This window comes from Mytilus galloprovincialis, chromosome 6 (genome assembly GCF_965363235.1).
Source record: "Mytilus galloprovincialis chromosome 6, xbMytGall1.hap1.1, whole genome shotgun sequence".
NCBI classification, from domain to species: domain Eukaryota; kingdom Metazoa; phylum Mollusca; class Bivalvia; order Mytilida; family Mytilidae; genus Mytilus; species Mytilus galloprovincialis.
The window spans coordinates 92,476,485-92,611,634 of record NC_134843.1 but is presented as its reverse complement, the minus strand read 5'-3'; the positions used below and the strand labels follow the sequence as shown (position 1 = coordinate 92,611,634).

General features: G+C 32.1%; 6 protein-coding genes and 1 long non-coding RNA gene across 8 annotated transcripts; 4 read left to right on the top strand and 3 right to left on the bottom strand.

Moving 5' to 3' along the window:
• Nucleotides 1-10,420: 10,420 nt before the first annotated feature.
• LOC143080726 (uncharacterized) lies at nt 10,421-21,513 on the top strand. The gene is made up of 7 exons (XM_076256725.1): nt 10,421-10,456; nt 12,980-13,060; nt 13,419-13,556; nt 16,781-16,891; nt 18,524-18,574; nt 19,096-20,245; nt 21,226-21,513. Exons 1-7 carry the CDS (start codon nt 10,444-10,446, stop codon nt 21,257-21,259), a joined length of 1,578 nt encoding a protein of 525 aa, XP_076112840.1. The 5' UTR covers nt 10,421-10,443; the 3' UTR covers nt 21,260-21,513.
• A 3,473-nt stretch (nt 21,514-24,986) lies between these two features.
• On the bottom strand, nt 24,987-31,146 carry LOC143080735 (transmembrane protein 170B-like). Its single transcript, XM_076256734.1, has 4 exons — nt 31,091-31,146; nt 28,159-28,259; nt 27,221-27,391; nt 24,987-26,464 (listed from the first exon to the last, which is right to left on the bottom strand). The coding sequence occupies exons 2-4, from the start codon at nt 28,250-28,252 to the stop codon at nt 26,334-26,336; spliced, it is 396 nt and encodes a 131-aa protein (XP_076112849.1). The 5' UTR covers nt 28,253-28,259; nt 31,091-31,146; the 3' UTR covers nt 24,987-26,333.
• Nucleotides 31,147-31,331: 185 nt separating this feature from the next.
• Nucleotides 31,332-43,637, top strand: LOC143080725 (craniofacial development protein 1-like). The gene is made up of 8 exons (XM_076256724.1): nt 31,332-31,454; nt 33,563-33,695; nt 34,169-34,412; nt 34,756-34,853; nt 36,346-36,447; nt 36,961-37,033; nt 39,484-39,569; nt 43,529-43,637. The coding sequence occupies exons 1-8, from the start codon at nt 31,400-31,402 to the stop codon at nt 43,620-43,622; spliced, it is 885 nt and encodes a 294-aa protein (XP_076112839.1). The 5' UTR covers nt 31,332-31,399; the 3' UTR covers nt 43,623-43,637.
• A 10,928-nt stretch (nt 43,638-54,565) lies between these two features.
• On the bottom strand, nt 54,566-63,559 carry LOC143081074 (uncharacterized). Its single transcript, XM_076257308.1, has 7 exons — nt 63,554-63,559; nt 61,900-61,983; nt 59,874-60,789; nt 59,386-59,554; nt 58,799-58,937; nt 57,056-57,222; nt 54,566-55,918 (listed from the first exon to the last, which is right to left on the bottom strand). Exons 1-7 carry the CDS (start codon nt 63,557-63,559, stop codon nt 55,015-55,017), a joined length of 2,385 nt encoding a protein of 794 aa, XP_076113423.1. The 3' UTR covers nt 54,566-55,014.
• A 220-nt stretch (nt 63,560-63,779) lies between these two features.
• On the bottom strand, nt 63,780-67,759 carry LOC143078418 (uncharacterized). Its single transcript, XR_012979213.1, has 3 exons — nt 67,712-67,759; nt 66,296-66,344; nt 63,780-63,915 (listed from the first exon to the last, which is right to left on the bottom strand). It is a non-coding gene; the product is annotated as an uncharacterized LOC143078418 (long non-coding RNA).
• An 8,275-nt stretch (nt 67,760-76,034) lies between these two features.
• Nucleotides 76,035-93,624, top strand: LOC143080724 (BBSome complex member BBS4-like). The gene is made up of 13 exons (XM_076256723.1): nt 76,035-76,140; nt 77,617-77,710; nt 78,425-78,568; nt 78,934-79,045; nt 79,400-79,472; nt 79,918-79,971; nt 88,775-88,902; nt 89,488-89,542; nt 90,294-90,515; nt 90,986-91,157; nt 91,285-91,354; nt 92,134-92,263; nt 92,721-93,624. Exons 1-13 carry the CDS (start codon nt 76,075-76,077, stop codon nt 93,234-93,236), a joined length of 1,836 nt encoding a protein of 611 aa, XP_076112838.1. The 5' UTR covers nt 76,035-76,074; the 3' UTR covers nt 93,237-93,624.
• Nucleotides 93,625-96,874: 3,250 nt separating this feature from the next.
• LOC143080723 (synaptic vesicle membrane protein VAT-1 homolog-like) lies at nt 96,875-134,659 on the top strand. 2 transcript variants are annotated; one of them, XM_076256721.1, is made up of 11 exons: nt 96,875-96,975; nt 100,901-101,078; nt 103,871-104,000; nt 109,950-110,165; nt 113,565-113,707; nt 122,360-122,463; nt 123,483-123,538; nt 129,908-130,102; nt 131,029-131,112; nt 131,530-131,625; nt 134,288-134,659. In XM_076256721.1, exons 1-10 carry the CDS (start codon nt 96,939-96,941, stop codon nt 131,620-131,622), a joined length of 1,236 nt encoding a protein of 411 aa, XP_076112836.1. In that variant the 5' UTR covers nt 96,875-96,938; the 3' UTR covers nt 131,623-131,625; nt 134,288-134,659. The 2 variants fall into 2 exon arrangements, with proteins under 2 accessions (XP_076112836.1, XP_076112837.1); XM_076256722.1 differs by lacking the exon at nt 96,875-96,975 and adding an exon at nt 99,861-99,980.
• Nucleotides 134,660-135,150: the final 491 nt, after the last annotated feature.

The following is a 135,150-nucleotide window of genomic DNA, read 5'->3' as shown; positions in this document are numbered from 1 at the left end:
ACAAACGTGTAATTGGGGAAAAGAGACAGAAACAAGAAACGAAATATTTACAATTTCACTAGCAAAGATAGGAGACGTCTTCTGGCAGAGAGAGCGTTGCTTAATTTTAAGAAATAGAAGAAACTGATTGTTGAAGGCCGTACAGTGACCTATAGTTGTTAATTTCTGTGTCATTTTGATCTCTTGGGAAGAGTTGTCTCATTGGCAATCATATCACATCTTCTTTTTATATATTTAAATCATTTTACAAGACATCAAATTGTCATTTTGTGCTATTGTTGCAGACAATTCTTCGCAAAAATAAAAAAATGTTCATGTATCTAAAATTTTGTTTTAATTCAATGGAATTTTGCATTTGCACCGGCTTGAAAAAATAAAACCATATAAAGAAGCAACTTCGGACATCTCTTTACTTTAAGCAGCATTTTCAAATGAGTAGAATATAAGGTCAACGTTTGAAACTTTCCGTGGAACAACGTCAAAATCGTTGTTTTATTAGGAACGTCGTGTAACGCTGAGTGGCACCAATACCGTGCGTAACGTCATATCATATATCCAAAAGTAGTACAAAACAAAGGTTTGTACCAAATATTATGATAGTAGCATGTTAATAACACCTTTTCACATACTAGCCTTCGATATAGGGCTGATTTAAGTATGATGTCCGCCATTTTGAATTTTACCGGAAGTGAGGCATTTTTTTCAAAGAATGAAAGAGAAATGGTTGAGGAAGGTCTATGCCAAATTTCATGCTTGTAACAGGATTTGCACAATTTTTCACAAAGCCGCCGTACTAAATCTGTTACTGTTTCAACACCCAGGGATGTTTCTTAAACAATTATTATTTTTTTTTAGCAAATCATCACTTTCTACTGTCCTTATTTATTATTCTATATTCTGCTACTCCATCCAGATTATCGTGTATACCATGAGGGTTCGGATTTGGGGGGGGGGGGGGGGGGTGGATATTTCTGTATTCTTTTGTTATGTCACATTTCCTTCGTGAATTTCTTCCTTTTACCTTTTATTCATCTTACTCATTATTTTTTCTCTATTCTTTATATTTTAGCATCCCAATATATTTTACTTACTGATATTTAGTTACATTACGATGTTTATCTCTGATCTATATACTGGTTACCAATGTAGATGACAAATTGGTGTCATTCATGACAATTAAACACAATCCACATGACGTATGCGACCATTCTTAGATGAAATTAACATTACTTTAATATTACACTTTTTAAAACCGTTTACATCAATTTTCAATTTCCATTGTTTAAATTGTTCATTGTTCATGTGTTGTTTCCGTATATTTTATGTTTCATTGCTCATGTGTTGTTTCCGTATGTTTTAGCCGCTCGTCTTGAGCCTACCCATTTGATCCGATAACACCCCATATAGCAATAAAATTATACTTTTATTGCCATTCATAACTCTTAACAGACCAATTAACAGACTGGGTTTTATACATCCGACCCATTAACAGACCAGGTTTTAAATAAAGATTGATTTATGTCACCAAAATACAGATTTTCGTGAAGATTTTTCACACAATGATTTCATTATGGTGAACAAACATAATGCCTGTCTTTTCTCGATGTTCAAAATATTGCATGCACGTAAATTCAACCAACGTGTCATTTTGTGTACAGTTTGTGTGTGTAAAATGTGTATAAATGTATTGATGAGTAACCCGCCTTTTCATTTAATAGATCGTACATTGAAGATAGAAAAATAATGATTACACCACTGGATTCAGTACATTGAATTGTTTTGTTAGACATGAATATTTTTTATGATAAAAATATATTTAAAAAGTTATACAATGAAACATGCTGAACTTTCAATGATTTTCTCGATAACACCTGATTAACAGACTTTAGCCAACCCGATTAACAGACCAACCGCCGATATAGCCGCATACTCAATATAGATTAACCGACCAATCTCTCGGTTAGCCGAGTGTCGGCCGTGTATATGCTAAGTTGTAGTGAAAAGAGACAACCATTCTTTTACCATGATTGTTTATTTTCTCAGATTACTTATTGCACGTTTGTGTTGCTTTTGATCGTGTATAGTTATATATGTGAAAAAGGAAGAGGTACGATTGCCAATGAGACAACTGTCCACAAGAGACCAAAATGACACAGAAATTAACAACTATAGGTCACCGTACGGCATTTAACAATGAGCAAAGCCCCATACCGCATATTCAGCTATAAAAAGCCCCGAAATGACAATGTAAAACAATTCAAACGAGAAAACTAACGGCCATATTTATGTACAAAAACTGAACGAAAAACAAATATGTTATTACACATATACTTGTACTATATGCCCATGTCAATAATGAGGTTTTAGATTTCAATCAATCTTTTGTCAGGAAAGCTTCGGGTAAATCAGTTGTGGATTTCGTTACCACACATGCATAAGTTAAAACCTTTACTACTATTTTCTTAGATTCAATGGTTTGTTATATAGTTTGAAATATTAACTGTAGAAATCTTATAACAAGAGACATATCATAGTATTATATGTCTCTGTTATAACTAACGATATATCACATCCTAATGTATGTCATGTAGGCATTTCTGTATACCGTAATTTATAATTTTATGTTTGTTTTTGCTTTTTAGGGGGTTGAAATTTAACTATGCCATAGTTTTTTTAGTTTTTTAATTGTTGATTGATTGATTGTTAGTTGCTAAACCACCAGTGGCAAATATTTCATGCATGTTCAGGACGCAATTTTTTTTAATTGTCTCCCCGGCGTCGGTAAGAAAGGAGACGTTTCCAAATCCATTATGATATCAAGCTATATCGCAACTATATTGACATTTGATTTTCGGCCACACATGGAAAATATGACGGGTTTCACTAGTGGTCCGAGTTTGGACTTTTAACCCTTCCGTAGCAGCTATGATCGCATACCGGCTGAGCTAAATATTTAAAGGCTTTTTATTTAATAGTCCATTATGTTTTTTATTACAATCTTGAGTATCATCTATCTCCTCCAGTCGGTCAGTCACACAATACAACTTAGAAATATACCGTTTATAGAAATAAGAAGATGCAGTATGAGCGCCAATGAGGCAACTCTCCATCGAAGTCACAATCAGCTTGTAAAAGTAAACCGCCAATATCTATATAGAAGTGTAATGCATATTCATAATCTTAGATTTGTTTTGAACACCTTTATGTATCATAGAGGTTTTTGATTTGGGTTTTGATTTACATTAAAGGAAAAGGGACCCGGCTGACTTCATGCAAGCGTTCCAAAAACAAAATAAATCCATAACTTGAATTTGGGTTTTTCTTTCTGCTCTTTTCCCCCCGACATATCCTTTATTTATCAATAATGATTCTGCTAAACCTGAAGACCTAAAATCTTCCACTGTTAAGTTTTTAAATTGTTTACAGCCTTTACAAAGTTTTATTTTTTAAAGAAATTTAGGACTATTTCTCAGTTGGGGTTATAGTCTATAGATATGTTATAGTGGTCTCAGGTTAGGTATTTTATAAATAAAATGAATTCTAATTGAAATTTGTTTTGAGCTGCATAACCAATAAAGCTTATATCATTAAACATATTTGACAAACAAATTTTATTGTTAGTGCATTTCTTAGATATCAAAAATGAATTTAGATAATACGTTCTAAGGGAAATAACTGTATTTTCCCGCTGTTTTTTTCTCTCAACAGCATCAACTTCTTCTTCTGGTATTCTTTTTCCGTCCACGTTGGGACAACCTCAATTGAGTACAGTTTTCCTTCTTCACTATCTACAGACAACAGTAATCCGTCATCACAATAATGTCAATAATATCAATCACCACATTTATATACACTATATATATACAACATATATATACACAATATCGATCACGGTAAAATTAGCACTAAATGTTCCCGGCACACTAACAATATACTTATTTCCTGTTAAAAACGCACAATTATCTCTTCTTAATGTCCAACGTTCTATATCTAGCAACGTGAAGAGCATAAATCAACTGCCTTGATAAATCTTCTATCCTTTGAAGTACTGTATAATCACTTGTATACCGAGAAAGTAACACGGTGCAGTCTAAGATAATTTGTAGTTGGTCATCAGTTGGTATGTCCCTCATTCTAAAGTTCAAGAAATCAGAGATAATTTCATCGATTTGGTTAAGATATCTTTCTCTAATGCATTGGAGTATTTTACATGTAAGCAAAAAATGAGAACGATCTTCGATATCTGTATCACATAATTTACAAGTAGGAGTTTCATTTAGATTATATCTTGATCTATGAGATTGTAAAATGTACGTATCAGTAATAACCTTTAGTTTCACAGATATTCGGACAGCTTCTCTCGTTGGGTCACTTGTATTTCCAATGGATAATAATGTATGGCAATTTCCTGGTGAAATGTTCGAGGTCCCAAGATATTTCAGAGATTTATAAGTACAGCTCTTTTGTATTAATGCATTTTTCCAGTAATGGTCAATTGCTAAACGAACGGATTTCTTCCAAGAATATTTTGTTGGTGGGTCGTTTAGAAGTACGATTGGTGATTGTAGATCGTATTTGAATAGTACCCTCTTGATCGCTATGAACCAGCTATTACTTTCTTGATTTTTTGCTATTAATTGCCTCCTTGCTATTTTCTTTTCTAAATGGTTTTCATTTTGGTTACAGATGTTGTTGAATAAATTTAATGATTTTTTATCAATTTGAGCTTCTATAGGTAAAATGCCAGACATGATGTAAACACTAGGATCAGGAGCTGATATAGGAACGGATAAAATTTGTTTTAATATTTTCTTCTGAAATGTTTCTAATTTAAGTAGGTTTTTTGAAGTTGGTAGTATGACTTCGAGACCATAGGTTAAGATGGGTTGTACGAAGGTTTTGAATAGTTGAATAGCAGTACTAGGATCAAGTCCATTTTCTCCATGCATACCGGCTGATATTAAGCTGTACGCGGCTCTTCTTGATTTGGTGATGTTCTGTTCAACGGTAGCATCTTGTGTTTTTTGACTGGTTGTTGATCTTAAGATGCCCAAATGTGGAGATTTATCTGAAATTGGCATTGCATTGTTCTTTATATATATTCTTACTGGATCCTCAGATTTTTTTTCGGTTTGAGGGTTGTACTTGTATAACTACGCTTTTTTGTGGCTGTAAGAGATAGTGATGATCTTCACTGTATTGTGCAGCAATATTCACAAGGTATTGTAGTTCATGTGGGTTTTCGCTAACAATTGCTACGTCGTCAGCACATGCTACTGCATTAATTAGCGTTTCACCTATCTCACATCCAGATGTAGTATTTTCAAATGTACTAAGAAGATCTTCGATATATACCTTATATAGATCTGCGCTCAATAAACCGCCTTGTTTAACTCCTTGTAGAACTGAAAATTTTTCTGAGATTTCGGTTGACCATTTTATTCGAGATTCAGTGTTCTTATGGATTTCATCGATCAGTAGCCAAGATGATGGATCAGTGCCTGATATATATACTTTTCTTAACAACATTTTTAGAACAACAACATCAAAAGCTGACTTTGCATCCAATAGTACTATATAGAAAGGTAATTTTTTGTCCATATATTCCCTATACACTTCTTCTAAAATAATAGCAGCATTCAAAGGTGATGTATTTTCCGTGAAGCCTTTTTGAAGTATGGACTGTAATTTTAGAGAGCCAGATCTTAAGTCTATACGTAAAATAAATTCAATGATCTTCAAAAGTATGGGAAGGACTGTAATTCCACGATAATATTTGGCATCGTTTTTGTCTCCCTTGTTTTTAAATACTGGTGATAATAACCCTGTTTTGATGATGTCAGGAAGTACCCTATCTTGGAACATTCGATTTATCAGTTTATGCAAAAATAATTTAAATTGTTGTCCGGCATATAATACATTTTCAATAGATATACCAAATACATCTTCAGCTTTTCCTTTATTGATTGATTTTATAGCTTTCTCGATAGTGTCTAAATCTACATATCTGGTAGCATAATGTTCACTTATCCTTTTTATAGAGACATAATCCATTTCACATAGTGCTGAATGTTGATAGTTAAACAGTCATTCCTAAAAAATGGGTACAATTACAAAATTACAGTGTCGCCGGAAAATAACCACAAAATGCAAGCTTAACATATGTCACAGATAATCTTTTTCGTGTTCTAAGTGATTAATATGTATACTAAAATAAAATTATATTCTTTTGTGATGTATATCTTAAATATATTTGTGTGATTTTCTATTTAATATACGGAAATCACACGAATTCCGAATGTCGCCAAGAAAAACTCCAAATATCGGTGTGAATTAAAATACTTTATTTCATCTAAATCATGATTAGATTTGCTTTTTTTATTTGACACTATATTGATTTTTATCCACAAAAATATTTTAGAATCAAAAGTTATAATATACACTTAGATTTACCCATTAAACCAATGTCGCCGATAAACGTATAACCTACCGTAACGTATCTTTAGGTACAGTCAAAACATATTTATATGATTGGAAATCATGCCCAAAGTGACTTTAAGCAAAGTTGATACATCAAATTTTAAAATCGTGCCTTTAACTTTTATTGCAATGAAACGAAAAATTTAAAAAAATCTTCTTTTTCTCTTTTTTTCGATTGTCGCATATAAGAATCCAACCTACGTAACGCGTATTTTGGAACGTACTAACCAAGAACAAATCAATTTGATGATTATTTCATTGAAATTACCCATAAAGCTTCTCAATAATCAGTTTTGAGAAAGCAACTTAACAATATTGTTACATATTTCCATGTATAATGTAAATAAATCTAACCTCCGTTTGAATAACCTCCGTGACGCAGTTATTTACAGTTAAGTTGTCAGACTTTTTTATCAGTATCAGCGGCTGCTGACACTGCCGAAAGTCATTTTTGTAGCAGACAGCATTTATTATAAAGGAAACAGACAAACAAAATACAGATTTTGAGAAAAAAAAAGTTGTTTTGAGAAAGGTAGGTTAACTTGTTTTTTCCTTTTATGTGAGCAACATTATAACGTTTAATAAACGTTATATCAGCCATTTTCTCAGATGTAAAATAGTCTACAACACAACTTGTGTAATTACGACGACAATCATAACTTTAACAGCGGTTAATGGCAAACATTTTCAAGATCATTTAGGACTCATCAATGTAACGGAGGTTATACAAATTAAAAAAAATCTAAACATGCATGTAAACACGATCATACCAATTGAAATTCTTGTACATTGTTATAGATACCAAATCAGTCCATCAATTATCACTAATAAATATCAAAAGGTGATGTAAATCATAACCGATATCATTGATTTACGTTACGGAGGATAGAAATTTAAGGAAAAACAAGTTTTTTTCTCTAACAGGACTTTACTCTTTTTCGATAAAGATTTACTAAGAAATTTTTTTAATTCTGTTGTCTTGTTTGTCATTTAATTCCAATATTTACATTCATTTATATGTTTGCTGTTGGTAAGAACTGGAATTGTCCGTTATGGAGGTTTTAAATGTCGTTACGGAGGATAGAAATTTTCGAAATGAAATTATTTTGACCCCAAAACTTCATAGTTGAGTATAATATATACATTATAGTGTGAAAGAAGATGACATTATATGTATAGAGCTAATAAAATTAAGTTGAACAGTATTCGGTTTAGGTAAAACATATTTTTGAGTGAAAGTTCATGAATCGTTACGGAGATTTTGACAAGAACAAGTCCATTTGACTAAAAGAAACATATAACTTGATAGAAAACAGTTTTTTAGTTTGTAATGTCAATAAATTGTTTAGAAAAGCTAGCATTAAAGAGTTAAGTGTTACTTTGTATCAGCATTTAGATACTGGTTTGATATTAACCTCCGTAACAAAGATGGGGGTGTGGATTAATACAAGCATAAAAAATACATACAAGTGATTCAAAACATATATAATAGGGTTTTTCATGGAAAGCTGTATTATGAAACTAAAATATTGTACAGCATAACATTTCATTAGTTCAAATTCATTACTAAATAAGTTGTGAAAACTACTAATTTGAATTATTTTTTAAACGCTATATTGATTCAGACCTTAAAATTGGTATTTGCTTTCAATATATACAGAATAATACGTATATATCAGTTTGATATGGTGGTTAATGTAACCCATTTCACATGAGCCTGGATTTAAATCTTGTGTTTTTCTCTAATGCAATTTTTAAGATGACTTTATACAACACTAACCTCCGATACGTTCATACTTACCTTGTCTTACAAAAAATGCTAAAACTTGAAAACAACAAAAATGGTGTAAGTAAAAATTTAAAAAATGACAGACTAGATACAGACACAGAAGAAAACAGCACTCTCTCTCTGCTCAGTTGAAGTTTATTTTTTAACAGTGTCTACATTCGAATTGTACCCATTTTTGGGGAATGACTGTAAAGTCAGGATTTTCAGATGGAATTGCAAGTTTACTAAAATGTTGGTTCCAGCCTTTTAATATGTCATTTCTCTCAAATATTTCATTTTCAACGTGTAGATCATTGATAAAAGTGTTTCCATTTTGCCTCTGTTTCCGTATTAATTTTAAAAATTTCTGTTTATCATTTTGATTGTAATTAATAATGTCATTTCTTTCGTTATGCTTTCTTCTGATTTCTTCATTTCTAATGGCTGTCCTGAAGTTTTTTCTAGTGAGTTTCTTTTCCGTTAAAAGTATATTATCAATATTTGGGGGTCTACCGGCTGATTTCCAGTTTTTATATGCCAATTTATTTGCTTCTATAATGATTCCGAAATTTCTTTGTTCCACACATTGAGTTTTAATTTATTTTTCCCATACGTTTTCTTCTGGTCCAGCTGTTTTGCAGTATCAGACAAGAGGTCCATTGCTTGAAGGGTAATCACTTCTATATTAACCTTATCGGAGTTTAACCTTTCTATAAAATCTCCAATATTTCTACTGATAGTCTCTTCATATCTAGATTTGTCTACCTTATTCCATCTAATTTTGTGTTTTTGTTTTTCAGAGTTGCTTGATTGTTGTTCTCGAGTAATGTTACATTTGATTCGCATTGATATAGGATGATGGTCTGATACATTAGATGGTAAATCAATCAGTCTTTTCGATGGTTCACACTTTGAATCAGTATATAGAAAATAGTCAATTTCAGATGTATCAATACCATTTACATTTATAAAAGTGAGGCCTTTAGAGTTAGTTTTCAAATTACATTCCACCATTAAATCGTTGAGTTTATGTTTGCGTCTGCTGTTATTGGATGGATTGTATAGATCTTCATTAAGGTCTCCTCCGACTATAATTTCATGGGTCCCACCATACTTTTGTACAATTTCGTAAATCTGGTCTAAACAGTCTAAAAATATGTCGTAGCTATCATTTGAGGATTTTGTAGGAAGGTATGCTGATATAATTATCTGTGGTTTATCTATGGTTAATTCGATACATTGTAATCTACTTGATCCGTCAGGCAGTGGTTTAATATAACGGTCTATTGATTTTTGCCAAAGCACTGCTACACCACCATATCCACGAGGCACATGAGAGGCCGCAATTGGGTTATCTGAATCTACTGCTTTTCCGACACCTACTAATTTCGGGTGTAGTTCTTTTAATTGTTCTAGTTCGAAATGAAATAGCCAGTGTTCTTGAATTAATATAATATCTATGGATTTCTCTATTTCTTGGAAGAATTGACCTGTAGTTTTTATGTTTTTACAGTTAAACGATAGAATGTTTAGAGTGTCTTGATTGTTGTTGTTGCACTCTATGTTTCTTTCTCGGTGACTAGAGGTTAGGTCAGTCTGTTTACCATGCGATTCATCTCTAAAAAAGAATTGGTAGTTGTCGTTAGGTAATCCTGACTTGCATTAGAGTTGGTCATGGTTTGAGCAGGTTGAGGCTGTATATTTTGTTTCTTTAGAGGATGGTTAATGTTCGGAGGCGGATGGTTGATGTTCGGAGGTGGTTGGAAATATATTGGTTGTCCCATTATATGATGTGTTTCTGGTCTTTGAATATTAAAAGGGCCAGTATATTGTGGCAGATGGCCATTTCTAGGTAGTATGGGAGTGTTGTGCTCCTCAAAGTTCATATCTGTATCAATTTGGACAGATGGTTTCGCTTTATTTTGCTGTGGTATATGTACATTTTGGTTTTGACCTGATGGTGGTGCCTGTGTAGCCTTAGGTGGTGATTTATCAAGCTTTTCATTTTCAAAGTTAAAATTTCCTTCCATTTTGGATAACTGTGTATTTTTTTGACGTAAAATAAAGTTGGAGACTCTGTCTTGCAGGTTGTTTAATAGGAAATTATTATCCTTTGGGGTACTTCTAACATGTTGATCATCTTGGTTAGTGTGTACTATTGTCGGTAGACGGCGATAACATTCATTTGTATCAAAATGGCTGCCAATGGTCAGTTTTTGTTTTCTTCTTATTTTCTTGATTTTCTTATGCTAACGTTATTATTTTAATGCATATCACAAAAGAAAGATATATAACAATATCCCTTTGATCAAACAAAATAGGTGACATCATGGATGCATCTACAGAAATTGCTCCACACATTGGCAAAGTAGCCGAAAAGGCTACATGTGTTGTAGTCCAAATAATTATGACGTCTTGAAAGGCTATTATAATTTTTTTCTTTGACACCTTACATCGTTGATGTAAGGCGTCAAAGAAAAAAAATATAATAGCCTTTCAAGACGTCATAATTATTTGGACTACATGTGTTGTAGTCAGTGCCAAAATGAAATGTAAATTGTAATAGACTAAGATATACAAATTACAACGAAGTTAAACTCAAACGAACGAAGTTAAGAACTAGATTTTTACTTTCATCTCTCTTACTTTTAATTGTTTTTATCAACATGAGATGTATAATTGAATACACTTGTGTATTTGTATTATAACTTTGGTGGTGTTGGGTTAACTTATGGAGTCATTTTTATACTGCAATCAGCTATTTTACTATACAGATAAAGCTATACGTATAAACGTTAGCTTTATACGTCAATGACCTCAACTAACCTATAAGCCCCGCCTCCTTACCGGAACTACTGTATTTCATCAACAACGTCACATCACGACCATGACAACGTAAAGTAAAAATGGTCAAACTTTTATGAATTTAAACTTTTATGTCTTCAAATTGGTTATTTATATACCATATTTATCAAATGTTATTAATTACGTACATTTTCCCTTTCTAATCCCTTAATATGTCAATGTCTTACCGCCTGGACTACGCTCATAGGGAAATACCCCAAAATGGTACCCCAAGAGGGAAATTCAAAACACTTTTTTAACAATATTTGTTACATATTTTTTTTATTTTTTAATTTTTTTTATCGATTTCAGTATAAAACATGTAAAAACAATATACGTATAGTGTCTTGAAATATGAAATTTATTTGTATTCGGCACGAAACGGGAAACTGCTCGGTAGAACCTCGCATTTTCCCGTTTCTAAGCCTCATACAAATAAATTTCATATTTCAAGACACTATACGTATATTGTCTAAATATACAGAGTATCTGTCTGTAAGTTATACGTATTCTCATTAAAATTCTGTATAGGCATCAAACTCTATAGGAATATGTGGGTAACGGGTCAGTTCAAACGCACAACACCTGGTCTTTTATATATATAATGACATCTTTATTATAAATTTATAAAGGACAATAAATTTACAGTAAAATGTATTTGGTTTTATATGTTTTACACATTTGTGTAATTGAGTATTCAAGGTAAACTAATGGGAGAAAGAATAAAACACATTTATTTGCTTTATTTTGAGATAAGTACTTTTGTGTAATATGAATCGATTCCAACATGTTCAAAGTTTTCTCATTGCCATTGATACTTGTTTATGTGCAATGCTCATGATGCTGATTAGATATTATGTTATTCATTATTATTTTAGTAGTATTATGTGATTGATCATCTTGTTAAAATAAATAGTTATATGGGGACGAAGTCCCCAATAACAGTAAAAAATTCAATAAAAAAAAAAATTCAGGAAAATTTCCCGAATTTTTCATTGTACTAATGAACTCAAAATCGTTCAAATTTTTTTTTGTCGTGTTTTGAAATCCTGGACCTGCGCAGAAATGTACAATGTACTTCCTTTTTCCGGCTCGTTTGTATGAAACTATGAGTAAAATATATATTTATCAGTCTAGTATAAAATAGGAAGGAACGTGCAATACCAATTTCATTTTTAATAATTCCTTGATATGAAAAAACGTTACCTGATGATAGCGTTTCTTTGTTTACATTGCACATGACGTCATCATTTAAATAACGTCACAACTAAAATCCCTAACAACAGAACCAAAATCGGAAACGTTACGGTATTTCCGTTTGTTTTTTTTAACAAATATTTAAGTTACAAAAAAATAATTCATACAGACTTCGTCCCCATTTACAGGTAATGCCTGCCTCATATTAGATTTGCTCATTAAATTTATATATACAAATGATATATATTGTTAAAATTTTGTAAGGTTAATTATAAAAATAAGAACATGTACTGTAGTATGATTGCTGATGAAACAACTTTCTACTAGAGACCTATAGTGACATGTTTAGAACTTGTAGAAGTTAACTAGTAATTACTTTCAAGTATGTCATGTATGATGTACATGTAGAATGGTTAACAAAATAAAATGTATACAGACATGACATGCATGACAGAATGTTAATAAAAATATGTCCCGAAATTTATGCTTACAAATATATGCTCTAAAGACTATGTTCAAATTTTCAATTTTAACTGTTAAGTTAATATATTCTTATTATTTATATAATTGCCCTTTTATGTAACTAAAGAAACAAAAGAAGTAATAATGTGTGCAAACAGCCCAGGAGTGAACATGGCAAAAAAGAACATTTTCAGACCTATTTTATGTGTTCCATTTTATATTTTTCAGGTAACTCTGTAGTTTGTGATTCATATGATAGAACAGTGGAGAAAACCAGATTGGTTAGAAATGTGATAACAGAATTCACAGGTATATTGGCTTTCAAGATCCTGTTGTATTTTACTTTTCTTTTTATTTTTTGCAGTTATGAAAACAACTGTTTTTGGTCTCATATATACATGTAGTAAAAAGAAAATAAAGTTTTCAAAAATTCATCAACATTTGTTTTATCCACAAATATTATATTAGTTCGACTATATTGATCTAGTTACATGTAGACATGTTAGAAGTCAAAAATTGTTATTCACTTTAAAGAATTATTGATATTCGTCAACTTTTAACTATGTTTGTTGCGAAACCACATTATGTGGTGTTATTTTCAGTAAGGAGGTTTGCTTTACATCATATTACCTTAAAACAATTACTACTCTGAATCTCCCTTTTACAGGAAATCCTCCTAAAGATTATCAGCACATCCATGGTGTAAAGACGGTAATAGAGAATTATCCACATCCTAATATTCACAGTGTTTCTTCAAGTCACACAATACCAGTAGGACCTGGAGATGTTTGGGAGAAAATGACTGGTAGGTTATTCCAATCAAATGTTTTTGTATACTGACATAGACAAGGATTATCTCCCTTACCTTTACAAATCACACAATACCAGTAGGACCTGAAGATGTTTGGGAGAAAATGACTGGTAGGTTATTCCAATCAAATGTTTGTGTTAACTGACATAGACAAGGATTGTCTCCCTTTTCCTCACAAGCATTGCTTATAAAAATTAGGTTTCAAAATAAAATGTCTGAAACATATTTTGTCTTTAAAAACGGGGGTAAAATGTAAACAAATAATTGCGCTCTTGTAGCTATATACACAAACTGATACTGATTTTGAATCAATTTTTTCAGGACATTTCAAGTGTACTATGTTTTACATCTATATTTGTAATTTTCTTCTGTTTTTAAAGACAAAATATGTCCCCAAAATGGTACTCAGAATAGAAACCTATACGGCTTCTGATTGGTTGATACAGGATTGGAATTACATTTAATCGAAAGCTTATCCAATTAGGTTTAAAAATTGCCGAAAAATCAAAGCTTTTAGTTTTAAGTACATGTACCATATATATAGATATAGTTTTATATACTGTGGATTCATAAATGTTCATGGGTAGCTATTTTCATGGTTTGAGGAAAACTTGCATATTCACATTTTACGATGTATAGAAAATATCTTCCATTTCTGTACGTCAGAGCCATTAAAAGTATGCCTTTTTCATTAAGTGAAAAAAAATAGACGATCTTTTTCAACTGCATTTTAAGTCAATTTGAGCCGCATGACCCTATATATTTTTTTGGTTGTAATGCAACACTAGTACAATTTCTAGTAACAGGAACTGCTACCCGTTTTTCCCTAGTTTGTGTAATCTTCGAGAAAAAAAATATGGAACACTAGTGGAACCCTATGGAAAATGCATTACGAATAATTGCGCTCTTGTAACCATATATACTACTGACATAGAAAAGGATTATTTCCCTTGACCTCACAAGTATTGCTTTTAAAAAGTAGATTTTAACTTAAAATGGAAGAAAGCTTTAAATGTTCTTGTATAACATAGTAAACTTGAACACTCCTGAAAATATTGATTGTGAATCAGTATAAGATAAGAGCAAATAATTTAAGATACCGGTACATACTTTATAGTATAAATGCAGCATAGTACATATACACTAGCACATTGCCATTAATCTAATATAATAAATTAAAACAAAAAGAGCAGTTTCTTTTTAAAGATTGATGTGTTTTCAGCTTTTAGTTTTAAGTACATGTACCATATATATAGATATAGTTTTATATACTGTGGATTCATAAATGTTCATCACGAATTGGTGGATCCATACGATGTGTGTTTAACCAAACTAGCTAAGGACATTTTTACCACATGGTAGATTGTGGTTTGTCATTATGTCGTCTAATCTTTTAATTACCAAACATGACTTATTCCCGATTGTGTCTGTTTTGCTGAGTGTGAATTCGCCTTACTATAAGACGTGTTACGGTACTTGTCTATCCCAAACTCATGTATTTAGTTTAAATGTTTAATGTTATATTTGTAATTCTCATCGGATTTTGTCAAATGTGTTGACGTCTTTTCTATTATATTTATGTGTTATGGAAACAAAAATTAATTACCGCCGTCATTTATTAGATTTAATTTTGGTCAACATAATCTGTACGCTAATTTAAGTTTGAAGTTGGATTCATAACAAACTGCACATATATATATCATGTATATTATAGTTAATTGCTATTAATAAGTATTGCAATATGCCATGTATGCATTGAGTTTAAATGCAATATCAGTATTTAGTTCTATTTTAATCTTTAATCAATCCTAATTCTATCTTACTTTTGAGATATAGTTATTCATATGTGACGTAATTTTTCTGCTGTTTCAGAAATTTCATATGTTCAAATTTTTAATGCCTTTTCACCATCGTATGTGACGTAATTTTTAATGCCTTTTCACCGTCGTATGTGATGTCATTTTCCTAATTTACTGCGTTGAGGCCTGGACTGAGTCGGGTGTGTCTATTCTGTGTTGGTCATTCATTATGTATTCGTGTTTGTTTTATGTAATGAGTTAATACTTCAGTTTCATTATTTATATCTGTTATATTCATTTGATAAAATTTACTGTTTGCAATAGCATTAATTGTTCTAAATAATTAGGATGTTCTTATCCCAAGCATACAAACTTAGCCGTATTTGACACAACCTTTTTCAACTTTTGATCTTCAGTGCTGTACAACTTTGTACTTTTTTTCGCTTTCGATCTTTTATATCTGGGCGTCACTGGCGAGTCTTGTGTGGACGAGGCGTGTTTTTGGCGTATTAAATTTTAAACCTGATGCTTTTTGTTATTCATTAATCATGTGTTTCTTTGTCTAATACGTTTTCCTATTTATTTGTATTGTAGTCCTGTAATATTATGTTGTCATTTCTATGTTATATTTAACATTGCCATTAAAGTGCGAGGTTTGGCATGCCACAAAACCAGGTTAAACCCACCATTTTTTCCTTTAAAAATGTCCTGTACCAAGTCAGGAATATGGCCATTGTTATATTATAGTTCGTTTATGTGTGTGTTACAATTTAAGGTTGCGTCGTTTGTTTTCTCTTATTTTTGAGTGTAAATTGACATTGCGATAAGACGTGTCACGGTACTTGTCTATCCCAAATTCATGTATTTGGTTTTGATGTTATATTTGTTATTCTCGTGGGATTTTGTCTGATGCTTGGTCCGTTTCTGTGTGTGTTAGTTACATTGTAGTGTTGTGTCGTTTTTCTCCTCTTATATTTATGTGTTTCCGTCAGTTTTAGTTTGTTACCCCGATTTAGTTTTTTGTCCATGGATTTATGAGTTTGAACAGCGGTATACTACTGTTGCCTTTATTCATGGATAGCTATTTTCATGGTTTGAGGAAAACTTGCATATTCATGGATATTTCATAGTTTTGGCAAAGTCTGCATACATTCGTTTAACATTTAAATGCATGGTTCCATTGTACCCATGAAATCTACGAAAATTGATATCAGATGACTATTAATGAATCCGCAGTACAGGAGTTTGAATTGGAAAATTTTGAATGACTACAAAAAAAATGTTTTTGAATGTACACAAAATCTCAAACTATCTCCCCCTTGTTAAGAATGTGTTACATTAATGAATATAATAAGTTATGAATGGCTAGTTTATCATTATTGATAAAACTTTCAACCTTACTTGTGTTGTTTCTTGTAGATTGGGATCAGTTAACTCCAGCAGAACAAAATTCAAATAAAAACTTCCTTCTGGAAAGATTTGCAGTGGATGATTTGGAATTAGCATATGATGAGTACTATCCCAAATTTGGTAAGATTTAAGAGTCTTTGAATATAGTTTAAAAGTATTTTATAACTATGTATTTTATCAATTAAATATGCTTTATTCTAATATGACGTGCTTCTTTCGCTTTGTAACCCATGCTCTAAATCCAATAAAATTTGTATGCACATGCGTATGTTGACTACTGCAGAATAATGAATTTTATCAAATTGTCATGCATTTATTATATTCCATTAATTTAAAACACTTCCAGACTCTTAAATGATGCACATGCTGTTACTTATTCATTTATTATGACTGTACTGTGTTGCACTTGGAAATTGACATGTTTGACCTAGATACGACAACCATTCATGCTGGCTGTTCCAAACTCCCCCCTCTGAAAAATCCCATTGCCAGTCACTTGTTGGTTTACAAACAAAAAAGGGAGGTTCATGGAAGAGCCTAAATGTACACAAACACGCTACACTTATAACAATCAGACATTGAAATTACCAAAATTCATTATTGTCCTAATCAGAATTGAAATAATTGCTGCAAGCTACTACTTTATTGTAGTTTTAACATGGGTAGGCATTATATTCGTGTTCTTTTAGCCCTCACTATCGCTCGGGCAAAAATAATCACAAATGTAATGCCTACCCATGTTAAAACTACAATAAAGAATAGCTTGCATCAATTATTTTTTTAATTAATTTGTACAGTTGTGATAATCTTAAAGTTTATATTCTATTTGAATTAAAAAAAAATCATCAAAAAAGGGAACAAAAAATGTTTATTCAAACTAAAATTGTTGACTCTACAAAAACAGTAAACATGACCTGTGGCATTATTTAATTGTGAATTTGAAAAAAGTTGAGACCAATAAAGTTTTATTTTCCTATATTTTTGTTTCTGGTTGTCTTAAACCTATACTAGTTGATTTCTGTCCTTTTATAAATTTACTCTTCACAATTTCTGCATGAAATTTGCTGTTGAAAAAAATGTGGCAGTCAAAACAAATTATGTAGATGTGGTATGATAATGGAAGTGATGAACATAATTGACCTTTGAATTTTACAATTAACCTCTATTTATTTCAGAATTGATTGAAAGTTCATACATATCAATTTATTGTTTTAAGGTAGCACAATACAAAGATTTTTCATCCCCAATCAGACATCTTTAAACTGATGTAATTCCACTCATCCTTCTTTAAATTTTATAAATGAGGTACCAAAAGAAAGAAGAAGGATTAATCTTTCAAATGGTTTTGGAGGTCAAGCTGTGTTGTACAAGAATCTATAAAATATTTTGGGATACTATGAATAACAAAGAATCTAAATTCATTCAAGTATGGACATCACAATATAGCAACTAATTACACAACAATTAATTATTTAATAATTATGTCATAATGAAATTATCCCAATTTAAAAGATTGATCTTTCTTCTTTCTTTTGGTACCTCATTTATAAAATATAAAGAAAGTTGAATTGAATTACATCAGTTTAAAGTTGTCTGATTGGGAGTGAAAAAAATCTTTGTATTGTGCTACCTTAAGGGGAGATTTTTAAAACTACTAAAAAAAATATTAAAACCTATGCATAGTTGAATTTAACAGAAATTAGTGGAGGCAAATACTTAACATTGATTTTTATCTTCATTCTTTCTTTGCAGGAAAGCTTCCAACAGTCCATGATTACAGAGTATTTATCCTGAACTGGGAAGGTAGGCGACACAAGAAAAGGTCTTTAGGTACAATCAAGGCTTTCATTCATATAATTACTACTGAAAACTCTAAAAAAAGGTTATGGATCATAATTTCCTTTAACTATTTTAATCTGTCAAAGATTAGTGTGCATAGATTTTGATTTTAATTTAATTTGTATGATGACAAGATATTTATTTCACAGGAAAGACAAGGGAGATAATTTTTGTACAATTACTGTCAGATTGTATTTTGCTATCAAAATGTGTTATTAATTCCTTGATAAGGACTGTTAAAGCATTTTATTATTTGAAATAATAGTTAATCATGAACTTTATGATAAAATACTGTTTCTTCTAAACTTCATTACATCTCAGATATATTGCAAATGTGAAAATATAAAGAATCTTTATACAAGTTTATTAGCAGTCAAGCATCTAAATGTTTGACAAGTATTTTGATTTGTTCAGATGTATGCAAAGAATATGAATAAAAACACTGCATAATTATGAAATTTATATTTTGTTCAAATTTCTTTCAGCTCAAATGAAGCAAGACCTTGAAACAAAGGATGACAGCATTCATCAGTTATCTAACCGTGAAAGTAATCTACGCTTGGCTTTAGATCATACCGTCATGCACAGTGTTAACCAACAGGGTCAGATAAACAATTTACTCAGTGATAATGAGTCACTCCATGATGAAAATAGTGTGTTAACCATCCAGAGGAATCAGCTGAGTAATGATGTTGGAGAGTTACGAGATGATGTTCGGCAGCTTAGTAGTGATAAAAGTAATATGAACAAAAATTTGGCTCAGAAAGAAAGAGTAATCTCATATTTGAGGAGAGATGTGTCAACTAGTCAGACAACCATTGAGCAAAGAAATGCACTGTGTTCTGAACTTAAAACCAAAACTAAACAATTGTGTAAAACTGTTGAAGGGCTGAAAACAGAAAATACAAATCTGAAAACAGAAAATACACAGAAAGATAGCACTATTTCAGAATTACAGACAGAAACCACACAATTACAGACAGAAAATTCACAATTACAGACAGAAAATACACAGAAAGATAGCACTATTTCAGAATTACAGACAGAAACAACACAATTACAGACAGAAAATACACAATTACAGACAGAAAATACACAATTACAGACAGAAAATACACAATTACAGACAGAAAATACACAGAAAGATAGCACTATTTCAGAATTACAGACAGAAACCACACAATTACAGACAGAAAATTCACAATTACAGACAGAAAATACACAGAAAGATAGCACTATTTCAGAATTAAAGACAGAAAATACACAGAAAGATAGCAAAATTAAGAATTTAAATTCTGAAACAAAGAATTTGAAGAAAGACAATATTTTATTGTATCAGAAGTTAGAAGAAACAACAGAAATCTGTGAACAAAAGGACAGGCAGTTAAGAATTCAAAAAATTAAAGTGGATGATTTGCAATACCAAATGTCTGAAACTGGTGACAGAATCGCTAGGTTAGAAAAAGTGAATGAGGACAAATGTGATGAAATAAATAGACTTATTGGTAATAATGATGAGCAGGCTGAACATATCAGAGAACAGAATAACACCATTGATGATCTGAGACATCGGTTACAGGAACAGGAGAGTATCAACAGAGATCTGTACTCACAGATTGCTGAACTCAGGCAGCTGTAAGTAGTCACTATATATAATTGATAGTCTTTATACTGTTTGTTCTTCCCTAAAACAAATTGTGTTTATGTATAGCTGACTTCATTACTGTTTACTTGTCACAGGTGATGCTCAAATTGATAAACATAAACGCCACATAATGCCACTGATCCATCCTTTGTGACTTTTATCACATGACAATTTTACCAATATTGAATGAGACATTATACTGCAAAAAAGAAAAACTAATGTAAAAGATGGTAACAGTCACAGTACTTGATGTCAATGAAGCAATTATCAAGGAGTTGCAGATTAAGATAAAGTGTGAAATAGCCAGGGATAGAAGAGGATAGAAGTTATCCTAATATTTTGATAGAAGCATCTTGGCATTGTTAGGGGACACATTAAGGAGATGTGGCTTGATCATTATAGTGACAAAATTAAATCCCCACATTGTCTTTGCATTGAAGTCAATAATTTTGCTTTTCAATTTTAGAACTAAGAATGTTTGCTACTCTGTTTTAAAATAATAAGCTTTTTAAAAGACTGTTATAAATTGATAGTACAAAAAAATGTATACAAATAAAAAAAACTATAAAACAGAAAAAAATTGAGGGTCTGTGTGCTTGTTTTCGAGATATACACCATTGAAAATTTGGCGGGAATAATTTTTCTCTAGACTTTTCATTCATTTAACATTGGCCACTATTTATTTAAAACAACAATGAAAAAATAACAAGGATTTAATGAGATTTCAGAAAATGGCTTATTAAAATATATTGAATGAAAATATGAAGAGAAAAAAGGGGGTTAATGGGTAAAAAATTTAGAGGCACATTGATGGATAAAACCAAAGAATTCTGAAAATCTGACAAAATGTCTAAAAACTGAGTAGCAAACCTCCTGAACCTTAATGTATAGTTCATGTACAATGTTGTTAAATGTAGTTCAGAATCAAATGGTTTTGATATTTTTATTTACCGTTTACTTTTTATTTCAGAGTTTTAGCACAAATAGGGGCAGCAGAAGAATAAAGACGTTAAAACCACAAGATCATTCACTTGTATAGTGCTATACATTTTTAAATCACATTTGTTAAAGAATATCATTGTTTCGATATAATTTTTGTTGATGGATGACAGTTTCTTATTACACTTATTGTTGTTATGGTCAGTTTTGTATTTATCATCTACATTAATTCGTACTCATTAGTAATGTTTTATATGTAAATTAGGGCATTTCTGTACATATAAGATACATTTCACTTTAAATGTGGTGTTAGAAATTACATTTACAAAAAATGTAGTTCACAATTCATAATAATACAAAAAAAATAAACCTGGTGACTGAAGTTGAATACAAATCTTTTTAGATTGAAATCAAAAAGAAATAATACTGCTGGTACATTTTCAAAAATTTGTTTTACTTGTCATATGCCGATGTGGAATGATTTTTTTTGCTGTATATTAAAAATAGCTAAGATTTTATAAGTTATTAGTTTTATATGAGATATTTATGAATTTTCATAATATTGCATTTTAATTTTAAAATTAAGAATATTTTCTTTTATATTTTTTTTAATCTTTAATTAAATGATACTTTGAAAGTATTGCAAATTTTATATAAATATAAAGTTTTATTGATATACAAATTTGAATTGAAATTTAAACACAATTTTTACCTTTATGAAACGTAATAAAATGTCCTGTAATGTGTACTGATTTTACTTCTTTATGAGGTTATCTTTAATGTTAACCAGGGTTTCCGCTGGCGGTCGCCATTTTCGCAATTTGCGAAAAAATAATAATTGTGGCGATAAAAATTCGTCATTTGCGAAAGAATTTGGCGAAAGAAATATATAAACCGATTTATTTTCCTCCATCTTGTTTATTTACTTTTTCGAGTTTCTCGGACTTTACCCGATCAGACAATACTCGGAATTCACCTTGACCTCATTAAAATTTAGACAGAAAATCAATAATCAGCTGATTGCATTTTATAGCTATCGACAACAAAGGACTAATTAATAAAGGTGTTGATTGAATTGTTTCACAAAATGATATGGTCAATTGGCTTCCGCTATAAATGTCACATACAGAATTTATTTACATCTTTGCGACGCACGTGTTTGAAGCAAACTTTTGACATCTCTCCCTTTAAAGATAGTTTTGAAAAGAAAGCTGTTGTTGTGACGAAAATTGTTCAAAAGTAAGAAAAATCTCCAATTTAAAACTTTAATTCTTTTATCCTTTGACTTTAATAAAGTCGTTTGAGTGACACATGCACGTGTTTCAAGCATAGTTGTACGTCTCAACTTTTTCATTTACGATGGTCAAGATAAGAAAACTGTCGTTATCTGGTTATGAAAAAATCTATCCAAAAGGCTGGGAACAACCCCTCGAATCAGAGTAACCCTTCAATGTAATGACTACAAATGAAATGAGGGATCAATTTCATGTGATAAAAGCTTTTGTTTTGTTGTAAAAATTACTTCTTAGTACAAAAGGGCACAACAGGAAATATATATTTATGTTACTTGGCGAAAAAAATAATAAAGTGGCGAAAAATATATTGTTTTGGCGAAAGAGGTGGCGAAAAAAATAATTGACCCAGGGGAAACCCTGATGTTAACATAACTTACAAAGGTTCTTCAATTCAGCATACTTACAATTTACATGTTAAAATATATTCTTCTTGTATAAAAGCTAGGATGGTACATTTTTGTATGTTTATGGCTGTTCCACATTGAACATGCATGTTGAGAGGGGGGTTTATGTATCAGGAGGCACCATTAGTGAAATTTGATGCATGGTTGTAATATTTGCGTAAAGAATCACATACAATTTGAATATGTTTGGATTTTTTATGATGAAATATATCACTAGAAACATATTTCATATCTTGTTGTATAATTTTTTTTCTTTTTTGAACATCTATTAATGATAAAATACCAGAAGTTGATGCTTAATATTTATTTATATATAGATCTTTTCATGTCCATATTTTATTGTAAATGATTGTACATAATTTGTATATAACCTTCATGTAAATATTCCATATTTATAGAAATTTTAATGCAGCAAAACCATTGATTTGTATATATGTATAGAATAAGAAATTGTACAGAAATTTTTAATGTTATATAATAAAAAAAGAATGATGTTTTAAATATATCATTTTATTTTTCATATCTATTTACTAGTCATAATTGTAAATATATATCATCATGGTTGTAATTTCATTGAAAGAATATCTTTTACTTTATTGTTCTTTTTCTTTCTAATCAGTAGTGCTATTTAACTTGGTTTCAGTTTAAACTGCTTGCGATTTATGTGTAAAACCAAAACTACATGAAAACTAAGTCTGTTGAGTTGATTGACACTTATTCATTATTTTTATCTTGCAAGGCAAAATAAGTTTACTTTTTCAAGAAGGAGATTTTTAAGTGGAAGATAATAAAGATGATAGTTTTCATGTGAACACATGTTTTAACAACATTAATTTGAAAGAAACACTTAAAGACACTGGTACACTTTTTGTTGAATCTGTTTGACTTTGTAAAAATATACAAAGCAGATTTTTTTTTTTGATACAATTTCTTTTTTTCAAAATAAAGATAACTTTGGTTTTAAGGTACAAATTTAATCTATTTTTGTAAACAATCTGATTTCTATCTTATTTGTTTGATAACATATCAGTGGATCCTGATATTGCTGGTGTTACTATTTTTAAAATCATGTTTCATTGAAAATTCTTAATCATACCTTTAGTTCTTCAATATTCTGACAATGTTTTCATATTCATTTATTAAAACATTCATATATATGTACATGACAGATATTTACATTGTTTCATTGCAATATTGTAGTAAAGGGAGATAATGTAAATAAAACTATAATAAAATGATACCAAATCTTATGTCTGTGTTTTGAAGATTTTGTTAGTATACTCACTGTATGGCACTGAAGTATTTCAATGAAAAAAATTGTGATGGGGGCTGTAGTAAATATATGCATTGTATTATGATTAAGTTTTGGTCTGTTTTTCTTATGCTATATGCAATAGGTCAACTATATTTGATGTATGGAACATTTATGATATACATGTCTGTCTCACAGCATTTATTTGACCTTGACCTCATTTTTATTTTTCATTACTCAGTGTTAAGTTTATATGTTTCAGTCTGTTTTCATAAACTATATGCAAAAGGTCAACTATATTTGTTGTATGGAAGGATCGTAAGGTGTACACATTTGCCTGGCATGGTTCATCTGACCTTGACCTCACTTTCATGGTTTATTGGTATATGTTTAGTTTTCTTGGTTAAGTCTGTTTTGAAACTGCAAGCAATAGGTCAACTATATTTATAGTATTGAATGATTGTAAGGTGTACTTGCATCTGCCATGACATGTATATCTTGTTTGGTTTTATCTGACCATGGTCTCATTTTCTTAGATTATGTTAAGTTTATGTGATACTTGTAGTAAATCTGGCTGTTAGTATTCTGGTTTGAATTATCTTAGATTTGCTATTTTGTAGCCTTCTTTATAGCATTCTAAGTGGTTGGATTTGGCTTATTGTTGAAGGCAATACAGTGACCTACAGTTGTAGAGTTCTTTGTCATTTGGTCTTTGATGGAAGATTGTCTCATTGGCATCCTACCACATGTTCATTTTCTTGTGTTGTATGATCCTATGTTCCATGTGTTCTGAAACTCACCCTTTAATTTTAAATAGGCTAAGGAAAAAAAAAATACATTATAAAATGTGATGGTTTTTTAATCAAACATTTGTCAAATAAAAAATAGCATATAACAATGGTTCTTTATATTTTAACCTCCTTGCATATATATACCATTTATAAAATTTTACAATAAAACTTAAATACTAGCTAGACCTCACAGAAAGAAAAAGAAATTATGGATATATATACATAGTATTTAATCTTAAACATGTTAAACTAGTAAAAAAAAAATTTAAATGATATCCACAAAAGTAATAGCTGTTACCCATTAATCAGGATTATAACTAATGAGTATTGCAAATGCTGAAAATATAGTCATAAGATATTGCACATTGCCCTGTAATTATATATTTTCAATTTTCTCTCTATATATCTCTCTCTCACTATATCACCTTGAGCACAGACTCAACGCAGAGTGAGATACATTTAACATATAACTTGGTTATTTTTTACGCATGACTAAGATTGAATGGTTAATATACCCGAGGAATAACAAAATAATGCCTTTATATGCATTTCTCAGAAAACTTATTCCTGATTATTGTTAATTGTAAACATATCTATATATATAAACACTAGTAGTGAATTTAAACAATATTGGCATTCTATATACGAAAAAATATCTAATAATTTATTGGCATTGCCATACACATGCTATCAGTATATCTCAATGAAGATTGGATGTTAACATGGTGAAGTGACTTCAGCCTAAAATCTCTCAAGCCATGCTGATAATGAAATAAGACATAAAAAAAAATATTTAAGCAAAGCACTGAATGGTGTTTGATGCTAACTGGATGTGAAACTTGAAATCTTTGGTGCCTAAAAATATATTTCAGATTGGACAGATAACTCTGTTATCCTTCTTCAACTTTTGTGTTATGAGATAAATATCTGTTAATCTGAGGCTTTGAGCTAGGTGAACCAACATTCTAATTAAGTAAAATTATCCTGACTAGAATTGAAATGCACAAACTAGTGTATGTTCTAAACAACAAAACAAACACAACTGACAATGACATTTGACCTCAAAATTCATCATATAAATGTCTGTATAATAGTCTTGTTTAAATACTTTACATTTAATAATTATAACTTCATAATCTTCATGACTTGAGTACTATAATGAGTAGGAGGACACCAGTATTTTGAAACTTCGCAGCTTGAAATGTTATATTTATTCATCAGTTATGTCCTCATTCAGATAGGCAGTCTTTTATTCTTTGAGTCATAATTCTTGTGACGTCATAATAACATGGCCTTTATCTCAATGTAGCTACATTCAGATAGGCTTGAAGGGCCTCACACTTTTGAATTAATTGATGTTTATAATGCCTGTGACAGACAGGGTGTCTTAGCCTTTATCACAATGTAGCTAGAATTCTACTGAATGATACAACTATCACTACTACAGTTTGTCCAAGTCCCCATAACAAGGCAATGAATGGCTTCATCTCAAAGTCAGATCCACGATAAAATCCAGCAATTGTAGCACCTGAAAAATTGAAAAAATACTTTTAAATTGGTTATACTCAGTGAATATATAATCATATTTACCCGATTTCCCATTTTCATATTCGGTTATTGTAAATCATGATAATTATCAGCTTTGCATATGAATAGTTAAAAAATTCACTATATTAACAGGATGCAAGCTTATTACCAGGTTTAAGTAAAGTTCTATAAATTTGAAAGTGTCATTTATTTATGCTGTCTTTCTTAACACATATTCATGTCTTTATTAGATTATCAAATTTCAAATCAATGAGTGCGTACGTAATACATGTATTGAGTTTTAATTTGTATTTTTAGTTGATTAAAATCATAAAGAAATATTTTTTACCTTCACAAAAAACATAATGACATAACTTGTATTCATAAAAAGTTGAAATTGATGAGAGTTGTTAAATTAAATTTTTTTTGTTGTTGTAACAAGTTGTTCTTTACCTGGCTCTAATGGGAGATAACTCAGGTAAATATAGAGAAACATGAATGTGTATTGCTCAATGTCTAGTGAGAAAAAAATGTTATATGATTTTAGCCATTGACCATCTGACAATAATATTCCATTTAAGAAAGTTGTCAGACGGTCCATGGAAGAAATATTACACAATTTCTGCTAAAATAACACTATTTGTGCTTAATTTAATAAACAGTGTAGAGGATTGTTCCAACAGTAACAGACAGTAACAAAGATTCCAGATTGTTTGGAATGTTAGGAAGAAGTATGTCAACACAGGAGAATACCTACTTGTAATAACACCACCTGTTAATGGACATAAAACTCCCATCACTATAATGACCAGTGACATCCATCGTCCAATCTTATGTTTTCTCAAGCGTACAAAGGCTAAAATGGCTGCTATGGCATGAACAAAGATGGAGGTGAATAAGGCCCATAAGAATACCTGGTACCAGATTTCTGAAATGAAATACAAAAATTTTTAGCATGTATTAATAAATGAAAGAGCTAGCCATCAATTGTTTACTTTGTTTAATGTAATAAGAAATTTAAAACTATCAAGTAATGAACACATTCATTGACTGTTGTTTAAAAGCACTTAGAGTCTATAAGTATACATTTTGGTCCGAGTACACAGTTATTTCGTAGTGCATTTCTTTTAGACAATAAATGAAAATTAAAAAAATCCCACCTGCCCTTTCTCAATAATATTTTTACAGTGTGTTGTACTACTTTTGGGACAAATTATGTCAAAATTATAGAAAACTTCATCAGCTCTAACTCAAAATATGGACAATTTTATGTTAAGGGGGTCTTGAAATCTTTTGACAGCTTCCGAAGTGCTAATTTTTGACCTTTTTCAGCTGGACCTAATCACTACTTTACATTAATATTTATGACCCAAATTTTTTTACAGTGTCATTCCATCCCCATGCTTGCTATATGGGGCATAAAACATAAAGAAATAAATTTGGAAGGGGTACCGGTATTTAAAAAAATTGGCAAGTAACACACTAAGGACTATATTCGTGGACAACAAAAATCAAAGGACGATAACTGTGTACTCTGACCTTTTGACCTAAATATTTTTTTAAATATTTTATAACAAGAAGTAGCCAAGAGAAGAAGAATAACATGGAAATCAGTGGGACAAACATGAGACAAAAATCAAATAGAGTTCTATGAAATAACCAATATATATTCCTATTCATGCCAAAAAAACTTACCTGCAAAACTTTTAGCTGATTCTCCCGGAGTAAGACCTAACATATCAAATATATTAAATGGTGGAGTGAACTCATCCTGCGATCCGGACGACATGGTTTACCTAGAAATAGAAGTTATAATCCAATGATTCCGAGATTTTAGAAGAGAACAATTAGGTTTGCTTTATCATGTTCATATTGCCAGATGATGTACATATTCAAAAACCTTTTGGGTGGGGAAAATCATATAAAATGCTCATACATAAATTTTCAAGAAAATAGACTTACAATGTGTCTAGTAATTGTCTAGTATAAATTCATGAAATTGTTTGAAGTTGGACTAAGATATCATAAATATTGAAGTATTGTGTTAATAGATACTACATGTATTCATTATATATAAATCTTTATTTCATAATTGAGCATGTTGAGCTAAAAATATATAGGGGTCTTCGAGCTACATGTACATGTATACAGCCATAGGTACAATGTAGTATTTACACAAGTACATGTATTTATGCATTTACTGGAATTAAAGGTAAATAATTTTGGAGTTTGAATAATCTCCCTGTCGTTATTAGTTGTCTTTACAATAGTAGGTTTTATATTTGTTTAGTGTTGTTTTTTTCTGTATTCAAACCAAAAAATTGTAAAAAATATATATTTGATGCCAGTTTGACCTCCATGACCTCATCATGCATGTCATGCTCATAAGTTGAAAATAAAGTGACAATAGAACAGTATGGCTAAAAAATAAAATGACCAACAGACAAACAACAGCACACAAAACACAACATAGAAAACTTAGATCAGATTATATAACATATATGTATAAGTAAACATTCAATTTATATGTTTAATCCAGGAAAGTTATTTATTTTCTGAAGCATAAATTTAGGTTGTAAGAAATCAAACCTCCCATTGGAAATAAATAAGCACTATTAAAGTTGAAGTATTGTTTAAACTATGACAATCAATGTTGATATTTTAATTTTGTTTGGCCTGTAAGCATGGTGAGTTGCTGTAATGGATATTGACTCCAATTTCAAATTTTTCTCTTGAAACATGTGTTTTGATTTTAGTTTGTCAGGTTTGTACTGAAAGGTTTATTATAAAAAGTCATGTGAATATAAGTGGGATTAGTATGATAAGGCCTTTACCATGTTTACCATATTTACAATCTGCTTTACTTTTTTTTAAATTTATTATATGTAACACATCATATCATGTTTGGTATTTTTAAGAACATTGCACATGTAACAGGCTATTATTTGAACTTGGAATTATTTTTAATTATGGAATTTGTATAATTTCTTGTTTAAAATTTTTAATAAATTTCATGTTTATTTGGTATTATAATCTTTTGAGCGGTTAATAACCCTTTCCATACAAAATATTTTGGTTAGATAGTGTTGTGCGCGGCACAGTACATTCTATTGAAAATATACTATTTTCTTTGTAATAGAAAGTGTTGTGCACAGCACAGAACATTTCAGTACAGAATAAACATGGAATTTATTAAAAATTTCAATAACAAGAAATCAAGCAAATTCCATAATTAAATAATTCCAAGTTCAAATAATAGCCTGTTACGTATACTTTAATTAGAGATGTATCATGCTTATAAACTATTATTATATTGATTGATTGATTGGTTTTTACCGCCACTTAAGAGGTAGAGAAAGCCAGAGTGTCCGGAGATAGAGAACCCCCTACAGAAGTTTGTCTGTTATTTAAAAAAATTATCATGTTTATAAAATATCTTTTCTTTTTTCATCTAAACCATGATGAATCCCAAGAAACTGATAAATGTTGTTTACATACATGTATGTCATTGTACTCCCAGGCAAGACACCCAGTAAAAATAATGACCGACTTCCAATGGTGAGATGACTATCAGAAGCAATTTTGCTGATGGTACCAGATATGGGAACAATAAGGAGGAAATAATTATGCGATTAAGTCAACACCAAAAAAAATGCGTTTGGAAAACATAATTTTGAATAAATGCGGAGTAAAATTTATGTATGAAGCGCTTTAGCCCAATTAGAATAACATCGGTAGGAAAACTGACAATCATTGGCGACAAGTCCACATGCCCAGTGTGGGATTCAAACTCATAACCTCAGTATATTCAGTGTCAATGAGGTAGATATTTGATAATCAGACCTGAGGCTAATATACATGTACATCATACATGTGTGACGGGATTGCTTCCCTTAGAAAACTTAGTAGATACATAGTCAGCCATAAGCGGTTGAGCTAGGGAAGTACTTTTTTAGCTCAGTCGGTTAGCGCGCTGCCTTGTAACACAAAGGTCCCGGTGGAGACAAGCGATTTTGTAATGAAATTTGTGCTCTCCGGTTACAATGGCGCCCAACAATAACAACCCACGGTTAGAAGAATTACCTAGCCAGGTTAAAATATAAATATAAAAAAGATGAAAATATCATCATTATAGAGTATAATGACTCTTGATGTGGGGGAAGTGTGACAGGATACACCTTATCGCTAATCCCGGCTGACCCGCCCGCTTGAACTTTTGACGTCAACAACAATCACTTTTCCATTGTGGCGTCAGATATTTTGTTTTATGACGTCAAAATTTTACGGGAACCTGTGTGATTTCCAGCAATGGCGGACAAATAGCGATAAGGTGTATTGCTTCCCTTAGAAAACTTAGTAGATACTTAGTCAGCCGTAAGCGGTTGAGCTAGGGAAGTACTTCTTTAGCTCAGTCGGTTAGCGCGCTGCCTTGTAACACAGAGGTCCCGGTGGAGACTAGCGATTTTGTAATGAAATTCGTGCTCTCCGGTTACACATGTAAACTGGTCAGATAATTTGAGTGTACATTATTTGTAAGTAAATAATTTGTCTGGTAACTGTGGTTGTGTTTGATCACTGTTTCATATTGATGATGGGAGGTAATTTTTTGATAATCTAAAAACTTAACCTTTCCCATTAAACCTCTTGATAATCATATGGTACAATCTGAAAAACCTGTTACAATAGACAGGTTGACTATAAAGTGGTCATTTCTCGGTACAATTATTTTCTTATTTGCTCTCGTGTATATTGGGAACTTTCCGCATTATTAAATTATGTGAATAAAATCAATAATTTACCATAGGTCTCAAATAGTTTTAAAAACAACATATCTTTTTAAATGGCCTAGATATAAAATTGTTTAGAAAAAAATGAACACTTTACAGTAGGTGATAACACAATTCTAATTATTTGTGCGAGGTTGTAAAATACAAAAATGTCAGACGAAGAAGATTACAGCTCAGGAAGCGATGAAGATTATGTCCCTTCAGGTGTTTTAACTCATTTTATACACTATCTTCTAACAAAACATGTTCCCGGAAAAAATATGTGCGAATTCTGTTAAAACGTGACTGTTAGTGAGCTCCCTTAACACATTTGCACCCTAAACTGTGTTCCTTTTCGCAGCCCCACCTTCACCTGTTCACCACTGTCAGTCAGGGCTACTACTTGTACAAGTTATTTTTAATTACTACATGTATATACTTATATAAGTAAATTTGTAGGATACTTACATGATACAAGTGAATTTTATTTACTTGTATAGGTAAAACAAAAATATTGGCTGAGTTATGTCCCTTACACATTCAGATTTTTTTTACTTGTAGAAGTTAAAAAGTCATTCTATCTTCTTTTATTGAATTCTTATGATGTCTTTGCTCTAATAGAATTTTGAATTATCTACCCTTTGCAGATGTCTTTACTAATCATTTAAGAGTAATTTCATGGACAATGAAAATCCCATTTGTCTGTTATCTTCAGAACACTACTCATTTACAAGCCCCCAAGGAGCTATTTTTGAAGGCCTTGCGCAAATACTTAAGATCTTTGCGCAATCATTTTCTTTGTTTAATTAATGAGAGAAAACATTGAGCTCTAGTAAAAAAAATTGAGCAAACCTGGGAAAAATCATTAAAGGCATGATTTTACATCTCAAAACTTGAGAACTTTTGTGGGATTGTAAGAAAAATTTACTTATATGTGTATATTTTTTGTACTTCTTCAAGTAAATAAAAATAACTTGTATAAGTAGTACCCCTGACTGACTGTGACACGGTGGCTATTCATTCTATATTTTAATTTAAAAAGTCAGTGTCTGCGCATAGCCGCATGCGGTGACGCATGGGCAATTTGGCAGTCTTCACGCTGAGTGGCAGCCCTGGCAGCCCAGGCTTGTAAAATTGCTCTCGGGCCTGTAAATATCATATCTACAGGCCAACAGAATCTAACTAAAAAATTTCAAAAATTGAGCTCCGGGCCTGTAGATTTAACAGTTCATCGTGAAGACTGAATTTGGTCTTCAAAGGCTACACGTACCCACAACTGATTTTATAATAAACTTTCTTATGATCAGGAATGAAACATGAAAGATACACAAAAACTATTTCCTGATTTTATTTTGTGAATTTAGTGAAGAGAATGACAAATAATAATTTGTAATGTAATAGTCAGAAAAACAGAATTTAATTATATAAACGTAAATGCATATTAATAAAATTAAAATTATACTGAATTTGAATAAATATATATAAATATGTTAAATATCATATATTCCATTATATCAATAATTATAATTAATATTTGAATACTAACCAGGGTTGTTTCTAAAAAAGCGCAATAGAGATAGATGTACAGTGTAAAAAATTAAAATTGTCTTTGAACTTTTTTTTCAAAGTCTAAATTTTGACATTTCAAATCTTAAAATTTTTAGTAATCAAATTTGGCTACAGGTACACGCAGACACTGCCTTAAAATAAAGGTTGAATTATTAGAAATGTTTTAGATGTATCCTCGTCTCATGGGTTTTTGTGCTATACCAAATGCATAATTTTTGATATCACAATATCCATTGAAAAGGCTCACAAAGCTAATTTGGTATATATTATTGTTATGTATTAGTGTAACATTGTGTAAAGTCAAATACAAGTAGTTTGTTTGATCTTCTCTCTCTCATTTACAAGTCTTAAGTCTTTTATCCTCATTATTTCATGAAAAAATTAAGAAATTGAGATTGAACATGTTGAACCTGATAAAGACTTTAGAATGTCATTTTATCATGTTTCTTTTAAACACTACAAAAATACTTATTTTACTATTTTTATAGCAATACACTATTAAACCATTATTATTAATGACTCGTAAATTTCAAACATGTTATTTTTACTCTAAATATAAATGGATTTTGATATCACCATGCTCTGTTGAATGTGTTTTATATATGTGTAAATTGATTAGAGTGGGTACCTTGGTATGCAGGGTTGTCAAATAATCCAAATAACAAATAAATAAATGTAAAACAAAAAGAATAAAAATAGACCACAGCACTTCTAAGTTTAAAGTGTTTCATTATCTTATTTCTAAATGTGTCCTATTTTTACAGATGGTGAAGCTGTTAGTGAAGAAGAATGCTCGGGCGATGAAGAGGATTTAGATTTACTGAAGGCAGAAGGTGGAGAGGATGTTAAAACTAGTGGGAAAAGAAAACGAAAGAAAAAGCCTGATATCTTACAGAGGTACAATCTGAAGCTGTTATACACTAGCCTTTCTTGTCAAGTTGAGTAGAAATAATAAGAAATATTATAGGATTAGATTTGTTATGACCCTTAACTTAAAATTCAAATTAGAATTTAAAGGTCCAATAAAGGGTAAAAAAGGCAGGTCACTATTATACACATAATAAAACATTTTCATCATGTTCATATAGAGTAATGAGTGTTATAGATTTTTTTTTATATACATAAATAGGAATGCAAAGTTGTAATATTATAATCAGATAACATGCCACGGTAGAGTCAAAAGCTTATGCTCTGAACTATATGTAAATGGACAGTTTGATTGTCAAATTTGTCATACTGTTCTGTCTCTAATATTATTTCTATATGGAGAAGTTTGAAAGCATGAAGTTAACCTATGTTGATGAGTAAGAGACAATTCCAGATCCTTAAGCAGGAAGGTATTTTAACATTAAACTCGTATTTTTCTACAGAAAAAGAAAAGGAGGGATTAAACTCGAAGGTGAATTAGTCAATAAAGCAGAAACAGAGGAAGAAATGAAAGCAAGAAAAGAATTAGAAGAAAACATCAAGGAAGAACAGAAACAAAGAAAGGAAGAACAAGAAAAGAAGAAAGCAGATGATTTGTGGTCTAGTTTTATGTCAGATGTTGGGACCAGACCAAAAAAAGCATCACCCAGTCCTAGTGTAACATCACCAGCTCCTTCTGGGTCTAAGGTATATGAATGTAGATACATGTAGTGAATATTGTGTTTTTTTACCTCAGTATTCAAATGGTCTAAGTAGCTTATCTACTGTGTCACTAATTTGTCAACATTGACTTTGTTTTTATAAATTATTTGTGCTGAATGTCTGTAATACATTTACACATTAATCATTGTTTTTTAAATTAATCATTTGAATATATTGATATTTTGAATATTAACTATATACATGTATTTAGCTTTTCTTTAATAATCATCAAAGTTGCAAAGACTGAAAGAGTAAGTTCAATGTGTTCCTTGACAATTAAAAATACTGCATACTGGTAAATAATCATGTTAATAATTTCTATTTTCAGTCAGCCACAAAAACTGAAGTAAAGGCCTCAGATAGTACAACTACAAATAAAAAGATAACTATCACCAAAGAATATGATTTTGCAGGAGAAATAGTAAAGTAAGTTTGTAATCTACATGAAACAATATCATTGTCAGTATTGTGAGATAGTTTAGTCTTATATATTTATTATAACAGTATTTAAAATAATGTTTAACTGTTGATTTTCTTGTGTTTGTGATATCTTAAGAAATTTTTTTTTTATCACAGCTGCATCATTCTGTTTCCATGGTATCATGTTTAGAAATTTTGCAATTTTTTAAATGTAGACACCTTTCTAGTTATATTGTATTCATTGTGAAATTGTTATATTTGATTTGTTTTGATAACCTTTAATAAAAGGCCAACTGAAAAGGAAATCTTAAAAATTGGTATTGCAGTAAACTGTCGGTTATTTGATAAAAGCGATGGAGTTGTCTCCCATATTTCAATTTATATGTAACAAATAAGTATTAAGACAATGCATCACATGCGTTGAGTTTTTTCTTTCATGAAACAATTTTCAATAAGTTTTCTTTAAATATTCTGTATTGTTCTTGCAAGAAATATTCCAGTAGGTAAAATTTTGGGTTCTAAAAATGAGATGAATTCTATAGATAAGATAGAGTTGTCTCCCATGATATAATTTATTTACATCTCTTAATAATTTTAATTTGGATGTAACACGTCTTCTGATTGGCTGACGTTATTTTGTTATGAGCCCTTAAACATAATTTAGTGATGTGACCGTGACGTCATCAACGTTTTTTCATGGTTTTCTACGGTTTAAAATGGAATTTAGAATTAAATTATAAGACTGTAAATTTTTTTCGGTCTATTCGAAATAACATAAAAAATGTGGTGCACACTGTTAAAAAACCCGCTACACACGTTATTCAGTGTACACCAAATTTTTTATGTTATTTCTTTATAGACAGAAAAAATATTAAAGTCATTCCTTAATTAATTGAGAACATTATTTTGCTTTGTAAAGACCCAAAGTTTGATATAGATATTTTATTTAAATTCAAATGCCAGATTTTTGTGTGTTTGTTCTTTGACTACTAATTGTGCTCACAAACAGTCATCCATTTGAATGGTATAACTATGGATTCATTATTATTCCTGAATCTGTTTTTCATGGATTTTGTGGGGGTATAAATGTTCAATGAAGTATGTATTGTTTATGAGCTTGTATGCAGATTTTGAAAAACCTTAGAGTTCATTAACTTCATTATCTACAAAAAAAATTAAATGTTCATCATTTCAAGAAAAATTGGTATCGACCAAAAAATGAATCCACAGGACTCTTAAAGATAGATCTAAACCCTTGATGTCATATCTTTGATGAGTTTATTAAAACGGCTGTTGATTTGAATGCTATGAATTACTGACTGACAAAAAAATTCTCAGGTTTTAAATTTTTACAGAAGTAGGAGACCAAGCAATAGTTTGTCAAACCAATGAATAAAATAGGTGTTTTCTATCAAATTATTAAAACTAGCAGTGAAGAATCAATATATATCTATGGTATACATGTATTTACTGTATTAACCTATCTGTAATTTTCTAGAGTAACAAAGGAAGTTGACCAGAATTCCAAAGAAGCTCAATCAGAATTGAAGAAGCAAGAATCTGTAGGGGTATCGTCAGCTTCTCCTGGATTGGCTGCAATGTAAGTTTACACTTTAAAACTCATATACAATTGGATAAAAAAGAGAGAAAAGTTGTCAATACCATTTTATAAAAGAGGGACGAAAGATACCAAAGGGACAGTCAAACTCATAAATCTAAAACAAACTGACAACGCCATGGCTAAAAATGAAAAAGACAAACAGAAAAACAATAGTACACATGACACAACATAGAAAACTAAGAATAAACAACACGAACCCCACCAAAAACTATATATAGTTAGGTGCATCTATATCTATTTTTATCATGGTGGGTGAATGGATTGGTACCATTTGTCTCAGTTAAGCCCATTTAAACCGAATTTTTTCAAAACTAAAGAAAATGTTCAAATTAATATACAGGTATCTATAGTATGTCCTGATACAGGAGTTATGTGTAACAACAGTTTCCAGTTCACGCAGGGTTTGACGTAAACACAATTCTTTGCCTCTACCATGTCTAGTCAATTATTGTTTTCACAGTAAATATAAAAACTACTTATCATATTTTTCAGTGGAATTAAAAGACCAGGAGGATTAGGAAGTGTTTTAGATAAAATCAATAAAAAACAGAAAATCAGCACTTTGGTAAGTATTTTATATATTTATTGGTTTTGAAATCAGATTTTCAACTGCTGTTGGTATGAATATCAGTTTTATCAATTTTTGTACAGGTATCAAAGTTTTGTCCTTGTAATTACATAGTACATATGTATTAGGATGAAGGATTGTCTTATAAATGATGTAAAATGACCATCTGAGATATGCCAAGTTTATCATGTAACTTGCATTAGCATTGTGTGTTTATTTGTGTGTAAATCAATGATCCAGAAAAAATTTCATCTAATTTCGGTCATTTTGTGATAACTTTAAAGTTGATGCCCTTTTCCCAAAAAAGATTATATAAAAATCACATTACCAGCTGATTATTGCTTATAGTCATAGCATCAAGGTACTTGTTTCAACTGTTGATCGCATTTACTCCGCGAATTTTCTTACCATTTTTCCTAAAATTGTTCAAGAGCAGTTAAAGGAAGGCAACAGTTTGAAAATGAAATGATTTTAATGACTCAAAACGATCAATTTCTCAGACATTGCTAACGTTTCTTTCGATTATGAAGACAAACAACCTGATGTTTTAAGACACTACTAAAATGAGTAATTCCGAACTCATTTCTGGGATAAGTTTTGTTTATTAAATTGACAGGAAATCATTGGCTTTTTAAATTTTTACCTTAGATTGTGTTTGAATATTAATGATAATAGTTGCACTTGTTTTATTTATCATAAAATCATTTGGAATTTAGGATTTCGTGTCTATTTGAAAGAAAATTGCACACATGTGTATGATATAAAACAAGAATGTGTCCATAGTACACGAATGCCCCACTCGCACTATCATTTTCTATGTTCAGTAGACCGTGAAAATGGGGTCAAAACTTTAATTTGGATTTAAAATTAGAATGATTATATCATAGGGAACATGTGTACTAAGTTTCAAGTTGATGTAACTTTAACTTCATCAAAAACTACCTTGACCAAAAACTTTAACCTGAACTTCGCACTATCATTTTCTATGTTCAGTGGACCATGAAATTGGGGTCAAAACTATAATTTGGCATTAAAATTAGAAAGATCATATCATGGGGAACAAGTGTACTAAGTTTCAAGTTGATTGGACTTCAACTTCTTCAAAAACTACCTTGACCAAAAACTTTAACCTGAAGCGGATGGACGAACAGAGGCACAGAGGGACGGACGGACGAACGGAGGCACAGACCAGAAAACATAATGCCCCTCTACTATCGTAGGTGGGGCATAAAAACAAAGTATGTGTGTTAGAAGTGAACTTTCTACTATCGTAGGTGGGGCATAAAAACAAACTATGTGTGTTAGAAGTGAACTTTTTTCTACGTAAATTGAATCAAAGGTTGAATTTAATTTTAAATCAGAATTGTCTTAGGGCTGTTCCAGAAAAAAAAATTTGGGTTTTTTTTTGGGGTTGGGGGGTTGGAAGGCATATTATATTTATATTAATAATACATGGGTGATGGGTATCAGAGTAACTCATCACACTATAATTCTCAAATACAATTGTCTGTGTGGCGGGTGCTGACAAAAACTGCCTCCCAACACCCCCATACATTTTTTTCTGGAATAGCCCTTAGCTGAAAAGTAATTAAATATGAAGACAGTTATGAAATTTTAATTTATTTAGAATTTAGTTCTGAGCTTGTAATCAATATTCAGATGTGAATTAAAAACACTGGTAAATAGACTATCGATCATTAGCCAATATTCCCCTGAGGCATTACCAAAGTTATTAGGAGAGCCCTCAAGATTATACCACTATTCTGGAGTGGCAGTTTTATTACTTGAAAGGGAGAACAAACAAAATAAAACAAGTTCAAAATGGTGATTAAGAAAATCGATCTCAACAAAATGACCAAAATTATTTCTGCAAAAATATAAAATTTGACCCAAATCCCAATCTGTCGTTTAGGACATATGGATTTCAGAATCGGTCATGTCTGGCATATATGACTGTTTCCGGACTCTTGTTGTAAATGAATGAGAAGAAACAAGTCAAATCTACCCAACTCCCTTAAAAGTTATATGCACATAATACATGTAATAAAATGGATGTTGATTTCAGCCATATCAGATTCATTAAACTGCCTTCTATTAAATGTCATGCTTATAGATTTAAACTGTCTATAGCTGCAATCTTCTAAAACACATGGTGATTTTTTTTCAAAAATACAATTTTTGTGATTTTGCTAAAAGAATGAATAGCATATCATTTTTCATTCCCATATCATAAATGTGTGTCTTGCTTAAAATACTTGGAAGTGAAATTTTGTAATTGATTCAAACTGAGATGTCTTAAATGATACATCAAAGAAGGCTTTTCCCTCTGCATATTTGAAGAACAGCATATACATGTATCAACATTGACACTTTGTGTAAACATTTCAAGGAAATATCAATGAACATGAATGTAAGAGAATACTGTATAATTTTGTGTATTATTTCAGAATAAGTCTAAATTAGATTGGGATCAGTTTAAGAAAGATAACAAACTTGAAGAAGATTTAACGCTACATAACAAAGGAAAACTAGGGTAGGTGTGAAGTTTTATAACAAAGCAATTCCAGCTAGAAAAGTGAAATAGACAATAAGTGTAACTCTTGACTAGTATATGTCTGCTTTAGTCCATTCTGCCATAATTTGACACTCAAATCACTATGGTCACATTTAGTGTTAAGATTAGTGTCTCAGACTTGCTATATATTTTAACATCTCATCTCCTTAGACAAATTGAAGACTTGATTAAAAACTTTAATAACTTAAAAGCATTATACATATAGAAATAAGTAACATTTGGTATGATTGCCATTCAAACAAATCTCAGAGACCAAATGACATAAAAGTTAACAACTATAGGTCACTGTTTGCCATTCAACAATGCCCAAAACCCATACTGCATAATAAGCTTTAAAAGGCCCCTAAATGACAAAAGGAAAACAATTTAAACAAGGAAACTGGCAGCCTGATTTAAGTACAAAACAATAAACGAAAAAAAATATGATGTACATTTTTGTACATCAACAAAGGACAACTTCTGATTTACAGGCTACTGACTTGGGACATGAACCTACATATATACCATAAATATGATAAAACAGGTTAGAAAACATTTGTTTGTTGTTGTAGAGATGTAATGACAATTTTTAATCAATTACACATTTTTAGTTCTCTATTGTAGAAATTATAAATAAAAGTAATGAGATATTTTTGGGGAAAGACGGCTTCAAGCCGTCAATTCCCTAATGGGGTTGGCCAGAGTATCATTCCCTCACGTCAATCATTTTGTTTTGATAGTTTGGAAACCCCCTCAAAATGTCATACTGAAATTGATGACAAAGAGAACAGATTGACTTTAAATACATTTTTCACACATTTCCCTTCTGTTTCTCATGAAATTATCGTATATTGAGCTTTCCCTTACACTATATACGTTTCTTTTACAGTCCGGAAAAATCAGTATTACGAAATATTCTAAATATATATCTAACCTAGTGACGTCATTGTTGGAATGCCACACTACACAGGGATATCCGTTATTCATTATAAAAATCATTCACAGTACTTGTATACTAATTTAAAATCCGTATTTGTTAAATATAAACCTAATGATGTTTGCTGTAGTGTAGATGATTCACACACCAACATGCAATGCTTTAATCTGAGGCTATAATCAGATAATATGTAGGTCAACTTTCGCGGTAAACAATGTCAATGGGGATACATGAGATTGGGGAGAGAAACGGCAGTTTTCATTGTTTCTGTAAAGTTTTGTTTTTAGAATCTTCCTCCAATTCAGGAGCACTTCAATTGATGAGTAATTTTACACTATAATAAAAGTAAATGTTTCTGAACATTTAAAATGTGAAATTTAGTATATGATAAGTAGTCTTCTATATAAAAAAAAAATGTGTACCAACATAATTATTGAAATGGTTAACAAAAAATTAAAAAAAAATGTTGCTTTTTGTAGTTTATACCTATTGAGATTGGGGAGAGCAACTGCAGTTTTCATTCTTTCTGTAAAGTTATGTTTTTAGAATCTTTCTTCAATTAAGGAGCACCTCAATTGATGAGTAATTACCCACTAAAATGAAAGTTAATGTATATAAACACTAAAAATGTCACATTAAGTATATATGTAACACTCCCAAACGTGTCCTGTCCCCCAAACGTGTCCGATTCCCCCAAACGTGTCTATTCTCCCGAAACGTGTCCGTAATATCCAATCTTCCCCAAACGTGTCTGATTTTATAACCCCCAAACGTGTCCGATAAATGTTATTCGCCAAAACGTGTCCACTTTTAAACGCCGGGACATCTCACGTCTTTTAGCGATAATACATAAATAAAATCAATAACGTTTACGGCAATTCTATAATGGGGGATACAGTTGATGAAGTGGTCATTTATTAGTATTAGTTGGTTCAATGCCGGTTGTTATTGCAACTTTAACCTGTAACATATAAATCAACTTTTGACTGAAATTGCTTATATTCCAGTGGCAAGTATTATGCTCGTTTAGAGCGCACATACATGTACAAACAATTCTAGTTCAGTTGAATTAATCGTTTACTATGTAATTATTCTGTATTAATAAACTCCGATGATGCCTTTTATATTACAGCTAATTTCCTAATGCATGTAGAACAAAACTTTGGTTAGCTTGCTTGCTTGGTTTTTATATTGTACAATCCATAGGATAACACCCAATTAAATTCAAATATAATATATTCAGGTTAAACAACGCCTATATATATTGTTTAAAGATTTCAATCTTATTTACAAAGCTTGTATTAACAATTATACTAACAAAGCAAGCAAGCCAAACAAAGTTTTACTTTGCAAGCATTAGGAAATCAGCTGTAATCTGCGAACACTGCACGGCGGGCTTTTAAAAGAATTGACTTCCTTTTTTTTCAACAGTTCTGATATTTTAAAAGATATTCAAATCATAAACTGGTTATCAGATATTTTAATAAATTTTAGATTTCCAGCATCACCACTAAAGTGAAGACATACATTTTTGTACAAACAAGAGTCATAAGTCCAGTGCCAAATATTTCATGCATTATTTGAACGATATCATATTAACAATAAATACTATACATAAGTTTTATTATCATACCGGGGATTTAGGATTGGGCCTAAATTTGTTTACGATTATTCGGGATTAACATTAGTTAAACTTAAAAATCTAAAGGCCAGTAAAGACCGATTTTTTTATAACTTCACTAAGAAACTATTTGATTCTCTCAAAAAATAGAAAAAAACCTATTGAAATTATAAAGTGGTAGTAAGGTTTTATATTATGTACTTTTTTTTTCGAGCATCACATAAATACACGCAAACAAGAGACATTACGTCCAGTGGCAAACAGTTCATTATATTTGCCGGAACTCTTGGATTGTACCTTAATTATTCCGGAAATTTGGGATTAGGCATAAATGTGTACAGTTATAAGAATTTACACTTTACGGTTATTTGGAATTTACACTAATCGTAACTCGGAATTAAATTATATTTTTTTGGAGCGGAAAAGGACAGTTTTATTTTTACGGAATATTAGTATAACAATCTTTTATTTCCCTTTATATTATAGGACAAGTTTGGGGAATTGGGCACGTTTGAAGGATTGGGCACGTTTTGGGTGTTTATTAAAAAACGGACACGTTTAGGCGTTTGAATAATACAAATGACACGCTTTGACGCCCTTTTTACAACTAGACATGTTTTGCAGTTCAGTGACATCGACGTGGACACGTTTGGGAGTATCGGACACGTTTGGGGGGAAGGACACGTTTCTGAGTGTTACATATATATGATAAGTAGTCAGCAATTAAAAAATAATTTTGCATACCAACATAATAATTGTAGTGGTCATTTTTTTTTTCATTTTTTTTTTTAAATATTGCTTTTTGTAGTTTAAAGCTATTTATTCATGAATTTTACAGATATATCAAAATGGGGGATCTGGAAACAAACTTCACACAGCTTATATCAATCATATTTGATTTTATGAGTACATGTATCCCTGTGATGAGAGTTGTAACTGGGAACTTTATCAATGGAAAAATTAAAACTGAATAGATTTTTCAGTCCTCATTTTCTTGAGAATACTGGACCACAAAAAATTGAGAATGGTCTTAGCCTGCCGTTCAGTTGTACATAATTAAAATTCTAAAATATATTGTAGTAGTTGTTAAATTCAATTGAATTTTAGATAATTAACTCCCAACTTTAATCAAATCTTTTGATTTAGAAGGTGTAGAACTCATTGGTCCAAATTGTCTCTATGATGAATTCTTGACTAAGGAAATGAAATAACAATAAACAACAATTAGTTTCATTATTGTCAGCCTTTCTATATGTTCTAGCTGTTCTTTTGCTCATTCTTTGTATGTAGACTATCAAAAGAAACCCCCTAAAAATTGAAACAATGGCCGTCTTTTCCCTCAGAGCTCTTCAGCTCTTTGATTATTCTTTCATTTTACAGATACCTAGAGAGACAAGCATTTTTAAACAGAACAGAACAGAGGGAGTTTGTGAAAGAGAGAGACTTAAGATTAAGCCAGAGTAGTAAAAGATAATGTCATTGATATCACTACATTGTACTTCAAAATCATTTCATTGGAAAATATGGCTACACGCCGCTACAGTCTTTCAGCATGTTTCTTGGTATCAGATGAAGATTATCCAGGGAAAATGGAGCTAGATGTATGAAAGAAAATAGCAAATATGTGTTTGAGTTGAAAGCTTACAGTTGTAAGAATATATGATGGCTAATTCTGTGTATGACTAAATGTGTATTTCTCTGTCACAAAACATCCCATTCGTTAAATCTAAATGAAACAGTTCATTCAGTACTATGTAAATTGTCAGGGTAGCAATCATGTCACAGAGGTTTTTTTTCTTTTATTAAGGCTATGATTAAGTTTGAAATTATATGACGATATTTGTGAACTATCATTTATACTAAACTTTATCAAGGCTTATGTTACTGACTGCACACATCTAAATAAAGAACTTTTTATTTCACAAACTATCTATATATAGTAGCTGTGTCATGTAATCTGAATACATATTACTTTATCAAGAGTTTTTCTGTAGTCTCAAATGATTCAACAATTTTAAATATGTATGGGACACATCTTTTAAAATGCAAGAAGTGGTAGTGGTTCTTTTAAAAACTTATTGTGAAAATTTGTAGTAAAATGTCTATATTTTTTACACACACAACATATCTTCAAACTAACTTGATTTTTAAAAACATAACTTGGCCAAAATGAATTGGCTTTTATAGTTAATTATTTTACTGTATATGTATTTTAATGACAATGAACTTCTGTTTTAAGAATGTTCAAAAGTTATCTCCCCTTGATGTGTATTTTTTTCGCTCATGTTCATTGGAAATGTCTGGATTTTACTGCAAAGCTGTAACTAGACACATATATATCTCTAAATAAGTAGATCCAGTGTGCTGGTATGAAGAGCATTTATGAGTAAATCTATTTGTTTGTCTAATACAATGTATATAAGTGTTTTCAGCTTGATAAGTCAGTATGATTGGATAACAGTGGTCTGGATATGTGTTTGAAATAAAGATTAGAAATGTATGTAAATGAATAAAGCTTTCATAAGAATTATCAAATCAAATGTATCCTGAAGATTGAGAGGCTAAAATTGTTGGGTTTTTTCTTCATAAAAATCACAGTGATCATTTGTAACAAATCAATAGGTAAATAATCATAAAATAATTTGTTTTCCGACTGTTTTATTATTACCGGTAGAGTTAATAAATGATGAATCTCCACAGACTTGTTATCATTGTATCAGAAGGTTTGATATTTAATATGCTTGAGAATACAGTTTGCTGACAGCCTGACTTCTCAAAACAGATTGTTAATTGCTGATTTAATATTGTTGTTTCGGTATTGTGTGTCCAAAATGCCTCAGTAGGATTTTGAATGAAAATTAAACAATTAGTAAGCACGGTCACCTGCATTTGAGTATAAGAAAATTTGATTTATAACTCAAGATAAGTACAAACCTTTCAATTGTAAAGAAAAAACCTGTGCCTGTGTGATGTTGTTACAAAACTAGAGGCTCAAAGGTCCCTGTGTCGTCACCAGATATTTTTTTTTACAATTTGTTAAACAATGCAACAATAATATTTTATTCAAATGGAAATTGTGAAGACCAAAATCTTATCTTTTTTATGATTTGAACTACTTTCAACCCATTTATCATTTCAAGTTTTCAAGATTATATACACATTTCAAATATGACATGCTGCTGTCTCAAGGACCTGAGCTTTGAAGAAAGATTCAAAATGCATCCATATTTCTTTAATCAAACCATATATATAGAAGTGGTATGAGTGCCAATGAGACAGCTCACCATCCAACTCACAATGTATTTAAAGTCAGCAATTTAGGTACAAAAAAGGCCTTTTACACAAAGCCTCAAAGTGGCTTATGAGCCATTCAGCTTTTATTTAGAAGACACTATAATAATTGTTATAATAAACTGGCCGCCTTATAGGATAACTAATTTTCAGTAAGTAGCAATACTAATTGTTTTGCACCTCATTAGTAACATTCATGCAATAATTGATTTCATTCCATTCAGTGGTTCATATAAGAAAACACTTTTATGTAATTCCTGTAACTAGGTCTCTTGCCGGTGGCCATCTTGCTTAACAAATCAGTAACAAAGTAACAAAACTTGGAAAGTACCAGGTAAGTGACTCATAAGGAACATTGATACCATGTTTGGTTTAAATCCATTCAGGTTCTTTAGAAGACATTGGTTACATATTTCCTCTAGTGTTCTATGTTAGAAAGGTTTGTCTGGTGACCATCTTGAACAGTAATTTGGCAACAAAGTAGCAACAATTAATCAGCACCTCACGAGGAACATTTATGTCATGTTTGGTTTCATTACATTCATTGCTCCTCTAGGAGAAGCCTTTGTATGTATTTCCAATACTGGTATTATGTTAAACTAAGTCCCCTCCTGGTGGACAGCTTGGATGATGATTCGGCTACAAGGTAAGAACACGTGGTCAGCACATCATAAGAAACATTCATGCCATGTTTGGTTTCATTTTATTCAGTTGCTCTCTAGAAGAAAATATATGTATGTATTCCCCATAGAGACCCATGTTAAACCTGCTAGCCATCTTGGATGACAAATCAGCTACAAAGTAACTTGGGCAGCAACTCAAAAGAAACATTCAATCCATGTTTGATAACAATCCAATATGCGGTAGAAGTAGACATTTTTATATATTTTCCTTAGGGTCCTTTGTTAAACTAAGTTCCCCGTTGTCAGCCCTCTTGATTGATGGATTTTCTAGAAAGTAACAACACTTGGTAAGCACCTCAGAAACTTTCATGCCATTTTTTTTGTTTCATCCATTCAGTGTGGTTCTTCAAAAGAAGACTGTTGTATGTACTTCACTTATGGTCGGGTTTTTTTTAACCGGCTACAAAGTTACAACACTTGGTCAGCACCTCAAAAAGAACATTCATATCATGTTACATTTTTATCCTTTTAGAGCTTCTCGTAAAGAAGACATTTGTATGTATTTCCCGTAGGATTCTATGTTAAATTAAGTCTCTCTCTGGTGGCCATCCTGGTTGATGGATCGGCTTCAAAGTATCAACACTCTGTCAGCACCTCATAAGGAACATTCATGCAATGTTTGGTTTCATTCCATTCAGTGGTTCTCTAAAGAAAGACGTTTGTATGTATTGTTTAAAAGGTTTTATGTTAAATGAAGTATCCCGCTGGTGGTCATATTTGGTGATATCAGCTACAAAGTAACAACACTTGGTCAGCAACTCAAAATGAATGCAATATTTGGTTTCATTCCTTTCAGTTGCTCTCTAGACGCCTGACGAGTAACACTCACAAGTCCAAATTAACAATTCACATCGTAAGGTTTGAAAATAACTAAAAAATAAAGTTTATTAATCCAAGATGGAAAGCGTTTAATTTTATATTTAAACTTGTTAGAAAGTTAAATGAAACAATTTTTGCCCTGAAATGACAAGTTTTGTCAAATGTTATTCAGAAGAAAAAAAAATGAAACTGATCTGCAAGCATGCTTACTTGATTGGTATCATTTTCTGACTCTTAGACAACTCGCACAGACAGTGTTAAACTAATTTTAAGCTATATTGTTTAGGTTCTTTTGTTTTGGTAGCTTCTAACATTCAAGCATATTTCACTACACATCTTTCAAATGTTAAGGTTTGAGCTTTACTGATAAAAGTACATGTAAATACAGAATAGAGCTTTTGACACAGTAATTTTGTAAGGTTTATTTACTGGCACTTGATCAATACCACTATTGGTGGACTGTTTGTCCGAAAGGGTATCATCCCCTCATAATGGCAATACTGACATGATTTATATCATTCTAGTATTCTTATTTCGATTCCCTATTCATGAATGAAGTAACTGAGGTTCGAACTCCCTCAGGCACACTTGACCTTAGATTAATTTGGCTTTTATGCCAAGGTACTATGTTGTAAGTAAATCCAGAAAAGTGCTGCAGAGGCACAAAATGTATAGCGTTCATTTTAAAAAAAGGGGGTTGTTTCATATACGAGCTTTTATCTTAGCCCAACTTGATGAGTCTACAATGACATTTTTTTAACAAGTTTTAACTGTTTTGCTCTTACAAAATGTATGTTACTTACTATTACCATATAGATTATCAGTAAATAGTAAAAAAAAGTTCAAACAAACAGGATCTACCCAAACACTTATATAACCAAACAGATCAATTTGTTCCCTATATTGTACTGGAATGACAAATGATGTCCAATTGAAAAAAAAATAATAAGCACGAAAACAGCAAAACCTACCAGAAATACAGAACCCAACATGTAATTATGATTGATAATGTCATTTGACTCCTTATAAGAGATTATCCTTACATAATGATTGAAAGTTAAGGAATTTGGAAGTCAGTCAGTTCAAGATATTTCTACATATTTTAGTAGTTTTTAGGATCGGATTGTTAGCTAATGGGGCCAATTGAGCTATCCTCACCACTTGGTGTCAATAATATTGAAAAACATTTAAATCAGACCTTTAAATGATCACTGAGGGGGGGGGGGGGGCAAGGGGTTTAACTGTTATGCTGTTATGGGGCAATTTAATTCTTTGTTATCTGTTATTTTGAAAATATATTTGCTGTTAGCTGTTATTGTCTTATTCTTTGTTAGCTGTTATTGGGCTTTTAGTTTTTTTTTTGTTATCTGTTATTGTGATAATGTATTTGCTGTTAATTGTTATTGAAAATTGGAATGTTAGCATTATTTTTGACAGTCAATATTCGGTATAAATTGAAGAACTTTGGCCATTGGGGTCTACCACTACTAATATCATGTAATATGTTTGTCCCGTAATCAGAGAAGGATTCCATTAACATATACCCATCCCAGAAGTGAGGTCCAGGACAATTCAAGTATATCTTATGATTATCCTTTGTAATAAATTCCATTTTTTTTATGAATGTGTATTTAGAATTATCTTAATTTTTTGTATGAGAATAGTGTTCCTTGTTTTCCGTACGAACATATTAAATTAAAACAATTCTTAAAATGACAAAAAGGAAAACATATGGCCAGGAATATCTGACAAGGATCTCAATTAAGGACTAGGTCCTAATAACCACTTAACCTTTTATATAATATGGTACATAGACTCAGCTCTGTAATTCTTTTCAAAGCAGAACCAAATGCATTGTACAATGAAAGTTCCAACCATGTACTTGGGTCCGAAGCTGCACATAACTCATTACAAACAAAGATTTATTTCGTTTCAAGCCATTGTTTCCCTACTAAACTATGTATTCTACTTACTAGTACACTTGGTACAATCAAAAACCTCAGCTGATAAAAAAATTGTTCAAATAAGGCCTTTGAAAATAGTGGAATAAATTGCTTTTAGAGTGTCAAAATTCGTTCGAAGTACTTGATAAATTGCATGATTATAATTGGTGCTTTTGATTTTTCTACCCTATATACCACTTTGCCTCATAGTTTTATTAAGAAAAATTCACACACCTCATTAAATGGTCATTTAGAAAAAGTCAGAATATTCAAACTCTTTTAGGTCACTTTTTTTATTAGCAACAAAGGGAGCTTCAGTCAATATATATAAGCAATATACCAACGTTTCATGAGAACTGCTGAAAACATTTTTGTGTTAATGTCTGAAAACTGGAAAATCACCCCTTTTTAATTAGTAAAACCCGTTAACTCGGAAACGTAAAATCTAAAATTTATAAAAATTGAAAGTTACCTCATGTTAATAGATATAAATAATTCACCAAAATTCCTTGCTTTGTGAAAGCATTTCTGAGATATTATCAGAAAACTGAGAAAAAAAACCACCAATTTTATTGAACAAAAACCCATTACCAAGAAACTTAAAATCTAAAATTAAAAAAAAAAAAAAAAAAAAAAAAAAAGGGAGCTCACGTCAATAGATATAAACAATTTCCCAAAGTTTAATGCAAATGGTTAAAGCGTTTTTGAGTTAATGTCCGACATGTTGACAACAGACGGACACCAGTATACCATAATACGTTCCGTAAACGAGCGTATAAAAAATATTATAATATATTGAGTAGTAATTTAAACACATTCTAGATACATTAATTAATACTAAAAACATAGTCATAAGAAATGGAATGCATTACAAAGGATTATATTCGTAATATGGAATACTGATTTGTCAAAGACCGAATTATTTTAATATTTCATTTTCTGTTATCTGTTTTTGTCCATTTTAATTCCTTGTTATCTGTTATGAGCCAAATCAATTTGCTGTTTTGCTGTTATTGGGACCCCCCTTATCACTGTTCATAATGGCATAAACTGTCAGACTCCTGATAGGAGTATTGTCCTTTAATAACGATTTTTTTACCAATGTTTAATATTGAGACCATAAGATAAAATTAGTAGAAAAAATATCAGCAATCCAGCCAGCCAAAAAAAGTAGTCCGAGATTACTCTCCCGTCTAACGTCTAACATCTTGTCAGGCGAAACAGCCGTTAGACGTCAGATAAATCTCGGACTAGCAAAATAGTCAATCATCTCTTTATAGGGGTTATTGCCCGTAAATAAAAATTGTTATTTCTTATGCAGCAAAAATACTGCAATCTTATTGGTAAATTACCCCGGTGTAAATAACACCCACCCTTGTTCATCTCGAGATAAATAAAAGTTTGCCAAAAATTTAAAAAAAAATAAAATTGCCAAAAATAAGGGAAAAAAACAAATGTCAAAATAAAAAAAAAAAAAAGAAATCAAAAATATAAAAAAATCAAAATCAAAAATAAATAAATTTGAGGATAAAAATTTGAAAAAAAAAAAATTCCCAAAAATTCAAAAGAACATTTTTTTCTGAATTTCCTAATAAAATTAAAAAAAAAAAAGTATTTGACAATACGCAGCAACATCTACGTTGAAAAATTGTTACACTGAAATTTTTCATTAGCATAATTAAATTTTACATCCCCGTTTAAAAATGAGTAAAGGGATTGGTCATAAGAAATAAATTCGTTATCTTGGTGTACAGAATTTTACTATGAATTTTCAACAACGGTGTAAAATTCTGTACACCCCTGATTATACCAAGATAACTAATAGTACCAACTTGTGTACTATTGGACTATTTTCCTCAAAAATATATACAAGAAAGATGAAAACTTGATGGCAAAACTGATCAGCAAGACAGGAAACTACAAATATGGCTAACAAGGCTTTAATTGAGTTATTAACCTTTAATAATGCTTTTACTTTCCATTTCTTTTGTGTTTTTCGCTTTTATCTTAAATCTAAAAGATTGATAAAAAAAAAGATTATTAACTGGGCAAGGCCTACACATATTTTGTTGGTGTTATTGTAGCTGATAGAGGATAGAGGAAACCCATACGACAAAATGATAAATATGACAAAATCTACAGGTAGGTCGAAATAGCTGAAATTTCCCGTTGATACCTTACAGGAATTTTGATGCTTTGTAATGATTTTTTGTAGGACAACTAAAGAAAATTTTAAACTGCAGACGCAATGTGCAAGTAAATGATCTACAGAAACATAAACTTAGAGAAACTTGTCAGTTGATTCTTTATAGGAGTTATTGCCTTAAATTACGAATTTTATTATTTTTCAAATGTTTTGTTGAAAAACTATAGAAGATAGAGAAGAACTGTTTACAGCTATATTAATCTGCAATCTTATTGTCATCATAGAATTTTTTTTAAATAAACTTTTTTCAGAAGTTAATTGTTCTTGAATGGTGATTTTTACGTATGTTTTGGGCTAAAACAATAGTAGATAAAAACTTCTAAAGGGAAAAAAAATATGTCTTTAAAATTATTCGTCTTCAACGCTGGAAGGTGGTTACTGTTGAAGATGAACATAGTTCCGACTGAGCGACACATGCTTTAGAACCTCTTTTTGTCTTTCGTTGTCCAGTTGGATAAGGATGATGGCGATTTGAAGTTTGTTGTCATTAAACTATATTCACCAAAATGATAGGCAAGCAACAGACAAATGTCGAAACCATCTAAAAAGAATATGTGGTATGGTTGCCAATGAGACAACTCTCCACAAGAGGCCAATTGACACAGAAATTATCAACTATAGGCCATCGAATGGCTTCAACAATGAGTAAAGCCAATCTGTCAAGTTTGAAATCTCTAGACTAGTTGTGAAAAATAACACAGAAACTTAAAACACATTTTATATATCAACAGCAAATATCTTTTTTACTCAAGTCTCGCCATTTTTAACATTTTTATTAGGTTCAGATAAGATTATAAGCAGAAAATGTAAGGCCAGTGTTTCTTCAACTTAGATAGTTGTACACGTATTGAACAGATATACACGAGTAAAACCTCAACCACTGACTTGCAAGCGAGGTGCAAAACAAAGACAAGTACATGTATGTGGGAAAAAACAGACATTTCCAATTTCACATATATTCCAAAGCACTTTGAATCTCTAACAGGGATCCCAACGGAAATTTTAAAGATGCATGTTTATTTAAGACGAGGTTATGTGGTGTGATGTAATTCCTGTCTGTTCTGTTGAAAGTATTCTTTGTTCATGTCGGTAGTAACTTCCTAAGAAATATCCAGTGAACTTGCAATTAGGAGACACCAGATCGGCAAGACAAAAACACGTCATCAATCACCCACTAAAATAGGAAAAAGATTTTAACAACCTCTATCATACGTGCGGTTCTGAATCGGGATCCTTCATTTCTGTAATCTTTCAATTTTTACGCATTTATCGCTATTCTTTTACCATAGTCAAGCACCCAGTAATTTGTTTTCTTTATTAATTTTTATACCCCACTTAGGGAAATTATGTTTTTCGGTCTTTGCGTTCGTCCGTCTGTCCCGCTTTTTTTTTTAATGAAGTTCAAGTCCAATCCTCTTGAAACTCAGTACACATGTTCTCTATGATACGATCTTTCTAGTTTTAATGCCAAATCAAACAAGTTTTGACCCCAATTCCACGGTCCACTGAACATAGAAAAATGATATAGTGCGTGTAGGACATCCATGTACTTGTTGTGATCCATTTTTTCTCTATTCATTAGTTTTGTCTTTTTTCTACAATTTTGCCAATTATTGTTTATTCTGTAAACTCCATCCAAACCGTTTATACTAGTAGTATTAATGTATGGACTTTTTGATATTAACCCTGTAACATGCCCGAGTTATAAAATGAGGGGGAGGACAGGGGGGTACCCTTCTCCCTTCTCCCACCCCTCGTCTCCTTTCTCCTACCCCCGTTCTCCTTTCTCCCATTAGAATAAAAAATCTCCTTTTGAGATATTTTTTCTTGAAATATTAGAAAAAAATTTAAAAGGAGAGATATTTTATTTTTTCTCCTTTCTCAAACTTTTTCTCCTTTCTCCCAGCCTTCCTCTCCTTTCTCCTTTCTCCCACCCCTTTCTCCTACCCCCTTTCTCCCTGTCTCCCTTACCCCTGTCCTCCCCCTCTAAAATACTGGATGGCCAAAGATGGTTGTATGGCCCCGATGCAACTTTCACATTTACTTAATGACATTTAAGGGACTAAAACTCCTAAATAGAGGGTCAGCTTTTAATTTCTGTGGATTTCTGACAATAATTTCAGATTTGCCATTACTGCTTTAGTTAGATATAAGTTTATACCCATGTTATATGTAACATACAGGTAAGTTTGGTAAGTTTTTGGAGAAAAAAAATATTTGTTTTGAATTCTGAAAAAAAAAATGTTTGTTAAACCCTCAGCTGTTATGCTAAAATTGAAAGAAAAAATCAAATGGTTGCTGCCTAACAGTTAACCATATCGCATTAGAAAATAATTGTATTTTTAGCGTCACCCAGACCAAAGGACCAAGTGAGCTTTTCTCATCACTTGGCGTCCGTCGTCCACCGTCGTCTTGTTAACTTTTACAAAAATCTTCTTCTCTAAAACTACTGGGCCAAATTTAACCAAACTTGGCCATAATCATCAATGGGGTATATACATGTAGTTTAAACAATGTGTCTGATGACCCGGCCAGCCAACCGAATGGCCGCCATGGCTAAAAATAGAACATAGGGGTAAAATGTAGATTTTGGCTTATAACTCTGAAACCAAAGCATTTAGAGCAAATCTGACAAAGGGGTAATATTGTTTATCAAGTCAAGATCTATCTGCCCTAAAATTGTCAGCTTTGGACAACCGATTGTTGGGTTGCCGCCCCTCAATTGACAATTTTATGGAAATTTTGCCGTTTTTGGTTATTATCTTGAATTTTATTATAAATAGAGATAAACTTAAAACAGCAAAGTAAGACCTAAAACAATTTTTATAAATTTTGTGAATTTTGGAAAATTTTTACAAAAAGTTTTCTCTCTAACTACTTGGCACAGTGCATAATACTTTAATAGATAAATATATTTTTAACAGCAAGAGTGTTCAGTAAAGTAATATTTACAAACACATCACCATCACCAAAACACAATTGTGTCATGAATCAATCTGTGTGCACATAGACCAAGGTGAGCGACATAGGCTCTTTAGAGCCTCTCGTTGTTAACCCCGGCGGACGGACAGACGGACAACGGATGCCAAGTAATGACTGTAATTCGCAAGGCCGTCAACTTAACACCAGAGTATTATTGTCTGAAACCAAGCACTGGATTCATATTGTGTTGTGTTTCCACTGGAAAATCATATCTGACAACTAGAGTCAACTAATATTATATTTCTTGGCCTTTCAAAATTTAAACAGATCAGAATGGTTTACTTTTATAAATTTTGACTTGGATGGAGAGTTGTCTCATAGGCACTAATACCACATCTTCTTAAATCTAGATTCTTGCATGTAGAACAAGTCAACAAACTTTAATAGGAAATTTTATACAAATAACAAAAATAAAATTTAAGAACAAAAAGTTGCAACAAGTATACATGTAACAACCATTCTAAAATAAAAATTCATACGTGCATCAACTCTAAATTTATACAAACAAGTAGTTCATTACCATGATTACGTAGGTTTCATTCTACTTACAACTGCTTCACATACAGCATGACAAAGAACTGTTGTCTATGCCTTACTATATATAACTACTCATTGTTGCTACCTATAGTCTGTTTTATTTCTATAAAATAAATGATTCGATCACCATACCAGTTCCTCTATACTTGAAAATTCCATTCTGAATTTTGCATTTAATAGTACAGGCATGAAGATCTTTATTCGCTAAAATTATCATATTTTATATCTTCTATTAAAATGAAATTGAAATCCTGATCGATAAAGCGTAACCAATGAGAACATGTGTTTGGTAGATCGTAATGCTTAATACTAGGTTCTTTTTTTCAGTTATATAGATATAAGAAGATGTGTATTTTTACTTCGGCAACACAGATCAACAGCTTATGATTGCATACAACAGTATTTTCATGACTTTCTTTGTGACAAGGAATACCACAGAGATTTTGGAATGACTGTTATATATGCACCAGCAGGAAATGCGTTCGTTCCAGCAACTGTTGTGACGGATCTTTCAATCGGTGCACCAATAGCCTGACTGGTTCCTGGTATACTTGTTGTCGTAGGCAGACTGGTCGTGTTCCCTTCTTGTGCACCAGTATTAACTGATACTGAAGCTGGTAAAAACGATAAGAAAGCATTGAAATTACTCAAGATGTTTAGCGTTTCTGGTACAATTTGAGAGCAGCCTAATCCAGACTGGCGGTTTGGCACCACCGACATCTGCATTGTGGTAGGCGGTACAAGAGATAAAATGGGCTGAATACCAATAGTATTTAATATCGATGTTGTTACCGTGGAGGCTATGGACGTTATACAGTTGGAAATTTGACATGGTCTTCCTGGACTTTGTTCATGAAAAGGTAAAACTGTTCTGCCTACTATTTTTGATGGGGTAAGCGATAATGGCTGGTCAGATGAAGTCAAGTTACTTGTTACCGGAGATGGTCCAACACAAGCTTGTTTACCATTTTCTTCACTCATTTTGTCCGACTGAAACTTTACATCATTACCTTGACAGTAGTTTTTCTTTTTCCGAGCCGTTGATCTATTGGATACCACAGTCGATGATAAACCAGGAGAACTTGTTGTCTGCTTACAATGATTTGATGAAAGCACCGAAGAGCTCTCACTTATTGGTTTATATTGTGGTTTAGATGCAGCACTATTGCATGACCTTGACACCACAGAGGTAAAAGGTCCACTGGTTTTGATAGTTGCTGTTTCTGACAAAGATATAAGATTTTTCGTGGCAGATGCTGATTTTTCGAAGCATGAACTATTGTTTGGATCTGGATTTAAACCACAAAACCTGAAATTGACAATAAGGATGCCTTTTATTATTTATTATACAGTGGTAAGGTCAAGAATCTTTTTATTTGTTTATTTATTAAAAATACTCAAGGGAAACTTATAGATGACAATATCCGATATGGGCTTTGCTCGTTGTTGAAGGCCGTACGGTGACCTAATGCTGTTAATTTCTGTGTCATTTTGTGTCTTGTCGAGAGTTGTCTCGTTGGCAATCACACCACATCTTCTTTTTTATATATAACAATAAGATGTTGTATAACTGCTAATGAGATCTCCATTAGATACTATTTGACATGACGTTAACATCTATAATAGGTGAGCGTAAGGCCTTCGAAATTGAGCAAAAATCGTACAAAATAGTCAGCTTTTAAAAAGTCCCCAAAATGACACATGTAAAACTTTCAAAATAAAAAAAAACTAAGGGTCTGATTGATGAACGAAAAAAAATTTGATATACAGCAAAAAAACGACAAGCAATGAAATACAGGCTCTTGGTTTGGGACAGACATATGCAGAATGTGGCGGAGTTAAACAAGATAGCTGGAACCTAACCCTCCCCTAACATGGAACAATGGCATAACTTTACAACATAAGATAATAACTTTAAAAATCTGTGGAAAAGGGCTTAACTCATCAGATCGGTACAAAACAGTAAATAGCTTATAAAAATACTGACCGGACGTGGCAGGGTATTTTTACATCCCCACAACAAAAAAAGACACTAAGTAAAATGGTTTTTGTAATGTATCAACTATAAGTATCACTAAAACTTGTCATTACTGGATTACATTGATTATTCGATGAATAAGTTGAGTTCTAGTTTTAATTTTAGATCTATACATTATTTTTTGTCTTTTTGTTGTTATGTATACACTATTTTTTTCGTCTTTTACCAAACTTTCAAAATTGGTAATAACTTTAAGTTTGTAAACGATTCGATATGGGACATGGGATCAATGAATTGAAATATTCCTTAAATACAAGAATACAGTATTACGAAGAGAAACTTTGTGTTTGCTCACTAAACACACCAGAGACATACAATTATTATATACTTTTCTGATCACATCAAAGATTAAACGAGACCAGAAAAATATGTACCGAAAATGAATTCAATATTACAAAATTAAAATACCACAGTGACTGAAGGTTCTGTATGTTTTTGGCGGGAACTCCATAAATTTGTTGGTACTTGGAACATATAGTGCACTTCATGATTGCTCCTTTTCTTCCGGTCTTCTTAATTCTCGGACTTAAACGACTTTTCTTTGCAGATGATGTTTTGATCAAATATGGCGAAAACTACAAGACAGAAGATACATACTTTCAGAATATAATAATATTTTTTCCCACAGGACATTTATTGAATCGTTTCCGCTTTTCGTTGTTGTGTACTGGTAATTACATTTCAAATGAAATAAATGGGCATTTTGTTAGACAATAAACTGCACAAGACAGAATTCACTAAACAGTCTAACCCAAATGTTTTTGCATGAAAATGTAGACTAGATACGTCAGAACTAAGAATATGTCTCTATTAAAAGAGGTGTGAAACAAGGCGACAATATGTCACCTTATGTATTTATCATATATATGTCTGACAATAATCTGCAAAACATTTGATTAAAATTGTAAAACTGGTGATGGCAAAGAAAAAATATGGCAATAACTTGTCCATTGAATTGCAATGTAATTGAGGCCGAGATGAATTTATACTCAATCAATTTTTATCGCTTATTTAACCAATTACGATTTAATAGCTTGAATGTTGGTATATGGATGCCATAAGAAAAAAATTATATAAGCAAGTTTTACTGTTTAATCTAAATTGTTTAGAGGTACATAGGGGAGGGTTAAGATCTCACTAAAATGTTTTCACCCGCCGTTGTGTTTTTTTTTTGCGCCTGTCCCAAGTCAGGAGCCTATGGCTTTTGTTAATCTTGTATGTTTTATTTAATTCTAGTTCATTTATATGTTTAGAAGTTTAGTATGACCTCCCTTTTCACTGAACTAGTACACATTTTTATTTAGAGGCCATCTGAAGTCCACTTCCGGCTGCGGTATTTTCTCGCTGTGTTGAATTCCTATTATCGGCTGTTGATTTTTTACTCTTAGGTCGTATCGTTGTCTCTATGACACATTTCCCATTTCCATTTTCTATTTTATTAAGCTATAGTATTTATTTAATCCAATAACGATTTTAGCTCGATGGAGTAAATATAGAGGGAAATAAGCTGTCAAATTCATGTTCACCGATTTGACCCCAATTCTTATATTTTCAATGTTAGATCATAGCATAAAAAACATGTATCCAAAAAGTCTTTCCGATGTTGACCTCCTTTAATGAACACATGCATATCCCATCTCCTCTAAAGTGCATGAATATGAGTTAAAATAAGGTGGAATAATTGACTTGCAGGCCAATAATACATCAGTGAAGTATGTAAGCTTAGTTTTTACTTAATTGAACCAAACAGGCGTCTTATAGCCTAATATTATTTCTGTATTCCAGATTACTACATGTTTGAAACCAAAGAAATCATATTTGATTTTTTTTTAATTCGTAGTAAATGACCCTTTTAAACTAAATTTTGCAAATATATTCAGTGCTAAAAAATATATATAAACTACCAAATTTTGATTGTCTACAGACATCAATGTAGTACTGCAATTCCTAAAATATTAAAGATGAACTGTCAACATAAAACAAAAATTCAAACAAAAAAAAATAAACACATGCATTCATGCGAACAAACAAAATGTTTAAAGTAAAATATTAACTGTATTTCTTTGAAAAAAATATTTGAGACCAACAATCAATCAACCAATCAATCAATCAAAAAGATAACAAAAAACAAACATGAATTGTTGATTGCACCTTTCTCTTAAGTTTGTCTCTAGGCCTAAGTCTACTAGGCATGGGTTCTATTTCATCATGCCCCGTACGTTTATGAGGAGCATATTTCCAGCTCGGATTCTGTTTCTTCATTTCTTCCAAGTCATGAGCAAATTCTTCCCTGGAAAATTAGTCTTTCTCATAGAATTGATCTATGCATAATATTAAAAAAAAAAGTGTCGAATTTATTTGTGGAACCGAATTTGCATCCTCATTAAAACTGTTCTGTGGGACATTGGCATTGGCTATTAAGGTAAAGAAAATGTTACATACATGTTTCTTAAATTTGTTATTCATCATTTCCATGCTATATCTTACGCACAAGTGTTGCTCATGCACACGTGCTTATGATCATGCAATGCTATGTGGAATAGATAAAAACAAGAGATAGTAAAAAAGTAAGAGATCTAGAATGCAGATTATTCGTTTGTTTTTGCATATGCATTTCTTAAATCCAGGTTATCACATGCAACGTTTTTTTTAAATAGTTAAAGTGATATGACGAATGTTTAAATGTGTTACTGAGCGAGTACGATCAAAGTGAAATTGATAATTGATATAAAACTTACTCATATGGTTTTCTCTCTTCTGGCGTCATTTTTCTCCATTTTTGACCAAGCATTTTAGAAACGTCCCTGTTGTCAAGATTTGGATGTTTCTCGGCAAGGATTTTTCTGTACTCGATTGAAAACCTTATAAATCCATTCTTCGGCCTTTTTAAACCACTTGACCTTTTACCTGGTAAACAGAATGAACCCAGTTTTTTTTTAATTTAAAATAGATCAGAGGAAACACGAAACAAACGACATTCTACCTTTAAAGATTATTGCAAGTGTTGCTCCGCCGTCTTTCAATTGGCAAAAATAAAAGAAATAAAAACATATTTATAAATAGCCGTAAATAAAATTCTGACTTTAAAGAATGGTACACCTACTAGTAGCATCTACATAATTTTTGTTGCGTACTTGGGTGTATCTTTAAGCAGATACTTCAGAGCAATACCTGAACTTGTGCCCTCCAAAAAAAGAGAAATGTTATGCAACGAAATGAAACTAACTTGATTTCTGTTGTCCAGGTTTTTGTGTGCTCTTTTCTGGAAAAGTTGTAGTTGAATCTGCTTCCACGACCTGTGTAGAATCTACAGCATGGTCCCCCGTCTTACTGTTACCATAGCCAGACTTGGTCTTCTTATCTGTCCGTCTTTTTGCTTTTCGCTTCGTTCTTCTTTTCTGTTTTGTTCTTCTATTGACTGGCTTGTCACTCTCGTCCGAACTATAATGAAATGTTAACAAACTTGACAGAGTTGGGTACTGTTTGCAATAGTATTGAATAAGCTCTTCTTCAGTCGGACCATCGTTACTACTGGAAGTTTCTATGGTTAGTCTACTGTTTAGTGTACTTTCACATGACTTCTCGCCCTGGACTAGACACATCTGCTGGATGGATGTATAAATTTCATTATTAATATTTTGACAGTTTTGATGCATAAAACTCCAATTTGCATTTTCACTGCAATTCATATCTACAGAAAGATTGTTTTCTTTGTTTCTAAAGTCTATGCTATCGTCTGCAAAACTCATGTCGCTGAAATCTTCATGTTTATCGGTATATCTTCTGGCTTCTTCGTCTCTGTTTCCAACAAGGGTACTTTGACTGTCTTCTTCATACAAACGCCGCCAATCCTGGGGATTTGCAGAACAAGGATCAAACACATTACTGGGAACTTCACTAGCATACACTTGTGGGTTGTTTTGATGTTGTAGTTCATTGTTAGATATAGTTGTATCTTCTCCAAAACTTAACTTTCGCCTAAAAGTGGCATTTAAATCAGTTGGTACTCCGTATTCCGGGGAGAAATCAGCTTCTATGCTAGACTGGCTACATATACTAAGAGGGGACGCTGTCTGTAAGTTGCCTTCTTTGTACCATTTCAAATATTTGATATAGTCTATTGCTCCCAAAATTATTGCAAGCTAATCAAAGGAAATAAAAACAAGAAAAACTTATTAGTTATAGGAAGATGTGGTATGAATTCCAATGAAACAACTCTCCATTCAAGTAAAAATTTATAAAAGTAAACATGTATATGTCAAGGTACGGCCTTCAACACGGAGCCTAAGCTTACACCAAACTATAAAGGGCCCTAAAAAATTACTAGTGTAAAACCATTGAAACGGGGAAACCAAATCAGATTCCTGACTTAGGACAGGTGCAAACATTATAAGTATAAATTTACTACAAATACAAATACGGGTGCGGGAGTTTCTCGCTACATAGAAGACCCATTGGTGGCCTTCGGCTGTTGTCTGCTCTATGGTCGGGTTGAAAAATTGTCGCTTTGACACATTCCCCATTTCCTTTCTCAATTTTATTCTAAATATATTTAGTGTATCCTTATTTTGTTCGGAATTTACGAGTGGAACGAAACAGTTACATGTATCTCAGGCTGCTATGAAATTCCAAAGTAGGAAAAAGAACATGAGAAATTCAGAAATTAAGTAAAACTGTATTTATGGTCTAAACGGTGACACTGTTGAAACATGTTATTGGCATGTTAAAATTTTTATAAAGTTGTGGTAAATAAGGGGACTGGGCGAATATGACTACGTGTTGTGCATACTACTAAGCCACGACAGAGTTACGCTCTTTTCGTGTAGCAGAGATCCATTAATAAAAATTTAAGGTGAATCAGATCCTGTCCGTACTCATATTCTCCTTTTCAAGTAACAGATCATATTTAACGCGCTTGTTCCAACATGCATTATTTGCAACTGAAAGTTGAGGTCTAAGCGTGACGCGGGATTGTCGTTTTTTTTTGTAAGCGTGACACGTGAAAGTCAAAGTAGTGTGCCTTCAAAACGGGAAATGAAGTCTTGTGGGACACGGGAAATTCCAAAAAATTGAGAATTGCTTACGTGCATAGTGTAAGCGGGATACGGGAATCTGACAAAACAGAATGCGGGATCTGGGATCAGAAGTTACCCCCCATGAGACCCCCTTAATCATATTTTATTACATGATGAAATTGATCTTTATGTAAGTTAAGCAAATTCGGTTTGATATATTTTATCGATGTATCTTACCTCATTCTCTTTGCCGCCATTGTAACATTTTCCAATTTTTCCACCCAATTTCTTTAACCAGAATATAAAATCAAAACTTTCAACCTGACAAAAAAGAGAACCATGTCACAGAAATAGGAAAAAACACATTTAAGAAATCGTAATAGCAAAAGATTCATGTAGTAAAGTGATGCTGAAACGAACAATCTAACAGTACAGTGTAACTTAGTATGAAAAATGATTAAATTACTGATTACGACAATACCTAACCGAATAGTCTATCTCTGTGTGTTTATTCTTGACGTTTCATATTTCCTATTCATCTTTTGGATTTTTTTTTATTTCTATTCTTTTTAACATGTGTCAAAAAAAGGTAAAGAATATAATAAAATGTCAAAATGAGGAAAATAAAATATAGGAACGGTGAAATATGGACACAAGAGACAAAAAAATCGGTCTAGACAACATGCAGTAAGAATAAATACAGGTTTCCGATCAACAGAAACAATTATTTTTTTTTACATACAAATGAAAAAAAACTTGGCAAACAATTGTTTTAGGCCAATATCACTTTGTCAGCTTTATCAGCCAGGTTCTACGGAAGAAGGCAATAAATACTGCGTCGCCGGTCAAGAATAAATGTACCACTCGAATTTTTGTTTAATATAAAAACAAAAAGAAGATGTAGTATGCTTGCCAATGAGACAACTCTCCATAAGAGACCAAAATGACACAGAAATTAACAACTATAGGTCACCGTACGGCTTTCAACAATGAGCAAAGCCCATACCGCATAGTCAGCTATAAAAGGCTCCGAAATGACAATGTAAAACAATTCAAACGAGAAAACTAACGGCCTTGTTTATATATATAACAATATGAACGAAAAACAAACTTATGTAACACATAAACAAACGACAACCACCGAATTACTAGCTCCTGACTTGGGACAGGCACATACATACTGTGGCGGGGTTAAGGCTTCATCTGTTTTATCGGTCTAGTTATATGATTATGTCTCCAATAGCTATATATCAATAGAATAACGATTAAGTTTTAAAAAGAAAAACATAAGGATTCAACGAACGTGTGGTCCTGGTCAGATATGGATATGTATATCTTAAATCAGTATTGTGCTCTAATTGCATAATATGGAATAAATCATGGCTATATTTAAATGAAGAAACCATTTATTTTTTACCCCCAAAAGGATCATCTGCTAAACCAACATGTAACAGGGTAGTATGTATTTCTAGGTTTCGAAACTAGGGACCAGCATAAAAGATACACCGATTTCATAATACACCAAAACAAGAATGTGTCCATCGTACACGGATGCTCCACTCGCACTATCATTGTCCATGTTCAGTGGACCCTGAAATTGGTGTCAAAACTTTAATTTGGCATTTAAATTAGAAAGATCATATCATAGGGAACAGGAGTACTAATTTCAAGTTGATTGGACTTCAAGTTTATCAAAAACTACCTTGACCAAAAACTTTAACCCCGAAGCGGGACGGACGGACGAACGGACGCACAGACCAGAAAACATAATGCCTCTCTATTATCGTAGATGGGGCATACACACATTTCAGATCAAAATTACAAAGTAACCCTAGATTGAAGTTAGCAGTTAACCCACATGGTCTACTTGACGCTGCAAGTGAAAGTACACCTGCATCTCACGAGTCGTGTTATACCTGGTCATTACTTATACAATCTGTTATACCTGGTCATTACTTATACAATCCGTTATACCTGGTCATTACTTATACAATCCGTTATACCTGGTCATTACTTATACAAGCCGTTATACCTGGTCATTACTTATACAAGCCGTTATACCTGGTCATTACTTATACAGGCTGTTATATCTGGTCATTACTTATACAAGCCGTTATACCTGGTCATTACTTATACAAGCCGTTATATCTGCCTCCGTGATATCGTCTAGGAAACATGAATCTTCTACATCGGATAGGAATTTATCATGGTCAAATGAATCATACAACATTTCAGAGGCCGTATCTGTCGACTCTGAAAACAAAATGTGTAGGCACATTAATTCAATTCAAAGCTGCTTCTTATTTACAGTTTAGCAGTACCATCATTTTAGAGAAGGGCAGTCAATGCCTTATATTTAAAGGGAGGGACGCAAAGATATAAGTTAGTTCACTAAACACTACGCAAAAGTAGAGTTTTTGAGACAAGGCAACACCGAACTCTAACAATAAAAGAGGGATAATGTACAAAAACGTAAGGAGTTATTTCTGCTTTGATAGTTCTCAACTCGTGTTGCACTAGCATTGCGACTAGTAAAAGTATCCATGGCGCTCCGTAGTTCTTATATCAAATGTTCTTTTCTTTTATGTACTTGCTATCATATAGCAAAATACAATAACAAAAAGACCGGTTGTTTAGGATTATTCACTCCTGAGAGTAGCACAACAGCAACCCGCACACACAAAACAAATGACACATGAAGGGCAACGCACAATATTCAACAATAATTAAAATCATCCGTCCACACAGTATTATATATATCAAGCACAAAGTCTTTCCGAGTCCAAACTAGAGGCTATAAAGAGCCTGTGTCGCTCACCTTGGTATATGTGCATATAAAACAAAGGACACAGATGGATTCATGACAAATTATGTTTTGGTGATGGTGATGTGTTTGTAGATCTTACTTTACTGAACATTCTTGCTGTTTACAATTATCTATCTGTAATGAACTTGGCCCAGTAGTTACAGTGGAAAATATTTTATAAAAATTTACAAAATTTATGAAAATTGTTAAAATTGACTATAAAGGGCAATAACTCCTTAAGGGGTCAATTGCCCATTTAGTCATGTTGAATTACTTTTAGGTCTTACTTTGGTGTACATATTGCTGTTTACAGTTTATCTCTATCTATAATAATATTCAACATAATAACCAAAAGCTGCAAAATTTTCTTATGTCAGATTTTCTCTAAATGCTTTGGTTTCATAGATATGAGCCAAAAACTGCATTTTACCATATGCACTATGTTTAGCCATGTCGGCCATCTTGGTTTGCAGTCGGGGTCATCGGACCCATTTTTAAAACTAAAAATCCTAATGGTGATTGTGGACAAGTTTGGTTTAATATGTCCTAGTAGTTTCAGAGAAGAAGATTTTTGTAAAAGATTACTAATATTTGCGAAAAATTGTAAAAATTGACTACAAAGGGCAATAACTCCTTAAGGGGTCAATTGACCATTTTGGTAATTTAACTTCTTTGTAGATCTTACTTTGCTGAACATTATTGCTGTTTACCGATAATCTCTATCTATAATAATACTCAAGATAATAACCAAAAACTGCAAAATTTCCTTAAAATTACCAAAACAGGGGCAGTCATCTAACAGCGGGTTGTCCAATTCATCTGAAAATTTCAGGGCAGATAAATGTTGACCTGATAAACATTTTACCCCATGTCAGATTTTCTCTAAATGCTTTGGTTTCAGAGATATAAGCCAAAATCTACGTTTTACCCCTCTGTTCTATTTTTAGCCATGATGGCCATCTTGTTTGGTTGGTGGGGTCATCGGATACATTTTTTAAACTAGATACCCGAATGATGATTGTTGCCAAATTTGGTTAAATTTGGCCCAGTAGTTTCAGAGAAGAAGATTTTTGTAAAAGTTAACGACGACGGACGACGAGAGACGATGGACGACTGACGCCAAGTGATGAGAAAAGCTCACTTGGCCCTTCAGGACAGTGGAGCTTAAAAAAAGGACATTATCATAAATTACAATCAAAACCATCATAACATAAGAAAACTACTCAAGAGATTTCTGACTTTTGATAGATACATCAATATACTACAGGATTTAAATACGATTTCCTAAATTCCCCTCTTATGTAATCTCGATCAATTCCTTTAATATATGTATGCAAGATTAGACAAAAGCAAATACAAACAAACACAATAATGAACATACAATATTTATATATTGTATGACAGAAAACTCGCCATCATCAAAGCAAGCTGAAAGTACTTTACATTTACATGATTATGGTGTGATGATATTATGTCGTTCAATTAAAATTCTATAAACTCTAAACTCATGTCGTTCTCGCTGCATTGAAGACCTGGTTGTGACCTTCTGCTGTTGTCTGTTCTATGTTCGGGCTGTTGTCTCTTTGATACATTCCCCATTTCCATTCTCAATTTTATCTAATATCAGTGGTTGTACTTCATATTAAAGATTTCATGCAACAAGTCATGCACGGTATAAAAAATAACGAACGCGTGTAGTGCTCCGAACAAGGTAAATTGATTTACAATGCAGAAATTGAAAACTACAACCGCAATCATAAATAGTGGTATCCCATTTATAGGGAAAAATTTACTAGAGCAAAATTGTATTCGATTCAATATGCTTACCACAGCTAAACGTTCTATCGATTGACATGTTCAGTTCAGTGCTGTTAGTCTACAGAAAAAAAATGTACTATTATAAATGCATTTTCCTTTAAAATAAAAATAACCAGAACACATACCAGTAATCAGAATAGAAAAGGGTGTTGATTTTTAAAGAATGTTATTGGTTTAAAGAAGGGCAACACATGTGTCAAGTATATATGGGGTTAACGACAGGGTCATCGGATACATTTTTCAAACAAAATACCCCGAAGAACATTCAGGCCAAGAGTTGGTTTAATTTTACGCAAAAGTTTGAAAGCAGAAGAATTTTGTAAAAGATGACAAAAAATTACGAAAAAATGTGAAAAATATACTGTAAAGGGTCAATAACTCCTTATGGGGTTAATTTATCATTTTGACCATGTTAACTTATTTGTAGATCTTACTTTGCTGAATTATTTTGCTGTTTACATTTTATCTCTGTCTATTATAATATTCAAGAAAAAAACCTGCAAAATTTCTTTACAAATTCAGGTGCAGCATCCCAACAATTAAATGTCTGATGCGTCTGAAAATTTCAGAGAAGATATATTTTCACCTGATTTACCTGCTTTAGTTTCAGAGATATAAGCCAAAAACTGCATTTTACACAGAATTCGCGAAATCTTTTTCCCCTGGTGGTCCTTGAAGAAAATCTGCTGGTCCTCAATATCAATTCTATTGAAAAATTCTTAAATTGTGTCAGTCCTATGCAAAATTTTGGTGGTAAAATCCCGAGGACTGACACTTTTCGTGAACTCTGTTTACACCCCCTCCCCCAATGTTTTATTTTTTAGCCATGACAGCCATATTGGTTGATGGCGGGTTCATTGGATACCTATTCGTCTTTATAACTAGATTCCCTAAGGATGATTCAAGCCAAGTTTGATTTTGCCCAATAGTTTGAGAATAGAAGAATTTATTAAAAGTTAGGGTACGACGACGACGGACGACGGTCAACAAGTGATGAAAAAAGCTAACTTGGCCATTTGTAAAGTTCTACAGGAAATGTGTATTTTTCATTTAAACTCAATTGTCAAGAACTATGTCCACATTTGTAACATATTATTCGGTTGAATGGATAAATTGAATATCACTGTCCAGCATGAAATAGCCTTGGCTCGGCCCTTTTCACTGATACTATAATGATGCACGAACTTGAAGGAACTTTTGTACACTTAGTTTCCTGGATTTTCGTGTTGCAAAACATTAATTTTCACCCCGTCTTTTGCAAAGTTAGTTATTTTCAGTTCATATCAGAACCAAGTGATAAATTTTCATAAATCCTCCACCACCGTGTAATGAGTGAGTAAACGTTAGTTTATGTTTCCCTGTGTATGCCCATCCCCCTATTTTAATCTTATCAGATTAAATGAATCTAAATATCATGATACATACCATTAACGATTTATAAATACCAGTGAAAGCTGGAAGCTCGGTGAAACTGTTAAAAAATTAAATTAGAAAGATTTTTTTTTAAACATGGCCTTACAATCATATTCTGTAGAGATACACAAAATAACGGTAACAAATAAAAATTAGGATGTGACATCCCGCATTAATAAGAATTCTACAGGTATAGCCAAACTTTCTAGCCAGATCTTTTTGTCTCTGAAAGAATTTGACTTTGAAAATGAGATTTAACCGGTTCTTATGAAATATGTTTTTTGATAATTTTTCAATATGTATACAGTAACTGTTTACTTTTCGTTATTTTTTTTTATTTTTTTTTTTTGCAATGGTGTTTGCCTTCCTTATTTTTCCTGCTTTCAACATATTCTTCCTTAATTGTGCACACATCTTCATATCTTAGAATTAACTTGATGGTAAGTTATGATTATGAATTATTTTATTATAATTTTTTATAAAAGCTTATTGAACAGCTTATTTTAGGAAAACAAATATATATTCGCTATCTCGCACTTATCAGGTAACCTCGTCGACACAATTAACTACGACAAGCATCCCATTCAAGGTCACATTACCAAAAAAATCATTTGAATTGGCATTTTCAATGCAGGAATTGTTCCGATATTCGGATTTGGTATCGTTTTAAGCTCATATGGATTATAAACCAGGTGAGCCATTTTCGCGGTTACCTTGAACCATATGTCAGCTGAGCGACCGAAATATTAGAAATGGAGACAATTGAACACAATTATACACAATGTAAATTAATAAACATCTATTGTGTAGATTTAAGGGACTTGAGATGTCTATTTTAGCTCTTATCATGTATGAAATTTAAACATTCAGATTCTGCATCTGGAGTCCTTTTTTTAGATATTTAAATATTTTTCGTGAAAATAAACATTATCAATGTCTGGTTCTTAATGGTCTGGATGGAGTTTGCTTGCAGAATAGAGAATAATTGACAAAATTGTTAAAAACTAGGGCCCAAAAATGAAGAAGAAATAAAATTAGGGCCCAAAAATAAAGAAGAAATAAAAATAGGGCCCAAAAACCAAAGAGGAATAGAAATAGGGCCAAAAAATAATAAGAATAAGAATAAGAATTTTATTAGTTTTAAATCCAACCAATAGGATTGTTACTAAATAAACAAACCAATACAAAACAAAACAGACAGACAGGCATATTAATGAGGGGGAGGACAGGGGGTACCCTTCTCCCTTCTCCCACCCCTCTTCTCCTTTCTCCTACCCCTCTTCTCCTTATTTTATTTTTTTTAATTTACCGGAAAAAAGAGATATTTTATTTTTTCATATTTTATTTTTTTCTCCAACTTTTTCTCCTTTCTCCCAGCCTTCCTCTCCTTTCTCCTACCCCCTTTCTCCTACCCCTTTCTCCTTTCTCCTACCCCCTTTCTCCCTGTCTCCCTTACCCCTGTCCTCCCCCTCATTAATTACAAAACGATAGACATTAAACATTACCAACATGTAGCGGTTGAAAAATAATAAAGATTATCTATATTAATTATAATACTATTTTTGACAGCAAAGAATATGAGCCCCCCCCCCCCCCTAAAAAAATAATACAGAAATAGGGATCCCCTCCCCACCAAAACCAGATCCTGATTAATACGCATATAATTATGACCTTATGTTATGATACACTACGCTCCCTGTGACTTGTAAGGTTAGGGTGGAGAGTCGTTCATAAAAATAACAGTAAATTATGAGATCTATTGGTTCATACTCATTATTAAAGAAGAAAAGACATTAAAACTCCTAATAATAGACAGACTAGAAAATGGAATTCATCTTCGATAGATAAATTATAGTCCAAATAATAATGACGTCTGGCAAGGCTTATTCTAATTTTTTAGCTTGCCAGACGTCATAATTATTTGGACTAAATAAATCATAAATAGTTTAAACTTGAAATTTCTACATGTATGATTTTAAAGAAAGATCTTATCATAAATCACTGAACTTACCTCTCTTGTTCCTCCAACATTGTAAAAAAAAATCGCAGCAAAAATTATTTTAAGCTGTTTTGTCTGGAACTTTGTCATTGACTGACACCTGTTATTTTGATGACTGAATGATTTTGTGGACGTCATTTTAAAATGACCTATTTTAATCATCTGCACTAATTGACACCGGATGCAAATAATGCAAAGATATATTTCATGAACTGAAATTTACTTCTGTCATTTATTTGAAATGAAAAGCCATTTTATTACAGAAAAAAAGGATGCCTATAATTAGCCTCAGTAATTAGCAAGAATTTGCCTTTTTTTAAAGTAGCTTACTTGGTCTAGTCCAAATAATTATGACGTCTGGCAAGGCTGCCAGACGTCATAATTATTTGGATTATATTTGGTCATTTAAAATTCATTTCGTTCAAAGCTTCATCTTTTGACTTATGTATATTAATTTAGCACCGAGGGTCCAGTAGAAAGCACTTCTTTATTGACATCATCATTAGCTATAATCATAAAATGTAAATTATTTCTGTTTGAAAAAAAAATGATTTTTTTGTCTTCAAAATAAGGAGTTTCTACCCCAGGAAAAGATAACCTGAGCCTTATTAGGCAAAACCTTTCGAAATTTAGGACCTTGAGCAATGCTCTGCAACTTTATACTTAAATTTGCCTTTAAGGAAGCTTCCATTGGATTTTTTGGGGGGTGGGGGCTAGCATGAAAAGTTGTATCTTGCATGCCTTTTTATTCATTCGCTCTATTCGGTCCTGCCTTTATTTTTATACAAATTGTCATCCTGGTTTGTCTTTTTTGCAAAGTGTCTCATTCTGCCTTTTTTTTTACTCAAAACTCCTGTCCTGCCTATTTTTTTCAAATTTCAACCTAGCCACACACACACCCTCCCTTTGTTCCCCCTCCCACTAAATATTAAAGATCTGACAATCTTCGATCACTGCTTTTAATTGTTTGATCATTGTCAAGTATTGAAGAAAAACAAACATTGGCCAAAGAGAAAACTTTCATAAATATAAAGATTTGGTTTTTAAATTTGGTTGTACCTACAGAAAACATATTTCAAACGCGATAGCACAACCTTGTTTTTACGAAAATGTTGCCTGGAAATTTATAATCGATAGGTAGCACTCCACAGTTAGAAAATAAAATTAAAATTGAACCACAAAATGTTTTATCAACTTTTATTCCAGGCTTTCGAATACATTAACCTAAATGTTTGTGTGATACATGTGCATATATGTATGTAATCAGTATCTTCCATAGATTTGATTTTCAAAAGTTAAAAGGGTGAGATATAATTCCTTTTTTGTGTATTCATGGTAACAATCTGCATTTATTTACCATAAAATATTGAAAAAAGGGGGTTGAAAATGTCAAATATCTCCCAAAAATTTGGATAAAACTAGAATTTCAAGGCCTATGAGTGATACCTTTTCAGAAACTGTTGACATTAATTTACCTAATGATCAAATAGAAAATGGGTGTCTTTCGCCTCATTTTTTTCGTAAAATTTAATCACAAAGTTCGTGCGACAAAAAGTTGGAAACAAACATTACAATAATTGCCGGACCAATGTTTGGTATGAATATGCAAGTACGGACTGTCATAGAGAAAACTGCAATATTACGCACATTACATAATCTTGATGTTCATATTTACCCACAATGAATATAAAAACAGAAGATGTGGTATCATTGCCAATGAGACAACTCTCCACGCGAGACCAAAATGACACAAATTAACAACTATAGGTCAACGTACGGCCTTCAACAATGAACAAAGCCCATACCACATAGTCAGCTATAACAGGCCCCGAAATGAAAAGGGGGCAGGATTAAAAAAAATACACAGTAGAAGAATTCTTATAAAAAATTGAAAACAACACGTTTAATAATTTCAATGCGTCCGAAGCGCTTTTCTAGATTTACCTTCATCAGGAACGCTCAAAGCCAAACATTTGAAATCCGAGGATAAAAACTATAAGCCTATTGAACAGCCTGAAATTACAAAAGAATAACAAGACAGACATATAACAAATATTGGTCCAAGAAAACTATTTTAATCTTCAGCTATCCAAAGATGAATTTTATTGCACACTAGCTCTCTGACTCATATTTGAAAAATCCACAGGGGCCAAAATCCGAAAGTACACACCTAACTTAAATAAACACATCTGAAAAGTTACCAATTCAACACTGTAATTATTTCGACCATACGTGGTTATTTTGACCTAAGAGAAGCACATTGACTGAGGCCTAAGTCCGAGGTCGATATGCTTCTCTATGATGTCGATATAATTTACTGACCTTAACTCTATTATTGATCAACAACTATTGCTTAAACAATGTAAACATGGAGATTTCTAAGATGTATTTTATCAACATGTTGTATGCTCTATGAAAAGGCTAAACACAACAGTATTGGCGTGCAAACTAAGCAAATAAAAATGTACATGAGATCTCTCAAAGGGTTATATATCGACATGTGATACATCAGAGCGTTTTATATCGGCCCATGATATATACATTGTTTATATTATCTGTTAGTGTATACCGAACATCTTTTTATTCCTTAAACATGTTAAACACGCAAGTAAAATAATAAAATGAATGTCTATTTTTAAGATAGTGTCATAAATACATCAATTATTCGTGGACCAAAAAAAACAATTCGCCTCTGGGGCATTGGTATATAATGAAAACAATGTAAACTGACCGTAATTCAAATGGCGCCTTTATCTAATGTGAATATATAACATGTATTTCTGTTATCTTTTTCAGATGCACCGGCTGGAGAAGACATGTATATACTAGGACCAATTCTCTTTATCTATATATATCCAGAAGTTTTTCTTTTATTTCAATATACTCATTTATGTATTGTTTTTAAAGAAAATAAATGTATGCCTTTCCAAATGACATATGTATAAAGAAATTTCAATATTCCTTATTTTATTTTTGCTTTATATTTAAATGCATCAAATAAATTTAAGCAGACATGATTTGTAGAACAGGATGCAACCCTCTGGCGTACCGTGAAAAGTCGTAAGGTTGTAAGTCACTGGCGTTGATGGAATATGCTCGTAAACTTGGCCTGCTGCAAATCAAATCATGCACATGGGTCTATTTTGTTAGATAAGGGTTTGGAGGAGGAACAATTTGATAAATAGAATTGAATACATGTCATTTGGTAAAGTATATATCATAAATATATTTATTTGTTTTCTTGAACCTTTACTATTCAATCACAAAGACACTACACAAATGTGCTTTCAATATACACTGTGAAACGACTGAGAGAAAAAAGTGCTATTAAAGAAACAAATTACAGCCGCACAATAAAGATCGAATGGAGGAATTACTCATTGACATGATAAGTATAAAAATATGATATGGTAACATCCTATATAAAAGGCGTAATAATATGCTTAAAGCAGTGCCATGGAAAGATAAATAATTGGAGGACAAATAAAACCACGCACAAAAAGACGATTAACAAACAGTCCAAAAGACATTACACTCAACACGTACAACTAAATATTTAAAATGATGTAGCTTGAGTACCCTAACGTGTTGTTTATTGGAATTACAAATCTTGATGATCGATAAACAAACCCAAATATTTGAGGAATAACCTTAATTGGGGAAGGGTTTACTGCTTAATATATGAAGATACATACAAACAGCAGATACATTTAGTAATTTAACAAATTTTATAGTGTTATGGTATTTTAATTGGTAGGAAAATTGGTGTGTGAATTTTTTTTATGTTAAACGAAGAAGTATATCAATAGGCCAATATTTCTCATAGACAAGATTGATACATCTTAGATTTTTTTCGAGAAATATTAATACGAGTTCGTTGACCGTTGTTGAATACCTGTTTCACAGATTAATACGTACACTTTCTTATTGACCGGGGCACCTGATATATTCCCAAGTTTTCTTTTTTGAGTTTTAGTTTTGGTGGATTCGTGCTGCTTTAGATTCCTATGTTTATTGGGTTTTTTTTTCATCCTCTTTTTTTTTAAATTATTTTCCATGGCGTAGTCCGTTGTTCTACGACTACACGTTTTGAGCGTCCCTTGGTTCCATGGCGTAGTCCGTTGTTCTACGACTACACGTTTTAAGCGTCCCTTGGTATCATCCGCCTTTATTTCTTTTTTACCGTACGGCCTTCAACAATCAGCAGAACTCATACTGTAGCAGATGCATAAAAATCAAGAAAAACGCCTCTTGCTTAAATTGACTAGGTGCAAGGACGATTTCATTGAATGTTGGTCTCTTCTGCTTATTATTCGAATTTGGAAATGTTTCTTGAACTTCTGTGGTTTAGCTCAATACTTGTACTGAATTTGCATGTGTTGTATACTTATGGCCAGTTGGAAAAAACTTGAAATTTGGTTGTTGGTCCGAATTTGTCAAAAGAGGTTATATAAAAGGGACACAAATAGAAACTTGGGCACGGTAGTTACGTTACAGATTGGAAGCCATGATATTTTTTCACTCAAAAGGTGCAAATAATGGTGCTAAATTCGAGATACGAATAGATTAGCATATTTTAAGCTCAGAATATTTACATACGGTATATTTAACTTGGTATAGATAAATGAGAGGAGATGTGGGGTATACTCCAATGAGACAGCAATCCAACGATTTACCAAAAGTCCATGTTCTATCTTTACTAAACGTTCAAGCTCTAAGTCTCTCCGAGTCCCAAAAAGTGGTGAGAAATGAATAGAAACTATCAAAGATCTGAAGAAAAAAACTTAACTTACCACACCAAAAAACATGAGATAGAGAAACCTATAAGTGTTCTAGACAAACAGATTTCATAACTGCTAGTATAACACTAGAAATGTATTATGATTCCAAATTAGACAACTAGTATACAGGTCATCATTTTTTTTATTTCAATAAATTATAAAGCTATTAAACAGATTGTTTTTGCGATACAGTGTGATTTATTAATCAAAATAGTATTATAAGCCAGGAACATGCAGTAAATAGAAAAACGAAATTAGTCTACAGTTTCAGATTATAAATAATGAAATAAGCCTCAGCACATAATTTCACTCCGTTTTATCGAGGGAACCTCAAACGTGTTGACCATATGCCTTATTAGGGATCAATAATTCTGAAATATTTAGATTTAAAATTTATTTGCTGTTATTAGTTTAGAAAAAAGTTCAAAATACTTTGTTTAAAATACTTTAGTTATTGAATTTAGGTGATTTAAATTTTCTGTTGTAACAATTATAACATTTTGATCATAAACATTTTAATTATGTGTAACAAAATTTCAACACACCAGAACATGAAATATATAGTTGATTCAATATTTCACAGCTTGAATTTCCTTAACAGAGTGGTTGCTGCTTACAAGGATTCAAACTGATTAAGTGGAAGTCGCCCTTTGTTTTTTAGATTGTTAAGTTTTCCATTTTGTGCTTTGTAGACTGCCGCTGACTTTGTCTTTTGGTTCGTTTTTAACATGGTTTTGTCCCTTTGTCTTTGACTATGAGTTTAGTATCCATAAGGTATCTTCTGCTCTCTTTTTAAAAATGGAAAAATGTAAAATGTACACACCTATTGACATTTTTATTGCAGTAATGTTGAACTTATTGTTTTCTCTTACCATTCATGTGAATGTAAACTACATTGATATTCACTGTATTCTTAATTATGTCACTGCATGAACCAAACGAATTTGCATTTATGGCCTTTATGTCCTTAAGTTGTGCAACTGTTTTTGTTATGGTGTGGGGCGATTTGCCAGTGACCAGTGATTTATAATAAAGTTAACAACGAATATACGAACAAATAATGGTATTTCGTATTACTTCATGAAATCGGTGGTGTTCTGTATAACTCTACATTGCGGTGGGGCGATTTGTCTCAAGTTGCTTCCCCGTCGATTTATTCAAGTAAAAATAATACCAGAATAAAAATAAACAACGGCAGAAAAAAAAAATAACAGAACAAATAATAGTAGAATCTCATTAGTATTGCTACATAAAATAGTGGTCTGTATGATTCTACATCTATGAATATCATGTTCATTCATATCGGATAGGTTAATTATTGGTACGTTATTATGCGTTGTTAAATATAATAATTTTGTATGTCATAGTCTTCACTGTAATGTTCGAGTGTTATATCGATTTAAAATTTTGATGACTTCGAAATATTCAGTATTGGAATTTTTTGGAAAAAAGAAAATAGCTCTATTATTTTGAATTAATATATATTCAGGAATTATATATTCAACAAAGTTGTAAACACGAAAGGAATTAAATAATTTTTTGGTTGAACTCCCAAACTAGAATTCGAACAAACCTCTGTAACTATTCCTAACAATATGGCCGATGGAGTGCGAGAAGGCAGTCCACTGCCAGATAAAACTGTACTTACAGAAGTAGTTCAGGTATAAATAAGAAATATGTTGCTGTAAAATTCAGTTTCCATGTTATATTATCACTGTATATAAATCAATTGGCAGTCACTACAAATACAAAAGGTCATATAAATATTTCATTAGCACAAACTCATCAACAATAAATGGTAAAGGCTCATGGTATACATACCTGCCAACTGTCACTATTTGAGGGAGATTTCCTCCATGGAGGCTCCCAAATGAAAATTTTGAAAGAGCAATTTTTTCACCAATTTTAAACAAAACAATTAATTTTACAATGGCTATAGGCTTGTAAAAGTATGAAGAGGCCAAAAACAACATTTAAATGTATTTGAAGGCCCTCTTTAAGGATTTGTAGAACTATAAGAGCCATCATGCACGTAAAACCCCCATGGGCATTTCGGAAAGTTGGCACTGGCAGGTATGGGTATATCATCTACATAGTTGGTCAAACATAATAAGTATTGCAAATAATGACTATATTATATTAAATATGTAATATTATAAGGCCTAAAAAAAAAAATCTGTGTTTCCGATAACATCATTTTGAAAAACAGGGTCAGTTGATACCCATTTTTTTTTTTTTTTTTGAAGATCCAATAAAAAAATTAGGGTCAGGGCTAAAAAAACAGGGTCGGTCTGGTTACTGGAAACTCCGATATTTTTTTTTCTCGGCCTAAACAATGATTATTTATTAGACATATTGACAATTTTATAAAGTTTGTTCTGCTTTACGCAGTTTCAGACTGTCTGAAATGAAAGAGGAAGTCAATTTTAGGATTGTGTATGAATTATTATTTAATAAAAAGATTATATTATTTTTATGTTTTTGAAATTTTGTAGGATCAATGATTATATTTGAAACTTTTTGTTAAAATATGGCCCTTTTAGTTGAGTATTTTTCACAATGTAAAAGAAAATGTTTTTCATTTTCAATTTGACCAGAATTACATACAGAGCAGTATCTCTCATTTCTGGAAATATTTAGATGTCTCCCTCTTTCAATCATCAGTATATGAGCGCTTATACCTTTATCAAATATATCATGTATATTGCAGCTCTGTCACTTCTGTTTTTCAATATATCAACATAGGGTGGTCTTCTGCCCATTATGTAGACACTCTTGAACAAGTCTAACTTGGCTAGAAGAGTGTATGAAAAGACACTTTTTATTAGTATTTTTAAAAACACTAAACAATTCTATACATGTACATTGTACCTTGGCATGAATCCTGGTCCGTTCGCCCAAAATCATGTTCGCTCCCATTCTCGTTCTCAGCTTTTCACATTCACACCTCATACATAGGGGGGTAGGAGGGGTCCTGAGCCCAAAATCCCGGACTCAAAAACATGAAATATGAAGTCCTGAATTTAAAAAATCTAAATCCCACCATCCCAAAATTTGAAAAAACAAATTCTCGGATGCTGAAGACCTTTAATATTCTTTCCAACTGACTTAGTTTTAATAGAGTGTTCCTTTTGTAGGAGCCAGTGAAGATAGCAGGAGCATCAGACATAGACACCTCCTCTGATGTACCAAGTATACCAGCTGGTCCTCCCAAACCTAAACCAAAAAGAGGTATAGAATACATGTACACTTGGTATTACTTGTATTTAACTTTATTATAGTATATATAATTTGTATTAAACAAAAATAGATTTTATAAAATAATTAAATTCAATGGCAATGCTGCTGCATCAATCATCCATGGTTATGATAATGATAGAGATAACAAATTGGTTAAGCATTAAAGCGCTATCTAAATAGTCAGGATAAAATCTCAAAATTAGGCCAGTTTAAGATGTTTAAAGTTCTAATGCCTATATATGTTTGAGGCAAAATTCTAAAATATTTTTATACTGATGTCTGTCAGACTGGTGACTTATGAGCATCTGTAGAATTTTATTTAATATATTTATCTTACTTCTTGATTTTGGTGAGTTATTGCATTTTGAATTGCTTGCATATTGTGTTTGCATTCTTCTGATTTTGTAGATGAATCTTTAAGTTTTATCTGGATTTTCCGTCTATCACTGTCTATTGATTAATTTTGGTTTTCATTTTACAGTAAGTAAAATTTAAAGAAATGTTTTGTAAACGCCATCCTTATGATCTCCACTTTTGCTGGTGTGAATTCTGTATTAGGCACTGTTTTAATGTAAAACTAAGGAGATATTGGTTGAATTGACATTGAGACTTCTGAACACCCGAAACAAAAGGATGTACATGTAATCAAATTTAGATTTAAACAAAATATTCTAATTTTACTGAAGTTTTTTACTTTATTTATAGCACCAGAACTACCAATATTTGAGAGAAAGAATTGGTTGATACATCTTCATTATGTCAGGAAGGAGTTTGATACATGTAAATCACTCATCAAAGAATCAATGGCCGAAAGTGGGGGCATGTGTGAATATGCTGTGTATGTGCAAGGTAGGATTGTTATGTAGTTTTATATACCAGTACTTTTGACAGGGAGTCTAGCTACATGTAGATAGAACTTAATGAGAGTTGGAATAGAAATATGCATGTAAAAAAAATATATTTATACATTAATGATAAATTTTTCCTGAATTTCATTAGTGACTATTATATTATCACTTTAGTAGCAATCTAATAATTAGTTGTTGCAATGTTGCCACTGTAAAAATTAGCAGATATGTATGAGCCAGTGCTTTTTATCATGTATGTATAATTTCATTTTTTTATGAAGAAAACTTTTATAATAGTATTAAAAATAAAAAATAAAATATATATAAATAAAAAAATCTTCTGTTATTACATAATTATATTTTCAGCATTGATATTAAGACAGGAAGGTAGGATACAAGAATCTCTAGAACTGTTTCAGACATGTACACTACTAAATCCTCATAGTGCTGATAATCTGAAGCAGGTAGCTCGATCACTGTAAGTCATAGTTTTATCTAGATCATGAATACTATATTAAGATTCACAACTAAAATGATTTTAAGGATTTTATTTTCCATAAACTTCAGTAGTATGAAAAAGAATCTTTAGAAATGTTAAAATTGAAATGAAAAGCTTTACACTTATGTGTACAAACATTTATTTACTTCAACTGATGCACATTGATTTAGTTTAGAATATTGGTTTGAATTCATTTCAACACCAAATTGAAAAGTTTGTATTTATTAGTACAATGTGTTTGATTTTTCATTCAAAGGAAATGGATTTAACCTTGATTGTTCTAATTTTATATCTAAAGATAGTTTCTGAAACTTGTCCCATTTTAATCAACAGATTCCTTTTGGCCAGACACAAAGCTGCACTTGATGTTTATAATGAAGCCATAAAACTTAATGAGAGAGATTGGGTAAGTCGTTTAAGTTTTAACACATCACAGTTATAATTTTCCATATTTGTTTTTAGATGATGAAAAAGGAGCATTTCATTGTTGTTTTTAAACAATATGAATAGGGGGAAAGTATAGTGAACCATTAAATTTGCATAATCTTTTCATAATTGTTGATTCTGTAATGTACAAATGTAATATTAACATCTATTTTGCCACTGGAGCTTTCAATTAATTTTTGTTTAAACTGAAAATTTTACATACTAATTTTTCTGATTGTCAGGGTTGAGAAATTGAAAGTCAATTTGTGTTGTTCTGGAGTTACCTCCCATATAAGTGTAAAATTAGATTGAGTTGTCTCCCATATTGTGACTACATAAAATCTAACTATAAATTATGAAAATAAATTAATTCATGAGCAATACAATATGCAGTATTCTAATTTGGATGTTTTGAATATTTACAGGAAATAGCTCACAACCAAGGAGTTTGTAATATGTACTTGAGAGAATATGACAAGGTATTTAGTCAAATAGAGAGAGAATACGACAAGGTATTTAGTCAAATAGAGAGAGAATATGACAAGGTATTTAGTCAAATAGAGAGAGAATATGACAAGGTATTTAGTCAAATAGAGAGAGAATATGACAAGGTATTTAGTCAAATAGAGAGAGAATATGACAAGGTATTTAGTCAAATAGAGAGAGAATATGACAAGGTATTTAGTCAAATAGAGAATATGACAAGGTATTTAGTCAAATAGAGAGAGAATATGACAAGGTATTTAGTCAAATAGAGAGAGAATATGACAAGGTATTTAGTCAAATAGATAGAGAATATGACAAGGTATTTAGTCAAATAGAGAGAGAATATGACAAGGTATTTAGTCAAATAGAGAATATGACAAGGTATTTAGTCAAATAGAGAGAGAATATGACAAGGTATTTAGTCAAATAGAGAATATGACAAGGTATTTAGTCAAATAGAGAGAGAATATGACAAGGTATTTAGTCAAATAGAGAATATGACAAGGTATTTAGTCAAATAGAGAGAGAATATGACAAGGTATTCAGTCAAATAGAGAGAGAATATGACAAGGTATTTAGTCAAATAGAGAGAGAATATGACAAGGTATTTAGTCAAATAGAGAGAGAATATGACAAGGTATTTAGTCAAATAGAGAGAGAATATGACAAGGTATTTAGTCAAATAGAGAGAGAATATGACAAGGTATTTAGTCAAATAGAGAGAGAATATGACAAGGTATTTAGTCAAATAGAGAGAATATGACAAGGTATTTAGTCAAATAGAGAGAGAATATGACAAGGTATTTAGTCAAATAGAGAGAGAATATGACAAGGTATTTAGTCAAATAGAGAGAATATGACAAGGTATTTAGTCAAATAGAGAGAGAATATGACAAGGTATTTAGTCAAATAGAGAGAGAATATGACAAGGTATTTAGTCAAATAGAGAGAGAATATGACAAGGTATTTAGTCAAATAGAGAGAGAATATGACAAGGTATTTAGTCAAATAGAGAGAGAATATGACAAGGTATTTGTATTTAGTCAAATAGAGAGAGAATATGACAAGGTATTTAGTCAAATAGAGAGAGAACATGACAAGGTATTTAGTCAAATAGAGAGAGAATATGACAAGGTATTTAGTCAAATAGAGAGAGAATATGACAAGGTATTTAGTCAAATAGAGAGAGAATATGACAAGGTATTTAGTCAAATAGAGAGAGAATATGACAAGGTATTTAGTCAAATAGAGAGAGAATATGACAAGGTATTTAGTCAAATAGAGAGAGAATATGACAAGGTATTTAGTCAAATAGAGAGAGAATATGACAAGGTATTTAGTCAAATAGAGAGAGAATATGACAAGGTATTTGGTCAAATAGATAGAGAACATGACAAGGTATTTAGTCAAATAGAGAGAGAACATGACAAGGTATTTAGTCAAATAGAGAGAGAATATGACAAGGTATTTAGTCAAATAGAGAGAGAACATGACAAGGTATTTAGTCAAATAGAGAGAGAATATGACAAGGTATTTAGTCAAATAGAGAGAGAATATGACAAGGTATTTAGTCAAATAGAGAGAGAATATGACAAGGTATTTAGTCAAATAGAGAGAGAATATGACAAGGTATTTAGTCAAATAGAGAGAGAATATGACAAGGTATTTAGTCAAATAGAGAGAGAATATGACAAGGTATTTAGTCAAATAGAGAGAGAATATGACAAGGTATTTAGTCAAATAGAGAGAGAATATGACAAGGTATTTAGTCAAATAGAGAGAGAACATGACAAGGTATTTGGTCAAATAGAGAGAGAACATGACAAGGTATTTAGTCAAATAGAGAGAGAATATGACAAGGTATTTAGTCAAATAGAGAGAGAACATGACAAGGTATTTAGTCAAATAGAGAGAGAATATGACAAGGTATTTAGTCAAATAGAGAGAGAATATGACAAGGTATTTAGTCAAATAGAGAGAGAATATGACAAGGTATTTAGTCAAATAGAGAGAGAATATGACAAGGTATTTAGTCAAATAGAGAGAGAATATGACAAGGTATTTAGTCAAATAGAGAGAGAATATGACAAGGTATTTAGTCAAATAGAGAGAGAATATGACAAGGTATTTAGTCAAATAGAGAGAATATGACAAGGTATTTAGTCAAATAGAGAGAGAATATGACAAGGTATTTAGTCAAATAGAGAGAGAATATGACAAGGTATTTAGTCAAATAGAGAGAATATGACAAGGTATTTAGTCAAATAGAGAGAGAATATGACAAGGTATTTAGTCAAATAGAGAGAGAATATGACAAGGTATTTAGTCAAATAGAGAGAGAATATGACAAGGTATTTAGTCAAATAGAGAGAGAATATGACAAGGTATTTAGTCAAATAGAGAGAGAATATGACAAGGTATTTAGTCAAATAGAGAGAGAATATGACAAGGTATTTGTATTTAGTCAAATAGAGAGAGAATATGACAAGGTATTTAGTCAAATAGAGAGAGAACATGACAAGGTATTTAGTCAAATAGAGAGAGAATATGACAAGGTATTTAGTCAAATAGAGAGAGAATATGACAAGGTATTTAGTCAAATAGAGAGAGAATATGACAAGGTATTTAGTCAAATAGAGAGAGAATATGACAAGGTATTTAGTCAAATAGAGAGAGAATATGACAAGGTATTTAGTCAAATAGAGAGAGAATATGACAAGGTATTTAGTCAAATAGAGAGAGAATATGACAAGGTATTTGGTCAAATAGATAGAGAACATGACAAGGTATTTAGTCAAATAGAGAGAGAACATGACAAGGTATTTAGTCAAATAGAGAGAGAATATGACAAGGTATTTAGTCAAATAGAGAGAGAATATGACAAGGTATTTAGTCTAATAGAGAGAGAATATGACAAGGTATTTGGTCAAATAGAGAGAGAACATGACAAGGTATTTGGTCAAATAGAGAGAGAACATGACAAGGTATTTAGTCAAATAGAGAGAGAACATGACAAGGTATTTAGTCAAATAGAGAGAGAATATGACAAGGTATTTAGTCTAATAGAGAGAGAATATGACAAGGTATTTAGTCAAATAGAGAGAGAATATGACAAGGTATTTAGTCAAATAGAGAGAGAATATGACAAGGTATTTAGTCAAATAGAGAGAGAATATGACAAGGTATTTGGTCAAATAGAGAGAGAATATGACAAGGTATTTAGTCAAATAGAGAGAGAACATGACAAGGTATTTAGTCAAATAGAGAGAGAATATGACAAGGTATTTAGTCAAATAGAGAGAGAATATGACAAGGTATTTAGTCAAATAGAGAGAGAATATGACAAGGTATTTAGTCAAATAGAGAGAGAATATGACAAGGTATTTAGTCAAATAGAGAGAGAATATGACAAGGTATTTGTATTTAGTTAAATAGAGAGAGAATATGACAAGGTATTTAGTCAAATAGAGAGAGAATATGACAAGGTATTTAGTCAAATAGAGAGAGAATATGACAAGGTATTTAGTTAAATAGAGAGAGAATATGACAAGGTATTTAGTCAAATAGAGAGAGAATATGACAAGGTATTTAGTCAAATAGAGAGAGAATATGACAAGGTATTTAGTCAAATAGAGAGAAGGTATTTAGTCAAATAGTAGTCAAATAGAGAGAGAATATGACAAAAAAAAAAAGTTAAAACACAAAAATACTGAACTCCGAGGAAAATTCAAAAAGGAAAATCAAAAATCAAAAGGCAAAATCAAAAGTCCAAACACATCAAACGAATGGATAACAACTGTCATATTCCTGACTTGGTACAGGCATTTTCTAATGTAGAAAATGGTGGATTGAACCTGGTTTTATAGCTAGCTAAACCTCTCACTTGTATGACAGTCGCATCGAATTCCATTACATTGTCAACGATGCATGAACAAAACAAACATACTCAAAGAGTAAAAATGTCAAAAATAGGGGTACAACAGTCAATATTGTGTTATCATCTTAATATCACTACATAAACAACAAATGTAACAAAGTAGCACAAAAAGGCATACATCAAATTTAACATTCTCATTTTGCTATTCTTATACGGCTGAATGTATCTATGTAAAGTCTACCCATAAATGAAAGAAGGTTTTCATTACTGGTGTAAAATTGCGTGTTTGAAATTCGCACAGGTAGACATAAAAATAATTTTGTCGTATGACGGCATACATAAATGCAGACTCACGTAAAGTAGATATAACAAAAACCAGATTTAAAAGTAATAATAATAAATAAAATAATGGTGTGGTTCAAAGTATGACGGAATACATAAGTACAGTTTCACGTCAAATGTATATCATAAAAAACAGACTAAACAGAAAAAGTAGTCTTATTGAATAAAATAGTTTAGTCATTCATAGTATGTCAAGATCCTTAAGTAAAAGTAATATCAATAAATGAAATAATTTTGCCGTTTAAAGTATGTGGTTTTACGTAACCACAGAGTCACTCCAAATGAATATCTAAAAAAGACATATAAAAGAATACTATAATACGTAATTAAGATGATAACAAACGTCAGTACGCAAAATCTATATTTCAAGACCATCTTGTATTATTTGTGAAGTTGATACGGAATATTTATCAACAAGTTCTGGGTATCTTCCGATGAACTTTTTTAGAAAAAGGACGAGGCGTTCTTTGACATACCCCTGGTTCATCAATTTTCTGCTCAGACACTGGTGACGTTTTACAAAGTCTGAATAGGAGCTGCAAGCTCTTGAATACCTAATAAGTTGGGAAATATATATTCCATATGCAGGTGAAGTTGGTATATTACTACTAAGGTGGGGGAAATTGATAATTTCAAAATTAAAATCGTCTCGTTTGTCATAGATTCTGGTACTGAGATGACTGTGTATGTCAAATTCGAGGTATAAGTCTAAAAATGAGGCAGAGGAAGCCGTGTCTGTGATCTCTTTAATTTCTAGTTCTGGTGGGTATATTAATGGAATCCAATCAGAAAAGTTCGGATTGTTAATGGAAAGAACATCATCAATATATCTGAAAGTGAAATTAAATAACCTGGCTTCTTTGATCTTCTTGTTTTTGACAAGTGTCTGAAGGAACTCCGATTCATATGAAAATAAGAAGAGGTCGGCAAGGAGAGGCGCACAGTTCGTTCCCATAGGAATGCCGACAATTTGTTGAAAAAGTCTACCTCCAAATTCAACAAATATGTTGTCAATAAGAAACTCCAGCATACTGATCACTTGTTCTTCTGTGTAGTATGTTTTACCCTTTTGTTCCTTATTAACAAAATATGCCTTATGGTATCCCAAAGTGATAAATTTATAGCGTATGCTACCATTTTTATGATGAAAAGCATTGTGAATGATTTCTTTTAGACGGGTTTTCAATTTCACATGGGGAATGGTTGTATACAAGGTTGAAAAATCAAAAGTTTTAATAGAACTAATTTCAGAAAAAGACCGAGATTTAAAATTATCCAGAAGTTCTTTAGAGTTTTTCAGAATCCACATATGGTTAATACCACTACGTGAGTAAACAGTTTCACAGTATATCTGAAGACCCTCTTTAACTGCGGACAGAATTTTAGTCAATCTAATGGACAATTCTTTAGTAGAACAAGCAGATGAGCCGGCAATGTACCGTTGTTTGTACGGAATTTTGTGAAGTTTAGGTATCCAATACAAACAAGGTAAGTCCTCCGATTTGTTGTTCAATGCAATGTTCATAGAAGCCATGAAGGACTTATGATTCGCCAAAATCTCATCCTTGTCAAATGATATGTTTTTGTATGTGGGATTACCTGAGTGTTCATTTATTCCTAATTCTTTTATAAGACACTCGTAGTAATACGATTTACATACAAAGACAATATTATTTGAAGCTTTGTCCGCAGGAACAACAACATACTTATCTTGAAGAGATGATAGACATTTCACAGCCTCTTTGTCACTGAAAATGGACTTAGGTCGATCATTCACACAGTTTTTCAACTTATGAATGCGACGTTTTATCAGAGACCTGATTGTTTTGACCCATTCTGACAAAGTGTTCAGTTGCACTTCTTCTCGCTTAGCCCATGCTCTGGCGTAGTTCTCAATGGAATCCATAATTATTTTAAAGTTATGGTTCCAATTGATGTGTTGGGGTTCTCTAAACTTAGGACCACGAGAAATCACCTTTCGGAGATTTTCATGTTGAATAATGTTTAGATCCCCAGTAATAACATGGCCAGAGGGGCTGTAATTGTAAGGCGAGTTGGAACAGTCACATGTCAGAGGTTTATTTAGGTATTGTTCTAAATCAAGATCCTGTAATGCTTGTTTATAGTTAAATATTTTGGGTGCAATGGTTTTGGTGTAACTGTAGGATACAATAGGAACAGACTGATTTTGAAAATAAATAGGAATTTTAGATGTTACCTCCTTGTGATGTAGAACGTTGCTGATGTTGATTGCATCAATTCCTCTATTGTTAAAGTGAACAGGAAGGAATTTCCTCTTTTCCTCATGTAAAGGTTCCGATCTTACTGGTTTAAAGAGACGGAAAAGAGCTACATCACAAATTATACTGACAAGTCTGTATATTGGAGAAAATGTATTAGTACCTCCTTTGTCAAGTGCATAATCTCTCAAACATTTTAGAAAATTAACCGGCAGTGAAAAAAGAATAGTTCTAATGTAATGTAACCCTAACGGATGATGCAGATGAGAAAGAAGGTCATCAAAGCTTCCAGAGGCCGATCTCGATTTGGAAGACTTTTTTACATTAGGCCGATGGTAACGTTTTTGTCCATGACTACGTTGGTTTCGTAAGGTAGTATTAAACAAACTCATTACATTAACATCACTGCAGGCTGGACTTGACAAATTTCCTACTCCTTTGACATTATCATTGCAACCATATGGCATTGCAGTACCTAGTTCCCTTATCCAGAAATTTTCTCTATCTTTTCGGAAAGGAGTACTAAGTACTGGACTATTTGTGTGGTGATAAATTTTCTCGATGATGCGTACTTTCATAGATAACGAAGGATCATGGTCAGGTTGATTAAAGTGGTTATAAAGAACCCTGAATTGCGGATCTTTATTATCAGACCGGTGTTGATTCATCCTTTTACGTAAAGTTTGTCGAGTTTCACCAACATAAAGTAGTCCACACAAAGTACATTCGATTCCATACACTACATTGTCTGTGGAACAGTCCAGAGGTTCGAAAGATTTAGTATAATACGTTTTTCCTGTTAAGTTACTGGTGAAATCAGGAGTCGTGATTAACATATCACATGTCTTACACGTGCTCCTTTTTCCTTTTTTGTGTTTACAAGAAGAAATGATAGGTGTTGATTCACTTGTAGCAGGTGTATTCAAACAGTCGAAAATATTAACGGAACATGGCTTTAATTTATGAAAAGTATCTGAATTTTTAAAGTAGTAATTACCTTCTGGCTGAACGTACGTCAAATCAGGGGTATCCCGGAGGATATTCCGTGGAACACACACATCAAATGCTACAGTGTTCCGTGTAGCAAAAGGGGACCTTGGTAACCCGGGCGACGTCCCAGTCAAATAGAGAGAGAATATGACAAGGTATTTAGTCAAATAGAGAGAGAATATGACAAGGTATTTAGTCAAATAGAGAGAGAATATGACAAGGTATTTAGTCAAATAGAGAGAGAATTGAGAATATGACAAGGTATTTAGTCAAATAGAGAGAGAATATGATAAGGTATTTAGTCAAATAGAGAGAGAATATGACAAGGTATTTAGTCAAATAGAGAGAGAATATGACAAGATATTTAGTCAAATAGAGAGAGAATATGACAAGGTATTTAGTCAAATAGAGAGAGAATATGATAAGGTATTTGGTTAAATAGAGAGAGAATATGACAAGGTATTTGGTCAAATAGAGAGAGAATATGACAAGGTATTTAGTCAAATAGAGAGAGAATATGACAAGGTATTTAGTCAAATAGAGAGAGAATATGACAAGGTATTTAGTCAAATAGAGAGAGAATATGACAAGGTATTTGGTCAAATAGATAGAGAACATGACAAGGTATTTAGTCAAATAGAGAGAGAATATGACAAGGTATTTAGTCAAATAGAGAGAGAATATGACAAGGTATTTAGTCAAATAGAGAGAGAATATGACAAGGTATTTAGTCAAATAGAGAGAGAATATGACAAGGTATTTGTATTTAGTCAAATAGAGAGAGAATATGACAAGGTATTTAGTCAAATAGAGAGAGAATATGACAAGGTATTTAGTCAAATAGAGAGAGAATATGACAAGGTATTTAGTCAAATAGAGAGAGAATATGACAAGGTATTTAGTCAAATAGAGAGAGAATATGACAAGGTATTTAGTCAAATAGAGAATATGACAAGGTATTTAGTCAAATTAGTTTTGTAGGTTTAAGCATTGAGAAAGAAACAACTAAAACTTCCACAGTTAATTTTGTTGCATTTTGTTGCAATGACTTCATTAATGAATTAAAATAAAAGTATATCAAAATCAATGAAAACTTAAAAATAAATTTTATTGAATTAAATGTAAGGACCTCTGTGGATGAATCATATATAATATATTGTTAAGTGTCAAGAGATCAACAAATTTAAGTGATTTATGCATTTGCTCATTGTCAGTAAGATGACCAATCAACACCATTAGCAAATAAAAAATCATTTTCAATTGTCATTGACAACAGGGACATTTTGCAACTGCCTAGCAATCTTGTATCCAATTTAACTAAATTAATAATTTTTTATCTCTTTGTAGGCAAAACATTGTTTGACCCAGGCTCTGACATTTAAAAGACATGAGATAACATTTTTAATGCTGGGGAAAATTTATTTGATGGAGGGAAATATAAATGGTGCAATAGATATCTACAAACAGGCTGTGGAGTGAGTATAAAAGTTAAACAAGATAAATGGTGCAATAGATATCTACAAACAGGCTGTGGAGTGAGTATAAAAGTTAACAAGAAATATAAATGGTGCAATAGATATCTACAAACAGGCTGTGGAGTGAGTATAAAAGTTAAACAAGAATATAAATGGTGCAATAGATATCTACAAACAGGCTGTGGAGTGAGTATAAAAGTTAAACAAGAATATTTGTCCATAAAACTATCGCATTGCCATGTTTATTGAACAACACAATCTGGATCAAAAATTATTTGGCATATATGAAAAAAAAATCGTTTCATAAAATGAACAACTGTTCAAGGATTGGAGTTGATATATAATACCACAACTTCATAGTAAACCACCATAATCTGAAATGAAGATCAGTTACTTTTTGCATAATTTTAGCTTTTTCCAAAATTATTTTTGAAAAAGTGTATTCTTTCTTATGTTCTCCGGTATATTATCTTGGTAATGCCATTAAGTTGTTTCATGGAAGCTTAATATGTTTTCTGTAAAAATAAAAGTGACTATCAGAACTAAGTATGTGAAGATGTTATATAAATATTTAATTGGTTTCAGGTATTCTCCAGAAAATCCTGACATGTTAACTACTCTCGGTTTGTTGTATATGCAGGTGAGTGAAAACACAACTTAATGTACAAAATGACAAATGAATTAATAACATACCTGTACAATGCTTAAAATTGTTTAATATTCAAATTCTTTCTATTCCGCCAGCTTGAAAACCTACAGTAACCTATAATATGGGAGGTTGTGGGTTTTCGTACTTTATGGATCAGGATGAAACCAAATACTTTAAAAAAAACAAAATCTGCTTTTGTTCCAAGCAGGAGCCATTAAGGATTAAATATTAGCCTACAGTCATAAAACTGTACACCTAACTTGTACTACAAAATTTGTGCTAGAAACAACAATTCAGTGTTTTGATAGGTTAAAATCTGAGAATGGTAATTGTACTCAAAATGTTTATGACAGGTGAATTTGGAGTCTGAACCATTGTATAGGGATGGGTTATACTCTCTTCCTGTGGGCTGTTACTCTGTAAGGTTGCCTATAAGAAATCAACCATAGTTTGTCAACCTTATATACAGCAGGGTATCTACATTTGAACAGTACCTATTATTGCCCTGAACATGCATGTGATAGTAATTACTAAATGTAAGATTTTAAATTATACTTTGAAACTATGTAATAAATCTTAAAACAGACTCAATAATAGTATTTATTGTTGAACCATATTTATTTTTTTCACTCGCCTAAGTGCAAACTGATTAAGAAAATATAACAATGAACTATGGAATTATAGTTATTTATTTATCTCAAAGAGTGCATGTTTTCTCATATTATTATGCATTTTTTTTTAGGTAACCCAGTTCCAAAAAGCATTTGAAAACTTAGGCAATGCCATGACCTATGACCCTTCCCATGTGAAGGCCATCATGGCAGCAGGAAGTATGATGCAGACACATGGTGACTTTGATGTTGCTCTGAACAAGTATAGAGTAGCTGCTGTGGGGACACCTGAGAGTCCTCCATTGTGGAATAATATTGGAATGGCCTTCTTTGGAAAGAAGAAATATGTGGCTGTAAGTAATATTCTTGCCCTAAAATTGGCCTAAGTATATTTGATTTAAATTTGAAAGCCACCAACTATTAATTTTTTTTTTCAGATAAAATTTATGTGCTTAGTTTGAATATATACCGGTACATATAGATGATCTTTTCCACTGAGGTCCCATGCAGTTCTTTTAATTTACTGCTAACAATGTGTCAATAATGAAGGCATTGTGATGTTTATAATATATCAACATATTTATAACTAGGTCAGTGTTTGACATCTTAAAACATTGAACAGAAAAAAAGCCAGTAAACAGTTTAGATGTGCCAGAATAAGAATTATACAAAAAATAGGTATTATTGTACATTCAATTAATTTACCTGTACACCTGAAAAGCTGAACAGTTGAATCTCTGATAAGATGGATTTGATTACAAATAGAGATTTTCTGTAGTATTTACATTAGGAAACTTGTTTGATATTGTTTTTCCATCCACAGGCAATAAGCTGTCTAAAGAGAGCCAATTACTTAGCTCCCTTTGACTGGAAGATATTGTACAACCTAGGACTGGTACATCTCACCATGCAACAGTATGCCTCAGCTTTTCACTTCCTTAGTGCTGCTATAAATCTCAGACCAAAAATGTCAGCGTTATTTTCATTACTAGCAGGTAAGTAGATAAGCACTTGTTAAATAAAGTTTAAACCTTGTATGTATTTTAAAACAAAAACAAAATTGTAATCATTGCAAAAGATTTTTTAAATGTTATTTTTTTATAACAAAATTTATAATTTCAGTGGCATTATCGTATTTAGAAGACCCAGACAATGCTAAGCAAGCTTATGAACAGGCCATTGGTCTTGATCAGTAAGTTTACAATTATATGGTACTTGTCAATTTTCTTTTATAAGGAATTTAACCATTTGTCATATGAACACAACATTTTTGAGTCATGAAATAAAATGAAATTAATGTTTCCATTGCTCCTATTTGTATAGACAACTGTCCTTGCAATAATGTCTGTAAGTGTTGGCACACCTTCTCAAAAGACACAGAAAACTGTCCCATGCAATAATGTCTGTAAGTGTTGGCACACCTTCTCAAAAGACACAGAAAACTGTCCCATGCAATAATGTCTGTAAGTGTTGGCACACCTTCTCAAAAGACACAGAAAACTGTCCCATGCAATAATGTCTGTAATTGTTGGCACACCTTCTCAAAAGACACAGAAAAAACATTTCAGCAGTCTTCAACTTTGAATTACAAAATGAATATACATTATACATGTCTGTCTGGATTTTAAAATCATATTTGTAGTACCTATTGGTACACAACAGCCCGAGTGGATTTTGCTTTTTCCACCGGCCCACCCGTGCCCACCCTAGCTATAATCTCTTTTTTTGTAAAAATAGTGATAACAAATGCTTATCTGCTTTTTTCAATTGACTGTACTTGCCAGTCTTTTGATCAAACAAAAGAAATTGAATGCCCACTCCTATGGGTGGGCAGAGTGGACAAGCTAGAAATTTTGCCCACCCGGTGCCCACTCCCACTGTGGACTGGTGGACAAAGCAAAATCCACCTGAGCTGTAGTGTATTGCAGAGCTTAAAGAGGCTCATATTGATTGAGAATCATATTTTTACAGGAAAGATCCAAACATCCCATTGAATTTTGCTATATTTTTATATAACAAAGGAGAAAAGAGGGAAGCATCTAGTCAGTTCAGGGAGTTTGAATCTAGAGTTAAAGCTGGACAGATGAGCTTGGATGCTGAGGTAATGTTATCAACATTTACCTATGGTGATGTTTTAAATAAAACAAGTGGCCTTAAAAAAATTTCAAGAGAAAAATTATCAGTGTCAAATTTTATGAAACATTATGGGGTCACTGGGTTGGTTTTTGTTGTTGAATCACTACAAAAAAAACAATAAACAATTCAGCATGACTGCAGCACAGTTGTTTTTGTTGTTTTTATGTTTTTTTCACACTACATAACAGCAAGAGGTTCAGCATTGATAGGGAAAACTTATATCTGATAAAAAAAGTTAAATTCAATGTATGAATCTACAAAGTCTTATACTATCAGACTGATTTTGCTTTTCAACAGAAAAGAGTACAATATTTTGAAATAGTTAAGAAACAGGTTGTGTTGAACAATTTTTTTATCGTTATACAAAACTAAAAAAAAGTTTGTAATATTTGCCATTAAATGTCATTATATTTTATATTCAGTCACAAGAAGCAGCCACCAAATTAGCTACAGCCCTACAAGTTGGTGACAGCTTGGTCTGGAAAACACAACCAAAGCCAGAACCTCAACCAGAGTCTCCATCAGACTCTAATGCTAACAAACTACCACCATCTTATGTCAAGGAGCCACCAGTATCCCAGAAAGACACTGGACCAGCCGAAGTCCCTCCGTCACCAGCCCCAACACCAATTATACCACCGTACGATCCATATGAGGATGACAGACAATCCAGAGCTAGTCATCGTCAAGAGGCAGAAACCCCAACCCCACATCCTGCTCCAAATAGGGTTATGGGTGGACTACCACCACTGGCGGCCATGGGTGGCATGGGTGGTAAGGCACTCCCTGCTTTGTCACGGACGATAAGACAGTCTGATATAGATAAGTTACCGCCCCCTCCTTCCACAGAGCTTCCACCATCCTATGATGAGGCTATTGATGAACATGAACATCCTCCCCCTTCAAAGGAGAAAAGACAAATGGAACCAGCTATGTGAGGATTTTAAAGTTGAAGGACTTCAGTATTTTTTAAAACGAATTTGGTGGCATGTGTAATAATGAATGGTGAATTGTACCTCCCTTTGAGGTGATGACACAAAAACATATTTTCCAAAATCCAGAATATTTCATTCTCTTTTCTATTTCTCAAATATTGCCCCAGTTCGAGTCAACCTGTGAAAAACATATGAGATTGGTAGGATTAGTCACATTTTTTTGCTCTTTCTCAGTTCATACACATGTGAGTCCATATTGTAAACAAGCATGGTGCCAGTTAAATAGCTGACACTTAAATGAATGTTGTAAGATTTTTGGAGTACAAGCAGAGATTGATTTTGTATTTTATTAGCATACCCTGAATACTACTTCAACATCTGTCTTATGACACAGCCACAATATGAACATCAAAAGATAGTATGTATGTTCTGAATACAGCAAAGTTTTAATCATATTAAATAATCCTATGGAGGATTTTGAAATTGAAATTTGATCTTTTGAAACACTGAAAAAGTTTAATTTGTAAATTAACTTATTGACCTTTCAGATAGTTTTGTCTTTATATCTATTTATAGAATTACATCTGTATGTTTGTGAATTTGTCTGTGATATTTGTTATGATTTCCTTTTAATAAAAAGAAAAAAGCATTTATGTTTTAATAAACAAAATTTAGCTGGGCTAGTAAGGTATACTGTGGATTCATTTATTTTCGTGGATACCGATTTGTGTGGATAAGGGAAAGGTTTATTTTCGTGGATACCGATTGGTGTGGATAAGGTAAGGGTTGTATTTACGTGGATATTTGATTTTGTGGTTTTGTAAAAGTCTGTATCAATGCCAATAGAAGATTGTTCTTGTTGAAATCCATGAAAATTGGTATCCAACGAATAATAATGAATCCACAGTAATACTCTTTTTAAAGCTTGTCTTATTTGTTAGCTTAAATTGCTGTTTCTTTTCCATGTCACTGGTCATACTTTTTACTCAGCATTTATTATTTACTCAAGATTTTGAAATAATACATATGAATTTAAAAAAAAAGGAGATGTGGCATGATTGCCAATCAGAGGACTATCAATCCAACATAGATGTAAGCAACTACAAGTATTGGTCATCATAAATCCTCCAAAAATGAAACGTGCAAAATACATTCTGTATAGTCTGACAGCTACTAAAGTCCCCACATGACAAAATATGAATAGTTCAAACGAAATAAAAAAAAACGACTTGATTTATGATAATGATGAAATAAATTTGTGAGTGCTCAGCCCTCTCAATCTAACCTGGGACAGTGGTGTGAATTACCACAAGAGCAAACTGGAAAAATCAGACCAAATTAAGGGTACTCACAAGAGTCAACAGTTACTGTAAGCTATTTCAAAACCAATAACAAAGTCATCTTTGATCTCTGATACTTAAAGTTGATACTTAGTCGAGGAGAATTATTTATGAGTTAACTCATTTGAATCAAAAGTCTTTTCCCAGCATCATAACTCGGGTTCACTGCCAAGAGGCATTAATCAAGGGCACACAGAGTTTCTTCACTGTTAATTTGGTCAATCATTATGCAGCCTCAATGGTCGCTTTAATTTATAATCATGTGACACAAAATACGCGTATAGATGTCAAGATCATTATCACTGCATGGAGAAGATTCACTATAAATGTTTTGCAAGCATTTTTATTTCTATATTGAGCTGGCACATATAATTTCTAAACATATTGAATTTGAACTTCGATGATAAATTGTTTCATTATAATAAATCTTATTTTTGTATTTCATCAAGGATTTGTATAGTATTTCTATACAATTCCTTGATTTCATAATGTAAATCCCAGGTCAAAAACCATATTTTTAATCTTTACAAAACTTGCTCAGTTATGCCACAGGATGTGAAGAAAACACAATAAAGGTTGAGGTTAAAAGGTCAATGGTCACAACAGCAGTTGTTTGGGTGAAATAGGGGAAATGTTTGTTTCTGGATTTCTGGAGAATTTCCCATCAAGAGAATAAAGCCTCTAATGGTGTGTTCATCGGAATAATATAAAAGATCAAAGTCACAATGTCTATAAATAAGGAACTTCCGGACAATATAATTTTAGACATAAATAACATCTTTGGTGGATAATAAGGATATAGTGATCTTGAGGTCAAAAGTCAAGGCTAACGTGTCAATTTTGTCCAGCTTTCTATAAACATGTTCATACCCTTTCAATGGCAAAACCACTATTATTTTGAGTCAGTTTATCAAAGTCAAAATTATCAGTACCTGTAAGAGCATTGAATTTTTAGAAAACTAGATACTGATGGTTGTCTTTATATATGTTCTTACCAATATGGTAGATAGGCATTCTTACAAAATATACAATATGAAAATAAACCATTAGTGATTACAACACATTTTTATGCCCCACCTACGATAGTAGAGGGGCATTATGTTTTCTGGTCTGTGGCTCCGTGCGTCCGCCGGTCTGTGCGTCGTGCCGTTCAGGTAAAAGTTTTTGGTCAACTGGTAGTTTTTTATGAAGCTGAAGTCCAATCAACTTGAAACTTAGTAGACTTGTTGCTTATGATATGATCTTTCTAATTTTAAAGCCAAATTAGACTTTTGACCCCAATTTCACGGTCCACTGAACATAGAAAATGAAAGTGGGAGTTTCAGGTTAAAGTTTTTGGTCAAGGTAGTTTTTGGTGAAACTGAAGTCCAATCAACTTGAAACTTAGTAAACTTGTTGCTTATGATATAATCTTTTTAATTTTGAAGGCAAATTAGACTTTTGACCCCAATTTCACGGTCCACTAAACATAGAAAATGAAAGTGGGAGTTTCAGGTTAAAGTTTTTGGTCAAGGTAGTTTTTGATAAAATTGAAGTCCAATCAACTTGAAACTTAGTACATAATTATGTTCCTTATAGTATAATCTTTCTAATTTTAATACCAAATTAGATTATTACCCAATTTCACGGTCCATGGAACATGGAAAAGGGTAGTGCGAGTGGGGCATCCGTGTACTTTGGACACATTCTTGTTCTACGTAATTCTTGTTGATAAAACATAATAATCAACTTGTATGCATCACAAAACAGTATAATAGATTTAACATCTTGCAAGAACGACTCCATAAAGTTATGCAAAGCCTTTAAAAAAATATTGTCCAGTCTAACAAATTACAAAACACACTATAATATTTAGTTTCTACAATATTTTACTTATATAAACACATCTGAGTTGGATATTCCTTTAAATGATATTACATACGAGTTAAATATAGTATATAGTTCATATGCTTTGTTAATAGTTCGAATTATTTGCTAGTTCACATATTCATATACTCCAAATACGTAAGGACCAAGTTACAAGTTGTTTTCGGAAACCAGTGTCCACAGATAAACCAGAATGTTTAATAGTTCGACCACAAAGGTTGTAATTCTGTATACCACATGTGACATGCATAATGGAATAATCATTTAATACTCTGATTTATTATTTAAATATCGTATTCATGAATTATTATTACTATACAAATCTAACCTTTATAGTTTTAAAATTATAAGTAAAAAGCAAATAGTAAAAATACGGCTAATCAATGGGATACAATAGATATTGTTTACAGTTGGGTGGATGATCAAATGGGGAACATAACAGATACAAATAGACACCTGACAGATAGTTTTGAAAGTTTGAATGTAGGTGGCTGCTAATATGAAGTCTGACCACTTTTTAGCCCTGGAACTTTTGGGTAAGTCAAAGAAAAATGTTTTAACGCGATATTTTACTTAAGTTGTAAACATATCCGATGTTCTACCCCTTATATCATATTCCTTAAATGCAACACTAATTGAATAGAATTTTTGTTCGGTTAGGAACCTTTACCATATATCACAGATATGCGTATGGCACGCCGTTATTATATTTATTCAATTTCGAGATATCTTATTTAGTTACATAAGATATCTTATAAATTAATTGAGATATCTTAATAACAAAATGTGATATCTTATATATTAATTGAGATATCTAATTTATTAAACACGATATCTTATATATTAAATAAGATATCTTATTAAAATGTTTATAAAGATATCTTATTAAATATATAAGATATCTTATTTAAAATATAAGATATCTCTATTAATTTATAAGATATCTTATTAACTATATAAGATATCTTTTATATAGTTTATTAAAGAGATATCTTATTTACTTAATAAGATATCTCCATAAGTTAATAAGATATCTCTATTAGTTTATAAGATATCTCTGTTAATTAATAAGATATCTCTATTAGTTTATAAGATATCTCTATTAATTAATAAGATACCTTATAAAGTATGTATTTAAAAGATATCTTTATAAAGAAGTAAGATATCTTATATACTTTATAAGATATCTTATATACTTTATAAGATATCTTATATACTTTACAAGATACCTTATTAATTAATAGATATATCTTATTAACTTATAGAGATATCTTATTAACTTATAGAGATATCTTATAAACTAATAGATATATCTTATAAACTAATAGAGATATCTTATTTACTTTCAAATTAAATAAGATATCTTATAAAAATTAAAGATATCTTAATACTTAATAAGATATCTTGTTAAACAAAGAAGATATCTTCAAATTTGAATAAATATAAAAACGGCGTGCCATATATGAGCTCGTGAACATTATTATACAGAAACTGTAAGTGAAAACCAAATGATTGGACTTAACTTTTACATAGCTACTACTAATTGTATGATCTTATCAAAGTTAAATTACGGGAGAACATATCCACTATTAGACATTTGCAGAAAGTCTCGGTTCCGACTGTTGACTCCGACTCTGACAGCAAAACATACAGGGGTCGTCTCAAAAATTAATTTAGAAGGCACACTAGATTCATGCTGAGTTCACACGTAATTCGAATTAAATGTACGTGTGAACGAGGCATAGTTATTAGTCCATAAACGGGTCAAAAGGTTCTCCACCGACAATAAGAATCAAAATTTGAATCAAGAGTATCGTAACAGCACATTTCAATCGGATATGTCTAAATGCTCATGCACATGTAAATGAAGCCTGATTTGTTATTCTGATTGATTTGTTCCCCCTCATTTATGCCATAGTTTATAAAAATGTATATAAACTTATCTTTGGTATAAAAAAAAATCCTGTCATCTCAATCTTTTAATCAAAAAGCTTTGCACATTAAAAATATCAATATTTTTTAACAATGCTAAGATAAAATAATTATGGAAAAGATATTTAATGTTTGATGTTTCCTTTGTCTAAGTTGCTAAAACACCCTTTTTACAATTTATGCCGATAGCACGTAGAACTATAGTAAATTTTGGTTGAATGGAAAAGGGTGCGCCCAATTGTCATTCCCGATCTATAAAAAGGGTTCAGGTTTCCAGAATTTGTTTCAAACCACATGTACATGTATATGCTCATCTATTCGAACGTTGATTTCTCAGTATAATACTGTTGTAGATAACAATGGATCCTGTTAGAAAAAAAAAATCTTGAGATTTTTCCTGTTTTACATCTTCACCCTCCTGATTCATCGAAGTTTCTGCAACAATTGATTCATGTCATTCTTTAATGAAAAACTTTTATCATAATCGGCATCTTGTAATTACGCCATTTACGCAACAGTAAATCAACAGAAAACCTGATCACCAGAAACGTAAGGGTAAAATTTAAATAAACATTGCAGAATATATATAAAATTCTAGTCAAACATACCATGGGTGACGTATAAAATAAAGTGAGGCACCCAAGATTAAAACTCAGACAAATTGTGGAGACTTGTTCCAGGATTGGTAAACAGAAGAGAAAATAAATCATTGTGTAAAATCTCATTTATCTGTTATTTGCAAATTTTACCTCGAAAAGCTGACTGTTAGTACCTTGTATTATTTTGAGACGAACCCTTCATTTTAACTGTCAGAGTCGGTGTCAACAGTCGGTACCAAGACTGTCTGTACTCTGCTTTGAGTTAAAATCAAATGTATGTAAAAAACGGTTTGTACTTGTGTTGTGTTTATCATAATCTATATATATTAAACTTTGTAAAGGTTATGGTCATGTTTTCGGAGTTGTTAAAATGTAGATGATATAGTGTGGTTGGTTGTTTTTGTAAGACCTGAACTGACTGTTATATATATACAACCGATAACCTTTGTCTGAATATAAGACCTGTTTCAACCCATCACTGTTACTCGGAAAAGTGGCTTTACTCAGTCGCTTATGGTAAGAAATACATAAGAAAATACCTGTACCAAGTCAGGAATATGACAGTTGTTATCCATTCGTTTGATGTGTTTGAGCTTTTAGTTTTGCTATTTGATTAGGGACTTTCCTTTTTGAATAATCCTCGGAGTTCAGTATTTTTGTGAATTAACTTTTTATGTTTCAAATGAGGATCGTATGAAAATATTGCCAAAAGTAGCAAGTATGTAAGGACATTAGAATATAATATACCTTGAAGATAAGCTAATGGTATCCTACCTCACTATATATATATAGATTTGATATAAGTTGACATTTTTCTAATGTTCGAATTTCGGATTACGTAATACATAGGGTCATATATATAGGCATGCGTATTTACCAAGTTTGTAGCTTACTATACAGGAAAAGATAGATTCATTTGGTCTTCTTTAATTTTTATCTGGACTTTGGGTCCACTTTACATCAAAATTTAGTTTAGTGATACTATATGATGTAGTTGCAAATGCATGGAAGTAAGTTGAGCAGGATTTACAAAAAAAGGACACAAGTTTTACCTATATTTTTAGTGTAGGATTATTTTAACGTCATGCATGTGAGTTTTTTAAGTTAAAAATTTAGCAACCATGCAAAAGCAGACCAGGCTAACCTCTCATTGTGCTCGATATGACAAAAAGTAAAAATATCGAAAATTTCGGAAAGTAAAACTCATAAAAAAAAGTTAAAGATTTAAAGCCTGATTTTATATCATATGAATTTGAAAAATCGAAATCAGATGTATTTTGTTTTTTTGTGAAATGCATTTACTGGAAATTATTCATAATTTGATAATGAAAAGTTTGATTTTAACTTACATCTGATTTCGATTTTTTGTTTCATAATGTGTGTTGTAAGTACTTGGAATACTGGCTGCGCTTGAAACAATTATATATGTATTAGCTTTCAAAAGCACTTGTAACCCTTGCACGTAAAACAGCTCCCGTCTTGATCTTGCTTTATACTTTCCGTAGAAATTGATTCATTTAATTAAGCTTTGTATATATATATGCATTAAAAGACCTTAGACCTTGAACAGAACAAGACCTTGTCCAAGAGAAGAAAGATAGATAAAGAATTCACTCAGTGTCCTCAAAACAAATTATCACTTCCAAAACACAAATCAGTAATTGCCTCATACATTACAATATAGTGTAATTAATACTTTTTTCCCTTTTCAATTATCTTTCCACATAACTAAGAATATATCCAACCAATTATACAATGTAGTGATTAGATACATCGTATAAAACTGTCCACATCGATCTGTTATCCTGTCACCGAGCCTCGGGATCGATATTTCTTCGGAGTTGGCCTTCCGTTGTAGTTATTTCTCAATCAGATCCTACGTTTCTTTTCTAACTACCATTTGTTAGTGTGATTTTTGTTATCATGACAGAACCGTCCACAGAAATGGCTGGCGAAGGAAAAGCCGCAGACGACAGTAGTGCACCAAAAGGAAAGCAAATGAGGACTATTGTTTTGACAGGATTTGGAGGAGTTAAAATGTTGAAAACTCAACAAAAATCGGAACCAACACCTAATGAAGGAGAAGTGCTGATACGAGTCAAAGCATGGTAAACAAAATCTAACATCGATTTTCTATAGATTTATTTTGTTTTGATATGTTAATGCAATCTTCAACATATTGTGCTGTTTTATATCCTTTTACATTATTTTTGTGAAGCTTTAATAGGCTTATTCCTCTCAGATAAATGAATTGATGACTTGATTTATTTTTCTGGGCTAAATATTTACAGTTAACTTTGTTACTTTTGAACCATATGGTAATCTTTAATTTATATTCACTGTTTACAACTAAAGTTAACACAACCCGTATATCTGCAACAACGTGAACAAAAACATATCCCAGAGGAAAAAGATGTTCTCTTTGAAGCAAAATGAAATTAATGAAAATATAAGCAGTATCATCTTCCAAAAAAAAAAAAGCAAAAAATATTTTTTATCCATATGGTATTCTTTAATTTACATTTACTATTTGACGTTAAAACAACTGGTAAAGTTGCAACAATACCAATTAAAAAAAAATCCCCCAAAAAATAATGTGTTCTCTTTTAAGAGAACAAATGCTAGAATATATCCTTTAATACGATTTTACCGAATTTCATCAGCCGTACATATGTTATTTGACCTATATCAGGGTTGGAAGCAAGATTTTTGAAAGGGGCAATTCCCGATAATTTAAGAACATTATTTTGGACGATTTTATACTAGAAACTTGTAAATATCGTTCCAAAAAATGGCGATCAAAAATGAGCGATACGCACTTTGCGCGTTTATTGGAACCACCACTGGAGTCTGATTATCAAAATAACTTACGACTTAGATTGATTTTAAGTCATCATAGGCGAATCCAGGGGACCCCGGCCTCCCCCTTTTTGTTGGAAAAATCTGGTTAATTATATAGGGAATCACCGAAGAGTGACTGGCTGGAAATGTTCATGTATTTGAGATTTCATTTGAATCATGTCTATATTTATCAACGCAGTGACTTCTGAGTGGATGGTTCCCCTGATAGTCCATCAACAGTGTTATCGTAAACTCAATGGATTATTTTTTCATCTTATTATTATTACTATGACTACCAGATGTTTATTGAAAATGGCTGTTGACCCATATGCAAAACAAAGTCTTAAGTTGACAGATAATTCAGAAAGTAAACACTCAATGTTCAATTTTGATATCTTGATCAATATGTGTAACATCTTGGGTTGACACTTGGACAAATCAAACACGGATGGAAGTGAACGGGAAATACTGCATTAACATGAACGAACGTATAAATTGATAAGGTTTAGCTTCACTGTTTCATCTTCATCATCATCACCGTCAACGTCGTCATTGTCATCATCATCATCATCGGCGTCGTCTTTATCATCAACATCATCCTCTTTCCGATCATTTTTACGATTTCATTGAGTTTAGGTGTCAGACCACCAATTAAAAATCCCTATCTGTCCAACCAAATTTTGCAATTTTTACAGCTTTCTAAATATTTTACCTTAAGTTTAACTTCAAGGAAACCAGGTATATCATAGTTTAACTTCAAGGAAACCAGGTATATCATGAATTGAACATACATGACCTTTCTACTGGCCAATTTTCAACCAATGTTTAAAGTCTTATAAGAAATTTCTGATCTTGAAAACACAGGTACTACCAAAATAACTCCCGGTTTTCTGGAAATCTTAAATCAGTGTACTATGTAGCGCATTATACCTGCATTTTTAACACAAACTCATAGGCAAGTGAATTTTGGCTCAAAATGGTCTAAATATATTTCCCTTTCACCAAAAGTTTCATTTCTGCAAATCTTTTGGTTAGTTTAAGTAAACAATGACATCAAAAGCACTATTTTGTGTAAGAGTAGGACTAAATTGGAGGGAGTAATTGGTGGTCTGACACCTTTTTAAGCTCAGGTATATTATCTGCTAGGAAGAATGCAATATCGTTATAAAAAACGGGGTATCACATCGTATTTTTTTACGGTGATGTTGTTTATGAAGCCCGTAAATTTAGATACGATCCATGCAAACTAGTTGATCCTTTGAATAAACTTATTCTGAACGTAACTTACGATGCATTACTGTATAAGCACATTAATGACACCTCAATATTCTAAATCCTGTCGATACTGTTTACTTATACTTTGGAAATGCGCAAGGCCGTGAATTTATCAGACAGTTTATTTACACTAAATCCGTTGGATGTGGAATGAGTGATACTTTGATCCTGATTGATTGATCGATTGATAGGTATTTAATGCCACTTTCATCACTATTGTGCTATTTCGTGGCGGTCAGTTTTAATTGATGGAGGAAGCTGGGGTGCCTGGAGAGAACCACCTTCCTTCAGTAGGAAAAAAGACAATCCAAGCCAATTAAGATTGGACTTAAATGCACGTTGCCTTTTTTATTGGCTTTGTTAGTTGTTTTGTGCCTTGTATCGATCTTTTGAGTTCAACCAATTGCTACTGGTTGTTCAAGTCTGTTCTTGTGATTTGCTGTTACACCACTGTCCCTGGTTAGGGTAGGATTGAGCACTGACAAACATGTTTAACCTCACAACATTTTTCATGTGCCTGTACCAAGTCACGGGAGCCTTTAGTTTAGTTGTCGTCGATAGTTCATATCTGTCATCTTCGTAATTTGTTTTGTAATTATCGTTTTAATTATTTTACATTTTTTATTGCCGACTACAAGGTATGTGTTTTCCGTATGGTTGCCTAGTACCGAAACACTGACTGCTGGGCGGAATGATGATGACACTGTTTTGTATGTAATTGCAAGTTGTGAAATTCTGTCTTTATATAAATTAAATCGCACTGTAAGTTTTTCTTATTTTTCAGTGGACTTAATTTTTTTGATCTGATGGTTCGTCAAGGCATTCTAGACAACCCACCTAAAACTCCCATAACGATGGGATTTGAGTGTTCAGGAGAGGTAGAGGCAGTCGGAGGAGATACAACAGGATTTAAGGTACGTGCTTTAACTAAGTTTCGATGTTAATTAAGGCGTCAGAGGAGATACAGCATGGTTCAATGTAGGTGCTGTAATTACTACGATTCGAGACTGCAACAGGGTTTGGGGTGCGTGCTTTAAATGGCTACATTTTGAGGTTGAGGACATCGGAGGAGAACAGGGTTAAAGACGGGTGTTTCATCTAATTTTACATGCCTATATGACTCAGATATACTATATTCTTTTGTAGCTTGCTGACATCACAGAACAATTCTCGCCTTAAATTTGAATTTTATTAACAAAAAGGTTTAATGAAGTCTGTTTTGGCAAAGTCAGTTTTCATTACTATATATATCATGGCTATATGATACACATCATTTCATTAAGTATAACAGGCCTAAAATTGTGATAAACCAAAGGTTAAACTACCAAGACAAGTACATTTATAAAGGTATCCTTACTTTACTATTGAATTAATAGCTTAGTTTTAGCTCTTTAGTCATCTGAGCTTGCTTTCATCTTGGGTCTTTGGCTATTAAAACAGGTATTACCCATCATCCCATTATAATGCCGAATTTTTACCAATGACCGTATCCATTCCATTGATTTACTATAGACAACGATAAAGGAATACATACGTTTCGAATACTAGTATATCGATATTTTAACACTGTCATAGATGTCACATCATGCTCTCTGGTCGACTTTGATTTTCACACATTGTATCATGGTTTAGTTCAGTTTTTTGTATTTGTCTAAGCTTGAAAGTCTAAAATAGTGCATTATAAAGAGAAAAAAAAAGTACTTTCAATTGTTGTCTCTTTCACACATTCCCCATTTCCATTCACAATTTTATTTCAGTATAGAACTGATTTCGGTAACAAAACTAATTTTTTTTGTAAATATTCGGAATTGATTTCAAATTGCAATTAATCATAAACAGCTCACGTTTAAAATTAGACCAACAGTTTCAGTTTCTTCATTCTACAATGTTTGAAACATACTTCAGATCATTTCCTTAAAAATTTTGGAAGTCAACGGCCAACCAGACTTTTTACTCACCGCATTGACACCAGATCCTGGGGGAGATCCCGGATTTATGGTTAGAAGAGCGGCGAGTCGAGCGGACCGAGTCAAATTTGTTTTAATAGTTATCATGTCAAACATAGATATATTAAAATAATAAAGCAGTAACCAATTCAAATGGACACAGTGGGTCGGGGATGGGCATTACCGTTGCTCCCTACAAAGGGACACGGTGGGTCGGGGATGGGCATTACCCTGCTCCCTATTGGACACAGTGGGTCGGGGATGGGCATTACTGCTGCTTCCTACAAAGGGACACAGTGGGTCGGGGATGGGCATTACCGCTGCTCCCTATTGGACACAGTGGGTCGGGGATGGGCATTACCGCTGCTCCCTACAAAGGGACACAGTGGGTCGGGGATGGGCATTACCGCTGCTCCCTATTGGACACAGTGGGTCGGGGATGGGCATTACCGCTGCTCCCTATTGGACACAGTGGGTCGGGGATGGGCATTACCGCTGCTCCCTATTGAACACAGTGGGTCGGGGATGGGCATTACCGCTGCTCCCTATTGGACACAGTGGGTCGGGGATGAGCATTACCGCTACTCCCTACAAAGGGACACAGTGGGTCGGGGATGGGCATTACCGCTGCTCCCTATTGGACACAGTGGGTCGGGGATGGGCATTACCGCTGCTCCCTATTGGACACAGTGGGTCGGGGATATTACCGCTGCTCCCTATTGAATCTGCTCGGAATTCATTTGTATATGAATGTATTTCATTTTCCATTAAAAACAAACAACAAAATAAATTGAGATTTTGCTAACTAAATTGAATAATTCTATTCTGAAAACCCCAAGCTTTTGATATCGATAGATTTTTGAGATTATAGTACATTTTGTCACTGCACTAGAAGATATAGTATAGTTTATTCCTCTTTTTTTAAATAGATCTGAATTTCCAGCCTCAGTCAATTCCTAGACATAAATTAACAAAAAAGCCAAAGTCAGAACTTTCTAATATTGAATGTTTGATATTAATATAAATAAGTTAGGAACAAATGATCAATAATTAGGGTTAGTTTAAAATTATATTACTCGACTGGTTAATTGCTACTTTGATCCTATAAAAAGGTGACGCCATTAATATAATAAATGTCTATGACGAATAAATATATACCACAAATTGCACGTAATGGGCAAGCATATAATGTACAAATTTATTTGATTTCTTCTGAGAATGTATGCAAATAGGCATGATATGTGCAGCGTTGAAAATCCAAGGTAATATTTGTTATAGCTAAACATGCGTTTCGTGCAGGTTTACAAGAGTATTATGGCGAGTTGAATAAAAATAGAAGACATATATCGATTTGACTGTGGTCCGAACACCTACACTATCCGCTGTCAGAATCATTTATCAGCATTTGAAATATTCTGTTCGTGACACTACTCCTAGTAACTAAAAATCGTACAATGATTGATAATGTTTCTGCTTAAAGCATACGTCGGTGATAAATGTTGAAAACACACGTATGAATGAAAGTTACATAGAAAGGTTTGTGACTCAAGATTTGGACCATATCTCGCCATCAATCAATTAACTTCATACAAATTCTGCACATTCATCAAAATCTACTTTTGAACATTTATCTGTGAAAGACAGGATGGCTATTTTAAGATCAAATTATGCGTTGTATTGATTTACTTGTATTCATTTGACATATGTAGAAAGTTGATTTTGTGTTTTCCATAATATAACAAATCCCTGGACAAGAATAGCTTATATAATTAACGTGGAAAGAAGAAGGTTCAATTATGACTGTCTGTTCTATTCTTTAAAGACACCAAGTCAGTTTAAGAATCGACTGCCTGTTAAATAAAGTAGAAAGTAAATGGAAATGAATTAATTTTTATTTAAAAAAAACCATGCTCCTTTAAAACAAAATTATTAAAAAATAAATCCTCCTCTTTCTTTTATTTTTTTTTATTTTCTGAAGAGTTGCATGGAGTAGTACTTGTTACTTTGTTACAAAGGAGTCAGTATTTACCTTCCAGGTCATGTACTATGTACTAAAAAAAAATTAACAGAACAAGCATTTAAATCAGATTTCTTTAAAAAAGGAATATTAATTATGTTTTAAACAACGATTTCATCTTTCTATAAGGTGTTTTGCCTAGTTTTTTTAATTTAGTGTTTATGGTAGTTTCTTATGGTTTCGACACAATAAGAGTGCGCTACATTGGCATTTAACAGCTATCAGTCAATCAATCAATAAAAAGCGAGGTGAGATATATCAAGTAAAATGAAGAACGACCGAAAGGTGGCGTACAAACTCCCTTTATAAATTATTTATGATAATCAATTTCACAATAGTCCTCATACCCATTCCCACCACTGAATATTACCACTGTAACAGCTAAACTTCATGGGTGTACATGCAGTTCAAACAATCTAAATTTGCTATTGTATAAACGTAGAAACAAATTATATGTGTCTATGGCAGAGACCAGACAATTGCAATAAACACAATAGGAAGATTCATTAGAGGGGGTCTCCCAGGATGATTTCTTTTTTAAAAGACTGTTACCCGAATTGCTATGTTTGGTAGGGGCTAAAATATTCATTGCATAAGGCCATTTCAAATTATTGCATGATGCAAGGGTTCTTGAACGTGCACAGAACGTGATTACAACGTGACTTCTCTTCCCGTATGGACATAGAATTTGAATGGTCGTGGTTGCGTAGTTATGCCTCACACAGACATTCAGTCGCGACCATGCATGATTTCTTGTCAAATTTTCCCTTGATATACAAAAAAATCATCTTACATTTAATAAAATTTAGAAAGAGATTTTCGTGGTTTATTTGAGTATCAATGCAAAAAAAAAATTATTAACGTCAAACTTGATTATTATTTTTCATCATTTTAGACATTTTAGACTTCACGCTGCGATATGAAAGATGCTTATCGTCGACTTTAACAAAGAAATAAATGGTAGATTACTTTGACTCTCATCGCCAACATAGATTTATCGACCGTTTTCTTATTTCAGTAAACATACCTAAATAGAAAAAAAAACCAATGTATTGGTTACTTTTCAGTAAAAACTGCACTGGAATATATTCCCAACATGGAAAATATTCCCAACATGGAAAAACCTAATATTCGATTACCTTTAAAATAAGTTTAGATTTTCTCTCAAGAACTTATTGACAGACACTTTACCATTCGAGATAAAACAGGACTTAATTAGTGTTGTCTAAATCGACCTTTTCGAACGCCCACGATATTGTACATTTTAACATCGCAATTGAAAAAGCTTACAATGTAATTTTTTCTATTAACTGAGAAATCGTTATAGCTATCAGTTGATTAAATAATGATTTTGCCAGAATTATTTCTCTCATAGGCATCAGTGTGTTGTCCTTTTGATGCTGTCTTCAATATTCCCATTACGTAATAACAGTTTATTGCCGTTTTTAGACACAACTACTCAATTTTTGATGCGAAGAATATGGTTAATTAGCATTTGTTTGCAGGTTTTTGTAAAAGTTATTTTAAACCATGGCTGCAATATAATATTTTCAGTAATATTTCACTTTTAGTTGTCCCTTAGCGAGTGCTAGGTACAAACGATGAAACAGCAATACATCGGGCATTGTTATCGATGTATATGGGCATCTTCACTATTATAATAGAAATAACAATATTTTTGTTACTCGGGAATTTTAACTTATATGATGATTTGTATCCATGGCTCGATAGAAAACAAGATTACGATTTGCAGTCAGATTGGAAGAAGCCATCGACATTGCTACCAATATGACCGTCTTATCTTTATTCTATTTAAACGATATCTTAATATGTTAATACGATATCTTATTAACTAAATGATGTATCTTGTTAATTGATCAACACTAAATACACTAAATAAGATATCTTATAGATTAAATAAAATATCTTACAAAACATTTTATGAAGATATATTATTGAGTTTCAAGTATCTCATTTAGTTATTGAATATCTTATTTAGATAAATGATGTCGTGTTTATATTTTAAAAATATACCATATAAACTATATAAGATATCGTTTATATATATCTTTTCATTTTTAAAGATATCTTATTTAATTTTAAATTAATAAGATATCTTATAAACTAATTGAGATATCTTACATTCCATTTGGTTGATACATGTGTTTTAGCTTTGGATTTTGACATTTGATTAGGGACTTTCCCATTTGAATTTTCCTCGGTGTTTAATATTTTTGTGTTTTTAGTTTTTACATATGTTATAAGATATCTTGAAATTGAATAAATAATAAAACTGGTTGCTATATATACGTAGAGTATTCATGGCGAAATCAAACCGAATGTACCACAACATTCTGAAATGCAATTCATTGACTTTATTTAAGGTTGTGTGCTATTTTGCTATTTTACTATTTTATGCTTTAGCCGGAAAAACACGTACGTGACCATATCTTTTCTTTATATATTCTCAAAGCAATTTCTAAAGGCTATCTTCTCTTATTTTTGTTTACAATTCTATCATTTAGTTTAGCTTCTAATCTCAAAACGATGTTTTTTTCTCTGTATAAGCCAAACAAAATATGTCATTTTGTCACAACAAGTATCTTGAGAAAATGCATGGTAGCCTATTTTTTTTTATATTTTTGAGCAAATCATGATATACTAGGTTTTGGCAAAGTATGAACAAGTTCTATTATTTTTAATTTATACGCCCATACAACCTTAAGTTGTATTTGCGACACCGATTTAGTATTCTAATATCTGATATGAACACTGCAGCATTTTCCTATCGTGTAGTATTGCCTATTAGTAGAATCCAATCTTAAGGCATGCATATTTCTGAGTCTTTTGTTGATGTATTATTTCATACTTACCAGAATATTCATATGTTTTATTTCCAGGTTGGAGACAGGGTTATTGGTTTTTGTGATTACAATGCTTGGGCAGAGGCTGTTGTACTTCCTGCTCAGTTGGTGTACAAAATGCCAGACAATATGAGCTATCAAGACGGTGCTGCATTAGCGATGAATTACTTAACTGCTTATATCATGTTGTTTGACATGGCCAACCTGAGGAAAGGACAATCTGTGTTTGTTCATTCTGTTGGTGGTGGTGTGGTAAGTTGTTCATAATATATTTTAGAGACTTAGTTTGTTCACTTCTTTCCACCATGTACTTGTAAGGCTTTCACTTTTACTCCGGTTGTTCAGTAACTTCATTTGTTCGGGCATATTCTTTTTAATGTATACTAGTATTACGTCCGATGCTTTAGCTTTATACATGACAAGACATTTAAAAAATGTCTGTTTTAAATGTCTATATCACGAATGTCAATCTTGTATGGGTAATTATGTTAGTTAACGCAAAATGGTGGTAGAATAACAATGACACTGATAAACAAACTTAAATTTGGGTGAAATGTAAAACTTTTTAATGGTTGTCTCAACCAATCATAATTGAATAGAAAATATCTTTTAAAAGTTAGTTTTCAGAATCCAAGCAGATATTGATTATCTGAGCCCATTTCAAGAGAGAAACTTCATCATATATATATGATTTTTTGGAAGGAATTGTGTAAGGAATTTGGTGGATTTATTTATAATTGCTCTGCTAAAAACTAGTTCAGCTAGTCTGTCAATGTTTTTTGTATTATATACAAGGCAAAAGATACCAAAGGAATATTTAAACTTCAATGTTCCTCCTAAATGTCGTTACTTCAATGTTCCTATATGTCGTTACTTCAATGTTCCTCCTAAATGTCGTTACTTCAATGTTCCTAAATGTCGTTACTTCAATGTTCCTAAATGTCGTTACTTCAATGTTCCTCCTAAATGTCGTTACTTCAATGTTCCTCCTAAATGTCGTTACTTCAATGTTCCTAAATGTCGTTACTTCAATGTTCCTAAATGTCGTTACTTCAATGTTCCTAAATGTCGTAACTTCAATCCCGGCACTTTTCCCGAATGTGACCTACCGAATTAGACTGATTACCGGGTATGTACTTATATGAACAACACGACGGGTGCCACATGTGGGGAAGGAACTACCAACCCTTCCGGAGTATCCGAGATTAACCCCCCCCCCCTTTTCCTCGTGATGCTCAGTCTTTAGTTTTCTTTCTTGTGTTTTGTCTTTCCGTCGTTTTTGTTCTTTTGTAATTTTATTGTCAGTATGTTTTCGAAAAGAGAGGTGAAAGAATACTAGCGATACATTGAAAACTCATAAGTCGAAAATAAGCTGACAACATCATGGCTCAAAAAGAAAAAGACAAGCAGACAAACTATAGTATACAAAATACAACATAGAAACCTATAAACTGAGGAACACGAACCCAACCAAAACCTTGGGGTGATCTCAGGTGCTCCGGAAGGGGTATATGTGACATCTATCGTATTGCTTTTGTTAGTAACAACCGGGTGATTAACCTTTTTCGGTAGGCCACATTCAAGGGAAACAGGGCGGGAATGTGGTTACATTTTTTAACCGTAATCATCTATGAAACGGTATTCAATGACGGTCAACCAACTCGTGATGGCGTCCGTAAAATGTTCGAAGGGAAGATTTCAACTTCACCACTAAGAACTCTTGTTTTAATAGCTTCCTTCCCAGCAGCAACCCTCAATCAATAATTTTTTTATAGGAAATGCAAATTCTGGAATATCGTTCCAACTGGCAAATCATTCATGTGTAGGCGCTGCTGGAATGTTGCTACATAGAAATGGAAAGTTCACAATTTAAAAGTTAAAGTAATTCATAATTAGACCGTTAGTTACTTGTTTGAAATGTTTCACATTTTTCATGTTGGAGTCTTTTATAGCCAACTATACGGTATGGGTTATCTCATTTTTGAAGACCATACGGTGGCCTACAAATGCTTACTACATTCTTATTTTTACTCTGACGGATAGTTGTCTCATTGACAATCATACCATATATGTCCTAATATTTATATTAACATATTTTGTATACCCTTGTCCATTGTTAAAGACTGTATATTAGATGTTTTTTTTGTTGTTTTTGTTTGTTTGCATCGTTTATTACTTTTCTCATTGACATCAACCCTACCACTCCCTTTATTCCTATCGCCTTACCTTTTGGGGCCTTAATCAATATCCGTCAGATTTCAGACATCAATCTCTTTAAATGGCTTTGTAATGTCTATTCATATGTACCATAAAAGTTCTTTTATAATGTCATTATTTGACAATATATATTTGCCTCATTTACATCATACGATTTGATATACAATCAATATAGTTCTACTGCGAAGAGATTGCAGAATAACTATTTTGACAGGAAATCACGGAAATCGTCTCCTGATAACCATAAAGTTCCTTTCCCATTAATGACAACGTAATGTTTTAAATATCATAACGCAGTTAGCTCCAGTTCGTGTTAAAATATGTCCGATACAAAGTCCATGTTATATTCATACAATGTTATGAAGGTTTTTCTTGCATATGTCAGACTTTTTACTTTATGCATGATGATGTACCTGGGCTTATTACACCAACATTGTATTATTAGTCTTTGAATGTAGTTAATTCCCAGTTACTGTCGTTGCCCGTCCGGAAAAGTCATCAAAATGAAAATGTGGCTGATCCCTTCTCTTTAGCGGTTGTTATTTTATTGCTAACAATTTGGTTAGTACTTTTTTTTAACGTATCACATAATTGATTGATTGATTGTTGTTTTCTTTACGCCGCATTAGCACAAAAAGGCTATATCGCGGCGATCACATAATTGAAGCTGGTCACTAGTCTCTTTACTATAGTATTTCATTCTCAACTAATTTTTATGCCCCATTTATGGGCATTATGTTTTCTGGTCTGTGCGTCCGTTCGTTCGTTCGTTCGACCGATCAACTTAAAACTTACATGTTCCCTATGATATGATCTTTCTAATTTTAATGCCAAATTAGAGATTTTCCCCCATTTTCACGGTCCACTGAACATAGAAAATGATAGTGCGGATGGGGCATCCGTGTACTGGGGACACATTCTTGTCTTATCATATTGTGTGAACGCTTGTCCATCCTTCAAGAAGACGTAAAGGTCTTGATGGGGGATCCTCATTCATGTATTTTTGTGTGTATCCATTATTCTGTGTCCTATAAACCCCATCCAGATCCTCATAAACTAGTATATTAAAATGTTCGTGTCTGTTCTTCTTCCTTCCGAAAATCTTGGTAGGAGGGAGATGCAACGGAAATTTAAATTATGGTTATCATTACTTCTTGTTTGATTGCAAGCATATTAAAATAACTACTGTAGGATGTGTTTGGATAATTACAGGACGTGTTTTAATAAAGTTTAGTTCCTAATACCATGGTAATTTCGGGGCCTTTTATAGCTGACTGACTATGCGTTATGGGTTTTGCTCATTGTCAAAGGCCATACGGTAACTTATAGTTGTTAATTTCTATGGCATGTTAAGTCTAGTGGAGAGTTGTCTCATAGGCAATTATACCAAATCTCCTTATTTTCTTATTCTTATATTAACATTATTTTTTGTAGGGACAAGCATTAGGCCAACTGTGTAAGACGGTGGAGAACGTGACGGTATATGGCACAGCTTCTTATTACAAACATGAGTTTGTAAAGGAGAGTGTGGACCATTTATTTGATAGAGTAGTAGATTACTCACAGGAAGTTAGAAAGTAAGAACATTACGATCAAAATATAACAATACTCCAGTGTACAAAATATAAATAAATGTCACATACTTGAATACCAGAGTTCTCGAAAGCTTTCTTTTCCTGGTGGTCCTTAAAGAAATCTGCTGGTTCCCACTATTGTGTCTATTGTAAAATAACAAAATTGTGAAGGTACTTGTGAAATTTGGTGGTCAAATCATTTAAGGACCTCCACTTTTCGAGGAACTCTGGAATATCGAATTATAAGTAGTCTTATTTAGATTATAAAAGTGTGCAGAAAAAGGTAATTTTCTCATTACGTTCAATTATTACATTAGATACATTGCAATTCTATATTACCATTATGATACGAAATAGAATAACAATTCATTGCTGGACTAACCCATAGACTCTTATCAATTAATGTTTTACGGATTCATAATTCTATTACAGCGCAACATTTACGTGTTATATTTTTGTAGCACACCCATTCAGGGGTTTACGGTAAATGTCATCCCACTCATTCAGGGGTTTGCGGTAAATGTCATCTCACTCATTCAGGGGTTTGCGGTAAATGTCATCTCACTCATTCAGGGGTTTACGGTAATTATTATCTAACTTAATTCAGGGGTTAATGTTGTTTTCTCACTCAATCAGGAGTCAAGGATACCTGTTATCGCACACATTTGCGTTATTTCTCTCATTCAGGGGTTAATGATAATTGTCATCTTACTCATTCATGGGCTATGTAAATTGTTATCTTACTCATACAGGAGTAAACGGGAATTGTTATCTCATTTTTTCAGGAGTTAATGGTAATTGTTATCTCACTCATTCAGGTGTTAATGGTAATTGTTGTCTCACTCATTCAGGGGTTTATGGTAATTGTTTTCTCACTCAATCAGGTGTTAATAGTAATTGTTATCTCACTCATTCAGGAGTTAATGGTAATTGTTATCTCACTCATTCAGGTGTTAATGGTAATTGTTATCTCACTCAATCAAGTGTTAATGGTAATTGTTATCTCATTCATTCAGGAGTTAATGATAATTGTTGTCTCACTCATTCAGGAGTTAATGGTAATTGTTTTCTCACTCATTCAGGGGTTAATAGTAATTGTTATCTCACTCAATCAGGTGTTAATGGTAATTGTTATCTCACTCATTCAGGAGTTAATGGTAATTGTTATCTCACTCATTCAGGGGTTAATGGTAATTGTTATCTCACACATTCAGGGGTTAATGGTAATTGTTGTCTCACTCATTCAGGTGTTAATGGTAATTGTTATCTCTCTCATTCAGGAGTTAATAGTAATTGTTATCTCACTCAATCAGGTGTTAATGGTAGTTGTTATCTCTCTCATTCAGGAGTTAATGGGAATTGTTATCTCACTCATTCAGGGGTTAATGGTAATTGTTATCTCACACATTAAGGTGTTAATGGTAATTGTTATCTCACTCATTCAGGTGTTAATGGTAATTGTTATCTCACTCATTCAGGAGTTAATGGTAATTGTTATCTCTCATTCAGGTGTTAATGGTAATTGTTATCTCTCATTCAGGTGTTAATGGTAATTGTTATCTCATTCATTCAGGAGTTAATGGTAATTGTTATCTCACTCATTCAGGTGTTAATGGTAATTGTTATCTCACTCAATCAGGTGTTAATGGTAATTGTTATCTCATTCATTCAGGGGTTAATGGTAATTGTTATCTCACACATTCAGGGGTTAATGGTAATTGTTTTCTCACTCATTCAGGAGTTAATGGTAATTGTTATCTCACTCATTCAGGTGTTAATGGTAATTGTTATCTCTATCATTCAGGAGTTAATGGTAATTGTTATCTCTATCATTCAGGTGTTAATGGTAATTGTTATCTCTATCATTCAGGAGTTAATGGTAATTGTTATCTCTATCATTCAGGTGTTAATGGTAATTGTTATCTCTATCATTCAGGAGTTAATGGTAATTGTTATCTCTCTCATTCAGGGGTTTTTGGTAATTGTTATCTCTCTCATTCAGGAGTTAATGGTAAATGTTATCTCACTAATTCAGGAGTTAATGGTAATTGTTATCTCTCTCATTCAGGGGTTTATGGTAATTGTTATCTCTCTCATTCAGGAGTTAATGGTAAATGTTATCTCACTAATTCAGGAGTTAATGGTAATTGTTTTCTCACTCATTCAGGTGTTAATGGTAATTGTTATCTCTATCATTCAGGAGTTAATGGTAATTGTTATCTCTATCATTCAGGAGTTAATGGTAATTGTTTTCTCACTCATTCAGGAGTTAATGGTAATTGTTATCTCACTCATTCAGGAGTTAATGGTAATTGTTATCTCACTCATTCAGGAGTTAATGGTAATTGTTATCTCACTCATTCAGGTGTTAATGGTAATTGTTGTCTCGTTATCTCACTCAATCAGGTGTTAATGGTAATTGTTATCTCATTCATTCAGGAGTTAATGGTAATTGTTATCTCACTCATTCAGGGGTTAATGGTAATTGTTATCTCACTCAATCAGGTGTTAATGGTAATTGTTGTCAAACTCATTCAGGTGTTAATGGTAATTGTTATCTCACTCAATCAGGTGTTAATGGTAATTGTTATCTCTCTCATTCAGGTGTTAATGGAAATTGTTATCTCACTCAATCAGGTGTTAATGGTAATTGTTGTCTCACTCATTCAGGGGTTAATGGTAATTGTTATCTCACACATTCAGGTGTTAATGGTAATTGTTATCTCACTCATTCAGGTGTTAATGGTAATTGTTATCTCACTCATTCAGGTGTTAATGGTAATTGTTATCTCTCATTCAGGTGTTAATGGTAATTATTATCTCATTCATTCAGGAGTTAATGGTAATTGTTATCTCACTCATTCAGGAGTTAATGGTAATTGTTATCTCACTCATTCAGGAGTTAATGGTAATTGTTATCTCACTCATTCAGGTGTTAATGGTAATTGTTGTCTCGTTATCTCACTCAATCAGGTGTTAATGGTAATTGTTATCTCTCTCATTCAGGTGTTAATGGTAATTGTTATCTCTATCATTCAGGAGTTAATGGTAATTGTTATCTCTATCATTCAGGAGTTAATGGTAATTGTTATCTCATTCATTCAGGAGTTAATGGTAATTGTTATCTCACTCATTCAGGAGTTTATGGTAATTGTTATCTCACTCATTCAGGAGTTAATGGTAATTGTTATCTCACTCATTCAGGTGTTAATGGTAATTGTTGTCTCGTTATCTCACTCAATCAGGTGTTAATGGTAATTGTTATCTCTATCATTCAGGTGTTAATGGTAATTGTTATCTCTATCATTCAGGAGTTAATGGTAATTGTTATCTCTATCATTCAGGTGTTAATGGTAATTGTTATCTCTATAATTCAGGAGTTAATGGTAATTGTTATCTCTGTCATTCAGGTGTTAATGGTAATTGTTATCTCTATCATTCAGGAGTTAATGGTAATTGTTATCTCTCTCATTCAGGGGTTTATGGTAATTGTTATCTCTCTCATTCAGGAGTTAATGGTAAATGTTATCTCACTAATTCAGGAGTTAATGGTAATTGTTTTCTCATTCATTCAGGAGTTAATGGTAATTGTTATCTCTCTCATTCAGGAGTTAATGGTAAATGTTATCTCACTAATTCAGGAGTTAATGGTAATTGTTTTCTCACTCATTCAGGTGTTAATGGTAATTGTTATCTCTATCATTCAGGAGTTAATGGTAATTGTTATCTCTATCATTCAGGAGTTAATGGTAATTGTTTTCTCACTCATTCAGGGGTTAATGGTAATTGTTATCTCACTCAATCAGGTGTTAATGGTAATTGTTGTCTCACTCATTCAGGTGTTAATGGTAATTGTTATCTCTCTCATTCAGGAGTTAATGGTAATTGTTATCTCACTCAATCAGGTGTTAATGGTAATTGTTATCTCTCTCATTCAGGAGTTAATGGTAATTGTTATCTCACTCAATCAGGTGTTAATGGTAATTGTTATCTCACTCATTCAGGATTTAATGGTAATTGTTATCTCACTCATTCAGGAGTTAATGGTAATTGTTATCTCACTCATTCAGGTGTTAATGGTAATTGTTGTCTCACTCATTCAGGTGTTAATGGTAATTGTTATCTCTCTCATTCAGGAGTTAATGGTAATTGTTATCTCACTCAATCAGGTGTTAATGGTAATTGTTATCTCATTCATTCAGGAGTTAATGGTAATTGTTATCTCTATCATTCAGGTGTTAATGGAAATTGTTATCTCACTCATTCAGGTGTTAATGGTAATTGTTATCTCACTCATTCAGGGGTTAATGGTAATTGTTATCTCACTCATTCAGGGGTTAATGGTAATTGTTATCTCTATCATTCAGGTGTTAATAGTAATTGTTATCTCACTAATTCAGGAGTTAATGGTAATTGTTTTCTCACACATACAGGGGTTGATGGTAATTGTTATCTCTATCATTCAGGAGTTAATGGTAATTGTTATCTCACTCATTCAGGTGTTAATGGTAATTGTTATCTCACTCAATCAGGTGTTAATGGTAATTGTTATCTCATTCATTCAGGGGTTAATGGTAATTGTTATCTCACACATTCAGGGGTTAATGGTAATTGTTTTCTCACTCATTCAGGAGTTAATGGTAATTGTTATCTCACTCATTCAGGTGTTAATGGTAATTGTTATCTCACACATTCAGGAGTTAATGGTAGTTGTTATCTCACTCATTCAGGAATTAATGGTAATTGTTATTTCACACATTCAGGGTTAAATTGTAATTGTTATCTCACTCATTTAGGGTTTAATTGTAATTGTTATCTCACTCATTCAGGGGTTTATGGTAATTGTTATCTCACTCATTCAGGTGTTAATGGTAATTGTTATCTCACACATTCATGAATTAATGGTAATTGTTATATCACACATTTAGGGTTTAAATGTAATTGTTATCTCACTCATTCAGGTGTTAATGGTAATTGTTATCTCACTCATTCAGGAGTTAATGGTAATTGTTATCTCATTCATTCAGGAGTTAATGGTAATTGTTATCTCTCTCATTCAGGGGTTAATGGTAATTGTAATCTCACTCATTCAGGTGTTAATGGTAATTGTTATCTCACTCATTCAGGTGTTAATGGTAATTTTTATCTCACTCATTCAGGTGTTAATGGTAATTGTTATCTCACACATTCAGGTGTTAATGGTAATTGTTATCTCACTCATTCAGGAGTTAATGGTAATTGTTATCTCACACATACAGGGTTAATGGTAATTGTAATCTCACACATTCAGGTGTTAATGGTAATTGTTATCTCACTCATTCAGGGGTGAATGGTACTTTTTATCTCACTCATTCATGAGTTAATGGTTATTGTTATCTCACTCATTTAGGAGTTAATGGTAAATGTTATCTCACTCATTCAGGTGTTAGTGGTAATTGTTATCTCTCATTCAGGTGTTAATGGTTATTGTTATCTCACTCATTCAGGAGTTAATGGTAATTGTTATCTCACTCATTCATGTGTTAATGGTAATTGTTATCTCTCTCATTCAGGTGTTAATGGTTATTGTTATCTCACTCATTCAGGAGTTAATGGTAATTGTTTTCTCACTCATTCAGGGGTTAATGGGAATTGTAATCTCACACATTCAGGAGTTAACGGTAATTGTTATCTCACTCATTCAGGTGTTAATGGTTATTGTTATCTCACTCATTGAGGAGTTAACAGTAATTGTAATCTCACAAAATCAGGTGTTAATGGTAATTGTTATCTCACTCATTTAGGGGTTAATGGTTATTGTTCTCTCACTCATTGAGGAGTCAACGGTAATTGTTATCTCACTTAATCAGGTGTTAATGGTAATTGTTATCTCACACATTCAGGTGTTAACGGTAATTGTTAACTCACTAATTCAGGTGTTAATGGTAATTGTTATCTCACTCATTCAGTGGTTAATGGTTATTGTTATCTCACTCATTAAGGAGTCAACGGTAATTGTAATCTCACACATTCAGGTGTTAATGGTAATTGTTATCTCACTCATTCAGGTGTTAATGGTAATTGTTATCTCACTCATTCAGGTGTTAATGGTTATTGTTATTTCACTCATTCAGGGGTTAACGGTAATTGTTATCTCACTCAATCAGGGGTTAACGGTAATTGTTATCTCACTCAATCAGGTGTTAATGGTAATTGTTATCTCACACATTCAGGTGTTAATGGTAATTGTTATCTCACACATTCAGGGTTTAATGGTAATTGTTTCACTAATTCAGGTGTTAATGGTAATTTTTATCTCACTCATTCAGGGGTAAATGGTAATTGTTATCTCACTCATTCAGGTGTTAATGGTAATTGTAATCTCACTAATTCCGGAGTTAATGGTAATTTTTATCTCACTCATTCAGGTGTTAATGGTAATTGTTATCTCACTCAATCAGGTGTTAATGGTAATTGTTATCTCACTCATTCAGGAGTTAATGGTAATTGTTATCTCACTCATTCAGGAGTTAATGGTAATTGTTATCTCACTCATTCAGGAGTTAATGGTAATTGTTATCTCACTCATTCAGGTGTTAATGGTAATTGTTGTCTCGTTATCTCACTCAATCAGGTGTTAATGGTAATTGTTATCTCATTCATTCAGGAGTTAATGGTAATTGTTATCTCTATCATTCAGGTGTTAATGGAAATTGTTATCTCACTCATTCAGGTGTTAATGGTTATTGTTATATAAATAAGTCATGTGTTAATGGTAATTGTTATCTCTCTCATTCACAGGTTAATGGTTATTGTTATCTGCTCCATTAATTCTGGTGTATATTTGAATTGTTCACTCACTAATTCGGGTGTGAATAAGAATAACAAACAAATCACAAACTGAATCATAATAGTAATAACAATTTAATAAACATACAATTTCTTTTACCTTACACATGGGTATACTTTTAAAACAACTGCCAAAAAGACAATCCAAATGTTGACAAGTCACATTTTTAGCTCACCTGGCCGAAAGGCCAAGTGAGCTTTTCTCATCACTTGGTGTCCGGCGTCCGTCGTCCGTCGTCGTCGTCCTGCGTTAATTTTTACAAAAATCTTCTCCTCTGAAACTACTGGGCCAAATTTAATTAAACTTGGCCACAATCATCATTGGGGTATCTAGTTTAAAATATGTGTCCGGTGACCCGCCCAACCATCCAAGATGGCCGCCATGGCTAAAAATAGAACATAGGGGTAAAATGCAGTTTTTGGCTTATAACTCAAAAACCAAAGCATTTAGAGCAAATCTGACGGGGTAAAATTGTTCATCAGGTCAAGATCTATCTGCCCTGAAATTTTCAGATGAATCCGACATTCCGTTGTTGGGTTGCTGCCCCTGAAAATTGTAATTTTAAGGAAATTTTGCTGTTTTTGGTTATTATCTTGAATATTATTATAGATAGAGATAAACTGTAAACAGCAATAATGTTCAGCAAAGTAAGATCTACAAATAAGTCAACATGACCAAAATGGTCAGTTGACCACTTTAGGAGTTATTGCCCTTTATAGTCAATGTTTAACCATTTTTCGTAAATCTTAGTAATCTTTTAGAAAAATCTTCTCCTCTGAAACTACTGTGCCAAATTTAACCAAACTTAGCCATAATCATCATTGGGGTATCTAGTTAAAAAAATGTGTCCGGTAACTCGGCCAACAAACCAAGATGGCCGCCATGGCTAAAAATAGAACATGGGGGTAAAATGCAGTTTTTGGCTTATAACTCAAAAACCAGAGCATTAAGAGCAAATCTGACAGGAAGTAAAATTGTTGATCAGGTCACGATCTATCTGCCCTGGAATTTTCAGATGAATCGGATAATCGGTTGTTAGGTTGCTGCCCCTGAATTGGTAATTTTGAGGAAATTTTGCTGTTTTTTTGTTATTATCTTGAATATTATTATAGATAGAGATAAACTGTAAACAGCAATAATGTACAACAAAGTAAGAACTAAAAATAAGTCAGTCCCATGACCAAAATAGTCAATTGACCCCCTAAGGAGTTATTGCCCTTCATAGTCAATTCTTAACAATTTTCTTAAAATTTGAAGATTTTCAATAACATTTTCAACAGAAAGTACTGTTATAGATAGAGATAATTGTAAGCAGCAAGAATGTTTAGTAAAGTAAGATCTACAAACACATCACCATCACCAAAACACAATTTTGTCATGAATCCATCTGTGTCCATTGTTTAATATTCACATAGACCAAGGTGAGCGATACAGGCTCTTTAAAGCCTCTAGTTAAATTAAAATTTCAACTATTTTGAAACAACAATATGGTACCAAATTTTTAGTGTTTTATGATTATTTATTTACACGTCTGTGAAACAATGACTGTTTGATATATATCCATAATTTTTATGTTAAAAACAAGTTTCTTTTCCAAGAAAAAAAGGATTAAATCATGTTTTTGTGTGAATTGTACATGCAAAATAGTATGTCAAAATTGTCCCCACTTCCTATGAGTTGCAAAGAGATCCTCCGTGATGATCTAGCACATGTTTAAATTAAGTTGTGACTTTCATTAATGTTTTTCCTTGGACCATCCCCAGAGGGTGTGGATATCATTTTAGACTGTTTTTGTGGAGGATAAACAATTTTGACTTTTATTTCAGACTAACCCCTGAGGGTGTGGATATCGTTTTAGACTGTTTATGTGGAGATGATACAAACAAAGGCGTTTCACTACTTAAACCAATGGGAAAATATGTCCTTTATGGTAGGAACTTGTGTCTTGATACAAAAAAGTGGATTAGGAGATGTGGTATGATTGCCAATGAGTCAATTGCTAAATCTAGCAATGAATAAACATGTATTGTATTACAATTGTATTGTCTATAACTCAAGGTCGCCATCATACTTTAACAGTCTTATAAAATACTTTATATAAGTGTGTAAATATTGCTTTTCTGTTGGCACTAAAACAAATACTGAAATTGGGGAAAAGGAGATAGTGTTACAAGATGTATAAAAATGGGTTCAAAACTCTAATTTGGCATTAAAATTTGAAAGACCATATCATAGGGAACATTTGTACTAAGTTTCAAGCTGATTGGAACTTTATCAAAAACTTTAATCTGAAGCAGGTCAGACGGAGGTACAGACAGACCCACAGACCAAAAATAAAAAGCACAATGAACCTAGGTGAGGCATACAAAGCTAAATCAGTGTTTTGTTCTACAAAGCAGGATTAAAATAACGCATTATTCCTTTTTCTTGCATGTAATATTTGCAACTGGACATTAAACACCAATCAACCCATCAATCCAATAGTAATAGTGCCAAACACCAATTACCTTATTTCTTTAATATCTGTTTCTTAGCTGTTGAATTGATGCAAACTGATACGTGACAATCAAGGATTCTACAGAAATATAATTGTCAATTCGTAAAAGAGCAATACATGTATATGAGAAATTGATTGTCAATAAGAAAGAGCAATATATGAGAAATAGATCCATAGAGATCCATAAAGCTAACATGACGGCAGCGGTATAAAGGCAATAAAGGATATATTAATACATACAGAATATATTAGTCCCACTTTTCTATTCTTTGCTGTAAAATTGAATGTCGGTCTATTATATATATGGATGTTGGTCAAGGTTGATATATTATTACTAATCATTATATTGATATATTTTATTCATCTTATATAAATGATTTAAAGATATAAAATGGAGATTATCTTTTTTATCAATAATCTTTTCTTATATGTTATTTATTACTTTTTGATAGGATCATCAAACATAGTCACAGGAGAGACAAAAAGCTTCTTTAGTTTTGCAAAATCTGTAAGTTTTTAAAGAGCCAGTCTGTGATAAAACCATGCAAAATGGTCCAAATCCAAAATATTCCAATCAGACTGATATTTTGTATTTTAGATACCTTATATGTAATAACTATTTGTGCAAAATATTTTGAAAAAATATTCAGCCATTATTTGTGTATGCCGAACATTCGATAATTGTCTATTTCTGTACTGACAAATGGCCATTTCAAGCCTATTTTAGGGTATTTTGACCTGATTTTTTTTTGTTTTATAGAAAAAATACAGCTTAATGATAACAAATATCTTAACTAACAACTTAAAAAGAAAGGAAATTATGATAATTCAAAAAGTTGTGAGATTTCTCAATACCCCTACTAACAGGTTGAAATTGCATGGTTTTGAAAAAGTGCCGATTCAGCAAAATTTGTATATTTTTAAAGGCTTGAATCTTGTAAGATCATGTTTTATTTTCAATAAAATGTAATATTTCATGAAGCTTATATATTTATCTACAAAATGCAAGAAAATGGTGCTCGGCAAATGATACCTTCTTACCAGAAAATAATAATTAAAGATAGGCGTGATGGCCATTTTGCCGATTTTTTTATTTTTTTATCTGTTTCATTAGAAACTTTTTAAAAGTATGTAATAGTCAAAATATAAGAAAAATAATGACTGAACTAATGTTTACTGGTTATATTAATTGAATAAACCAAGTTTAACTTAGTTTAAATTATAAAATATACTAAAGGAGTAAACCCGGGAAAACTGCTTTTTTGCATTTTTTGCCCCTAAACTGAGCATTTTTACCATATGTTTAAAATCTTAACTTATTCAAAAGTAAATTACTTTAGTAACTTAAAATGGGCTGTTTTATTTACAATACTATGCATACTCATCAGGTAATATCATCATGAGTTCTTCACAATTTTAGCATTTTATAATAGTCTAGTTTTTAGACGCTTTTTTGTCTAAATTCAAAGTGGCCACAATTGAGTTCAGTTTTAAATTTTTAAAACATGTTGTATTTGATAAATGATTCATAAAACTGTTTAACATATAAGAGATAGAGACTCAACATGAATGCAACCCCTTGCAATTTAGACAAAAATACTATCATAAAAGTACTAAAAATTCTAAGCACGTCTCCTTCAGATGAAATCGGGGTATTTTCTTTTCTAAAATAGTATGAAAATGTAGACAAAATTGTACAAACTGCGCAGCCTTGTACATCCATGTTATCTATTTCCAGAAAAGAGGAAGATTCAATAGTTTTGTGAATTTCATAGAATTGTGCCTCTTACCTAGAAAAGTGCTATATTTTGTATATTGTGATAAAGCTTTATGTCAAATATAAAGAGACTACTCTTTATAACAGAGTGGAGAACAGTGGACATAACAGTAATGTTAAGTTTCCGCCTAGAATGTAATCTCTAGCAATTTTGAGGCTTGGGAATAAGACATGTAAAATACAGATGGCCTATTACTACCAGCTGAGACAAATACAAATATTTCAAATTGCAATAAAATTTATTTCATAACCACATGTAATAACCAGATACTCCGCAGGGTGCAGCATTATACGACCGCAGATGTCGAACCCTGAACAGTTGGGGCAAGTATGGACACACCATTTAAGCTTGATAAAGCTCTGAATTTGGATTGTGATTAAATAGTTGACACAACAGAATGAGTGTGGTCTAAGAACTTAAACTTAAAAACTTAAAAAAAATTTAATTTGACATTTACCTATTATGGTCCAATATCCAAAATCTAAATACATGGTTAGATTCAGCATATCATAGAACCCCAAGAATTCAATTTTTGATGCAATCAAATAATGTTCAATTTAGACCCCATTAGACTTCAATGTGGACCAATTTGATAACCGGACCCAAATATTAAAAATCTAAATACATGGTTAGATTCAGCATATTGAAGAACCCCAATTATTCAATTTTGTTGAAATCAAACAAAGTTTAATTTTGGACCCCGATTTGGACCAACTTGAAAACTGGGCCCATAATCAAAAATCATAGTACATTTTTAGATTCAGCATATCAAAGAACCCCAAGAATTAAATTTTTGTTAAAATCAAAATAAGTTTAATTTTGGACCCTTTGGACCTTAATGTAAACCAATTTGAAAACAGGACCAAAAATTAAGAATCTAAATTCACTGTTAGATTTGGCATATCAAAGAACCCCAATAATTCATTTTTTGATGAAATCAAACAGTTTAATTTTGGACCCTTTTTGGCCCCTAATTCCTAAACTGTTGGGACCAAAACTCCCAAAATCAATCCCAACCTTTCTTTTATGGTCATAAACCTTGTGTTTAAATTTCATAGATTTCTATTTACTTATACTAAAGTTATAGTGCAAAAACCAAATATCTTTAGATGACGACGACGATGACAACGGCAACGTCATACCAATATACGACCAAAAATTTTCATTTTTTGCGGTTGTATAAACACAAATATACACAGATAAATGGTTAAACTGTTGAGCAGACATACAATTACCCGGCCACGTCCACTTGTATTTTTGTCCATCTGATAAGTTAAGCCTTTTTCAACTGATTTTTATAATTCGTTCTTATGTTTTACTGTTATACCACTGTCCTAAGTTAGGGGAGGGTTGGGATCCCCAGCTAACATGTTTAACCCCGCTACATTATTTATGTATGTGCCTGTCCCAAGTCAGGAGCCTGTAATTCAGTGGTAGTCGTTTGTTTATGTGTAACATATTTGTTTTTCATTCATATTTAATATACATAAGGCCTTTAGTTTTCTCATTTGAATTGTTTTACATTGTCTTATCGGGGCCCTTTATAGCTGACTATGCGGTATGGGCTTTGCTCATTGTTTAAGGCCGTACGGTGACCTTTAGTTGTTAATGTCTGTGTCATTTTGGTCTCTTGTGGACAGTTGTCTCATTGGCAATCATACCACATCTTCTTTTTTATATTGTCATTAAAATGGTAAGATTTTACTGTTTATATACATGTAATATCATGGTGGTCTTCCGTAAAGAAAAACGTGCAAAATGGTCTAAATACAAGTTTTTAGTCATGAATGAACATGATGAAGGTATTGGCAAAAAAAAAGTAAAAGTTTGATAAATCTGAAAAAATTTAACATAATAAAGTCATCAATATCTATTTTAACTAAATATTAAACAATTTTGCAGCATCAGAATTTTTTTGGATAAAAACAAGCATTCTGTGAGTAATACATGGCAATACATAGTCCCCAACCCGTTACAAATTCATTGTAATGGAACAAAATCTTAATTTGATCTATAATTTGTCATGGTGTAAATTACATAAAAATATCGAGACAAAATCTTCAAGCAAAACAAAAAAAACTTGTTGAATTCTGACTATCTAAGTGAATTTCCTATGTCCAAAGACCACAACTCTGCACACAAATATCAGACTGGAACAAAACTGAATCACTAAATACCAAAGAAAAGGAAAAACATTCAAAATGTCATTTTGTCCTAAAAAAAAATGAGTTATTTTCGTTTGAACAGAAATTTTCTAATGAATAAGTATTTCATCAAAAATGTAATTCTGGAGAAAGGGCTTCAACTGAACAAAGAGAAAAGCTTAAAGCGTGAATAATGAATAATTTGACCTGTAACTTGTCATGATAAATCAATAAACCAAATATCAAATCAAAATCTACAAGCACAAAAAGTCTTGATTTGCCAAAATGACAGATAGACAGACTGACAGACAGACAAACGCAGTGCAAACCTAAGTCCACTTAGAAGTTAGCCGTTAGGGGACTTAAAATCAAAATCTCAAAGTATCAACAAACAGGAAAGAGATGTTCTTTGGAGAGGGAACATTCAAGATCATTTTGGCAAAGCTTTCGATTTTTGAAGAAGTAGGGTCACCTCAAATGTCTTTCTTTTATCTTGATTTAATCTGAGATATAAATCAAAAACTTTTATATGGCACATTATATATGCACATATACACTTTTTTCGTAGATAAAATAAATTGGCCACATTTTTTACATACGCTCTAATAGACACAGATTTCGAATCTAGACACTCAATGAGTGATTGCCCCTATAATTGGTTGCATTCCAATCAAAAGTTTCAAAGAGGAAGATTTTTTGAAGAACAAGTATGTTCACAACTCTGTTTCATATAACAAGCTTTTTAAAAGACTGTCATCAATTGAAAGTATGTGAAAATCAGGTGTTCGCAGGGCGCAGCTTTATACAACCGCAGTGGTTGGACCCTGAACAGTTGGGGCAAATTAAAGTTGGTCACAATGTTCAAGCTTGATGCTGTCTGAATTTGGATTGTGATTGCATTTTTGACAAAATAAAGGTTTTTGTTACAAAATAAATGTGGTCAAAGATCATAAAATCTATTGCACAATACTGTGCAATTGAAGATTTCTTCTTGAAAATTTGAAAAATTTGAAATTTGAAAAATTTTGAAAAAAAAAGAAATCCCTTAAAAAATTGTTTACAAATTCCCCCCCCCCCCCCTTTATTGAAACCCCCTTTAAGGAATAACCCTTAAACACAATCCCATCCTTTCCTTTTAAGTATATAACCTTGTAGTACAATTAAAGAGAGATCCATATACTTAAACCCAAGTTATTGTTTGGAAACTAGAAACATGCTTCTTTTTGGCCCTTTTTTGGCCCCTTATTCCTACATATTTTGGACAATTAATCCAAAACTAAATCCCAGCCTCCCCTTTGTTATATGGAGCATTGTGGTACAATTTGAGAGAGATCCATACAATTACACACAAGTTATTGTCTTGAAACTAGAAAAATGCTTGTTTTTTGGCCCCTTTTTGGCCCTTAATTCCAAACTTTGAACCCATGACCCATTTAAATAAATCCAAACCTTCTACGTGTGGTTTTAAACATTGTGATACAATATCAGAGCAATTGAAATACTTATACACAAGTTATTATCCTTAAACTATAAAATGCTTGTTTTGGCCCCTTTTGGGCCCTTAATTCCTAAACTGTTGGGACCATAATCCCCAAAATCGATCCAAACCTTCCTTTTGTGGTATTGAACCTTCTGAAAAAAATATCATAAAGATCTATACACTTAAACTAAAGTTATTGTCCGGAATATAAGTCTACTTTGATCAGTTTTAGTTAAAATATTTAGGGGCAAAAACTATTACAATTAGTGCATTTTATAGATATTTGGGAGCATTTTTTTACCAATTTCCGAATATTTGACAGGCTAAATTTTTTGACTTGTCTTAGAACTGATATGCACCTTTAAAAAAATCCTAAAAGTTGAAAAAAATAAATATGATCTTGAGAGAAAACACCTACTGAGTACATGTACTACATGCAAGTTATCTAATACATCTGTTGCACGAACCTCTCTGGCAACCTGCCAAAAGGTAAAAAAAATGTCAAAATGCATTTTTTCTTTTTTTTTTATAATGTTCATTGCAAAATATAACAAGATAATGCTATATTTAAGAGATATATCAATTATCCAGACCTTTAAAAAGTACCTAAATATGGTGATTTTTTTGGCATTTTTTTTTAATAATTCACAAATATGCAAATAAGGCTGTTAAATGAAAAATAGTGTGAATTTACAAAAAAATTTTTTTTATCTTAACTCCTAAATACCCAAAGATTTTGGAAATATATATAATGTTGCCCAGTTATAACTACCAATTTGGACGAAATTTGAGATTTTGCATGGTTTTATGGCAGACTGGCTCTTAATGAAACACATTAAAATGGTTAACCAATATTGAAGCTTAATTCTTCTTAATAAATACGAAAAAAATGTCTAGCATCTGGAAATGTTGAGTATTTGAAAATAGGAAAAGCATCATTTTATAAATAGGGAGTTCATTATTTAACCAATGATTACCTGACATTATATTTCACAAACACCTGAAAAATCATGTTTTTATAAAAATGTGATGCACTGGCATGTTCTATATAGAGTAAAGCATGGACATTTCTAGAATTAGCTAAAATTTGAAATCATAATGTTTTCTTTTAATTATGCCAAAGGAGAGAGTAAGTTTTGAGGTCTTTTTGACCCTGTAAATCAATGGAAATACATAAAAACATATAATACCACAATTGTTTACATTTTCTTCCACATGAGTTGATTTTGTGTTAAAGATACGATTGTAACTGAAGCTTACTTGTGCAAATTGCTCACATATATTAAAATATTTTTAAAAATCTGTTTAGCAATTAAAATCTATGAAATAAAATGAAATAACTTTTAAGTTAAATGTACAGAAAAAGTATGGAACAACAGATAAAGTTTTAAAAGCATGAAGACTACTATTAAAGAAATACTAGGTAATACAATAAGCTATCTTTAGTTGTTTTTGACCACTTTTTTCTGTTTTAGTGGTGGCAGGTCGACAAGATCAGTCCAATCAAACTTTATGATGAGAACAAATGTATAGCTGGTTTCCAACTCCGTCACCTTGTCTTTAAACAAGGACAATACCAATATGTTAAGCAAGTCATGGAGCAACTTTTCAAACTGTATAATGATGGAAAGATCCGACCTGTCATAGATTCAGCATGGGCACTGGAAGATGTTAGTTTTGATTGACGTTTATATTACAGATTTAAATATTGTGGATTCATTATTATTCATGTTATATCAATTTTCGTGGGTAAAGGTGGACCATGTATTCAAATGTTCAATGACATACAAATGTTCTATAGGCTTGTATGCAGACTTGGGCAAATTCATGTTCTATAGGCTTGTATGCAGACTTGGGCAAATTCATGTTCTATAGGCTTGTATGCAGACTTGGGCAAATTCATGTTCTATAGGCTTGTATGCAGACTTAGGCAAATTCATGTTCTATAGGCTTGTATGCAGACTTAGGCAAATTCATGTTCTATAGGCTTGTATGCAGACTTGGGCAAATTCATGTTCTATAGGCTTGTATGCAGACTTGGACAAATTCATGTTCTATAGAATTGTATGCAGATTTGGGCAAATTCATGTTCTATAGGCTTGTATGCAGACTTGGGCAAATTCATGTTCTATAGGCTTGTATGCAGACTTGGGCAAATTCATGTTCTATAGGCTTGTATGCAGACTTAGGCAAATTCATGTTCTATAGACTTGTATGCAGATTTGGGAAAATTCATGTTCTATAGACTTGTATGCAGACTTGGGAAAATTCACAATACAAATGTTCTAAAAAGAGCTAGTATGCAACTATTAAATCTTGGTTGAAATGTAACGTCTACACTTTTGGTATTAAACTAGAAATATATATACATCATGGGGTATTCAATTATAGATTCATGGGTTAAATAAAACCTTGACATATTCAACAATATTTGGACTTATTTATTTGATAAGTCCCTTTGAAACAACCAATGATTTATAAAGATTCACAGAAATTGACCAATATTAACTACCAATCACTGATTTATTCTATATGCAAACAAGTTTCCTATTTTTGGTGACACAACAAGTAAATATTTTTTACATGTTATTTACAGGTAGGAGATGCAATGCAGAAACTCCATGATAGAAAGAATGTTGGAAAAATAATTCTGGATCCAAGCTTACAACCAAAACCAAAGGTAACCACCCTACAATAGGTTGATTTCTCGGTGTCTTTTAAATTATTTTAGTTTTGCATAAGGGTTTGGAGGAAAAGGAGGGGGGGGGGGGGTCCATTTAATATTTTTTCTTTATTCTTTATTTATAAGTTTCATAACATTTGGTTGAGGCAGACTAACGTTAGAGAATGGAAACCATTTTTTCAGGACTTACGGACAGACTGATATATAGGGGTAAAACTTAATGCCCCCTCCGCTACGGCCCGGGCATAAAAGTAGTAAAAGGGTAATACAAGTACTGAAATGGATATGCAACTTATATGGTTATTTAGTTGGAAGTCAATAAAATCTTGATTGAAAATTTAACTTTTCTATTTTATGTTCTTTTCAGTTTTTTTTTGTTTTTTAAATTTATTTATTAATTTGGATTATTTTTAGCTTGCTGGTCAAGGAAGACAACACACTGAGAGTACATGCAGTGATGACATCAAAGAGAAGGAACCAATTGTTAATGGAGAAAACCAGTCATAAATGGTGAGCAAAGAAGCTTATTTAACAATATTATATTTGTACATTGTACAATGATGGGAGATAACTCATGATCTTTTATTATTCATTGTAAATGACATGTGCTTAACCAATGAGTAAAAATGAGATTAATTGAAGAAAATAACATTTCTGCAAAGACATTTGAATAATATGATTCACCAAATAGTGCCTTAGACTAGTTTCTATTGACCAAATATGGAATAAAACAGTACACAGATCAATTGAAAATCTGATTCATTAAAAGTCTCAAAACGAAACACTGTTACAGCCATATATTCTTCATGTCCATCATTGAACAAAATTTATACAAAGCAACTGAAAGCAAATCTTTTAATAATGTCTCCAAAAAAAACCATAAGTGGATGTTCATCCAAGAAAGTCCAGATTCTTTATAATTGTCTCCCTTACTAGTTAAACCAATAAACCTGATATTGGTTCTAGTTGACCTATTGTTTGAATTAAAGGAGGATTGATGTGGTAATTGAAATTAAAAAAAATGTGAAAGAATTTGTGAAATGAAATCAATGTAATGTTAATCTGAAGAGATGATCATTTATACATAACAATGACTCTACAGACTAAATGAAATCAATGTAATGTTAATCTGAAGAGATGATCATTTATACATAACAATGACCCTACAGACTAAATGAAATCAATGTAATGTTAATCTGAAGAGATGATCATTTATACATAACAATGACTCTACAGACTAAATGAAATCAATGTAATGTTAATCTGAAGAGATGATCATTTATACATTACAATGACTCTACAGACTAAATGAAATCAATGTAATGTTAATCTGAAGAGATGATCATTTATACATTACAATGACTTTACAGACTAAATGAAATCAATGTAATGTTAATCTGAAGAGATGATCATTTATACATAACAATGACTCTACAGACTAAATAAAATCAATGTAATGTTAATCTGAAGAGATGATCATTTATACATAACAATGACTCTACAGACTAAATGAAATCAATGTAATGTTAATCTGAAGAGATGATCATTTATACATAACAATGACTCTACAGACTAAATGAAATCAATGTAATGTTAATCTGAAGAGATGATCATTTATACATTACAATGACTCTACAGACTAACATAATTGATATTTTACTTTTAGTATATGAAAATATCATCTAATTACAACAAACTGTTGACACAGAACTTTGTATTGCCTTCATGTAATTTGAAAGAATAACAAATAGAAAACTCTGTGGAAATGAGAAAAGCCAATGATAATAAATGTACATTTACAACAGCATTCAAAAAGCCGTTTACTTATCACAATAGTCCCGAGATTACTCTGATGTCCCTTGGCTGTTCAGGGCCCAAGATTGTCTGGCAAAACAGCCCTTGGACATCAATGTAATCTGGGACTATTATCACAAGTGGCTCACTTTAAGGAAGCTGGCTTGTCAAGTTTTTGATATTTTGTCAGATTTTCGGAATCCTCTGGTTTTATCCATTTGAATGCCTTGCAAAAATTTGCCCGGTGACCCCCAATTTTCTTTTTGTAAATCTCAAACATGTATAATAATAAGCCATCTGTAAAAGTCTTATAAAATTTTAATTACTTTTTAACAGTTTTTGAGAACTTCACCTTGTCAATACTAAAGCTATGAAAAGTCAAGAGAGAATATTTTCCCGCCAAAATTTCAATGGCTAATATCTCGAAAACAAGCATGGTGACCTATATATTTTTTTTGCTCTATTGATTCCTTTATTAATCCCCTATCAATATTAACTAGTGTTTTAAAAATTTAATTACTTTAACCTAACCACATCCATGCAAAAACTTCCAAGCCAATGAACCATTATAGTGGAAGAGGCTGTATAATCTCTATGGATATGAGATGTGCATCTAAAATTAAGTCAATGAATATGCATGTATGCTTGATGGAAACTTCAAAACAAATTATCAGTGTCAAAATTATGGACTGTCTTGCTTTAGCACTGTTGATGCTGCCAGGGTTAACATTAATGCCTTCATGGAAAATCATCAAAATCAAACAAAAATCAAACACATCCAAATTTGAAGTTTTAGTCTCGGTACAATGCTTCAAAGGGATGGGCCAAAATAAGATTAAAAGCCATCCTTGTCTCTAGAATAAATATCAGTTGAAAACCAGGTTTCAAAATAGAATTATGTTAACTAATTAAACAATACATTACACTACATCTTGTTTGAAGAAAACAGGCTAATGAAAAATCAATCAGCCACAAAGAATTTTGTCACTACTAATTTAGGCTTGTATAAAACAGCAGTAAACATTGAAGAAGATAAACAAATTACAGCAAAGAAAATCAATATGTCTACAAGCAAAGTAGTAAATTTACATTAATGTGGTAGTATGTTAATTAAGTGGTGACACTTCATTGTATAACTCCTGCAGGTAGGAGGAAAGATTCATTTAAAAATCAATAGATGAAATACATTGCTGAGACTGGTAGGTACTAAATATAGATATTGAATTTCATAAACTTTTATGGAAACTTTAAATACTTGTATTAACTAAACGTCTGGCATGGTAAATAACACCGTTTTAAAGTGTTTTATTTATGAATTTGACTTTCAAAGTTTGGAATTCAGTTATTAATTATCAAAACTAAAATTATATTTTTTTAGAAAGTGGTGTAGTGGGAAGAACTGTGTAACCAGGAACCATGCTAAATTATTGCATTACCAAGATAACAACTTACTTTGCTATAATGAACAGCATAAAGTGCATGATCACCATGTACAACAAACGGGACTAAATTTTTGTGGAAGATGAATGTCATTTATTATTTGTATGTTAGTAAATAGATTTTATGTTGCTAGAATTGTTCCATCCATTAAAACTGGCATTATACTTAAAATGAATGAGCATATAGTACTCATGAATAGCCTCTACTTAATACCATGTAACATGTAACTATAATATTGTAAACTCTACAAGTCGTTACTTGAAACGACTTTGATGGAACTAATGTAAACTTGTTTAAGTATTATATTAAAAATATTCTTCAAGTTTAGTTGTCAGTTTCAAAGTAGAACCCCTAAAATTAATAGTACTCTCAACATTCCAAAATGAACTGTCTAAATTTATGTCATGACTCTTGGACTCATGGAGAAATTAAATTTTTCTTTTGGCAGTTTATATTCATTGGACTTGTTCAAAACTTTAATGGAATACCATTCATTAAAAGTATACCACAATATTACAACCTGCCAAAGTTAGTTGCTAAATTTTGTCAAAATTCTATTTTTAGATATTAACTGCTGTATAATTTGGTGCTGTATATTCTCTAATAGATGTTTGTGTTGATCAATTGTTGTTTTACCGGGATTAAAAGGGCATTCGTTAAAATGATTAGTTCCGACCTGTTTGTTATCTATACCCCCAGGAGTATTTATAATTGTTTATTATTGTTGTGCTTTATAAAGCATTATCAATGCACATATTAGAACAAAAAGTTCACATGGACTTTTGATAATTACAAATTTAG

What these genes read in the sequence shown, in the direction of transcription:
- LOC143080735 (XM_076256734.1), bottom strand. Translation starts at nt 28,252, where the DNA reads ATGTCGTCCGGATCGCAGGATGAGTTCACTCCACCATTTAATATATTT. An exon ending in ATCAGCTAAAAGTTTTGCAG is followed by an intron (nt 27,392 to 28,158) that starts GTAAGTTTTTTT and finishes ATTTCATTTCAG; the next exon opens with AAATCTGGTACCAGGTATTC. An exon ending in AACAGGTGGTGTTATTACAA is followed by an intron (nt 26,465 to 27,220) that starts GTAGGTATTCTC and finishes TCAATTTTTCAG; the next exon opens with GTGCTACAATTGCTGGATTT.
- LOC143080723 (XM_076256721.1), top strand. Translation starts at nt 96,939, where the DNA reads ATGAAGTCTGACCACTTTTTAGCCCTGGAACTTTTGG. An exon ending in GAGATACAACAGGATTTAAG is followed by an intron (nt 104,001 to 109,949) that starts GTACGTGCTTTA and finishes TTTTATTTCCAG; the next exon opens with GTTGGAGACAGGGTTATTGG. An exon ending in ATTCTGTTGGTGGTGGTGTG is followed by an intron (nt 110,166 to 113,564) that starts GTAAGTTGTTCA and finishes TATTTTTTGTAG; the next exon opens with GGACAAGCATTAGGCCAACT.
- LOC143080724 (XM_076256723.1), top strand. Translation starts at nt 76,075, where the DNA reads ATGGCCGATGGAGTGCGAGAAGGCAGTCCACTGCCAGATAAAACTGTA. An exon ending in TACTTACAGAAGTAGTTCAG is followed by an intron (nt 76,141 to 77,616) that starts GTATAAATAAGA and finishes TTCCTTTTGTAG; the next exon opens with GAGCCAGTGAAGATAGCAGG. An exon ending in CAGGCCATTGGTCTTGATCA is followed by an intron (nt 91,355 to 92,133) that starts GTAAGTTTACAA and finishes ATATTTTTACAG; the next exon opens with GAAAGATCCAAACATCCCAT.
- LOC143081074 (XM_076257308.1), bottom strand. An exon ending in ATGGCGGCAAAGAGAATGAG is followed by an intron (nt 60,790 to 61,899) that starts GTAAGATACATC and finishes TCCTTTGATTAG; the next exon opens with CTTGCAATAATTTTGGGAGC. An exon ending in GAGACAAACTTAAGAGAAAG is followed by an intron (nt 57,223 to 58,798) that starts GTGCAATCAACA and finishes TCTGTCTTGTAG; the next exon opens with TTTTCGCCATATTTGATCAA.
- LOC143080726 (XM_076256725.1), top strand. An exon ending in TGTTTGGGAGAAAATGACTG is followed by an intron (nt 13,557 to 16,780) that starts GTAGGTTATTCC and finishes TGTTTCTTGTAG; the next exon opens with ATTGGGATCAGTTAACTCCA. An exon ending in ATTGCTGAACTCAGGCAGCT is followed by an intron (nt 20,246 to 21,225) that starts GTAAGTAGTCAC and finishes TTTTTATTTCAG; the next exon opens with AGTTTTAGCACAAATAGGGG.
- LOC143080725 (XM_076256724.1), top strand. Translation starts at nt 31,400, where the DNA reads ATGTCAGACGAAGAAGATTACAGCTCAGGAAGCGATGAAGATTATGTC. An exon ending in TGAAGATTATGTCCCTTCAG is followed by an intron (nt 31,455 to 33,562) that starts GTGTTTTAACTC and finishes CTATTTTTACAG; the next exon opens with ATGGTGAAGCTGTTAGTGAA. An exon ending in TCTCCTGGATTGGCTGCAAT is followed by an intron (nt 36,448 to 36,960) that starts GTAAGTTTACAC and finishes CATATTTTTCAG; the next exon opens with TGGAATTAAAAGACCAGGAG.